This window comes from Centropristis striata, chromosome 2, assembly GCF_030273125.1.
Source record: "Centropristis striata isolate RG_2023a ecotype Rhode Island chromosome 2, C.striata_1.0, whole genome shotgun sequence".
In the NCBI taxonomy this organism is placed as follows: domain Eukaryota; kingdom Metazoa; phylum Chordata; class Actinopteri; order Perciformes; family Serranidae; genus Centropristis; species Centropristis striata.
In genome coordinates this window covers 22,960,384-23,103,544 of record NC_081518.1, presented here as the reverse complement: position 1 = coordinate 23,103,544, position 143,161 = coordinate 22,960,384, and the positions used below count along the sequence as shown (strand labels likewise).

The window sequence follows — 143,161 nt, the reverse complement described above, 5'->3', positions numbered from 1 at the left end:
TAATTGTACCAAATTTCATGTTTCTATCACCTATTATCCATTGTTAATGTGAAATTTAATCTCAAAACAGTTGTCACCTGTTTTTTTTTGTTGTTTTTTTTGTCATTTTGTGTATTTTTTTAGTCATTTTGTGTCTTTTTTGGGTCATTTTGTGTCTTTTTTAAAGCTATTTTGTGTATTTTTTTGGTCATTTTGTATCTTTTTTAGTCATTTTGTGTCTTCTGTTTTTTTTGTGTGGTCATTTTGAAAAATGGCCACCATATTGAAAATTCTTGATCCCTGTATGTTCCCCATTTCTCTGGCTATAATTGTACCAAATTTCATGTTTCTATCACCTATTATCCATTGTTAATGTGAAATTTAATCTCAAAACAGGCGGCCACTGGCAGCCATCTTGAAAATTCATCATGCCTCCACATTTAATTTATTCTATATGTCTTTGGCTACAAGTGTACCAAATTTGACGCTTTTTTCATAAAATGCACAATCCTTACATCATTTCTAGCTAAACTGCGTCACTAAAATGCCTTTATGTCTGGATTAATCTACCGCAGATATGCAGTTTGGTGCATTGTATCACCTTCTCCTGGAACTACACTAATACATCGGTATGTACCCAAAATTAACAGATTAAACTTCAACTTAATTGCAGTAAACTCATTAGAAGTATGTCGAAATAACTACGAAGTGATGCCTATGTGTAAAAGGTCTGATTTCCTGGTTTTTCTGTAAGACGAAAACAAAAAAAACAACGTAAAATGCTTGTTTTCTGAACTGTGTATCATGAAATCAACTTATTTTGCCGTGATTTAATTGCAATAGATGGGAAAAATTGATACAGAAATAACTACAACATGATATTCAGGTTTAAAAAGACTAAATGTATGCATTGACTGATTTGTCTGCATGAAGACAGAAGTAAACTTTTAAAATACGCGTTTTCTAAACTGAGTTGAGTGCGATCAGGGCTATGTTAACTGTCTTGGCACAGCAGTATGTAAAGGAGCTGGATCCCAGGTCACATGTCCACGAGGCCGCACTTTATGGTGGCTTCGCGGTCATTTTCCTTACCATAGTGACAGTTATGGTAAGTAGGATTGATACATATTTAAGAATATACCTGTGAAATTTCATTAATATAGACGGAGATTTGCGTATCTAATTACAGTACGAAACTTACTTTGATAAAAAGTAACTCTTAAAAGTCTTTATTTTCACTGTAATGCTTATATGACTTACAATATGAGCTAATCTTGTTTATCTAGCTTTAACATTACTTTGTCTAGCCAATTAAGATACAGGATGAAGCCAAAGCCAACAGTTTTGACGTGATTTTATTGAAATAGGTAAATCAAAAGTATGTCGAAATAACTACAACATGATGTTGTGTGTCAAAAGTCTGAGTTCAGGCTTCCACTTGTCCGACTATAAACGAGCAAACACGTTTTAAAATGTGTGTTTTGAGAGTGGAGTTCCTTGATCATTTGGCCACATGTCGATTTCTAAGCCACCCACACAGGTGTTTCCACTTGTCTCACTGTCATAGTTTGTTTTTGTTGTTGTTTTTTAATCTGTCTGATTTAGTGGGGCATCCTAAACTTTTATTATGTTTAATTGGACATGATGGGGACCTCATGTAACCTCCAGCGATCTCATCAACCAGAACAAGTGAGGTTATGCTGCGTTCAAGACTTACCCAGCCACTCCTCGTACGCTTGCTCCATTGTCTCTCACTGCTGGGTTTAATTGATCCCAACCACCTGCAGCCTGTTGGGCTTGATTGGGTCAAACACCACAGTCCTCCTGTGCACATGTCAGTCTGACCCTGTCAATCAAGCTAAAACCACACCTCGGCAAATATTGACTGAACCATAACACTATGATGACGGGATTTATTCTTTATTGCTTGGCTGCAGATATTTTCAAAATTTGGTTAGTGTATAATAGTTTCGCCACATTTAACTTACTGTATCATTGATCCACCTTTACTTTAACTGTTCTCTAACATAAATGTATTTAGGCATATTTAGCACATTTCAAACAAACATGTAACCATAAGTGCTTCACAGAGCATAATCATTTAGAAAATGAAAAATAAGTAAAAAAAATAAATACAATTTTGAAAAAAAAATTTAGAACTCAAATAAAAATCAATAAAATACATTTTCTTTAAAAAATAAAATCCAATAATTAAAACTTTAAAAAATAAAGCTTTAACATTACTCCAAATTAAATGCCATATTAGAAAATTGAAAGAATATAAATATATATATATATAATATATATATACACATATATATATATACAGCCTAGGTCTTTAATTTCCTTTTAAAATGACCTAGAAATTCACCAATTACATTCCAAACTCTATAAATAACCCTGAAATTGGTGATAAAGATGTACATTTACACTTTAAATTTAAAATTTGACCTAATTTGCACCTGCAACTTGTAAAAGCAGTTTTTAAAATTAAATATTTTCATGCAGCATGTCATAACAAACTGTGATTTTGACTAATTTTATATATTCCATTTTGCTTAAAACCAAGCAATTTTCCCCCTCCTAACACTTGTTTTTCCACATGCATTTTTTGCTGTTTAATTGCAGAAATTAAACAAATTCTCCACACCCCTATAATGAGGCTACGCCGGACCACACCCAAAATAATGACCAAACTCCTCCTGTCCGCCTCTTAATTGTTCTCCATCCAGGCAGCTGCAGCGCGCTCAGAGCCGCTCCTCTCCGCAGCTGCGTGCAGCCGCAACAACACTTGTTGAATGTTGGTTTATTGATAATAAGGCGTTATGTGTGAAAGGGAAGGTGAGAGGTGTGCGGCTCCTAATCCTCTTAGCAGCATTATGCTGAGCTCCGTTCAAGCCCTGACATGCGGTGCGCCCTTGTAGCTCCCCCAAAAGCCGGAGTCAGCATCTCTGCGTCCGTTACGCACAGCTGGAGGGACTGTCCGCCGCGGCACGGGGCCGAACAGCCGGCACCGCTACAGGTAAGACCCGCACCTCCACTCACTGCTTCTTTATAGGTTTATTTAATCTATTTTATTATTATTTTTATTGTGAAAGTCTGTACATTAACGATTTGTTGCATGTTAATCCGCGCTGGCTTTAATTACTCCACATTTAAACCCCAACACGCCCTTTTTCTGTCACAGATTTAGTGGATTTATTAACATGGAGAGCTTAATTCAATGCGGGTTTTGTTAATTAATGTTTAATTAACGGTCGTGTACTGCACGTGCGCGTTTCATCACGTTATTTCCGTGCAGCGCTCAAGCTAAAACATAATTAATTTCGGATTTAATTGCTTTATTGTGAAGCTAGTCCGTTTTTTCCTTCATTTTTTTTGACATGCTGAACGTGTCTCCTGTTTTGTGAGAGCCAAAGCCTGTGTGATTATGTAGCCATAGTAACAGGTGGCTGTCTGCATCCCCTCCAACACACACACACTTCAGCAGCCTCTGCAGCTATGCACGCAGAGAGGACGTTATAAATACACATGTTCATGATGATGTGATTGTGTTTCCTGTTTCTAACAGGTCCAAAGAGATGAAACACACTCTGTGTCCGTGTGTGTGTCTCCCCCATGTCAGCGGCGTCTTCTCGCCTCGTAACGGAGCTGAAAACTATCAGGGAATAGCAATGCATCTGACATAACTTCCTGTCTTTGGAGTCGAAAACAGCGAGGGCAATGAACGTGCGCTCGCCCCCAAGGAGGAGGCTCAAGAGCAGCCGCGTCCTCTTCCTCCTCTCAGGTGTGCTGCTTTGTTTTGTCTACACGTTGACTTTGAAGGCGAGCCTGTCGACACCCCGAGCCTCCGCCCAGACGGGTGCTGATGTAGCTTTCCAGGCGGAGGTGGGCGATGATGTCGTGGAGGTCAACATCCGGGAGGTGATGACATCTAATGAGACGGAGGAGAGCACCCAACCTCCTCTGGTGATAGTCGTCAACAGGACGGATATCGAACAGTGTATCTACGTAGATCCTCAACCTCCCAAACCTCCTTCAACGCTGCCGCCCCCGCCACCAAATGAAACAGCTACCCCTCATCCTCACCCCCCTCGCAGGAAAGGTGACTACCCCACGGATCTCTTCTCCATTGAGCAGCGGCAGCAGGGCTGGGTTGTCCTGCACGTCATCGGCATGATCTACATGTTCGTTGCCCTCGCCATCGTCTGTGACGAGTTCTTCGTCCCCGGGCTGGAGGTCATCACCACCAAGCTGGAGATCTCCGACGACGTGGCTGGAGCTACCTTCATGGCGGCCGGAGGCTCCGCCCCCGAGCTCTTCACCTCCCTCATCGGCGTCTTCATCTCCCACAGCAACGTGGGCATTGGCACCATCGTGGGCTCGGCCGTCTTCAACATCCTGTTTGTGATCGGCATGTGCGCCATCTTCTCCCGCGAGATGCTGCACCTGACCTGGTGGCCGCTCTTCAGGGACGGGACCTTCTACATCCTGGACCTCAGCATGCTCATCGTTTTCTTCCTGGACAACACGATCCTGTGGTGGGAGAGCGTGCTGCTCCTGCTCGGCTACGTCACCTACGTCAGTTTCATGAAGTTCAACAGTCAGATCGAGAACGCCGTCAAGACGCAGATCAACAAGCACATGAGCATCGTGAAGGTGTGGACCGCCGCCGAGGAGCCGGAGAAGGTCAGTTGGCGGTCAGCTTTATTTGTTTCTGTTTGATTTATTGTGCAAATAAATAAACTGAGGACCGGAGTCTCGACAACAGAAAAAAGTTTTAAAAAGTTAAGATAAAAAAACTCACCTCAATGTGAAATAATTATTAATTCATTACTTATCATGTGATCCAAAAAGTAAATAAAAAAGCAAAGAATCAAAAGGTAAATCACGAGATAAGCAATATTAAATGTATAAAATAATCAAATCAAATGCTCTACCTCCTGAGTTTAACCCTCTTATTCATGGTGACATTACAATTATTTAACAAGTAGTAATAGAAAATGTTTCATTGTTTAGTTGTGAAAAGGGGGTCTTCTACTTTAATATGACAAAAAATTAACACATTTCTAACATTAGCCAGGAAAAAAAATATCAAAATGTGATTCTGCCCTGCTTTACAAGGTGCCACAGAATGTTGACTTGAGTCAGTAAAATATTTATAGATGCATTAATGCTTTGCTGAGATAGAATAAAACCCCAGCAGCAATATCCTCTAAAATCACCCGACGAGTTGAATGAACTCTGGCAGGTGTTGATTTTAAACTATTTTTCTTTTGTGCCACCTACCATCAAATCGAAAGAGAAAAAAACCTACAGTAAGCAGATGTAACAAAGGCTGCAGAGCACACAGACGTCTCTGCAGAGCCGTTATTAGCAGACAGACTTTCCATCTGTATATTTTCTGCCCTTTCATCTCCTCACAGTTGGGACTGCTGCCTGCTCAGATACAGTGAAACACAGAGACGTGATTTAGGGGTCTGAGCAGGTGACAGCCTGTGTTTGTGTGAAATCCTTTGATGATGCTGAACAGAAAGGACTCCAGGTGTCACAGCGATGAAGTGACAGATACGTCACTCTGTCTCTGCCACAGCAACCAAATACTTCACGTTTTTTTTTCTTATTCAGCGTTAAAAAAAGGAGCAGTGTGATTTTAAAAGGCGTATTTTCTCGCCTGCAGACTAAACTGCTTCCTGCAGCTGACGGACGGCAGCAAACGTCTGTAATTAACATGCAGAACCGTGTTTCAGTATTTCAAGTGTCTGCTGCACAATTAGCCTGAAGCACGTCTGCAGTCAGCGTGTGTGTGTTGCCACATTAATGAGTCTGAATTACTGGAATTCAAAAGATCTTCTTCCAGGAATTCCTATATTAGCATTTTCCAGTTTTTACACTCTCACATTTGTAATGTGCCCAGAGAAGGAAACCTGTTGAATTTAGCAGGGAAGCATGCATGATTTATATCAGGCCAATAAGTCATCATCCCATCATGGGATTTATATTATGTATTATCCTACTTATTCAATTCTAGCTGATAAATAGAGCTGCTAATATAAAGCCAAATTGCTTTATTGACTTGTGTCTTTTTGTTTTATCTGCATATCAAATAAATTCACATGTATGTTTGGGACGTTATTTTATGGAATTAACTAGAGAAAATAAGCATTTGAAGAGTCATAACTGTTTTTTGTTGTGTTATTAGTAGTGATGTCAGTTAGATTTCATCAGCGATGTGGATTAACTGCAGGTTAATAATTTAACTACAAAAACGTTAAATCAGTTAATTACTTAATGGTGTCAGCTAAGAGAAGCAGATAATCCATATCATGCATCTATGTAAGACAGGACATTAAGGATCATGTTGCAGAGATGAATGACTCATGCATGAATCACTCTAATGATGATAATGATGTGTCTCATAACGTCACTTAGACCACCTTTTGTTTAGCAATTCCCAGCCAGTCTGTTGAGAGCGCCTGCATGTTTTAACATCATTATATATAATAGAAAAGCCATACTGTTTCTGCAGTGACCGAACTGTTTGAGCTGTTTTATTATTTGCCGTTATGAACTTAAGGGGCTTTCCAGTGTCTGTGCACAAAAGTGATTTGACCAATAAGAATATATATAAATAAATAACTGGGTTAGGTAAATTCAGCAGGTGATGTGACCTGCAGGCAGGTGTCTCAGTGAGAGTGAGTGAGAGCTTCTTACAGCCACGGCCGGATTAACATGCCAGGGGGTCCGGGGCCGACTGATTAACCCCCCGGTCTTTCTGTGCTCCAATATTATCCAGGTTTGCTGTGTGATAATTTGATCAAACACAGCTTAATTTAGCACCATTTAAAGCTCAGTATCAGCAGAAGTGATGGTGATAAAACTGGATTTTGACTCTGAGGCCTCAGGATGAAGTAATGAAGCAGGATCCACTTTCAGGCTTAAGGTTCGTGATGTGCTTTTTTTGCTGATGGTGAGAAACTCGTACACACTGGAGTGATTGGATTAATGTACAGCTCTTTGTCTGCACAGGGACACTGCACAGCTGGGGGGGTGGGGTCCAACATTTATCTACCAGAAATGATGCCCTGAACAGAATTAATCAGAATTAATCTTGAACAAATGTGGTTGAATGTGGAATCAATTCAGTTTCACAATGAAAATAACAAAACTGTATTTCTGAGACACTAATAACTGATTAAGTTGTCTCTGACTTTACAGGAGAGTGAAGCTGCACCTGCACCAGCACCTCCTCCACCTCCTCCTGCTGCTGCTGCTCCCTCTGCTGCTCCTCCTCCTCCGCCTCCTGCACCAAAAGCTGAAGATAAATCCAAAGGGGACGCTGCACCATGTCCGAGCTCCCCTCAACCACACAAACCTCCATCAGAGACACATGAGGACAAAGCTAGACTCAGGGTATGAAAAACCAAATGTGGGCTCGACTTTAATTGACATTTATTTTGGACATAAACATCATTTTAAAGCGTTTGTTTGCCCAATTTCAAGCTAGCAGCTTAAGTTTGTACCAATGATTCAGTGAGTTTTATATGATATCAGTGGATTAAAAATGAGCCCGTGAAAGACGGAGTCGGCCCTCAAGGAGTTAAGGAGGTTAAATATCTGCCTGTGTTAGAGATTCCATTTTTATTGAAACTTAATCTTTTTTTTATCGCTTTCTCTGTTATCTTGCCTGTAAAATTCTTCATGAGAAGGCAGAAATGAACTGTAGAGATTCTTACACCTTTCTGTCTGTACTCTCATACTGTAAGAAAATAACTTCTGCAAGTCATGGAAAACTTATTTCCATTTAATTCCTGCACGTTTAACTTTAAATTACTTTGGCTGCAATTTCTGACCTTCTGCGTGCTGTCCTGCAGGTGCGTCCCGTCCTGCAGCGAGGCGGCAGCACAGCCTCGCTGCACAACACATCGCTGAGGAGCACCATCTTCCAGCTGATGATCCACACGCTGGACCCTCTGGGAGAAGGTAAGAACCAGAAGAAACCACTGTTGTTACTGCAGGAACAAGATCAAATCTGCAGCCTGGTGGTCAGTCAGACATTAAAGGTAAAACTGTCCCCACTGGACTACTGTAGTGATTTAAAGGAGGCAGCTTTTACCCAGTGTGGTGTGGAAGAGATTCACAGATCTTGACGAAAATTAAACATTTTATAACATCATAATTTCTGTACCACATTATAATAATATCTCATTAGAAACTGCACTCTTGGATGCAGCTAATGATTATTTTCATGATCCATTATCCTGATAGATGTAATTGCATCTGATTTATATACATATATAGACAAAAAAAGAAAGAAATCTGAGGCACTGCAGCTCAGTTGGAGCTGATTGGGTTGATCTTCCTGTCGGTGGACTGGATCCTGCAGCTGTCGGTGACTCGGCTCCGTCCCGATCCGTCCGTCCTGTCCCTTCCTGTGAGTCAGGGTAGCGTGATGAACCACCGCGACCTTCAGCGCGTCCTCAACTCACCGGGCCGCTGTTCCCTCGCTCTCTTAATCAGCTTTTCAATACAGGCTAATAAAAGCTGGATAAGAGCCAGCATGCTAGCAGAGCAAGCTCTTTATCTCGGTGGAGCCGCTGCTGCAGCAGCAGGGGGACGAGCAGAGACCGCCTCCATGTCTTTACTGTCCTCAGCTGTCAGCAGCTTCAGCAAGAACCTCAGGAGGCTCAGCTGCATGGCGACTGAAATAATGTCTGTTCAGATGTGGAGCAGCAGGCAGGTGTGGAGGAAGTATTCAGATCATTTAAAAAGTAAAAGCACTTAATACCACGCTGTAAAAATACTCTACAAGTAAAAGTCCAGTGTTGAAGATGTAAAGGTATGATCAAGAAAATGAACTAAAAGTATTAAAACAAAGTACTCAATGCAGAGAAATGCTGTGCCTGTTAAACTATTATATATTGTATCATTAGATTATAATCACTCATGAATTCATGTAAAAGCAGGATTTTACAGTTGCAGTTTGCGGTGAAGCTCATTTTGAACCATTTTCTTATTGAATGAATAAGTGATAAATGGCTACAAACCAATTTCTGGAGCTTTTACTCTCCTTATTCATGACGTGGGGGTTGAGATGTAATTGTTATGCTTGTTATGCACTAATTTGTGCATTTTCTGCATCAATGGTGGAAAATGCTAAATTTAGGAGCCAGATGACCTTTACATTTACCTGTTATCTGAATGTCTTCACACCTGAGCTTTTCAGTCAGAATCACATACACTCTGGTTTGTTTTCCACCGTTTTGCGTAGCGTTTGGGCTGGTCGGAGCACAGTTATCGCACTTAGTTGCGGATCAAAACAACTCGAATTTAAGCCCTCAAAAGGAGGTGGTCTCTGTGCAGAAACAAGCTCTCGAGTGGTTCGTTGGGGTGGGCCGACCTCGATCTGACCCAACTATCAACTACTAAATCTTACCAAGGCAAAAGTGCTCCAAATTTGCAGACTCTGACCAGAGATAAAGAACTATAGATGTTGAAACGGCCCTGAACTTGGTCAAGTTGCATTCTTCAGTTGTTGAAAGGCATCGTAGGAAATGGAAGGAAAGTGCAGCGACGTGAATACAATTTACGGTGCTGAACAGCACAGACGGATTATTCGAGTTTCAGTATACACAAGGTGCATTTATATAGATAACAAATGAAAGTCTGGAGATTAAGTTAAAATGGTTTCTGTGGGTTTTTATCTCCAGAGGCCGCTCTTAGAGGGGCTGTGAAAACCCCTGGCCCGAGGAAAGCCAGGAGAGGTAAGAGAAGCAACAAGATGTCGTCTTGCTGTTGTTTCCTGTCGTGTCGTCTTGTTGTGGTTCATGTTTGCTTTCAGTCATTAATGAAACAAAAGACGATGGTGAACAAACTTAGTTCTGGCTGATCACAAACCCCCACATGAGCCTCATTTGACTGGCTTACTGTGTTTTGAGATGGTTGAAACTAGTTGAATTACAATTTGGAAACTTCAGGAGCAAAATACTTGAACTTTTAAGCTTCACTTCATCGTTCATACTATCGACTAATAGTAGTTGCATGTACCTTTTTGTCGCATAACTGGAGGATAATGTTTGTTTAGTCTGACGTGTGTTTCTGCCAATCAGAGACATCGTTTAATGGGGATCTCAGAGGGGAGGGGTCAGTACAGAGGAAAGGTAAGACATGTTTACTCTGTGTCTGTGGTGGTGGTTGTTGTTGTGCTCAGTCCGGTCTGCTTCTGTCCCACATGTGTTTCTGAACTGGTTTTGTGTTTTGGCCAGTTGTTATATTAGACTGTTGTTGTTTGAGTTGTTTAAACATTGGATAGTTGCATGTTTGCGTGTTTCCATTGCGTTTTTTTTGTGTTGTTGTGAAGATCTGACCTTTTTTCAAACTCAAACTTAATAATGATATACAGAATTTAAAAACAATCACAGAATTCTTAGAGATTCTCAGTTTGTGCTCATAAAAAGCTTCCATCAGGATGCTTCAGATTAAAAATGTAGAAGTGCATCCCCTTCAGTATGAATTACTTTTGTTCATGCATTTATGAGAACAATCTAAATATTGGGAAAATAAAAATATCTCAGTATTTTTTTCACATTTGTTTTATACAATGTATAAATATATGTGATGTTTGCATCACATTGAACTGTATTGAATATATGAACACATTAATTTAACAGCTTAAAAAGTATCTATTTTATTTTACTTTTATAAATCATTCATTGTTTATTTTAAATACATATTTCTTGAGTTGAAAGGTCATAGATAGACTATCTATCTATCTATCTATCTATCTATAGATAGATAGATAGATGGTCATAGAAATTTGAGTGCAAGTGTGAAAAACTCCTTCAAAGATGCATGTTTTAAAAAAGAGGAAGCTTTTTTTCATGCATGATCATTTTCATAATTCATGCATGAAATTTATGGAAGCTCATAATTCTTTGCCAATATTTTACAAAATGGAGTGTGAGTAAAAGGTCAGAGGCATGTTGATGTGGTTGCAAAGAAACCCGCTTGTGCACAAAGTATTTTTACTTGATATAAGAAGGACTCGTGTTGTATTTGAGCGATGGTTTCTTGATTGCAGCGAAGAACAAAGTAAAGCCTCTGAACGTCCCGGAGACGGGAAAATTACAGAGCAAGTCACATCATCGCCGCTCTGAAGGTGAGTTTTCTGCTACAATCTGACATTGAGATAAAAAAAATCACAGTTGGATAAGAAGATTTATATAAATTTCAAGACATTCGGGAAGTATTAGCTGAATTAGCACAGAAAGTGGAAGCAAGACGAATGCAGGAGCAAAGAAATGACTCCCGCTTGTTTGAATTTTAATGCGGTGACGTAAAAAAAAAAAAGAGTTATTTGAAGTGCAGATGTGTTTGTTTAGATGAAGACATTTTCTGGAGCTTCTTGATATTGCAGTAAATATAATTTGTGACAGGTTGTTTTAAGTTATATTGTAAGATTTTGATTCAGAAGTGTGTGTTTTGTGCTGGAGCTGCAGCGCTCCTGTTAAAGGTTGGTTGTGTATCGATGATCAGAGACGGTTTGTGGGCTGAAGGAGGTTGTTCTCCACAATCAGCGGAGCCTCTCAGTCGGTGTGTTTGTGCGTCACAGTGTGGAGTAATGAGGTGCTTCAGACTCTGAGGTGGAGCTGCAGGGAGTCTGGAGAGGCCTCGATGAGCCCGAATCAATCAGCCCGAGGATTAACATGCAGATGGGACTGCGTGTGTGTGTGTGTTTGAATCTCTTTTCCTCCATTACTGGAGCATGTTTATCTCCAAACACTCCAATCACTCCCACCGGCTCTTCATACCGGCCCACTCAGCATAATCATTTCCTTCAAAATTAAAAATGTGATTTGTTTTAGTCTCGGAGCGTGAAATAAAAGCTGTTAAAAAAGAAATGAGAAGAGGGCAAACAACTTCTGAGGAGTATAAAATGTGTGTCAGCAGTTTGTCAATGAAGAAAAAGTATAAAATCCTCCATTTGTGCTGTTTGTTTGGTTCATATTATGCATGTTCTTAATTTTCTCCAGAAGCTGATCGTAGGCCGACTGAGCTGCCTGGTGCTGCTGTTGCCGGGGCACCAGGGGGCGCTGCAGGAGAGCCGTCCACCTCACAGCCTCAAAAGACAGAAGAGACGAGAGAAAAGACGGACGACAAACCAGACAACAAACCAGACGAGTCAAAGGTACATAGAGATGATCCCAACCAGAGGCGGTTTAGAAGTGAGATGGTTCCCTGCAGCACCTCTGTTGATTCCGATGGGAGAACTGAGTGAGCTCAGATTATGACTAGACTAGGAGTCTTTTTGTCCCAGAGTCACCAATGTAAATATTGGACACATTTTTCCCACAACACGACTTCTCAACATTTCTGAGGAGAAAATTAACTTAATGTGAGACCTGTCTCTGTCTCAACAACTCACTCTTGTGTGTCAAAACCGATTTTACCGATTTTACCGATTAAAAAAAAAAAAAAAGATTTTACCTCCAACCTGCAGCACTCTCTGTATGTAGTGCGATCAGCCACGGTGCAGTTTAATGCCAGGTGTAAAGGGGTCATAGGGGGTGATAGCCAGGTGGATCATCATCCAGATAGTTTACTGTGAAGCCCTCGCTACTGTAGGTCCACAGCGTTTGGCTCGGCCCGCTGGAGGGACTGAGCGTGACAGACTGTCAGACATTTGACTGCAGATTCATGTAGTGCTGTTTGCCTTCAAAAATAGACAATGAATTCCATTGTCGACTATTGTCGCCAGACGTGTTTTTCCAACAGAGTGAGGCATCTCACTTAATTACAATCTCTCCCGAGAGTGCGTCTCTGTCGAGCGCGAGCGGTAACGTACACAGAAATGGCAGCGTCCAACACACCTACGCGTACCAAAACTTAGAAAGTTTGGGAGCATTTTAGCCTGGATACAGCAAATAAAAAATGACTTGCAAGGTTTGCAAAGCAGACCTTGCGTATCACGGCAGCACCTCGGTGATGCACGAGCATTTAAAAAAGCACGTCGGGCAGTTGAACAAAACAGAGTCTGACTCGCCTCGGTAAGATTCAAGTAACATTCAAGCCAATACGTTTTGTTTTTGATGTACATTGTACATTTTATAAGCGTATTTTCGCTTTAAAAGAGAGCTTTAACGTTATGCCTGACTGCGCCTGACAAACGTATTTTAAATTAAATGCATGCAGTCCGAAGAAGAAAGCCACCATGGACCCCTTTCTGCAAAAGAAGCAGATGTGCACCCCGAAACAGGTGACTGCCCTCACTGAGTCAGTATTGCAGATGCTGATCTATGATATGAGGCCGCTCTCCATGGTCGATGGTGCCGGGTTTCAACAGATGATAGCCCAGTTCAACCCAGACTACATTCAGCCATCCAGAACCCATTTCACCCACTTGATGGAGCAGAAATACAGTACAACGTTTCTGAAGGTAATTGTTTAAAATACACACACACGGTTCATATAAGCAATCATACATTTCATTTAAGAGCAATTATATATTTCATATTAGCAATCACACACACACATTTCATAATTCGTATAAACAATCACACATATTTCATACAAGCAATCACAAATTTCATTTACAAGCAATTATATATTTCAAGGCAAGGCAAGTTTATTTGTATAGCACAATTCAACACAAGGTAATTCAAAGTGCTTTACATACACATTAAAAACAGCAAGACACAATTGAAAACAGTAAAAACAGTCAATTAAAATAGGGAAATAGAAATAAAAATACAAATAAGATAAAATAAGATACAGCAGGATAAGAAAATAGATAAAATAATAAAAAGCACAAGTCAAACATTTCGTAGTTAAAAAGTAAGGGCAGTAGAGTAGAGCAGATAAGTGTTAAAGTTAAGAGTACGCTGCAGTAAACAATAGTGTTTTTAGTCCTGATTTAAAGGAGCTGAGCATTTGGGCAGACTTCAGATCTACAGGTAGTTTGTTCCACAGGTGAGGAGGAGAATAACTGAAAGCTGCCTCACCCCGCTTAGTTCTTGTTCTTGGGACACGCAACAAGCCAGTTCCAGATGACCTAAGGGGTCTGGATGCTTCGTAGAGAGGGAGCAGATCAAGCATGTCATTTGGTCCGAGACCATTCAATGCTTTGTCATTCATATATTATATATTTACATATATATATTAAAATAGCTGAAATACATAACTTAATTTTGGTAAAATCATAGAGTAGCTGCAATTATTAAAACTGTAAAACTTGTATGTTGAATGGTTTCTGTTGACATATACCGGTAGGTTTTTGCACTTTAAATATTTACAAAAATCAACTTTTGTGTTTAAAGGTAAAGGATATCTTAAAAGAGGTCAACAGCTCCCTCACACTGACATGTGATGTTTGGACCAGCCGTGCCACAGAGGCATATCTTGGAGTTTCGTGTCACTTCATCACCAAAGACCTCGCCACTCTGCCTCTGGAGGAGAGGCATACTGCTGCGAACATCATGATATGGATGGAAGAGGTGATAGAGAAATTTGACATCTTGCCTAGCAAAATTAAAGCAATAGTGACAACGGGTCTAACATGGTGGCAGCAGCTCGACTCCTGGAAGAAAAACACAGTTGGTCTTCAGTCCGTTGTGCTGGGCACAACCTCCAACTTATTGTCAACAGTGCCCTCGAAGAGCCCAGCATCAACAAAGCTACTGGTGCTGCAAGAAGCTTAGTGGAGCACTTTAGGAGAAGTGAGCTGGCAAATTCAAAACCGAAGAAGAAGCAGCAGCAAATGAACACCGCAGAGCACAAGCTGATCCAGGACGTCAGTACGCAATGGAATAGTACTTATTACATGGTGGAGAGACTCCTGGAGCAGCGCTGGCCAGTCACTGCAACTCTCTCTGACCCTGAGGTAACACACAGCAGAAGAGGTAATGTCCCAGGGGGAAAGTCAGCGCTGGATAACCTGCTTCAATCTGACACTGACAGTCTGAATGAGGAAGAGGAGGAAACCCAGGAGGACAAAAAAATCCAAATGGTGAGGAGGGAAGTTCAGATGTTCTTCGCAGAGGCACCAGTAGCCAAAAAGGGTGACTCTCAGCTGGTGGAGAGAAAATTAGGGGCGTTTTCCCACACTGTCAAACCTAGCAAGATCTCTTCTGTATATTCCTGCAACATCCACCCCGGCAGAGCGAATCTTCTCAGCAGCAGGAAATATCTGTCGCCAGAAGAGAGCAAGCCTCACACGAGACCATGTGGATATGCTGACTTTTCTTAGTATGAATAAACTGAATGATATAGCCTGAGCCTCATGTTGATTTTAAACCTGGTCCACAGTCCATGTTTACAACTTGAATTTGGACAACTCTGAATGCTTTATTTTCAGCTGTGTATCTACAAACATCAGTTGTTAAAACCGTTAGATTTCAGACTGTTGAGAATTGTCAAGTTCTTTTGCAACAGACTGTGCAGTTGATGACCATTGAATGTGCTTCACAAAATGCACTTAATATTTGTTTTATTTACTGTTTTACTGCTGCTAATGTGCCTGTCCTTGGTTTACAGGAAAAAATGTTTACTGGATTTTAATTTATTTTTTATTTTTTATAAAAACACATTTGCCTGTCCTGAAAAAATGGACAGAGGTTTATATTATTTTTTGTATGAATCAGCAGCTGAATTGTTGAATAAAAGATGCATTTTTCATTTAAGTACCCATCTTTCTTGTGTTTATTATCATTTGCCACATAATTAAAGCAACTTCATGCTAAATTTAAGAAAAAATGAATAATTATCCGATTAGTCGACTAATCGTTTCAGTAGTCGGTGACTAGTCGACTATTAAAATAGTCGTTAGTTGCAGCCCTAAAGACAGGAAGTAGAGCGTATCATCAGAAACACGCTTTTCACTTAAATCCAACAGTTGGAGGAAACGCAGTATGAAAAGGGCTGCAGTAAAATGAGGTTTTCTAAAGGGAGTCTGGTGATCATGGAAACACTTGCTCTTGTCCACAGATGTCGCCAATCTCAACCCAAAATGAAAGTTCCTCGTAGCTGCTTTATTCACCTGACAACAGGAAAAAAACAGATGGTGGTGAATATGCTAAAGCTATGTTTATGTTTCCCTAGGCCTGAATAAATTGGCGGCTTAAAATACAAAAATCCAGCCTAAAATCAAAGCGCTGTTATAAATCTAGATGTTGAAAATGTGGCGTGACATTGAGAAGCTTCCAGCTGCTGATGTGACCTTTAAAAGCAGAAACATTTTCATAAAGAGGAGAAGCGTCTGGTGTCTCCCCCTCTGACTCACAAACTGTTGATTTTTCTGCTCTAATATGAGTCATCACCTCGACGAAGCCGCTCTGATTCCTGATAATTCTTTCCTCAAGTGAAATCGAGGGCAAGAAGTTCAGCCCTGTAATCAGGCTATCAGCACGGGTCAAAAAAAAGTGCTCTTACTCACCCAAAGTGCATTTAAGCAGAGAGAAGATTTAAACATGTTACTCTAAGTATTGAAAAATATTTAAATCATCTAATGTTCTAATACCTCATGTTTGTATGTGTCACACCAGCTCAAAGGCCATGATGAAGGAGAAACATGTTTTGAATCGAAAAATAATAATAAATAAATAGTGTAAAGTATTAAAGTAGCAAACTTTAGCATGTGCCTGTTATATAAATATATATTATAACTAGATTATTATTACAGGATTTTACTGTTGTGGTTGGTTGAGTTAGAGCTCATTTTAAATTATTAAATGTTTGATTTTTTAGATTAATCTGCTGATTATTTTCTCCATTTAATTAATTGTTTGGTTTGTAAAAAATAAAGTTTGACATTTTTAAAATGCTTGATTTGTCCAACCAATAAAGCAAAAAAATGGCAAAAGAATAAATGTAATTATTAAAATAATTTAAAAGAAATGCAGCAATTTTGGAGGCTGGAATCATAAAAGGTTTTTGCATTAAAAATGACTGAAATATTATTAAAGTAGTTGCTTAATTAGTTATCTAAGAAACACAAAGGTCATGTTTTTAAAAAAAAAAAAATTCAAATGAAATGTAACTTTGTTCCTTTTTACCCTGTTAAATTTATTAACTTGTATGCACCGTGAGGGTCAAAGGAAAGATTTGTGATTCTAGACTATATAAATAAAATTCAAGATGATTTGGAGATTTGGCCTAACAGGAAACACTTTGTTAAACATTTTGATTATTTTATTATTTGTCCTGCAGGCGGCAGCGGGGGGGTCAGAGGGCTCGGCCGGCGGCTCTGAGGATGATAGTGCCGGCGAGGAAAGTGCCGCCTCCAGTGAGAGTGAAGATGATGATGATGGAGACAAGGAGGACGAGGAAAAGGAGGAAGAAGAAGAAGAGGAGAATGAGCCGCTGTCTTTAGCGTGGCCCGACACCAGACGTAAACAGGCCACGTATCTGTTCCTGCTGCCCATCGTGTTCCCGCTGTGGCTCACGCTGCCCGACGTTCGCAACCTGGTGAGTCTGAGACAAACTCAGTATCTGGTACTTTATACTTCTACTCCTCTACATCTCAAACAAATGTACTGCACTAACAAATAAAACACTTACCTCTGACAGCTTTAGTTAGTTAACAGACTCAAAGTTTTCATCTCCTTCCTGTCCAGTGAAAACCATGATGCATCTGCAGATTGCTGAATGCTAGCGATAAATGGACGGATGAAGTGTTCCTTTTATGTGCTGAGAAAATGTTCAGAGCACTATTCATATAAACGGTAAACTAAAGAAGAGATAAAGTGATAAAATATGATGGAAGAGAAGTAGTATGTACATATATTAGGTTTGTTTGTAGAAGTTAATTGTGCAATAATTTTGGATAACTGATGAGAAAAAGGAAGAGCTGTTGAATAGATGTACAGATGGTAAATGGATGATTTCAACGTTAGTGCAGATAGCAGGAAGGCATGTGTGTGATATGAAACATAGATTTTTAGGATTATGAAGTAAGGAAAACATGGAATAAAACCAACACCAGATTAAAAGTCAGTAGGATGATGTTCTGTGGCAGTTTCTCTGACCTTGTTTTGTTTTTTTCAGGCGTCCAGACGATATTTTGTGGCCACGTTTCTCGGCTCCATCCTGTGGATCGGAGTCTTCTCCTACCTGATGGTGTGGTGGGCTCATCAGGTCAGTTCAGAGTCCACACAAGTCATGTTAACAAGGATTTAAAAACCACTGTAATGCTGGTGTTTGGTGGAAAATGTCTCTTCTCCCTGATGTGAACAGTACTTTAAAGTAGTATTAGTTGTGTGTAATATTAGCATATAAAGTTTGGAGCTCTGCTGACCCTGGCCTCTGGCTCCACAGGTGGGAGAGACTGTGGGCATCTCCGAGGAGATCATGGGTCTGACCATCCTGGCTGCAGGGACGTCCATCCCCGACCTGATCACCAGTGTGATCGTGGCCCGGAAAGGTCTGGGGGACATGGCCGTGTCCAGCTCCGTGGGCAGCAACATCTTCGACATCACTGTCGGGTGAGTGACTGACACATGACTCTGTGACGAGGTGTAACTGAAAGAGATTCCCTCTTTTTAAATATACTGTATCTGGTGGAACAAGTTCTGCCTAGAGGTCAGAATTTCTCTTGAATATAAAATATCCGTGCTGGGGAAAGAATTGTTTTGTTTATGATATTGCGCTGCTTCATCGACATACAGTAGTGGGGAAAAGTTATCCTAAACCTAAAAATAAAAAAGAAGGATCAATGCAACAAGACTCGTACAAGTATGTCTTCATCAAAAATGATACTTAAGTAAAAGTATCATCGTCGAGATGAACTTAAAGTATCAAAAAGTCTGCAGAATTTTTTTTACTGTTGTAGCTGCTGAAGGAGGAGCAAGTTTAAATTTCTTTATATACAGTGAGGCAGTTCAGTTCAGTCCAGTGGTTCCCAACCTCTGGGTCGGGCCCCTTTAAAGATTCATGAGATAAATCTGAGGGGACGAGACGATTAATGGGAGAAGAAAATATATAAAAAGTTCTCTGCTGCAAAAGTTTGACCTTTTTCCTGTTATCTCAACAGCAATTTTATCTTTAATCTAAATAAGATGAAGCATTTTAGGGTAAATCTCTCTGTGGCGGTGCAACTCATAGACATCTAGACCCTGATTTTACATGAAGCGCTACAAGCCAAAAAGATTTTGAACCGCTGCTTTCTTCTGTGTTTTCTGTCAAATAAATGTAGGAGAATAAAATAGTACAATATTTCCTTCTGAACTGTAGTTGAGTCAAAGTAGCAGGTAGCAGATAAATGGAAATACTCCATTGTACTTCAATGCAGTACTTGAGTAAATGTACTTGGTTGCATGTCCACTGTATGGTACAGCTCTACTTCACTCTTTTGGGTACAAGTACTTTCCCTTTTTCATTGTCGTCTACGGACAGTACCCTCTCAGTGTAGGAGGGACTCACAGCTGATGGTGACACTGAAAAAATCTGCGTCATCTTCAACACAGCATTCATGAGCAGCGGTGCATTTTAGCGACTTTCCAGCGTAGTTTTGCAGGCTGACATTTATTTTTAGGGATCTTGGTGAAGCTTCAAAAATGTGAGGTTTGTGCAGGAAGTCCCGTGTCACACTACGATTCTTCTACTACCTTTTGGTATCAGATCAGCTTGAGCTGAATCGAGGAGGTACCAGGTTGTACCCACAACTTCTGAGAATTGTTGAGCTGGGTTGAGCCGTGCAGTGGAAATGCAGCCTAAATGTCCTGGCCAGATAAAGTATTTGACCTGACAGAATCCTGTCTGTCCCCCCTGGTTTGTGGTTTCAGCCTGCCGGTCCCGTGGCTTCTCTTCACTCTGTTACACAACGGCGAGCCGGTGACCGTCAGCTCCAACGGCCTGTTCTGTGCCATCGTGCTGCTCTTCCTCATGCTCCTCTTCGTCATCATCTCCATCGCTGTGTGCCGCTGGAAGATGAGCCGGATGTTGGGCCTCACCATGTTCGTACTGTACTTCGTGTTCCTCGTGCTCAGCGTCCTGCTGGAGGACCGCGTCCTCGTCTGCCCCATCTCCATCTGAGCGTTAAACGCCGATCAACGACTCAGAATGTCCGGACAGAATCCAAACTCTGCATAGGAAGTGTTAGATAGAAGAACGGAGCCTGAAGAAGGCCAACCTGGCGCACAGTAGAAACACGATAGAAACACGGTAGAAACACAAATCAATCAGTGATGTTAAAGGAAAAGTGCATCTGAAACGTTTACATTAAACATTGATAAAATTACTCTATTATAAACTGCAGTTTTTACTATTACTATAGTTTTTATATTTACTATAAAGTATCCTAAAAAATGAATTCACTGTTGTTCCCTAAAGAAATAAATTTACTACATCGTACCCTAACAAATGTAATGGTACATCCTCAAAAACTTAAGTCCTCATTTAAAAACCTAAAAAATAAATTCATTACATAGTACCATTTAAAAAAATCCAAGGTAACCTAAAAAAATATACTCACTATATAGAACCCTCAATAAAAAAATTCCATTACAGGGTACCTTAAAAAGGAGTTAATTACATAAGGTGCGTTTCCATTAGGTACCTTTCCCTCTAGTGAGCCGCTCTGGGTGTGGCTTGGGAGAGAGGATCCACCCAACTTCACTGGTTAGCTGAGCCGCTACCTGAGCGGCAATTTCACACATGCGTGATTCATTTGCAGAATGGCGCAAACTGGACACTGACGTGTTAGACATCTCCGAGACTGCTGCAGGAGGACTGGGCCGCTTGTTAGTGCTTTGGGACGGCCCCTGCTACTCGTTCAGAAGAGTAACGAGCCAAAACACTTCCAAAAAGTACTCAGTGGAAACACGCCTATAGTAACCAAATGAAAGGTCTATTCACTATATCGTACCCTAAAAGAATTATTCACTGCATAGTACCCTCAAAAATAATTCACATTAAATATACATGCACTATAGAGTGCTATAAAAGGATAAATTCACTACATAGTACCCTATTTAATACATTCCCTATTTAGTACCCTGAAAAATGAATTCACTACTAAAAACCAGATTATAGTATTAAAGTACCTTGAAAATGCATTTATAACTATATAGAACCCTAAACTTGAATCCACTGTATAGTGTACTACCCTAAAAAATTACTTCATAGTATATAAAGACTTTTCACTATATAGTACCTCCCAAAAAAGTGGATTTACTATTTTTTCATAAACCTTAAAAAAGAAACTTGATTTTTTTTTTTTTTATCACAAACTGTTGTTTTAGATTACTTATAAATTTTCTGATATCATCTCAGACTGTTCCCAGCTGCTGGAAATATGTGGATGATTCTGACAGATTTAAAAATTCACACAAAGAACATCAGCACTGTTTTAGTTTATGGTACTTAAAAGTTTTTGGTGGAGTTTTCCTTTAACATTGTGACCACTAAGCTTACAGTTCCTCCTGAGGTGACTTTAATTAAAAAAAAATAGGTTAATTAAAATAAATGACAGCAGTGAAAGTTTCAGGTTCACTGTGCAGCAACTCAGAACTTCTGGATGCAACTTCAGTATTTTCTCTCAAACTGTTCTGTGTTCATCCAAACTCGTGTTTGTTCAGTGTAGAAAAGAAAAATATTTATTAACTGTGGAGAGAAACAGTGATTGTGTGTGTATAACTGTCTAACTGTTTAATGCTCGTGATGGATTGAAGTGGATGCAAACATGTATTGTTGTTATTATTATTATTGATAGGAAATCTATCAGTATTTCAAATTACAATTCCATGCTGCAATAAATTATTTTTTTAACAGTGAAGTGGAGCTTCGTGTGCTATGTGTTGCTCGATTATAAAGGATATAGAAAGCTGGATTGAGGAAACATAGTAAAAAAAAACATGTTCTATGACCTGATGGTGGCGCCAGAAAACAGACCATGTGTATTTCATTAAAAGGCTTAATTAGTCCTTCAAACTGAGTCATATTGTCTTTAGAGTCCATTTGAACAAGTTAGTCTACATCATAAATATAAGTTTCTGAAATCTCCGATTTTACAAAATGTTCCTTGTCTTTGTGCATCTGATTACCAAATAATGCTAAACAGCGAAAAATAAATTGTTTTCTTTTCATCAGTGCAACTTCTCATGGGTCTGTCACACCAACATTTATATCAGTAAAATTCTGGGCCAAAATTAAATAATTTTTAGAAAGCATGTTACTAGTTAGCTCTCCAAATTCCATTGCATATTAGGGTTATTGTAGGTTTTTTTTTTAAATACAAAAAAAAAATTCAAAAGCCAGGGGAGGGGGTAATATCCCAAGAAAAAAGGTGGATCAAAAAAAATAATAATTAAGACTTAATTATAAATATATCAAATATTCTGCAAACATTCCCCTGCATGATTGCTGGATACTACAATGTCCTGTGCATCTGTATTTTTTATTTTGCAATCTTTAATACTTCTGAAACACTTCCAAGAGTATTATCTGTATAATGTGAAACCAACTGCAGAAACGTGTTCAGAGCCACTGGCTTCCTTTTGCATGTGCACAATAAAAAAAACAAAGACCAACTCATAATAAACAATACAAATTCCATAGTGTTACTGATTGTCAAAAACTTCACAGGGAACTTTTAGCACCATAAATATTTGGAGAAATGTCTTCATGGCAATCCTTAAAATTTAAATTTAATTTAAATCCACCAACATTTCTTTCCCAAGAGCCATAAGTGTAAATTAAAAATTTAATTCTGCTTTTAAAAAGAGAACAGAAGAAGCGGAGAGTGAGTGTAAGTGATTTATTTACAGTTGATGGTCCGTAGATCTGGTCTCTGTACAGAACTTTCACCACATCTAAAAAGGACCTTTTTTATTTTTTATTTCACATGTTATAAAATGTGATTTCTACAAAGGGCGAGTTAATGTACATGGCCCCAGATTCTGCAAAATCATTCTCTTTTAACAACAGAAATCCACAGATGAATGGCAGCTTCTTTTATTTTCTGCAGCTGCTGACATCGACGTGTCCTCTCGGCTCAAAGTGCAACTTGACGACTTTTTCCAGTTTTGGTTTCAACAAATCTCACTAACGGTTGATTTTCATGAGACCTTTAAACGATTTTAAAAGTCCTCGGTCAACCGTCGCGCCAGTTCTTCCGTTTTGATAAACAAACAATCAGAAATGTGTCGTGACAGACCAGTTTTAAATCCAGTTTCATCCAGAATCTATTTGGTATTTTTCTTTAACAACCTGCAACAAATGTTTATCTTCCGTCGTTTTAAACAGAAATAAAATCAGACCTTTAGCTTTTAAAAAATGCAGAAGTAGACAAATGTGTTCAGATGAAAAATCGACACATTAAGCATGTTAATATTCACAATATGAATTTACACATTTAAAAATGTTCTGATTCATTTCCAAACACTTTGCATGTTAATAAACCTGTTTATACGTCACTTAAAACTGATCCTCACAACATTTTAACACAGATTATGGACTCTTTTTCTAGTGTTTAGTGACTGCATTTTAATTGTTTGAGAGGAAAAACAAAATTCGGACAATGATTTATGTTTTAATGTTTGCATTTCTGCATTTGTGACACATGACTGCAGAGGATTATCTGCCCGGTAACAGCATCTTCTTTTGATGTTTAATAGAACAGACTCTGAAACAGGGTTGCAGCAGTATAAAATAATTGACAGTTATTATCATGTACGTTTGCTGTATAAAAAAAAAAAGCAACCCAATTGGTAACGTGCAGCACACATATAAAGTGATTTATTTATTTATAATCCTGCTTATTTTTTGCTCCTAATTTCTTCAAGTTCAAAACAGGACATGAACAGCTTTCTTACTTTATTTTGAAAGGAAACACTTTCTACACATACTTCCATTAGAAAGAAAACAGGTTTCAAGCTTAAGATATTTTCTTTTTACTCGTTTAAGGGTCATTTTAACTGATAATATTTTTTAATTATTATAATTATTAAGTGTTATACCGAGACTTGTCGTACGGTAAACATCTCATACTGTTGCAACTCTGCTTGGAAATGATTCTGTTCCAAAATGCTCTAATGCAGATTTAAAATAAGTGTTTTATATAATCCGGATTCATTTGTTTGTCTGATATTCTGACTTTTCATGTTTCTCTCTCGTCTAGTCAGTGTCTCGGCATGAGCTTTTATTTTGGTAAGTACAATGATTTTAGTAACTGAAGGATAAAACTCGTAAATTAGAATCCAGGTTTTAAGAAATGCAAGCAGGCTTTTGTGACGAACCTTTTTTAAACCTTTAATCCGGAGTTAAATCACCTGAAAGTGTTTGGACTGGTGACCAGGTACAGAAAAGTGACGGTGCTGGTTTTTGGTTTTGTGTTTTTAGATCAGAGCAGCTTCTGTAGATTAAGGACGAACCGTTCACACTGCAGTGAAACTCTCTGAATCTGTAAGTTTCATCTCTTGGATCAAGAACTTTTCTCTGATCCCAACAGTCGGCACGTTTTAGTACAGAGACGATTAAAGTAACACTGATATTTAATTTGTTAAACAAACGTTGCAGCGCTCCACTAAACTAAATATTTCATCCTCATCTGAACGATGTGAAAAAAATCTGTTGTAAACAAACTAAATACTGTTTGGGAACCAAACTTTACATTAAAATGAAATTAAAAGCACGACTGCAGACATTTATCTTCACATACTGGACGAACATTAAAGGCAGCTTTAAAAAGTGGTTTTTAACTTTTAAATCAGGGCTGCAACTATTGATACTGTTGTTGATCTGATCATTTTATTCAGTTAATTAACTAAACATTTGAACAGCATTTTTAAAGCGCACTTTGTCTTAAATTTGCTTTTTTTGTCTGAGAAATAGTTAAGAAACCTGTAGATATTTCATTTGCTGTCATTTTTAAGGGTTATCACAAAACAAACAACAAACAGCTGCAACCAGAGGCTTTTGAATAATGTTTAAAACAAAAAAAACAACAATTTTATATATGACTAATTGTTTTTCTAATGTTCTGACTCAAACATACAATAGCATTTTTTTTCCTATTCAACCTTGAAGAGCACACTTTGATGACTTAAATATGTTAAAAACCTGTTTATATTTAATTTGCTGTAATTTTAAGCTATAACAGCTGGAACCAAAGGGTTTTATCACATTTTTGCTTGAATAACAAATTAAAATACTTGTTTTTCCCGTGGATTTATTGATAACTGCAGCTCTAATTTTTAACCTTTGTTTGTTTTTTATGCCCTGACTCAAACATATACAATTTTTTTTTTACATTTAAGAGCACTTTGTCTTAAATTTGCCTGACAAACAGTTCCAAACTGTTTTTATTCAATTCAGTTTTATACACAGGTAAAACAAACCATAATCAGAGGTTTTATCACATTTTAGCTTGAATAACTTTTGAAACAATTAATCCACTTTTAAATTAGTTAATATTTTATTGTGGATTTACTGATAATTGCAGCTCTTCTTTGAAATTATTTTTAAATTTAAGAGCAAATTTAGGAAACTTAAAAACCTGTAGATATTTAAATTTATGTCATACACAAGCAATACAAAACAGTTTAAACCAGATATTTTATCATATTATTGCTTGAATGACTGAAACATTTAATGATGATTGCAACTCTTATATACTCAAACATGTACAATAGCTTTTTTTTCCTTCTAAACATTTAGGAGCACACTTTGTCAGACAAAACAAGCACATTTAAGACCACCAGTTAAAAACCTGTAGATATTTAATTCATACCAAACAAAACATGGTTTGAACCAGAGGTTTTGTCACATTTTTCTGTGGATTTACCAATGATTGCAGCTCTAATTTAAACTATGAATTAAATGTTTTTTATGCCTCAGCTCATTAAGCAGACAGCTACTCATCATGAACAACACACTAGTTTCTTACTGCAGCGCGGCGTTCAGGTCGAAACGACAAAGACGACAATAAATAAAGCTTACTTTGTATAAATAGAGTTCAAGTTAAAATATTGCTAATATTAGTCTTCATATGTTGTGACTTTACAATATAAATGTGTTTTAAAAAAGAAATCCTCTACTGCTGTGTATTTACAGGATGTTTCACAGGTTGGTGATGTTTCTGTCTTTTTGTTTCAGCTACATGTCGTACCGTGTTTCCTTTAAAAACATTCACAGTCTTCCTTCCAGCGGGAAGTTTTCCTGAGCTCTTCTCCAAGCGGTGAAGCGTTTACAGGTAAGGCTCTCCGAACGTCCTGCGGCACTCCATGACGCCGGTGCTGGGCGGACGGTCGCAGTTATGAGTCAGCTTCACCAGGCTCGGCACCAGGCGGTCATACGCCAGCTTGTACTCGCGGTCGAAGGCGTCTGAGGGGAGAAGAGGCGGAGGGGAGTTTATACCTCATTCTTCACTGTTTCTGTCCTTTTTTAAAGCTGCACTTAATATTTGTCATTAACCAATGGACTACATTATGTTTGTAGTGACAAATTGACAGATTCTGCAGGAGGAGGAGCATTTAGGTGCCTGCATATAAAAAAACAAACAAACCCTCATATCTGTTATTGGTCTCAGTATATCAGCCGGGCTCTACCAAGTATTAAATAAGATTCCAAATAAATATTATTCTATGAACAGAACTCAGATCTGGCAGTCCAGGAATACTGATTTACTTCCTTTACTTCCCTCTTATCCTCTTACCCCTTCAGTTCCTTCACTCATGAAATATAACATCAATAAAGTAAACAAAATCTGACTCACCGATATCAATGTTATCTTTTCCCAGAGCAACCAGAGAGAGGAAGAGGATGTCTCTATACAAACTCCTGAAGAAGTGAGAAGTAAGGTTAAAACACTTTCCTTTCCAAACAAATGACATTTTATGCTTTAACTCTAATACAACCATAAAACTAAGCTGGACCCGGTAGGAACAAACACATAGTGGAAAATAATCATGCAAACTGATTAACAAGACAGAAATGTTTCATAAAGAACGTGACCGTTTTAAATGCAACTACTGTTATTGTGCTGTAAGTAAATGTAAAAGTACAGAAGCATGAGTAACCCTATTAATGACAATTATTCATCCAATAATGTGTCCATCACTTTAATGTTGTAGCTGGTATAAGCAAAGCCAATTTTAATCAATTACAATATTTTGCATCAATAACCTGAATCTAACGTAATTACATTTAGCAAATAATTGAAATAGAGTAGAAGTACTTGGCATATAGTTAGTTTCCACCACTGATCCTCAGCAAAGATTAAAACATTAAACGTTTTTCATCTACTTTCAAAGAGACATATTTCAGAACTACTATCACTTTAAGAAAACAATAGTTTGCACATGGATTGATCTGTAGCTGTATGTATGTTAGATGTGATGACTCTGAAGATGAATTAATAATAAATAAATAATCTGCTATCTGACCTTTGCCTCTTGACTCCCAGTGTGTGAGCGAGCAGCTGCAACAGCTGAGCCATTGGCCGGCTGACGTCGTTCCTCTGGATGCTCCTCACGACACTCTGCAGCAGCTCCTCGCTGAACGGCTTCTCCTCCTCCGGGACCGGCCGGGACAGAGGGTAACCCACGTCTGAACACACACACACACACACACACACAGGTCAGCACGGGACTCATTATATCAGAGCTAAGACATAAAACAGTGATGCAAAATGAGGATGATTTTCTCTCAGATTATAACAGATTTTCACTCAGATGAAAAGTACTCTGGGCTGGGTATCTGTCAGGTATAAAGCAGGACTTCATTTTAGAAATGCACTGATTGTTATTGATTTTCTTTCCTAAGAACAATTGACAGAAAACAAACCTTTCTGTAATAGAAAATTTCAATGTGAAGTTTAAATAACTAACATTTTCTCTAAAACTGCACTCAGTAACAGGATCTTCTGTCAAACAATTCTTAAAATAAAAACAGTTCTCCAGTTAATGGACAAATAACATCAAACTGAAAATGAATTGCATTATATACCACTTATATGTCATATCAGAGAAGATATGAGATACTGTGTATGGAGGCGTTTTGTGGAGATATTTATTATCTATCTATTTACAAGAATGTAAAGGTGTGTATTAAGTCCTCCTGCCTGCCCTACACCTACAACATGTGCATGGAAATTAATTACAATATAAAATATATAGTCATGGAAAAAATTATCAGACCACCCTTTTTTTCTTCAATGTCTTGTTCATTTTAATGCCTGGTACAACTAAATATAATGATAACAACAAAAATAGCTCATAAGAGTTTAATCTAAGAGCTGATATCTAGACATTTTCCATGGTTTTATTGATAACAACCAATATTGTTATCAAGAAAAACCATGGAAAAAACAAGGGTGTCTTATTTTTTTTTCCATGACTGTATATGAATATATGTCTTGCTCCCCCCCCCCCCCCCCCGATAGTCTGAATAAGTCTCTAAATGTGTCATTTAATACTTTTTTAGAAATAAAGTAGATGAGAGGGTATGAAAAGTTTCCAAATCTAGTATGAAAGTCGCCAAGTAATAATTATTATTCAATTATTCTGAAGTTCTGAGTATTTCTACTGAAGTAGTACTTCTACTGAAGTAAATTATCTTAGTATGTCCTCCAGCACTGGTAAATACTAGCTGTTAGTAAATGAATTAGTAGGGATTTTACAGCAAACTTAGGAATGGATTTATGAGCTTGTGCAACTAAAACTAAAGATGATGCTATGAGTTTAGTGTTCAGTACCCAGCCCTGTAAGTACTAAAAAAGTCTCCATGTTTAGGAGCAAACAGCATCATGTCAGCGAGGGAACAAACACACCAGAGATGCAAACCTGCAGTCAAATACAGAGCACGACTGTATTTGAGTTCACAGAACAAAAAATAACCCCGTAAAGATTTCACACTGCACAGAGACGTTTCATTCCCAAAACATTGAAACCACGAACAGCAGAGTTTTAAACACTGCAAAGCATCGAGCAGAGAGCAAAACAACAGACAGCAGTAGCAGCCTTGACACAACAGAGACAAACAAGAGGAACTCACTCTCTAACAACAGAGTACAATTAAGCCCTGAAAGACAGAGAGCAGACAGCCTGTTAGCACACGCTGCTTCCACGCCGCCTCCTCCATTAAATCATCAATCACGACACACTGAGCAGCAGCAGCACGTCTTCCAACAGCACACAGTCGAGATGACGTCATTAAAAGAGCTCCCACTCAAATAGACACAAATGTATGAAACAATTTGTTTTGTGAGGAAAGTCCTCAGTGGACGTTTAAGTCACATTTATTATTCGTCTTGTTTTCTTTTTATCAATACACCAACTTTTCCAACTCTACGGGGCATAAAATTGTTTTTGCAGTGTTTCCCCCCTAAGGCTATTTAATGCACAAAATGAAAAGGCACATAAAAAAACACTTGCACATACTTTCTTGGCCTAAAATAAGGTTTTCAAGTACTTGAGGAAACAACCTGCTCATTGGTGGAGTGTGATTTTTTTGTCTTTCTGTTAATTTTGACTAGTCCATTTTTTAAAATCAAAATTTAGTTAAAATAGGAAAATGAAATTCCAGAAAATCACCAAAAGAAAACCCAGTTTGAGGCACATTTCTAGCCATTTCTCCACTCAGGTCCAAATCAAATTAATCCACCGCAGAAGAAAACAGATCAATGAGCTGCATGTGTAATTAAGAGAGCACCAGTTAAACTTCAAACAAATTTAAATGTCGTAGAAAACACAATGTGGCTTTTTTGTCTGTTTCCAATGCACTTTATGACAGGATTTAAGCTACTACACTGATATTTCAGCTAAAGGTAAATTATGCAAAATTAACTTAAACTTGACATTTGAGAGCAAAAGTGACAAATAAAAAAAGGTCAAAGACAGTGATCCACCCTGCCTTTGTTCCATGCTGGGAAATCCTTTCAAAGAAATGAGAAACTAAACACCAATTAAATATTTAATTTCTTTCTAAACGTCTGTGTCTGCACACATCTTACTCTGTTTATTCAGCTGGAGTTGAAACACTTTTTAAAGACCTTTATTCTATTGTTTTGGTGCTTTGAGGATAAATTAATTAAGTTTAATTCCACTGCTTCTAAAGAAATCAATCATTACTTGTGAGTGTTAATGAGCCGCCTGCCTGATGAATCTTAATCTGTTCTGCTCTGCAGAGAGAGAGAGAGAGCAGCGTGACTCACTGTACGTGTTCCACAGGATGTAGAGCGGCTGGATGGAGTCCTGGTGCAGCTTCAGGTTGTCCCACAGGATCTGGATCAACACGTGTTTACTGTCCTCAGACATCCAGTGACGAGGGACCTGAAGAGAGAGAGAGAGGGAGAGAGGGAGAGAGAGGGAGAGAGAGAAAGGTGTGAGTCATTTACAGACAAGTTATCTGTTTCCTCTGTTATCTGTGTTCCCCTTAAATTTTACTGATTCAATTTAATTTAATGTTGAATACAACATCTACCTGAAATAAACCACAGACAAAAAACTTTAATACCAAATAAAACAGGGCTCATTATCTCTCTCTCTCCCTCTACCTCTACACCTCTCTCTCTCAATTCAATAAGGCTTTATTGGCACGAATGTTAAAAAACAATATTGCCAAAGCACAAGTTCAACTATTATTATTAAAATATTTGGACAATACACAATAACAGTTAGATATACGAATCAATAAAAGTGGATACATTTCATAAAACATATACAGATAAAATGTGAGACAAATCAATGACAAATATACAATTCATTACGTAAATCAAGTAAATAAAGAGACAACAACAACAACATATCACTGTGTCAGATGCAATATTGTGCAGTAGAAGAGTGAATGTATGTATGTGTGTGTGTGTGTGTGTGTGTGTGTGTGTGTGTGTGTGTGTGTGTGTGTTTATATATATATATATATATATATATATATATAGTAATTTTTCTCTCTCTCTCTCTCTCTCTCCCTACCTCTGCACCTCTCTCTTTACAGCAGGGAGGAGGGAGCAGCATCATTTAACAGCCCTTTGTAAGGGTTAGGTAAATTATCACAATAATCATAAAGTGTGTGTTTGCTGTGAGTGAGACCTGTGATTCCCTGTTGCAGTGGTCTGAGGTGAGCATGAGTCCCGGCAGGTTGCTGGGCAGGTCGAGCCGTCTGAAGTACCAGACCAAGTTCCAGTAGATGATGGGATGGTGGTCCACCATGTCGGCCTCTGTGATCACCGGGTCGCCCTCGTTCTCCAGCAGACTCTCCAGCTCCTTCCACAGCACCAGCGGGCTCAGGTAGGGCACCGTCACCGGCTCGGGGTTGTGGAGGCGCCACTCCATACTCAGCGGGTCCTGGGTCACACAGAAATGACAGAAGTAAGATTTGTTATTGCTATGAATCAAGTAAGTGGGTTTGTTGAATAATCTGCTGTTGAGCTCAACTACATGTGTGTTAGATTGCCCAGATCACAGCCAGATGAATGTCAGTATTCTCCTAAATACTCCCTTTAGCAGTTCAATGCTCCATTAATTTACCTGCAAGTTTCTAACTACAGTCATGGAAAAAATTATTAGACCATTGCTTTCTGATTTCTGATTGATTTCTTGTTCATTTCAATGCCTGTTTTTTTATCATTATATTTGTCCAAATAATGTACGTACGTTTTACCAGGCATTAAAATGAACAAGAAATTGAAGAAAACAAGGGTGGTCTAATATTTTTTTCCATGACTGTGAGTACCAGACCAACAAGCTGTTGAATGCATATTTTATCGCAGGAAACAGCTGGATGCTGCTACTAAAATTAAGACGGAGCACGGAGCATTTTATCCCTGTTTTTCTTCTCTATTTGTCGCGTAATTTCCTTATCCTGAAGCATTTTGTGCTGCATTTCTGGCATGTTACATAAATAAAGTCTATTATTATTACACTAATTTAAGTAATTGTCCATTTAAAAACATTGATCATTGCAGCTTTGAATTGCAATAAGTTAAATTAATTAATTTAGGAGACATTTAAAGCCCAGTCCACACAGTTTTTCAGCTTCTTGTTGTTAAATTATACCTGTCTGCCAAATCGGCCTTTTCAGTTATATTACTTATACAGCAGATTTGATTTTTGGTGAGTTTTGCTGGGGGAGAAATGTATGAAATCTGTCTTGAGACCAACCTAAACCTTTTCTAAACCTTTCCTAGACCTTTAACAGAGTAAGATTGTTGCACTTTGTAGTCCTGTGAACTCACTTCTGGGTGACTGACTTCAGTGTGTTTGTGTTGAGACGTACCGTGGTCTCGTTGAGACGGCTGGGCAGACTGCCTGACGTCGGCACACATCGGTTGACTCGTGGTGCTTCGTCCAGAGGACCGAAGGCGCTAACGCTGCGGGCCATGGGCGCTCCGGGGGACAGCGAGGGGATGTTGATACCCTGAGCTCTGGTCGACCGAGTCCTGTGGAGACAAGATGAGGTGAGGAGGCTCACATAACTCACAATATTTAACAAATTACAAATGTTTAATCTGCAATATTGTGAATAAAGTACTTCAGATGTTTAAATCACAATAATATTCAGCGATAATACAAATAGAGTTGTTCCGATGCCGATACCAGTATCTGAAATTGCTCCGATACTACCGATCCGATACAAGGTAATTTATTAGGGCCCGAGCAGGCAACGACCTGCGAGGTCCCTATTGTATTTCGAATGTTTATTTATTATTAGGGCCCGAGCAGGCAACGACCTGCGAGGTCCCTATTGTATTTCGAATGATTATTCTTTTTCTTTTTATTATTTTTCTCGTACCCAAATAATCGCATTTTTCACTGCCTGAACATACCCCAAAACTCATGAAACTTTATATTTAAGTCACACGTGGCGAAAAATTGTATAATCTATTGTCATCCTGAATTTTCACCACTAGGTGGCGCTATAATAAAGGAAAGTGCGTTTTGGCTAATAACTCCCACATACTTTAGCGCACATTCAAAAAACTTATATCCACGCATTCACTGAGTTGTGCTGAATCTTGTGATATAAGCCACGCCCATTTTCGCCTACCGTTTTTTTCCGCAAATTCGCGAAATGTCGCAAACCTACTTTTTCGAACTCCTCCTAGGCAATTTCATTGTTTTGCACCAAACTTTGCACAAAGGATCTATGGACCCTCATGAGAAAAAGTTATCAAAAGAATTTTGATTACCCAAAGAATACTCAAGTTATTGAATAACAACTTCCTGCAGGTGGCGCTATTTTCAACACAAAACACAAAGTGTTGCATATCTCCACATTGGTGTGTCTGAATGACATGAAACTCAGTTTACTACTTCCCCATGAGCCCCTGAGGCTCGCTGCAAAATTTTGGCCGATGACCACTAGGTGGCACTCTTTAAATTGAAGTATTTTATATCTCCAAATCGGTTGGTCGGATTAACACCAAACTTGGTATACTTATTGTCAATGCCCTCTTGAGAATAACCCTTGAAGGTTTTATTGATCAGCCCCTAGGTGGCGCTCTGGCGGCAGTTTAATTTAAAAAATGCCACTGTGCCCAGACCTCAAGACTTAAGGCAATGAAATTCATAGGGGTGGTATAGACTGGCCCCTGTAACGCACACACCCAGACGGCAGCATGCCCCGACACGCGTGTACTGCGAGGGCCCGTTCAGTACTGCGCGCAGTCCTAGTTAAATTAGTAATCTATTTACTGGTTCGCAACGTTAAGCTCTTAAAACAGTGACGCTATATTTATTTAAGTTGCTGTTGCACTACAGTTTTTTATACCGTACCTTCATTTTACAATATTCTGGCTGCACTTTAATTTAAATATATTCCCAGATTTATTTATTTAAGTTGCTGTTGCACTCCTGTTTTGTATACCGTTTTATTTAAAAATAAATGTAAAAATAAATGGCTTGAATCTGCTGTATTTATTCATGTTTTACAAAGGGTTTAACCTGAGCCAGGCCTTACCACAATGATAATCATATCACAGTCATGCAGTAGTATGATATTTTTTTTATAACATACTGGTATCGGATCGGTACTCGGTATCGGCCGATACCCACAGCACAAGTATCGGAATCGGTATCGGGAGGGAAAAAATGGTATCTGAACATCTCTAAATACAAACGAACACACAGCTTTGTTAGGAGCAGGTGCTGCATGAAACTTAGCTGGTAAAAAGTTATGTTTTTACTGATATTCTGAGGTAAATCGGTGTCAGGTTTTCTGCTTGTTTTGAATCCTCCTTGCTGCCTTTCCATCATATGAAATAACACAGCAAACCAAACTGTGCTGTGACAGAGAGTACCTTCCAGCCCCGGGGCACTCCCGGACAGCGTGAACAGGGGAGGGAGGGAAGACGGCTGTCGTAGGACAGGGGGTGGACAGGGTGGACGTCCCCGTGTCCAAACCTGTGGAGGCGGAGTAGGACGAGGTCATCGCCTCGTCCACCGATGGGCTGCCCTTCAGGAAAAGCCTGCAGAGAGAAATTACATTTACATTTAAAAAGGTCAGGTGTTTAGATTCTACAAGATGATAGAGTAGATTATTTAATCAGATAGACTTGTTTATCATTCAGCAGAGGTCAGAAATTAATGAGTGAAATCTCATTGAGATTCAGAGCCTCATTTTTACAGCCCCTATATTCTTAGGCAACTTTTTACGAGGGTGGGAGGAAAATAATTGATTTATAGCAACTTGAAAGATTAGACAGAAAATAAATCCGAAAGTCACTTTTAAAGCAAATATGCCAAAAAATGTGACATTTCTAGGTTCTGCTTTCCTTGTACTTAAATCACATTGAATTTAATATTTCAGGGTTTGAAAGAGTTGGTTGGAAAAAACAAGACAGTTGATGAAGTCACTTTGGAATACTGTAACAGGCTTTTTTCACTGTTTTGTTGACAAAATGATTAATCATATATTCTAGAAAATAATCTGCTGATTCAAACATAATCAACAGTTGCAGCCAGTTTTGTTTCCAGGCAGCTTTCAATCAAATCTGATCAAACTACACTCACAAACTCCTGATAAAGATTAAATTAACTGAGGTTTTGTACATTAAACTTTATCTTTGATTGTTGATTATTTACTCATTAATCTCTAATGTGGTGAGGAAATAACGTCCAAATTCTACTGATTGTGTGTACATGATAAAAACTTGATTCTGAGAAAGGCATTGATAAATGCATAAAAAAAGCTCAAATATAATCACATAATCCCTCTGAAAAGGTACCCTATAATCCTGTCCCATATTTTATTTTTGCTGTGGTCCAGCTCTGCGGTTGGTCCCTACCTGCCGGGTCCTCGCAGGTCCCTGATCTCCACGTTGAGGAAGGGCAGGAAGGGGTTCCCACAGAAGGGGCAGGTGGTGTTCAGGTTGGAGTCGTCGGCCGTCCAGCCGGCCATGATCTCCTCATCGTAAACGAGGCAGTCGCACGTCTTACAGCGAGAACAGCTGGAGATCAGCAGCTGGAAGCACAACAAGGACCACCTGTCAGTTAATTTAATTTGTACTGCCTGTAAAAACTTTGAACCACTTTTAATATAAATTAAGATTTCTAATTGCTGCATGAATTCATTAAACACAATATTTTACCACAGAGATTCAGTCTGCTGCTGCTTTGTCCCATTGTAGCTGATAAAATGCTTTTTAAGTCAGTATTAAATTAGTTAATAGTTATGGCTATGAAATAAATCCTGAAATATATAAATCAACATAATTCAATAAATTTTTACGACTACCATTATTTATTTCAGCTGACTTTTATATTATTCCATATTTATTTCCCCTATTATATTAAATACTGAGTTAAATGGCATTTCATAATTTCATGAAATCTTTATGATTAGCTTGCAGAAAAGTCTGCCATTCCTGAATCTATGAATACAGAATAAAACATCAAGTGTGGAACAAAGAAAAAACTTTGAGTGTCTGCTGCAAGAACAGCACAAATACTCATTTTATACCTTCATATCTTTAGCAAAATGCCAAAGTAGACGCAGAAAAATGCACTTAAACTACTTAACATTTGGTTAAAAATACAAGTCCTCTTAAATCAAACTCTTATTTCTGCTTTCAGTCTCTAACTGCTTTGACCAAACCGCTAAATTCTGCGTTTCTGACGTCTTTTTTTTTTTTTACCTCCATGGCGTAGTTGTTGAAGATGCTGGTGTTGCTAGTGTAGCGTGACGAGCCGAGGTCCGACTTGTCCGGCAGCGGGAAGCCGGGAGGCGACAGGACACAACCTGCAGGAGATTAAAGATGGTCAGCAACACAACACATTGTCCTACAGCGGGTATTTCAAAGTTTTTGAGACAAACATTGTGACGACAAGATCAGTGTTTTTCTTCTCTGACATTTCTTAAGTCGACTGGAAGTTTTCTGCCAGTAAAAGAGAAAAGGTTGAAAAGCCCCAGTAAGTCATTATAATGAGAAACTTTTTAGTATCTCGAGACATTAGCTCATTATTTCTGAGAAAGTTTTTCATTTTAATGGCTTATAGGAAACGGGTTTCCAAACTACTGTATGTTTTTGCAGACATTTTTTTTATGCCTTTTTTGTGTTTTAGATAAACTTTTTAATATATCGTTTTCTTTGTGTCTCATTATTAGTCATTAAGCAACAGGAAAATATGCAAAATATAATTATGCTTTCTAGATTACAGATTTTCTAATTCTATGTTTGGAAAAACAGCTCACAGAGTAAATCATTGTTTTGATATCTGATCTCATTAGAAAGAAGATGTTATTATACAGTGATGTTTGTTATCAGTGAAGTAGGAATAGTCACCAGGCAACAGAGACGAGGGTCTCCCGAGGCTGGAGGCTGCAGAGGGGCTGTCCAGTCTGCTGCGGAGTGGGCTGCGTCTGGGGCTCCTGCGGGGCCCCGTGGGGCCGTTCCTCTGAGGAGAGATCACAGAGCCGTCAGACTCCACACAGTCCTCATCCAGCAGGGAGGAGCAGTCTGGATCCCCGACCCCGAGGGAGGACACACTCAGCCGGTCGATGTGGCCGTCCTGATGGACAGAGGAGACGGGCGGGTTAATGTCGGCGTGGACTGAACAGGTGTCTCATTTAAAAACTACAATACAGCAGCAGGTCACCATCAGACAGAGTCAAACCTCACTGCTTCTCTTGTTGGAAGATGACCCGATCAGACCGAGCACAGTCTGCTGCATCTTTTTTCTATTTCTATTGTTAGCATAAAAATGGACCGATGGAGGACACCTGATCTGGCTCGGATTGGGGATTTTAAAAATGTGCTTAAACAGGACTTTGGACACAGTTGGACTCAGGAAAACACAGATCTGTGTGGGTTAATAAAACCCTCAGAAGGAGGAGAAATCATAGGTAGTACCACCAGCTGGATGACTATACTTTAAGGCTTCAGGGACTAAAATGTTTAATTCTTTTAAGACAGAAAAGGAAAATATTTTGTTTACTTTTTGCATTCAAAAGGCAGAAATTTGTCTTTGGCTTGCAAAATCTGCTACTAAGAAGGCTTTTGTTGATGTTGCAAATGTCAGATCAGATCTGATAATAACGTGGATCACTTAAAAAACAGAATACAAGCCACATTAGGAGGAATCACAGAAATCACCCAAATCTAGAAATATTATATACAAACTTTAGAAAGAAAACCAGCACAGAACAAAAAGCCTGAAAGGACTGCTGATATCACAGAACAGTTTGTACCTTCAGACACAAGATGGCAGTGTTTGACTACAGATCCAGGGCTAAAGTTCAACCCAGTGTTTTTGCAGGTTTTAGCCAATTTACTACACATACTTTATAATATATTTGCACTGCATGAACCAACATTTATAGATTAAAATATGTCAGATATTTGCATTTTCAAAAAGTTTGAAAAATCAGATTAGGTTTACAATTGCGTCACTATTTCTAAAAACCTTTTTGGAGCTTTCTGTGTTCTTAAAAACAGTAGATTTAATATAAGTGGTCTTATGGATGCTGAAGCCTAAAAACAGGGTCATGGGCCAAAAGAGGCTGAGAAAAGGGAGCTTTAGATATAATTTCAAATCCAAGGAAGCCATTGATTTCCACTGATTTTCTGCATGAGATCAAATTAATCTGCAGAGAGTAAAAGCCTGCACATGTTGGATGACCACACAGAATAATGACTAATGACAACAGGACTCTACCTTTGTAGGCGTGGTGTACGTGGCGAGACGGGAGTACCAGCGGCTGGCCTTCTCTGCCACGCCCTTCCCCGCAGAGACTACGCTGGTCTTGAACACATCCAGCGTTGGTGTGAGCAGCGTGTCCAGAGCAAAGGAGGAGGAGGAGGGCGACGGCGAGGCCAGGCTCATCCTGTCCGCCCGCTCCCTGTAGGGGCTGGGCCGAGGGCTGGCGCTGGGCGTGGTGCTGGAGCTGCGACAGGAAGGAGACGATAACAGGCGCTGGCGTGCGATGGGCTGGGAGGGCGAGGGCGGGTGGTAGGTGCGGGAGCGCGGTACTCCTGTAGTCCTGAGGGGGGAGCTGTAGGGCAGGCTGGCTCTGCGGGGGGGCGGCGAGCGAGGCGGGGTGGAGGAGGAGCGGACTGGCCGGGTCCTGCAGGTCCAGACTGGGGGTCCGGCTGCTCAGCGGGCTGCCCATGTGGTTCATGTACAGCTCGATCTCTCTGGCGAGGTCCCTGCGGGCGCTCGGCGTGCTGGCCTCGTCCCCCTCCGGGTACTGGTCGTCGTTCTGCTGCTCGGACTGCGACTCTGCAGCCAGCAGGGAGAGCGGGTCGTAGCCCGTCTGGATGTCTGTGCGCTTCACGGCTCCTCTGGACGTAACGGCGCCGATGCCGCCGTAGCTGATGCTGCGAGCGACAGGCTTCTTGTGAGACTTGTTGGATTTGTGGGAGCTGGTTCCAGCCCCTGTGGAGGGCTTGTCCAAATCCAGGTCTTCCAAATCAAAAATGGCCTCTGTGTTACTTCTCTCCTCATCACTAGAGTCCTGTCCTTCTGTCTCCTCTTCGTCCTCGTCCTCCTCTCTGTGATCACGACCTCTGGCGGCGCCCTCCAATCCGCCCAGCGCCAGCGATCGAGGCCTCTTACTCTTACTGAAGTTAGCAGCAGAGAGGATTTTGACATCTGCGCCCAGGTGTCCGGCGATCTTCTCCGGGTCGGTTTCTCCCTGGCTCATGCCGAGGCCGAGGACGGTGGTGCCGCTGCCGCTGCTGCCCACCGTGTCGCCGCTCAGCCGTCGTCCTCTGACGCCTTGCCAGTCGAGAGCCGAGCCGCTGCTGGCGCTGCCCACCACGTCCTCCAGAGCGCTCTTATGTCTCCGCAGCAGACTGTTGGTGTGGACCTCGCCGATCTCGTCCAGGGAGGAGGTGAAGAGGAGACCTGCAACGTGACCTGAGAGAGAGGGAGGGAGGGAGGAGAAGAGACATGAGAGAGTTACAAAGCTGGAGCAGTCATTCTGGACTCCAGAAGTAAAAGTCCTGCTCTTATTCTGCACACAGTGTTAGGTGACTGAATGTTGGAGCTCTTCAAGGCTTGGGTACAGGCCTGTCACCATAACACATTTTTAGGACGATATATTTTCCCAGAAACTATCACGATAAACGATAGTATTGTTGTATCGATGTTGTTTTACTTTTATAACGATATGAAACCATAATAAGTACATCCTTTTCCGCAACAATTAATTTTTAAATCTCGAAAATATTAAACATTGGAATTGAAATGTGGAAAAGAAATATTAAAATATTCTAGATAAATAAAACAAATAAATAAACTACAACCAAAACAAATAAAATAGACTTTCAGGCTCTCTTAACAAAACATTGCACTGAGATAAAAAGTATGTATTATATTATTTTATTATCAAAATAACATATAAACAGCTGGAATGGCTGCTTGGGAAATATAGTTTTTTTTTGACAATTCGTACTGCCTGTCAAACATTTGCAGCATTACTTTAAACACAACACAAAAAAGCACAAAAAGTCAATATATTGAGTCCAGAAAAAAGCTTAATAAATCAAACGATAAATCGATATAGTAATTATCGTGACAGGCCTACTTGGGTGGACATGAAATTAAAAATACCAGGCACAAGTCTATGTCCAAACATTAGTACGGCCAAGGAACATTTGAATAAGAAACAACCAAATGTTGAGCTTAAAACTCTTATAGAGCTAGGATAACACATTCCCAAGTGTTTTTAAGATGCTGCAGCTCTGACTCATTCCTTTGTCTTCTTCTGTGGGTAGTGGAATAATTAAAACTCACTGCCATAACAGAGACCTACAGTATCAGCAAGTTATCACTGTAGCTCATTACATAGTGTGTGTATGGTTGAGTCAGAGAAAGAGAGAAAGAGCCGACAGGTGTTGTGATCGGAGCAGAGAAGAAATTAGCACTCAAGTTGTTAAGTGGTAGCAAATATACAGTGTAGAGTTTAATATTTCTTGTCGCTCTCTTTCCATTTGCAGATTGGAGTGCTGGTGCAAAGTAATCACTAGATTAATAGTATTTATCATCTTGGTGTGTATGGGGAATAATAACACAATATATCTGTGCTCATTTGATCAGAACCAGGAGCCTCATAAACAAGTTATGTCCATGTAAACGCAGCAGGATATCACTAAAATAAAACCCTCCAGTTATCTGCCTCTTGAGCCACTTTGCAGACATATTAAATACATTTAAGTTTAGTCCTTCACCTGCACTGACGGAGCTCTTGGGTTTACACGTTGAGTCGTCGTGATAGCTGCTGCGCACAATGCCGCGAGGTTTGAAGGAGGAGTGAAGCTCCATGTCCAGCTGAGGGAGGCAGTCTTTACTCCCCTTGGCACTCTCTGTCTCAGATACTGCAAACACAGAAATTCAGTCTTTCTTTATTACTATGCGCACAGCTTGAAACACGGCTGGTCTTTAAAAAGAAATCCATTGAAGGACGAAACACACAGAACTGAAATACTTTGATGTTGAGGAACCAAAAAGAATGAATCATCTCTGGAGGAAAAAGATCAAGGCAGAGGAAGGGGAAATCCCGTGCGGCTGCCAGCTTATCATTTTTTTTCAGAAGGTACAGTAGACAGAAATATCAAGTGTGATCAGATCAGACAGACTACTGACAGGAGCTGCAGTCGCTCTCCTTCTTTTCGTCTTTGTCAGGGGCGGCGTCCGGAGCGCCGGGGTCTCCTCGCCGAACCTCCTCTTTGGACAGCGAGTTATAACCCAGATCTGACTGATCCCCTTGAGAGAGAACAGAGAAACACACAGATGGAATTAGATCAGAGGGACACCACAGGCGCAGAAGTGTCTGATAATAAACCACAGAAATCACAGACATATGCAACACAACGTATGGAAAATCTGTGCAGAGGAACGATTCAAGTACGGCAACTCTTCTCTTGAAATAGCTGCACTGTAAAGCTGGAGTAGGCAGTTTTTCTATAGAGAAAACTCGACTTCATGCACCTCCTCTTGGCTTTGTTTTCAGACATTAGAAAATCAAGCTTGTGATGGGAAACTTTGGCCAATCACAGCTCATTTCAGAGAGAGGGCGTTCCTAGTGGCCGTTCTACAAATGCATTTGAGCGAGCATGTCCCTTCAAATGGTGATAGTCTGACTTAGTGGTGGGAAATCCTGCAGAAAGTTGCTATTGTGGCATTGGCAGCAACTACCTACACAAACCCAAACCAAAACATCCTAAAACAGGAAGACAGACTTCTGCGGAAAAAAAAAAAGATTGACGATATGCAGGCTGAGCGACTATTACTAAATAAATTATCCTCTTTTAGTGGAGTCGTATCATGATGATAATAACAAGCACATACCAAGACTGATGTGAAATATTTTAAGGAAATGTCATTTGAAGGCAATGATTTTGTTTTTCCTTCACACTTTTTTTTTGTTGTGCCATAAATTTGCAAGTTCACGTTCAAACAGCTATTTTTGCCACCAGTACTTTCATACAGAAGGCAATTATGTGCCGAAAAAGCAACGTAAGTCTTGTTTTTTGATTTTTTTAAAAAAAGGTAGTAGTAGTTGGTCTTTCTACAATTCTACAATGTCATTTAGCAGATGCTTTTATCCAAAGCGATGTACATTTGACCTCTGTCAGTGCAAATATATTAAAACCTTTTACTGAATAAACATTGCAGCTGTTGCAAATACACAACACTGCTGGTATAAATGGTTTGGATATGAAATATTAGCTGGAGAGTATTTCCCAATTCAGATTCTTATTCGTAGTCCCTGGTGCTTAAAGACATTTAGTCTTAATCTGATTACTCTGTGTTTGTGTGCATGCAGTTAAAATAATGTGGGTGTAAAACTTAGCTTCACTTGGAAGTGATGAGTTGATTTTGCACTGAAGTTTGTAATTAAACAAGAAAATACTCAGTACTTTTCATTTGTCAAGTATTAAATTCAACACAATTTTTTGGGATATACAGCACTGTGCAAAAGTTTTAGGCAGGAGTGAAAATATTCTATAAAATAATAATGCTTTCAAAAATAGAAATGTTAATAGTTTATTTTTATCAGTTAACAAAATGCAAAGTGAGTGAACAGAAGAAAAATCTAAATCAAATCAATATTTGATGTGACCACCATTTGCCTTCAAACCAGCATCAATTCTTCACACCTGCTTGCACAGTACTGTATATTTTATCAATAGCTACATCGGGACAGAAGAGCCCTACAATAAACGCAACAAAACACATGTTTATATCAGCGAGGCATTTCAGAGGATGTTGCTAATAGTTTAGCATTCTGCTAACTGAAGCCAACACTCACGGCTGCAGCTAACTCATGATCATGTGTATGTAGCGAGCTAGAGCCTCAAATCACAGTCTGTCATCTTCACAGGACACAAGTTTGCAAAGAAGTCAGAAATTCTCATAGAATTGCTGCAATACAACGACCTTGGGAATCATGGTTGAGATGATTAAATTAATAATGAGGGCTGTATTTTCAACTTCTGGATTTTTTTGTGTATAGAAAACTGTCTACCCCAGCTTTAACAAGCCTGTACAGTGCATGACACCTCTCCTATTACTGAACCATCTGTTCAGGTTTGTGGGCAAAGTCTTTTGTTTAAAAAAAAAAAAAAGCTAGCGAGGTGTTTCATGCCTTTCATCTGCTCGACTCTGGGAGGCACGTCGCTGTTTTCAGAGGAGAAACAGCAGGAAAAAAAGATTCCTCCTCCGGGCGTGCTGAGATCTACAGTTACTGTAAGGAAACTAGCTGCAGTTTCACAGCTGCTAATGAATTTAACTGCTAAGACTTGACGTAAGAGGCGGGAAAAGAAACGCTGCCGTCACTCCGGGCCGACGCTTCCATCGGTCTTAAAAAACTTCCTAGAGTCTCCAGGCAACCAGCTGTCTGATGATTCGTTCTCCTCTTTCATCTTTCCCACGAAGCCTTGTCTCTAAATAAACTATGAGGCTGCACGATGGGCTGTAATACAGTACGGAGACAAACTCATTTCAGGACTGTAATAATCAATGATCTGCACAACGCCGTCCTTCCCTCCCTCTGGGCGCTGATCCCCTCTCTCTGCACGCACGGCGGCGTCTCCCGCCGAGGTGCCGTCTCTGTGATTAAAATTATTTCCGTAATCAAAAAAAACCTGAATGTGCCTCTGGGTGATTGCTCGCCCGTAGTTGACAACGATAAATCACTGTGAGAGATGAGCGAGAGAGGAGCAGCAGAGATGACACAGAGGAGGACAGAGGCGAGATCACGAAGACAGAGTAGATGAAAAGGGCTGGAAAATAAAAAACGATGATGAGATGAGAGAGAGAGAGAGAGAGAGAGAGAGAGAGAGAGAGAGAGAGAGAGAGAGAGAGAGAGAGAGAGAGAGAGAGAGAGAGAGAGAGAGAGAGAGAGAGAGAGAGAGACATGCAGACTGACAGAGAGGTTTACCTGGGTGGAGGGTGGCTTCTCTGAGCTCAGAGCCCCCCCAGTGCGAGTGGGCCACCGGGGCCCTGGCGCCCACGCCGCCGCCCCCACGGCCGACTGCATGCAAGGAGCAACACAGGCAGGGCCAGAGTGAAGGGCAGGGTTAGGGACAGAGCACAGCAGAAACCACAGCCGCAAAACCAGGGAGAGACATGGTGGATGGACAACGGGGACGAGAGGAAGGTGAAGAAAAAAACAGGCAGCAGAGGGAAGGAAGGAAGAGGAAGAGGGGGAAAAGAACGAGGAAGAGGCCGGTCGGTGAGTGAGTGGGACAAATGAAGGAAAAGGAGGATAAACAACAAAAAAAATGTCATTGAGAGAGAAGATGTAGAACAAGACGGCTGCCTGTGGAAGACTGAATGAGAGCAGCCGTGGTGAGTGTACCTGTGCTAGATCTATCGTCAGTGGGGTCTACTTTGGCGGAGTCACTGGCGTCGGCCAGGTTAGTGTCGGCAGAGCTATCCAGGCTGCCGTGACTCACAGTGTCCAGGTCGCTACCATCTGCCCAAAGACAAGAAGGCGTTAAAAGGAGGCCGGGCGCCACATCTGCTCCACAACTGATCCTCTGTTTGTTTATTGTTTGGGATGTAGATTTTCTTTTTTAGTTATGACAAGAGCTTTCACAATATGTCTATGATGTTTTTGATGTCACAAAGAAACCGTGTTTTGAAGGTGTCTTGCTTCTGTAATTTGATATAAATCCAGCTGAACCAGCATTAACAGTAAGAATAAGATGAGAGAGGACTGTTGAGAAGCTTTAAAATACTTCATCCATTACGGCGAGATGTGAGAACCTTTTCATATTGAATACATTCAGAGTACAGGTGCATCTCAATACATTAGAATATGATGGAAAAGTCCATTTCCATTAGTTTAGGTCAAATAGCTCCAACCAAGTATTGAGTCATACAGATGGACATACTTTTCAGTGGAAACATTTCCATATGAAACATACTTTTTAAAATTGGTCTTTTGTGATATTCACATTTTTTGAGACACTGAATTTAAGGTCTTCATTAAATGTAAGCCATAATCATTATAATTAGAAGAAACTAAATTAAATTAAGACATGAAAAGTTTCATTCTGTGTGTAATGGATCTATATAATGTGTTATTTCTACTTTTTGAACTGAATTACTGACATAAATAAACTTTTCTATGATATTCTAATTTATTGAGATGCACCTGTAAAACTACAGAAGCCCTGAGGCATGTAGGAAAATAATCTGGTGATCCATTTTCCAAGTTTTGTCCCTTGTTTTTATGAGTTAAGAACAAAAAAAAATGTTTTTCCTAATTCTATTGATTTTTTATTTCATTTTGAGTGAAACCTGTGAACAAAAAGGTTTTGCCAGGATCGTTTTTCTGTGTTTGTTATTGTAATACGCATTTTGGCCACAAGGGGCTGATATGCACCACTGTTGTGTTTTAAATAAGACTAGAAGCATTCATGTTTCCTTCACGGTGAGCTTCAAGGCGTTTTCACACCTGCCTTATTTTATTGTGTTGAATCGAACCCTGGTTCGTTTTCCCTCTTGGTGTGGCTCTTTGTGCAGGTGTGAAAACAGTCATCACACCAAACAACCAGACTGAGGAGGTGGTATTCTAATGTATTATGATGCACCTGTACATGATGAAGGGTGAATCTGTGTAAATGGGTGAATGAGCTGTCTGTAGTGTTAAAACACTGAGTGGTCGCTAAGACTAAAAACGGGCTATACAAGAGCATCCCATTTATAATTTTTTTAAGTGTTTAGAATATTCATTTTCAAATAGGACTATAAAAACTAACTTTCAACATTACTTCAGTTACAAAAGAGCATCTTGCCATCTTTATTTACATCAGGACTAAACCGGCTGTGTTGAAGACGACCGGCACACCTGGTGGATTTTGGAAACAGGGCTTATAGAGGATTAATGCACGCCTCCTCCTCTTGATTTGGACCTCCAGCTGCATCAACACACTGTTAAAGCGACAAATGCAAACGATCTGATGGTAGAAGTCGTCGCTGCATTGTCAAATCAGAAAAAACAGATCGTCGCTCTTTTTTCATACTTTGTTTACTTCTGGGAGTTTTCCTGCATTGAAATTTTGACCTGGCAAAACCTTTTTTTTCCAACTGTTCTTTAGACACAAACACAGGAGAGAAAACTTTAAAAAAGGATCACCGATTGTTTTCCCTCTCGGGGCTTCAGTAAAAATCAGCGGTTGCAACACTTTTATTTACGGCTCCTGTTGTTTTCCCAACATTTAACTAGAAAGTAACTGGTGTGCATCTGTAAATACTTAGAAACATTTAGATTTAAATTGGTTGTAATTAAAGGGAAAACAAAGACCGACTCAATTGTTACACACAGTTCCAATTATCTCCCAGCATAAACTAAAGAGCCTTTTATTCAGAGCACAGCAAGTAAAATAAACACTCAACACAATAGCTCAGACAACTGTTGCAGATATATTGCCTCTATTTTCTCTATAATATAACTATATTAATTTAAAAGGGACATATAAATAAAAGCATTGGCCAGTTGTTTTAACCTTTTGTGTCACTGTGAAGTGTGGGACGGAGTGGAGTGAGAGGGAGGCATGTGTCACTAAGAGCTAGATTATTATTCTCATGAGTCCTGGGTGATCCGATGACAAGTGGACGAAGTTAAGTATTCACACCTGGAATAAAAATGTGTCTCCACATGCATCTTGAGTGACCAACTGTGATCAAATCTCAATTCCCTGCTGCACTTACAGGAATGTCTGTCATAAAATCCTACATAAGCATGATTTTGGGAACATTTTATTAACTATTAGCACAGCAGACTTTATGATGTGTGCACGTGGTTGACTCTCAGTGGTTTTCATGACATGAGAAATACAGCAGCAGTAGCCCAAGTTGAAGATATTTTGTCAGTTTTGGATCTTTTTCATTCTGCCTGTATGTACCATTTAAAAAATGTTCACCGTGCCATGTTTGCTATCATTATTTTCAGCACAACCTCACCATACAGTCATGGAAAAAAATATTAGACCACTTTATTCCTTCTTGTTCATTTTAATGCCTGATACAACAAGGTACATTTGTTTGGACAAATATAATAACAAAAACAGCTCATAAGAGTTTAACTTAAAATCTGATATTTTTCATGGTTTTCTTGAAAATGGTTTTGGTTATTATCAAGAAAACCATGGAAAATGTCTTGATATCAGCTCTTAAATTAAACTCTTATCAGCTATTTTGTTGTTATCATTACATTTGTCCAAACAAATGTACCTTTAGTTGTACCAGGCATTAAAATGAACAAGAAATTGAAGAAAACAATGATCTAATAATTTTTCCATGACTGAATATGACCTAATAGTTATTTTTTTCACTTTGAATTACTGGATCAACATTTTGAACACAAAAAAACCCTGTATATATATTTTTTTTTAACTTTCAAAACACAATCCTGCTCAATGAAGAATTTTAAATGTTGGTTCCAAATATAACATATAAGAGGTTAAATGAGGAGAGCATCTAGTTCTAATATATTTGACCTTATCTCCAGTTTTACTTGACCGATCATCATCAAACAAAAACTGGCATGGAGTTTAAAGCCAGAACTTTAGATGGAGGCTGACAGCAGGAAAACACGCTGCTTATTAATTTATCTACTTATGTACCTTATTGTTTACTTTAACTTTGCAATTGTAAGTTACTCACTATAAAAATATATAAACTTGCAGGAATGCTACAAGTATAAAGAACATGATATGTAAAACAAATGCAAATTTCTTTTAACTGCTGCAATAAAGTATTAAAAAAAGAAGTCATGTGATTTGATCTCCAGAAGGTTAATGTGGATCGGGACACATTTATTTCTACACTGCTAAAAAAAGGAATTCGGCCAAATGTGGCTCTGAATGTGGTCTGAACAATATCAAAATTTGTCTTTAATACATCTTGAGCACCGTGATCAGATCAACCAGGACATCATGTGAATACCAGATCTGAACGCAACAGGGACTGAGTGGTGTGTGTTGTTGAGTGTGTTTCACAGGAATCTTCGTCTCTCTCGAACACAAATTCTCACAACTGGTAACAGGGAGTATCTTTAAAAAACAGCGGGGATTAGCAGGGACTGGGATTAGCATGCAACTGGGCGTGCAGGTGTTCACTGGCATGCAGGGAGTTAAACCACACATGTTGTGTTTTATAGTTTTACCTCTGACATATTTTAATTTTGGAAACTGAGTGGGTTGATTCCAATTTGAGATACATGATTGTGATGCATTTTAAATTTTATTTCAGTTCTGATCTTGTTTATAGGAGTTTATAATCCCACTATCCTTAAATTTGTTCTGCAAGTCCCTAATCATCATCTATTTAATGTATACTGAATGTTACTTCTCTAAGTGATTTCTTTAAATCATGCAGGCAATATTTTTTTATTTCTCATCTTCTTGGATAAAAGCTCATTTGTTTGTTTTGGCACTAAACTATGAGTACAATAACTTAAAACTATTGTCATATACAAGCTTTAATACCTGCACTCCATAATGTTTTCCAGAAAAAACGAAATAATCTCAGAATAAAACAACTATCTGGACTGATATGTTCAGCAGTTATTAATGTTAACTAACTCGTAATTATAACTACTGCTTAAACCTTTGTTCATGTGTAGTAGTAAGATCAAGTCCAGCTTGACATTTTTTTCATTGAGTAAATTATACGTACAGTCCCTTTATTGCATGATGAACTGATTCTGATCCAGGTGTAAATGTTGTTGCTCTGGATTTGAATGCACTGTTTTTTTAGTTAATTACTGAATGTCTGAGCCAAAGTTAAATCTTATGAAAAATGCTGTCAGTTTTGCAGCATCGTTTAAACAGTTTAGTCAGAAAAAAAACACAGACAACAAAAAAACGTTCCTTTTTGTTTTCAAACATGCAGATTGCAGGTTTTTGATGGCTGTTACCTGACAGAGGACTCTGTGTGAGGGGAGCGTGTCTCCGCAGCGCCCGCTTGAACTGCGCCACACCCAGAACGACGTTTCTCAGCTTCATCCACAGGAAGTATCCTCCTCTGGTGCTGGACGGCCATGTGCTCTCCAACACCGCCTGTACGCCACGAGGAGGAGAGAGAGAGAGAAAGAGAAGAGGAGGAGGTTAAGAGAAGGTGACTGAAGGAAAAGTTTCGGGAGTGGGTGAGCAATCGGACAGCTGAGTTTTGGACATATTGTAGTTTTTGAAAGTTGGTAGTGGGGAGGCCGTAGAGAATGCTGTTACAATAGTCCAGTCTGGAGGTTATGAAAGCATGAATTAGTGTTTCTACAGCAGAAGAAGAGAGGGCAGGATGAAGGCATGCAATATTTCAGAAGTGGAAGAAGGATGTTTTGGTGATGTTCTTGATGTGTGATTGGAAGGACAGAGTTGGATCACGGGTGATGCAGAGGTTTCGGACAGAGGGAGAGCAGTGTCCATCGATGTACAGTGAGAAGTCCTGGGAAGAGGGGAGTTGGGATTTGGGGCCAATGATTATGATTTCTGATTTGTTGCAGATTGAGTATGAGGAAGTATCTGTTCATCCAGGTTTTTATGTCAGTGAGGCAGTTTGTGATGGTGAGCAGAATGACAGAAGTGATGGTTTTCGTGGAGAGGTAGAGTTGGGTATCGTCGGCATAGCCATGAAATTGTAGTCCGTGGTGGCGTATGATGTGACCGAGGGGTAGCATGTACAGGATGAATAGGAGGGGACCAAGCACCGAGCCTTGGGGGACACCATGTGTGACTGAGATGATATGGGATTTGCAGTTATTGATGGAGATGTAGTGAAATCTGTCCGAGAGGTAGGATTTGAACCAGGAGAGTTTATTTTCATTATCAAATTATCTGCAGACTATTTTCTCAATTAATCAATTAATGAATCATTTGGTCTATAAAATGTCACAAAATAGTTTAAAAAAAAAGTCCACCCCAGCTTCTCAAAGTCCAAGGTGATGTCTTTAAATGTCTTCTTTTGCCAGTCCAAAACCCAAAGATATTCGGTGATTAAATAGAACAGAGAAAAGCAGAGGATTTCCACATTTTTTAGAGGCTGAAAACAGCATATTCTTTTTAATAAACAAAATACCAGTGAAAACTAACAAAACCAACGGTGACAGATACAGAAATAATGAAAGGAATTTGTATGGGACAGATGCAGATAGAAGCATAAGAAAGAACAAATGAAAGCAGTTCTATAACTTAAATAATACTGTTGAATAAACCAGCACAATAAAACATTCAAAAATGGATTCAATATTTTCTGCCTGTTTTTCCTTCATGTTGATAATGTCAAATATTTATGTATAAAGAGTTATATTTTAAGCTAGGTTACAGGCTTAATAATTCACTATTTTCACTTTATTTCTGACATTTTGTTTATAAAATAAAAATAGATATATTATGAAATACTTCATCTTAGTCTTGTGTGTGTTCAGAGTTATGATTAAAGGGTTTGGGTTGGTTTAGAAGAGTTTCTAAATTATTAAATATCCTTTATTAGGAGAAACTCACAAAAGATGCAGGTCATTTCATTTTTAAATCAAATTTTTAACTACCGTATATAGATGTTTTGTTTTTCTGTTTTTCTTCCACCATGAAATCTTCTTATATTCATCTACTAAATAAATCACAGAACATGAAGAGTCTTGACTGTGAGAATATTGTGTGAAGTGCAGCTCCAACTTTCAGCTCTGCATTCTGAACTAAAACTCACCCGTTCCCTGCTCCATATAAAGCATCATCTTGAATGAATTTTTCATCAAAGGCATTAGCTGCCGCGGTGTGAGCTGCACTGTCACTCTGAACGTCAGAAAAAAGGGAAAGGCACCGCAGCTGTTGGTGGCCAAGTCACGTTCGAAGAGTCTCTGTCTGCTCCTGAAATACACTTCAGAAGCCTCCTGAGAAGAAACACGATTGGTATGCCACTGAGCATGACTGGGTTTATTACGCCGGCTGCTCCTGTGTGAAGACTCGGAGGATTCGGGCCAGGTGAAATGAGGCTGCCCTCCTGCAGATGTTACCCAGCAGTACTGAGACAACTGAAGCACCACAGTCACAGTGAGTGTTTGAGAGAGGACTGGGAGTGCAGAGGACCGTTTTCTCATATGAAAGTCAACACGAAATACACTGATTCAAGAGCTGCAAATAAGTTGTCGACTATTAAAATAACCCCCTGGCTAGAATCGAACATATCAGAAATCCATTAGTACCAACCATGCCTTGATTTCCACTGTTCGGAAGGGGATGAAATAACACGCCAAAGTTGGGCAATTTTAGCGAGGATATGACGATTTATTTGTATTTTTCATCAAAGTGTATTACTGTAATACTCTGGAGGGGATTTGAACATTTTTATCCATTTATGAATTTTTTAAAAATGCCTAATTTAACCACAAATGTACAAATGGCATCAACCCAAAAGTTTGTGCAACAACTTATAGGACATAAATGAGCTGGAAATAGACTAACATTAAACCAGTATACATCTTAATATGTTTACTGAATTGCAATTTTTAGGACAGACTTATGACTATAGCAACTCTCATCCTCAGGTCTCCACCTGATGAGCTCAGATGATGTACACCACTTCTATTTGGCATTTATTGTTGACCAAATTACGAACCGGCTGCATGCCTTTTCCCGTCGTGTGCTGCTGCCTGCACGCTCCACACAGAGTATTTCCAGTAAATGAGAACATGTCTGACACGGACAATCTCCAGTTGTGGTCTACATGTATTTAAGGAAAACTACAGATGATGTTCAGACCTGCTTCACTGGACCAGAGTTCTGAGTTCAGATGAGAAAACGGCTGCAGATCGCTACAGCAAACAGTGGTGACTTTGGCATTAGGCATGAAGACAATTTTAGGTTTCAGAATCTTTACATTTAGTTTTCTGGAGCTACTGATCATCTAATTTTGTTTTAGAAACCTGTGTTAAAAGTTGTTGCCATTTGTTAGCCAATAGACCTTACGTTTGTCCAGCAAAACTATATAAACTGAAAACTAAAAACAATCTGGACCTGCTATCTCAATCCTAAAATTACTCAATAAAAAAACAGCAAAATGTTAAGGGGTAAATCAGATTCCAGAAGGCTCCAGCTTCCTGACCCCTTAACCTTAAGCCCCCTTTTGAGACGACTATGTGTGGGGGCAGTGGGTTTTTAGGGGGAGATAGCAGGTCAACAGTAGATGCCACATAGAAGTGGTGAACAACATCCGAAAGCTGGAAACCTGAAGATTAATTTGAGATGCAGCTCGGCACTGTGTGGCAAGTTGTTCTGGTCGAAAATCTGTCAGTCTGTGAGGAATTAATTGCAATAAATGTGTATAGAGGTTTAGGAGAATGGCTGAAGTACAATGAAGTTCATTCCCATGTTCTGTTTTGTCTCATAAGTTGTTGCAGTCTCTGGTTTGATACCATTTGTTGCAGAAGTTTTTTTATTTCCTTTTAAACGACAAAAATATATTTTTCTTCATTATAATTGATATTTATAAAAGGTACTGAAGACTTGGAGCCCTGTGGTGGAAATCAAGTTGCACTGAATCGTGCCATCATCAAATTGTTCCTCCAGTGTTCTGCAGGGAACAGGTATATTTAACCTGCAGAGACAAATAACCCCGAGGACCTTGAGTGAGAAAGCATATGTCCAAATCAGCTGAACCAGACGTTTGTGTATGAATAGAGCAGCTCAGCGTCCGGAGAATTCACAGCGAGTGAGTGGGTGTGTTGATGACATTTCTATTATAGAACTGGCCTGAAACTGGAAGAGTACAAACATCCAAGGGTGGAAATGTCTCACTGCAGAGATGATGAAATTCTGGACCTTCTGTCAGAAAGGGCTGACAACGAATCTGTCAGAAAAAAAGATTAAAGAACGGGCAAGAGATTCGGTTGTTTATGACCAAATTACGAAGCGGCTGCACGCTCCACACAGAGTATTTCCAGTAAATGAGAACATGTCTGACACGGACAATCTCCAGTTGTGGTCTACATGTATTTAAGCAAAACTCAAGATGTAGTTCCGATCTGCTTCACTGGACCAGAGTTCTGAGTTCAGATGACAAAACAGCTGCAGATCGCTACAGCAAATAGTGATGACTTTGGCATGAAGCATGAAGATTATTTTAGGTTTCAGAATCTTTACATTTAGTTTTCTGGAGCTACTGATAATCTAGTTTTATTTTAGAAACTGAAACCTGCATCATCAGACTCAGCAGTTGCCTACATACACATTTTACTGCACGCTAGTATTTTCTTACTACTTGAAGTAATCTTAGTCTACACATTTCCGCAGGTCAGCTGTTTTGATTGTTGTTTTGACATTTATTTGTATGTTTTCATTTATTCTGCAACCAGTGAAATAAGAGTCTGTTGACTTTGGTGGCATCATGTAAGATTCTGTGATTTAACAGCTGATCAGACAATAACGTTACATTGCACCATTGTTTCCTGCTCTAGAAACCAACTGAATATTGACAATGTGTATATTTTTGAGGATTAGCAGAGCAGGGAAATCCAAGGTTTATGTTGTTTGCCTTATTTTTCAGTTCCAACTTCCATCAATCAACACCGCTAGCACTTTGGAGTAAATATGTGTTTTTGGTCACATTTGAAAGGTAACATCAGAATAACTTCAAACAATTCAAGAACCATTTTATATTTACTTAAAGTATGACTTTTACAGGCATTTTAAGGTAAATTTTCAGGAATGCTACGGGGTGTGTACACGTGAGAAGTTCTTAAGTTTAGTCAAACATTTAGTTTTCTTGAGCTACTGATCATTTCTAATTTAGCTGTTTCTACTGAAAACAAACAACAATCTGAACTGATATGTTCGACTATTTTTCTGTTCCAACCTCCATCACTCAATACCAGAAGCACTAAGTTATTCTGAGTCTTGTTATCTTTCAAATGTGACTAAAATCACATATCACTCTAAACTATTCAAGAACAGCTTTCAATTTACTTTTGGTATGTCTTTTACAGGCGTTTTAAGGTAAATTTGCAGGAATTATAAGTGGTGTGTACAGGTTTAGCCAAACATTTTTTTCATTTTTCCTGTGTTAAAGCTAACATCAAAAATATGGAGTCCCATTTTGAGTGCAACTGAAGCCCATCTGGATTCAATGAATATATCCTCTCTTTCCATCTTTGGACTTCAAATATCTAGGGTAAAAAAAACAACATCTGCACCTTCAGCTGCAGTGGATACAGTTTGTCAGTGGAGGAATCGGGCCTCAAGCCTCCTGTTTATGAGATAAAATAAGATCCTCTGAGGCGTTAAGTAACCTTTACTGCGACCTTGTCTCCTGACAGCCTGCCCCCACATCAGACAATTTACTTTTTTGCTCCCCGGGTTGCCAGATCAGGGACAGGTTGCGATGATAAAACAGGGATGTGATAACAGAGCCTCGATTCATCCTGACACCCAGGGACGATCGCACACGACGCCGCTCAACCACGGAGCGGAGACCTGCAAATGTCACCAGTGTTTCTTTTTATCTGCGAGCCAGGCGTCTGCAAAGACGCTACGGTGAAGAAGGAGCGACTGGAGAGGAATGAAGCAACCCAGCACAGCCGTGTCATAACTTGGAGGCAATTATTCATGCGGTTATTGTTAATCATGAATAAACAAACATCTCGGCTGCAATCAGTCCGGTCTGTAACAGTATATCATGAGGTTTTGTGAGTGGTTTTATCTTCACTTTTTGAGAAACAGCATTTAATTACTGCGTTTAGAGGACATTTAATGTATTTTATGACACTGCAACACTAATTTAGAATATTCTTGCAATAACTAATGATGTTTCTCTGCACCTCAAGGGTTTTTGATGTGGTGGTAGTTGTATGAGGTACTTATCCACAGTCAGTGTGTTACCTACAGTAAATGTCCGTCAACACACCGCTAGTTTGCAATAAAGCAGGTAGAAGTACCGACAGAAGCTAAATATGTACATGTACATGTATTTAAGCAAAGTGTAAGCTATATTTAGGTCATTTTCACCACTTTACCTTGCCATCAGACATCTCTTTCCTACAAAACTGGGAACTGAAGTTATCATCTATGCTTTCTTCAAAGCCACCAAACAGGTGGAACACAGCAGTTGCTGGTCTGCTGCTGCCTTGATTGTCAGTTTGTTGTCACCAAAGTCACAATTGTGTGACTTTGGTGTTTTAAAGGGTTAGTTTGGATTCATACAAGTGGTAAATTAAGTTTTCAGCACTCACAGAGAAATATATAATACAAAATATTTTTAAGAACTATACCAGCATTAATAGTGATAATCATAATAATTGATTCACAGGTGCATCTCAATAAATTAGAATATGATGGAAAAGTCCTTTTCCAGTTGTTCAAGTCAAACAGCCCCAACCAAGTATTGAGTCATATCGATGGACATACTTTTCAGAGGCCAACATTTCCATATTAAACATAATTTTTTTTAATTGGTCTATCGTAATTTTACATTTTTTTAAGACACTGACTTTATAAGTCTCATTATAGTCATCATTAGTCAATCATTATATTAGAATAAATTAAACAAATTAAGACATGAAATGTTTCATTCTGTGTGTACTGGATCTATATAATGTGTTATTTCCACTTTTTGAATTTAATTACTGACAGAAATAAACTTTTATGATATTGTAATTTATTAAGATGCATCTGTATACAGCACTTTTCAAGCTAAAGGAACAAAGTGCCAATAGACAACACAACATCACAATCGATAAGGGTAATTTGACAATAACCAAAGTAATGGTCAAGAAAACCATGGAAAATAGCTAGATATCAGCTCTTAAATTAAACTCTTATCAGCCTTTTTTGTTGTTATCATTATATTTGTCCAAACAAATGTACCAGGCATTGATATGAACAAGAAACTGAAGAAAACAAGGGTGGTCTAATACATTTTTCCATGACTGTACATCTGAGTTTTGGCACGCCATTTGCTTTATTTTAGTTTGGATTTAGTTGGACCAAAATCACACAACAACAGAAACAAACAAAGTCTGGTGACTCTAAAGAGAACACAGATATGTCAGTACCCCACTCATAAACTTAACAAGGAGAGTCTGACAGGAAGGTAAACTAGTTAAAATAGTCTGAATATAGCATACACTTATATTTATTGTTTTGGGTGGCTAAATTACAACCACCATCTGCTGACGGTAACAAACTGACCCTGGATAAGTACCTCAAACAACCCCACTTCAAAAAGAATCTTAACTATCTCTTAAATATTGACTGTATCTCTTTAATCATATCTGATGTGACACCTGCAGGGACACACAGTACGTTCAGCTGTACTCGACAGTGAGTTCATGATATTTTCTCACATGGCAGCCGCCTGTCACTATAATATGATTTGTTCGGTGGCCAAACCTCCTGACGTTTATTGTGTTTTATTGCCTGGACTAAGTCTGTGTCTGCATCCATCAGCGCTGATGGAAAAGAGAGTATCCTGGCGGACGGACAACTCCAGAGATTTGTTTGACATTTGGCCGTTGTGGGCGTGTTCACAGATTAGTCAGACTCGCAGCAGAATCAGCAGAATATACTGAACACACCCACAGCAGGATCACCACACCCAGGTGACGGTGCAGCACAGGGGAGTGCCCGAGCTGATATTTTTATATTAACTCCACTGTGAGACACTGCACTGTGTGGCTACGGCTGAGTTATACACTTTAAATCCAAGTCCACTTTCTTTGTACATAAGGAGCCTTTACATCACACCACGTTACCAAACGACAAATTCTGGCTTCATTATGGTTAACTAAAGCAATATCACACAGACTTAATTCAATAGCACAACCTTCAGTATTTTATTGCTTTTATAGAACAATTCTACAAGCACCATTTATTAGTCAACAGTAATAAGCAACAACAGCTTATGATTTACAGTCATGGAAAAAATTATTAGACTACCCTTGTTTTTTAATATACCGGTAATGATAACAACAAAAATATCTCATAAGAGTTTAATTTAAGAGCTGATATCTAGACATTTCCCATGGTTTTCTTGATAAAGATTTTGGTTATTTTCAAGAAAACCATGGAAAATCTCTAGATATCAGCTCTTAAATTAATATGTTGTGAGCTATTTTTGCTGTTATTATATTTGTCCAAACAAATGTACCTTTAGTTGCACCAGGAATTAAAGTAAACTAGAAATTGAAGAAAACAATGGTCTAATATATTTTTCCATGACTGTATATTTTTTTAAATATAATTTCATCATCATCAGACTCAGCTGTTGCCTACATGAACTTTTTACTGTGTGTTTTCTTACTACTTTAAGTAAGGTTGGTCTACATATTACTGCAGGTCAGCTGTTTTGAACCATGTATGTTAATCTGTATGTTTTCATATATTCTGCAACCCGTGAAATAAGACTGTTTGCAGATGCTTTGGTGGCATCACGTGCCATTCTGATGCCTTAACAGCTGATTGCTACTCTAGCAATTCATTTTTTATCGGACTGAACATATATTTTTTCAGGATTAGAGCAGCCAGTCTAAGCCGGCTGACGAGACGGCGTATTGTAGTCGGTTTATACTAAAAAAGGCTTATTTTCTCCCCTTTGCCCTCCTCTGACATGCATTCATAACTTAAGTAAAATGTTATTTGTGGAAATAAAATCATGTTTGAAGATAAAAGTTTGTAACAGTCCAAGTTAACGTAAGATAAATTGGAGTGATACATGTGAAGGTAAAACTCAGAGGGATGTTATACTGTATATGAGCACTCAACTGTAATGACATGGTCAGAATAAAGTTATGTATAAAGAAGTTTATACTGTACCTTGTTGTAGTAGCCGTAGGTGATGGCGTTGGGATGGACTCCGGCCTTCTTCATCTCAAAGAGAACCCTGACGGCCAGGACAGGCTGACCGTACTGTCCACACAGCTGCATCAGCACCCGGTAGCAAACCTGTACATGATATGGAAATGTGTGGTTGTTCAGGTAGAAAGACAACAATCCTTTAAGACAAATACATGTATAATAAAAATAAAATGTATCTATATAGAACCTTTCTTACAGGGGTTGAAACTCAAGGAGTTTTATAATAAAGTGGAGAAACAAGAGAATAAATAAAAACAGGCAAAGTGAAACAAGTGCAAATATTGTGGGATAAAACCAATAAATCAAATGAAAAACAAACAGATGCAGTCAGCATCAACAGGTATACTATTGAACAAGAGAGTATGTGAAACATAGAACAGAGGACAACTCCAACTGAACCCAAAAGTGTTGTAAATAAATACATAAATAAAACAGAATTTTTATAATTTGATCATCCTTTGTGACATAATATCAGTTAAAAACTGTGCAAAGAAAATATATTTCATTTTCAAACTCAGACTGAATCATAGACTCAACTTTTTGGAGTCAGCATTGTAACAAAAAGAACAAAACCGAGTAAGAGTGACAGTTAAAGGCGATGCTGAATGAAGAAGTTTTCAACATTGATTTTCTCTCTTACAGCCTTGAGTAGGGAAACTTTCACAGTTTTTGTGCAGAGTTAAAAAAGGCTGAGCTGCCGATTTTCTATTTTGTGTGATATTTTGATTGAAATAAATGTTGCAGGGTCTAAGAAACTGGGAAGGACTGTAAAACAGTACAGAATTAGTATGGCAGGCCGGTTCTGAATCATTTTGAGCCTTTAAGAGTAAAACTTAAAATCAATCCTAAAACTCACTGGAAGTCAGTGCAGATTTGTTCATTCTGGGGTGAAAAAACCTCGGTGTGAGAAGAAAGTGACGCATAAACAACTGTCTGATCTAAAATGATGCAAACATTGCACACATTTAATGTAATTTACCACATTTTAACACTAAATTAGAATATTCTTACAGTAATGATATTTCTCTGCACCTGAAAAGGATAGTAGGATACTTCCCTACTGGGGAACTGAAGTTGTTATCTAAACCACGGGAGTTGCTGATCTGCTGCTGCCTCAACTGTTGGGTTTTTTTTGTGTAATCGTGGGACTTTGGTGTTTTGGAGGGTTAGTTTGAATTCATACAAGTGGGAATTGAAGTCTTCAGCACTCACAAAAATATATAACACTTTTTTAAAGAGAGAACTTAGTGAGGATGAAAACTTTCACAGCTTTTGTGTAGATTTAAAAAAAAAAGTCTGAGCTGCAAGTTTTCTTTTTTGTGTGATATTTTGATTAAAATAAATTTTGCAGGGCCTAAGAGACCGTGAAGGACTGTAAAACAATAAAGAATTAGTACGGCAGACCGGTCCTGAATCATTAAGAACCATTGAAAGATTTAAAGAATCAATCCTAAAACACACTGGAAGTCAGTGCAGGTTTGCTCAATCTGGGGAGAAAAAGTGAAGCATAAGCAAAAATGCATGGGATTGCTACTATACCTCATCAGGAGGCTGCAGCTTCTTTGCCTGCATCTTCCGGAGGACGTCGTAGGCGGTTCGCAGCGCTCGGACTTTGGAGTGGCAAACCTTGACGTACGCTGGCAGACAGATGAACCACAGGCCGTAGCAGTGACGCAGCAGGCACTTGGACCACAGCTGCGGGATGGACGAGTACTTCTTGGCGATCTTCTGGGCTGATTTGATCTCCTGTGGATGGAAAAGAAACAATTTAAAGAACAAGTCCTGGACCTGTGGGGTTTCCAGTGAGAGATAAAGTGTGTGATAAAGTGATATTTTCTGCTCTTGACCCCAGTGAGTAAAATCCATTTTCTTACCACAATTACAAAAGAAATAAAACTTCCATTTCCTTAATGTATTTCTTGCTTGAAGCGGTCTTTTCTGCAGGCTCAATCTTGGCAAAATTGGCTCATTTTCTTTGCTCTCATTTTTTTTTTATGTAATAGATATTGTCCCCAAAATTATCACGGTAAGCGATTTTATTGCAATTTTAAAACCAATTTATGCCTCTGATATAATGATAATATAATAGGATTATAATGCAAGCACACCCTTTCAAAGACCAATTAACTTTTCATTCTAAAATTTCACACATAAATGAGAAAAAAAATACTAAAATCTCCACAATGAATAAAACAACAGAGTAGAAATTATGTTTTATTTCAGTTTGAAAACATGTTTAGGTGCTTCCAAACATCATGTCAGATAAAGTGTTTCTGACATTATTAAATAAACAAACCTGCAGGAAACTAAACGGGAGATATCGAGATCAGGCACAATTATTATTATTATCATGTCCAGACATCAGATATCAGATATAAGTCAATATTGTAGTTTTCCTGACAAGTTTACATCCAAAAACTTTTAGGTGCAGCCTAACGGGTAAAACTTTTATAATAATAGGGATAATTCAGATTTTTACCACTCTTATAATGATAATATAATAGGATTATAATGCAAATGCAAACTTTCAAAGAGCAATCAACTTTTAATTACATAATATTTGCACAAATATTAAAATATCCTTAATAAAAAAAAAATTAAATCAAATTAAAAAACACAATCAAAACAATAAATATGGACTATTTTATTTAAATATTAATCATTTTGACAGGGATATAGAGAGTAATTTTTAAACTAATGAAAATAACTATCATTTGAAATTTAACTCTGTGATATGTTACTAACTAAAACCTGATTTTTACAGCTTGTTAAGATAAATGAAAAAAAAGCCTATGTTTAAACACATGCACAGTATACCATGAGGTTTTCTGAGGGTCTTTTATCCTCACTTTTTTGAGAAACTGCATTTAATTACTGTCTTTAGAGGTCATTTAATGTAATTTATGACAGTGCAACACTAATTTAGAATATTCTTGCAGTAACTAATGATATTTCTCTGCACATGAAAGGGATAGTTTGGAGTTTTTGAAGTGTTGGTGGTAAAAAAAACAACCACCATCTACTGTCGGTTACACACTGACCTTGGAGAAGTACAACCCCACTACAAACAGAATCTGAACCATCTCTTTAATATTGACTTTATTTCTTTAATCATATCTGATGTAACACTTGTTGTATGTCACTAACTAAAACCTTGTGGTTACAGCTTGTTATGATAAATTAAATCAAGTTCATGCTAAAACACATGCAGAAAGAAAAAATCTCCCTTTCAGTAAACAAACCAGCATGTAAACAACATGGGCGATATGCAAGTCAGCCATATATCATACCATAAATCAATATATTGTTGCTTTTATTTGAGTTAACTCTGGAGAAGCTCAGAGCCTGAATCATTAAATCACTGTGTGACATCAGTGAGTTAGGGCCGTGCTGACCTGCTTGGTGCGTCTGAACATGGGGGCAGGGCTGGTGGGACAGCTGTGCCTGGCAGCGAGGCGGGAGGACGCCGTCCGCAGACCCTCCACAGGGTCAAACAGGTCGAGACTCAACACTGGGAAACCATCGTACCTGATGGAAAACACAAACACACTTCAGTGACTGCAGCACTGCAAAGACATTTTGGCCATATCTTCCATAAAATGGTTCCTTCCAAGGTAATAGTGTCCATAAAAACAGTTTGCTTGTAATTATCTACAAAGAGAGTTGATGATAAATTCTGCAAAGCTGCTGGTCATTATGGATTATTAGGGGAGTTTAATTTAAGTGGTTCTGAAGAATCCTTACGGCATAAATTATTTAGTGCCAGACATGACTGCAGAATACAAATAGCAACATATTCAGATCTACAGAGTCCAGACTCCTGCTGCTACTCAGTCAGATGATGAATTAACCAGCTTCAACTTAATGGATTATTCTGATTTTTCAGTTTTCCTCCAGCTGTTAGGCAGCAGTTTTGGATTCCGTTGGTCTAATGAAAGATGTCAAATAGGACAACTGAACGTGACAGTAAAGCAGTGAATCATTTACATTCACAAATAACATTAAACTTTGCAAATGCCATATTTTGATTCAAAAGCTTAAGAAGGTTCCAAAGACACTGGATATAAGGAGCGTGATGCATTTTGAGCTTCGTCAATGCTATGAAATAATACACTTCTTGTCTCTTCCCTCTTAGTTTGGAAGCATTGTGAACGTCATGAATTATTTATTTATGCTTTCTTTTGCTAACATTAGATATTTACACCGCTACCAGTCACATTTAACATTACAAAATCAAAGTCTGCTTTATTTTCAATTTCTTCACATGTAGCAGACATACGAAGGAATCGAAATTATGCTTCTTACCATCCCATGTTGAACACAAGACAAGACATTTCTAACACTTAAAGTAAACAGTAAAGTGCACAGCACAAAATAAATTGAAACAAACTTATCCTAACACTAAAGTAGACAATAAATAAAGTGCACAGTAGATGAAGACAAATAAACAAATAAGAGAAGAGAATCGGACGTCACAGTGTAGAAGTAGCAGCAAAGATATGTATTAGTTAAAAAGTTATAATAGTGCAAGACAGTCAATATTAGCAGAGATTTTTACAGATTTTTAAGGATGTCCGAAAATGTTTTTTGACACAATCACAATCGAGAGTGAGTTACTGAGACAAAGAGGTCTCCAACAAAGTTAATTTTCTCCTGATTTGTCCATCAGGAAAATGTCATTTTTGTATCAGAATGTGTCAAATATTTACCTTGGTGACTCTGGGACTAAGGATTTTCAGTCATTATCTGAGCTGACTCTCATTTCTCCCACTGGAAACAATAAACCTGCTGCTGGTCTCCTAAAGGGGCTTGGCAGGAGCTAAACACAGATACAGGAGCTTTTTGCTTCTCAACCATCTCTGAAGGTAGTATGTAAAATTCTTGCATGTGCTCACACTGACCGGGCATAGTAGTAATAATAATATTCAATCATTAACCTTAACCGCTTATCCGCATTCGGGTCGCAGGTCAGCTGACATTGGGACAGGTCGGCAGACTATCGCAGGGCTTACACATAGACAGACAATCACACTCTCACTGTTTTTGGACTGTGGGAGGAAGCCGGAGTACCCAGTGAGAACCCACGCTAACATGGGGAAAACGTGCAAACTCCACACAGAAGAGCCGCAGGTGGGGGGCGAACCGGCGACCCTCTTGCTGTTGAGGGGAGATCGCTAACCACTACCTAAAATTCAGTTTAAAAAAAAAATGTCAATTACAAAAGACCACATCTAAAAAGCATGTTTAATATGTAAATGTTGGCCTCTGAAAAGTATGTCTATCTATATGATTCAAAACTTGGTTGGGGCTGTTTGACCTGAACTACTGGAAATTGACTTTTCTATCACATACTAATTTATTGAGATGCACCTGTAACTTAAAGTGAATATTACTTTCCACCACTGAGAAATGTTTTATTCCTTCTCCGGTATGAGAGGAGATTTTAGCTCCATCAGTGGAGTTATTACCTGTAGCAGAGTGGATATTCCTCCCCCTCAGGCAGAGGCGGCAGCTCTGGAGGTGTGATAAAGACGGTGTGCTCACTGCGCTGAGACTCATCCGTCTCTATCAGCCTGGTCTCCTCCGGCCTGTCACTGTCCACCTGCAGAGCAGAGCACACACACATGAACAGAGACGTCTGGGCAGTGGTACCGTGACCCCAAATCCATCACAGCTGACGGAAACAAACCGGGAGTAACTGCAGCACAGATCTTGACATTATGGCCCTGCAATAAATATTTCAGTGTTTGCATAGGAGGTCTAACCCCTTTTAAAAACATTTTTCTTTACTGGGGCATAATTCTAAAACAGCTTTGTTGCTGTCACCCTGATAGCTGGATTTCTGCAGAAAGTGTCTGGGAGAGCTGAGGGAGGATGACAGCAGGTGACCTAGATTTCCCCGGGTGAGCGCGCCTCCCTTTTTCTTTATTATTTCTCATTTTTTATTCTCACTCTTACCTCCCTTCAGCCCACCTCTGTCACAACACTCGCAAAGCTGAATCTGTACAATCGTCTAGTCTCCTACAGTATTTTGTTCAACTCGTTGGCTTTTCAGAGACTTTAGTGGGCTCAATTCTGAGGCTTTAGAAAATATTCTGACATCACATGAAACTAGAAGATCTAAGGAATCCATTGCATGATATCGTGTGGGGAAGAGGGTGAAGTAATGTGCCACAGAGAGGCGATTTTAACGAGGACAAGGCGGTTTTCAAATCGGCCCTCTGACTTTAAGATGTTTGAATGAAACATGCCTTCACATGCTTTATGATGATAACATGCAATCTAAGGCAACAACCACAGTTTTTCTCATGCATTAAAGTGTGTATTTTCATCTGTTGTATTTGTATATTTCTGCAGACTGGGGTCCCTAAACAGTCTGTGAGCTCCATAAATCTGGTCTGACTGGAAAGCTGAGACTCTTGAGGATTCAATGAGCCCAATTTTCTTCATGTCTGATGATGTTAGTCAGTGAAAGTTGAGCTCAGTGTATAAAATGAGCTGATGTGACCTCTAGGATAATCACAGCCTCATGAAACTTTACAACCACAAACTAGAGACCTAGAGCATGGCTTTTTTTTTTATTTATTTTTTTACGTAAATTCATGTTAATTTTAATAAGATACGTGCAATTCTTGCAAAAAATCTACCAAATATCAAATGTTTTTCAAACCAAATCACAGCATCAAATTTTCTACGGTGTTCCTCAAGGACTTGATGTCTCAACATGGTGTTTTAAAGGGATTTTTGACCATTTTCTCAATTCTCTAGTGGTCAAAAATGGTTCAATTTAGCACCAAAACTTGCTGCAACAATTTATGAGACATAACTGAGCATGAGAATGGACTTCATATCACAGCCTCATGACACTTTACAACCACAAACTAGAGACCTGGAGCTTTGGGAGGATGGATGGCTTTCCACACTAGATTCACAATAAGGGGGTTTCTCATCAGACAACACAACAGAAGCGCTCGTCATACAGAAATCTCCAAAATGTCAAAAGTTTTTGACACCAAATCACAGCATGGGTTTTTCTGTGTTATTACAAGTGTCTTGGTGTATTGATGTAGGAATATTTCACCATTTTAAACCATTCTTGATTTTAAAAAATACCTACAATAAATTCAACAGCAAATGTGTGTCAACCGAAATATTGCTGCAACAACTTTTTTGAGCCTGGAGCATGAGAATGGACTTCAGAAAGCCAAACATTAATGTTCTAACCTTTTATACAGCTAGGAATAATAAAATGACTTTATCAATTAGTCAATTATTTGGAGATTTATAACTTTAATACATATATATTTTGATCCTAATACTTCTGTACTTCTGAATTCAAGACTTTCACTTTGAACAATTTCACAATTTCTACACAGCAGTACTTGAACTTTTTCTGAAGTAAAGGATTTGAGAACTTCTTCCACCACTGTCAATACACCTTTATACCTACAGTCATGGAAAAAAATATTAGACCATTGTTTTCTTTAATTTCTTGTTCATTTAATGCCTGGTACAACTAAAGGTACATTTGTTTGGACAAATATAATGATAACAACAACAATAGCTCATAAGAGTTTTTATCAAGAGCTGATATCTGGACATTTTCCACGGTTTTCTTTATAATAACCAAAATCATTATCAAGAAAACCATGGAAAATTATCAGCTATTTTTTTAATCATTATATGTGTCCAAACAAATGTACCTTTAGTTGTACCAGGCATACAGACACTCTGCAGAAGTATGAAATCTATTGGTAAAGCTCCTGAGTGAGTTCAGTCAGTGCTGTGTCTTTGCAATCAACTCTGCGGGAGCATTAAATGACTGTAAAGCTGAGTTTCTACCAGCACGTCTGCCGCAACAACCCCTCATCCAGAAGATAACAGGTTACGACTCCTCTACAGGGGGGAAAAGTGCTTCGATTTTATTAAAAGGTGCCAGAGGAAAAAAATAAATAAATTAAATACAGTGAGTACTCAGTGAGCCACACCTATCATCACTGACATTTGGAAGTTACTGCACATATTTTTACTGCATCCATGTTGGCAGAGCTGACGGAGAAAACTTCCAGTTTTCAGGGTGAATCTTAAAACAGGAGGTTCGGCTTTATGGTGGGTATAAAAAATGAAGGGTCACGGAGGGAAGCGTCGTAAACTGAGAGGTGCTTAATGACGGAGCTCTGAAGTGCTGATTTTATTCATCTGTTGCATGGACGGAAGGACGGAAGACAAGCACTTGCTGAAACTCCATAATTCTGCCTTGTTAGTCTGATAATAATTAAAGTTTGATAATAACCTCAGTTAAAGCTGTAAAGTGTCTGTTCTGTGCAGTCTCATGTCTTTGAAGTCTCCAAAACTTTCCTTTATTTGTTTTTTGTCTCATACATTAAATGATAATAAAGTTCTGTGATGTTTCCATGAACTCAGATTAAAAAGAATTAGTGAGATCAGACAAGAACTGTGGCTTTTTTTGCATCAAGAAGGAGCCAGTTGAAGTGATTAAGGGAGCTGATCAGAATGCTCCTGAATGGAAAATATTCTTGATGGAGACACAAAACTCATTAGGGGGAGAATATGTCACATACTGTCAGGGAACCAGCAAAAACTGCTAAAAGAACTGGCAGAGGGAAAAAGATATCGGACAGAATAGGTGGCAGAAAAGGATGGATGGATTTGAAGTGTGTGTAATGTTTTTCTACAACTTAGTTTGAGTTTAAGTGACTTAATTGATGATGAAAGTATATATTTGGTATTTATAGTGATGGTGACAAACAAACATGACCTCCTTGGTGGGGTCTTTGACTTTATCGTGTTATTCCAAGCCTCCAAGAATAGCTCCGGGCTTTGAAGCTAGTTTCATGTAGTGGCCAAACGGTGGATAACCCTGTGAAATGTTTCTTGTTAAAATGTGTTTCACAATCAGAATTTGATACATTTTAGCTCAAAAACATTTGGAAAGTCTACAAGATTAAATGATTGTTTGTGGTGCGCTTATTCAGAAGTCTCCAATGCTCGCAATATTAATGCTTTCTAAATACTTAAATCAGGTGTTATCAATCCATTGTGCAATATAAATGTTCTGACTGTATACATTTCTGCCGAATCTGCCTATATTGTTCCTTATTTTTTTATTTTAAATTGTTAATACTTTCATGTCTTCGTAATATTGCTTGTTTGCTATTTATTGGTATTTTATTGATACTTCTTTCTATTTTTGTTGTACACTTTTGCTGCTGTAACACTGAAAATGTCCCTGTTGTGGAACTAGACACAGAAGAACCATAGAGGATCCAGGTCATTTTATAAAATTGGAAAAGGAACTTAAACTTTTTCCTTAAACCTTTTTCATGTACTAACACTGCATCCAGCCTGGAGCACAGGACACCAAAGCATGAAATGTTTCTCGTAAAACTTGTTTCACGATCACACACGCTAGTAAAATGCTCTCACACACACTAGTAAAATGCTCTCACACACACTAGTGAAATGCTCTCACACACACTAGTGAAATGCTCTCACACACACTAGTGAAATGCTCTCACACACACACTAGTGAAATGCTCTCACACACACACTAGTGAAATGCTCTCACACACACTAGTGAAATGCTTTTATACATACAACTAAAATGTTGTGCTCTCACACACTAGTGGAATGCTCTCTCACACACTAGTGAAATGCTCTCACACACACTAGTGAAATGCTCTCACACACACTACTGAAATGCTGTCACACACACTACTGAAATGCTCTCACACACACTAGTGAAATTCTCTCACACACTAGTGAAATGCTCTCACACACACACACACTAGTGAAATGCTTTTATACATACAACTAAAATGTTGTGCTCACACACACTAGTGAAATGCTCTCACACACACTAGTGAAATGCTTTTATACATACAACTAAAATGTTGTGCTCACACACACTAGTGAAATGCTCTCACACACACTAGTGAAATGCTCTCACACACACTGGTGAAATGCTTTTATACATACAACTAAAATGTTATTGCTCCACAATCACAAAAATAATGTAATTTATAGTCAGGTGTTAGAGAGGATTCATATGTGTGTTTTTGGTGCTTAAACTAAACATTTCAATTGTTCCAATAAAGTAGAGTGATAAGCAAGGAGTTTTTTGGCGTTCTTTCCAGAGCGAGACGAGCTACAGGGCTCCACAGAGACTGCAGACAGCTGTGATGATGAAGAAGCAATCTGTCTGACAAGCAGGTCCGCTGTCAGTTCAGATATCAGACAAAAGAAACAGGCGGGAGGAGAACATCTTATTCAAGTCTCTCAAAGAACATTTAGTTCATCTGGAACAGACAGGGAGCTTTCCAAGAGGCTGAGCCCCCGACAGAGACACCCAGCAGAGCTACTTTTAAAGGTAAAGAAACAACCCATTTCATCTATACATTGAAGTTATCCACCCTTTTCAATAATACATGAAGCAAAAAAACATCGACTGACTGCAGGTTTTAGCAGGGTTTTTTTTTTTTTTTTTACACGTCACATAATAGTGCTGTTATAGTCTACGCTCCCAGGTTTTCATTACTCTCTCCCCCTCAGTGTGGACAGATTTAGGTAAAAGGCCATGTTTAACTCTGCCCCTTCAACCTGGAACAAGCTACAGCAGAAACTGAAGCTTTTCAGCCTGGTTCCAATGAGGGATTTTATTCTACCCTTAAAAGTCTGGAGAGAAAATCTACTGGGGTCTGCACTTATTCTCAGCAGATTTAAAGTTTTAAAGTTGTTAGAGATAACAATTTGGCAATGCACTATGGCTGGGCGATATGGACCAAAAGTCATATCCCAATAACTTTGGGCTGAATACCGATACACGATATATATCACGATATTTTTATCGCAAAGTGAGGGCAAATGTTCAGTCAAAGCCAGATATGACATGTCACAAGTGGTTTTATTGAAACCGTTTATTTAAGTGAACATAAATACTGTTTAACAACAGGAAGACCTTTTTTTTTTAAATCATAAAGTGCACATTTAGATAAAAAAATTGTCTTAAATAAAAATAGCCAATGAAATAAAATAGGCCAATCTTTTTCTAAAATAAATATATTTATATGAGAAAAGAATAACGGATATCACAAAAGAACTAAATATGACAAACCCTCCATATTCCATATCACATTAAAAAAATGAATAAATAAATAAAAAATAAAAAAAAAAAAATATATATATATATATATATATATATCTTATATTATATCGATATATTGGCTAGCCCTAGAATGCACTTATCATTTTTGGACTTTCTTCCTTTGTATTAATGTTCTGTTCTGTTGCAACTTTGTGTTTTATTGCTGTATGTCCTCAACAGGTCTCTCTTGAGAATGAGACCCCATGTCTCAATGAGATGACCTGTATAAGGTCAGTAAAATGGTAAAACCAGAGCTTCTCATTTTACAGATTGTTTCTTTTGCACAGAGCCAGACTAGCTGTTTCCCTGTCTCCATTCATAACGCTAAGCTAGACAGACACAAGAGTGGAATCAATCTTCTCATCTAACTCTCAGCAAGAAAGCACATTTCACAAAACATCAACCTCCTTTTAATGTACAATCTGACTCTAATACAGCATGAAGTATTGGCCCCTGATGCACCTGTAATCAATGTTTATCTGCTAAATGATTTACTGATTGTCCTTGAGTTTCGGTCTTGATTTACTTATACAATCCCTACAGTTGTTTACACTCAATTTCGCCCTTTACTGATTGCATTTCTACAGCTTTTAATTTAGGTCATTTTATTTTTATTGTAGGATTAGTCTGACTTTTGTCTTGTTCCCACGCTGGATTTAATTAGTTTTGTTGCTGCAATGAGCTACTTTCCCTCTGGGATCAATACATTTTCACCTTATCTATGTATGTGACTGCTCTGTGTGTGTGTGTGTGTGTGTGGGCTGTGAGTGATGCAGTGTGCTTTCTCTCCTGGAGAGTAGATAATGTAATCCAGTCACAGTGCAGAAAGACAGTTGGAGGATTTAATCGCCCGTGGAGCTGACACACGGGGCGGACAAGGAGACCCGCGCCCCACGGCGGGGCCGAGGAACACAGGGAGGGGAGGGAGGTTGGATGCTGGCCTCTGGATTCACTTCCACTATGTCTCAATTACAGCCAGAACACACACAGACACACACGAGTAATCCAAGGACGGCCAAGTCTATTTCGGAGTCTGTTACAAATGTCACCTGCAGAACCAGAGACCCACAGACGTGATCGGGGAACCGAGTGACTGCGTGGACTTTAAGACTGCAAACACACGAAATTTAACCTTCAGCACACACACACACTCTGACAACACTAGCCTGTGAGCCTTAAGGGTCACACTCCACAAAATGCTCCCAGTGGATAGAGAAGACACACTCACAGCCTCTCTAAAGCTCTTCATATTGTCACACTGAAGGAGACGAGCCTGGGGGAACGTGTTCAAAAAAAGAAAGAAACAAACTTCAAGTTCTGTTAGTGCTTCAGGATGCACTGGAGTGTTAAAAGCCTTTACGCTCTCAAGTCATAAAATATTTAGAACAAATTTTCTTTTTTTGCAGAAAACTGAGCACATGGTTTTTCTATGAAACTGTACTATCGCTGTCTCAGGACAAAACGCTGCTGCAGCAAATTTTGCAGTAGATGGTGATGTGAATATTCCTTTTTTCATTAAATATGGAAAGATGGAGGAAGGTGATAGAGCTCGGATCATAAGGAACTCATTTAAATTACTGATGAAAAATAAAACTGAAGCTGCGGGGTGGAGGGCTTTCTAAAGGCACTATTCATATTTCCAGGAGCTGAAAAGAGGAATATTGTTTCCTGTGCAAACTTGTATCATCTAAAGTAGGGCTGAAACAGTTAGTGTAATTAAACCAAACCATAAAAGTCGGATGCACTCAGAATACACTGTATGACTGCAGGGGAGTCACGATTCTCTACTCTAAAATTGATCATAGAAGGGCAGAACTTTTGCATACTTGTCAGTCGACAGAAGAAGACCCGAGGTTGACAATTTCCTGCACACTTTCCTCCTCACTTGCAATAAGAATTGAATAATGAAATTTTGGTGCAAAGACAGACATCAGGTTATATGAGATAACCTGATGAAGGTATTTGCACTGAAACTTCATTATCAAATTCTAACTGTGAGTGAAGTGGACAGGAGTGTAAGGGGTTTTGTATTCAAAATCAGAAATTCCCAGACACCATCAAGACCACTGCTGAAGTCAGATCAACAACAATAGAACTATAGAAAAACTTTGTGCTTCATGGTGTGGAACATTTTGCCTTCCTGTGAGTTATGTATACAAAGGACTTCATGGTGCATTCAAGTGCACCTCGTAAACTCTGAGAAACTCAAGGTGTTGTTGTAAAGTACTTTTCTACCATCTTGTGTTTTTTATTTATGTTGTTTTTGTAATAAAAGTCATTATTATTACATTTTTAATAAATTATTTCAATTTCACTTTATGGCTTCTTTGTGGTGAGGTACATCAATAAAAGACATCTGGCATTTATGTTACATTGTATACAATTTAAAGAAGTATTTAAAAATGTTAATGAAAGTGATGTGTTAGTTTACAAATCAGTAGCTAATAGTCTAACAATGGCATCAACATCATCAAAATGTAATCGAGTCGTGACCTTTAAATCCAAAGTTAAACCAACACAAGTTATTTTAATCTTAATTGTAGTTGGTGTTTACTGGGACCATGCACCATGCAACAATTCTCCATCTGAGAACTAAATGTACTCGGAGAGAATCACCAGAGAAAAGAACAAGAGACTCACCTTGCCTCCTTTGTCTGCACTTCGCTCTGAACTGTAGAGCTGCTCGCAAACAGAGGCGGAAAGAGAAAGAAAAAGAAAAAAACTCAGGAAATTGAAAAAGGAAAAGTTTTGCTAAACAGGAGAAGTAACAACGACTAGTGGAAACTACTAATACAACAATAATGGAGCAGAAAAGTTGTGAGAAAAACAGAAGACTCACATGGAAGGATGGAAAAGAGAAAGCTTTTTGTTGAAGATTTTAGCAAGAAACTTATTTCCACAGAAATGAACATATAAATATATTTGATGTTTTATGTGCTTAAATATCTCACTAACTTTGTCCACGCAGTCGTCGAAGAAGGCCAGACTGGCGTCTTTGTCGCTGACGAAGGAGCATTCCTCAATGAAGCGGATGAACATCTGAGTCTTCGTCATCAGCGAGTAGAACTTCTGGTGTGAGCGGTCGCGGCTCTTCAGGAACCCTGAAGACAAACATGTTAAAATAATAATATTACCTTGCTTATAGAAGTTTTCTTGACTAATGTGAGGATGGATTTGCACATTAGGCTGATTTACATAGCTGAGCTCATTTCATCTGCTGAAAAGAAGATTTTACAAGAGCATTTTTACATCTGTTTGTGGTTAAGAAACCCATTATCCCATCGAAGGATTTATTATAAATATAACCTCCGCTGGTCTTGGCTTGGATAATGCAAGCAAACACATTGTTATTAGTCTAATGGCCAATTTGGGATGTCCAACAACATGGTGAATAGCTTCCGTAATAGATGCTGAAAGCAGCTTCAGTGACTAATAAGTCTGCAGCGAGACTGAAAGCAGGATGGACGACCACTGGCTCCCAGCTCAGAGGTGGAAGCCAAACGCTGACAAGAGAAACACTTCCTGAAGCTGATAAATATTTTAGACCTGACACTGGCTCGCTCACAACCTGTACCATCAACTGATTCTGCCCTAAACTTCTCTCAGTAGATTCATTATACAGTTTTTAGTAGAGGTCTAAAAACGCCCTCTGGACTCTTCTAATGCCTTGATTGATTTAATGATTAGTTAAGCAGCTTTTCTTTGTTTTATTTCACTTTAAGTTGCAGACCCTTGGCCTCTGCTGGAGGCATTATGTCAATGAATGACGCAGCTCCAGAACAGCTTATAAATCGACCTTGAGGTGCTTAATGAACTTAATGTCCGTGTGAAAATGTAAACATTTACATTTCATTGATGAAGTAGGCTTGAGAAATTTTATTGACATCTCTTCTCTCTGCACTGCAGCATCCAAACTGATCACATCATATGGGCACAAAATGTTATTGTTCCAGAAATGAGTGCGTTCCATTGACTGTAAAGATTTGTGCAAATTTTAACCACAAACCCACAGCCTGGTGTTGGTGTGGATGGGGAGGGAGATTTAACCCCTTTCTCTCAGAGGCTGTAGTGGACTCTCTCGTAAGGCTACAGAGATGAAACTGATGTCATATGAATCTACAAGATCTCAGGAATTTATTGGTCATCCGACCTAAAAAGTTATGCCCGGGAACGGTGTTAAATAATGCTCCGTAATTAGGCAGTTTTGTACATATTTGATAGTAAGTACCCCAAAGTCGCTTTATGATACTTTATGCTAATCCCATGCAGTTTAAGGCAAAACTTCAGTCTTTTTCATGCATTAAAATGTTAAGTTTTCGCCTATTGTATCTGAATATTTCTGTATACCAGGGTCCCTAAACAGTTTGTGAATTGCTTAAATTGGGCATAACCCAAAAGCTGAGACTCGTGTGGTTCTTCAATGAGCCCAGTTTTCTTCATGTGTGAAGATGTGAGTCAGTGAAACATGAGCTCAGTGTATAAAATGAGCTGCTGTGACCTCTAGGATAATCACAGAATGAAATTTTACAACCACAAACTATAGCATTGAGAAGATGAATGGGTTTTGGGAGTGACTGTCAGCCATCGGCTATGGAAGATGGCAATCGCTAACCCCAATTACAAAGTCTAAAACATTAAAAGTATAGCTCATCAGACACATTAAGAGACTTATATTTTATTTTAGGCACCAAATTCCTTGTTACAGCGGTGATAGGATATTGACGAGCAAAACAGATCATCAAAGTAGTTGGTTAGATAGTAACAAATACACACTAGAAAAAACACTAACTTCATCCAACACTAAACCGATTCAACAGTTTCTAAAGAGAAGGAAATACAATCTGCATGTTAAAGTCACAGATGTTGAGTGAAAACACAGTACGTGGCAGCAGGGAAACATAAAAAACATTCCACACAGACACATTTTTGTTGTTATGGATTTCGGATCTGAAAACAGTCAGGACTCACACATGATGCACAAGTCATTATGCAACATCCTGCAGCCATTACTGTTTGCTGTATCGTATAACTCACACTGGACTCGACCTTGGCTGCAGCGAGGCGGCCGTGATTTCACCCTAACTCATTTCAGCTGTGATGTCAACCAGCTTTCACGGGCTCCCATCCAGAGGCCACGCTCAGGTCTCTGGAGCATTAAACAGCTGCGCCGCTGACGGACTAACTATCAGTCTGCAAGCAGCCTTGAACCTCCAACCTCCAGCATCTCCTTAAACCCCAACACTTTCTGTGCGTGTGTGTGTTCATGGACACTTATGAGAGCTCATGTATTAAACAACGCCATCTGTCTTTTGAGGCTGGCCAGCTGTACAGAGGAAGGTGCTACAGATGACACAGTATTTAGTTCATATATTCATGGTCTCATTAGCAATAATCATGCACTGAAACTGTACAACTGAGACTTCACGGTCGCAGCTAAAGCCTGAATAATGACGAATTCTAATATGATTTTTTAAAATCTGGTTTTAAAACCTCTGAAGCCCAACACCCACTAGCAGGTTTTAAAAGTTTGTTTTCTTAAAATCATAACCAAAATACAGTTTGGGAAAATCGTGTTTGGACTTTTCCTTGAATTCATCATGTCGAACATTTCCATTAGAAAAGTAACCTTAACAAAGCTTAAAATTTTAATATTTTTTTCACAATAACTTTATTCTACATGAAAATCTGCCAAAAATTATGTTTGCCCCAATTAGATCCCAGTAAAAACATTAAATTCTTCTCCTCAGCGACACTGAAGCCATGATTGATTCTCCTGAGACAAACAGTCACATGACAAATATTCTCTGAAAATCTGTTTACACTGAGTTAATTTAGCAAATAAATACTACTTGCTTTTTCCTCTTTTCTATGATTTATTTATGACATTTTAACTGTGTTATTCTTCACAAAAGAGAGTTGTTCCCACTTCTAGCTATGATTGTGCTGATTCCATAGAGCTGCAGTGAAATACAAGGCCACAGTGAGTAAAATGTGACAGGAGCAAAAAAAAAAAAAAAAGACACCCTGAAACTACTCTGGGTAGAGGGGGTTTAAATCACCTGATGGTCATGGCTCAATCACTGGCTTCGTTCTATTGGTTTTCTACCCTTCACTGTTTCACTGTTAAATTAAATTTGTGGTAAATCCTTGAGCGTGAATTGAAAGCTTGTTCCTGACCTTGGAAATAATGATTCCGGATCCACTTACTTATCTTTATTACATGAGTTTAAGATCAGAAAGACATCTGTCAAAATGCCAGAGCTCCTTCTGATTATATAGGCTTTGAATGACTATAGTCAAGAGCTTCTATGAGCTTCTAAAAAATGTAGCAATTAAGAGCTTTCTAGTGTTTATTTACTAGAAGCACACTAAACAACTAATTCTACCAAGTGCTCAATCAGCTCCTTCTTTCTTAGAGGAATTTCTGGTGTTTTTTACGTCTTTCAGATTACTGGTATTAGAACAGTGAAGCTTAAACCATCTGTGATCATGAAATACATCAGAGGGAATCGTCATCCTGATACATTTGGCTGTAAAATTGGTACAAAGTGGACTTGTTTTGGTTCATGTGAGGATATTAAAGAGGCTGCTGGGGGAAAAACACAGCTGTGTTCATGCGTTCACCCCGCTCTGCACGTGGATAAGCAGTGTTTTTGTGCTCCATGTGGTCAGAGTGACTTTACTCCACATACCTTGCAGGTCAAAGAGCGAACTGGCGTCCGTAGCCTTCTCAGAGGGCGCCTGGGTGATGGGTCGTAGGAAGGAGCGGTAGCCCTTCAGAATGGCTGCCATGAAGCGCAGGAAGGCCTCCTGGATCTCCAGCTCCAGTGTGTGGAGGCTCTTCCCGCAGCTCAGCTCCGACGAGTCGCTCATGCTCAGCTCCAGCAGCCCGTCGGGACGATGCTGACCTGAAGACAGAGAGGAGGGAGAAATCAACAGCTGTCATTATATCCTGTATAAGACTCTCTACAACACTTTACAATAACCGTCATTTATAAATGGTAAACAGATAGTTTATTAATGTTTAATCATCATTTATAAACCGTATATAGGCCATTTAGAATGGTAAATACATCATTTAATAATGTTTAACTAAATAAACAATTATAAATATTATTATAAATGGCAAATAGATGGTATATTAATGTAAGCTTATAGTTACTTTAACATTAACAGACAAGTCAATTATAATTAATTGTTTATTTATAGTTTTAGGTGCACTGATTACATTTTTAACACCATATTAAGTATGTAAATTATTTTTAAATGATTCATATACCTTTAAGAAATTGTTTGAAAACATTTAACGATTAAATATGTATATAGCACTTTGTAAATGGTTAATAATTGGTTTATAAACCATCTATAAACATAATTTAATTGGTTATTGGTAAAGTGTTACCCATAAAGGTTAAATCATCACTTCCTTTTTTATTTTTAAACAAATGCATACAGAACATATGCCCCCCTTTAAAAAGTCAATACATTGAAAGAATACATTTTAAAAAAACTTTGAAAAAAATGTAATTAAATATAAAGTAAATATATAATAAAAAATATAAAAAAATATTTTTAAAAGAACACTATTATATCATCTATTATACGACTAATAAAAAATATATTTATAAAAAATGAATATAATATCAAAACAATACTGCAAATATACCTCTCCAATTCAACTTAATGAGTGATATATTAAATACAGAGAGAAAGGAGAGAAATTAATATATTAAAAATAAATAATAATAATAATAAAGACAATAGATTAATTTTAAATAAATTTTACATTTTAATTGAATTTAATAAAAAAGGGGGGAGACAGAAATTATATTTAGGAGAAATATATCCAGAATTTGAGTCTTTAATAGCACGATATATATCTCACCAATATAATTAATCCAGTTACTCTCAAATTATTTAATCTTTAGTGAGTCATCATTTATTGCTGCTAAAAATCTATTGCATCATGATGAACTTGTTAGGATCAAAGGACACATATTGAACGGTCTTACAGCCAGAGCTCTGCTTTAATCCTTATTTGCAATATGACTTACTCAGACTTTAATTATTGGGAATAAAAATAAACCCCAATTGATATCAGAGTTTACAAACGTGGATGGTGCTTAAATGTCTTCACTTCTGCCAGGCATATCAATATTCAGCACTTCTGGCAGAAAACTGGGTAGATTTTCAACTTCAGTGAATCAGAAAATTCATTTATTCAACAACTCAATAAGCAGCAGGTTTCATGGTCTCTCAGTGAGCTCGCTCCACTGATAGCAGAGAAAGTTAACAATAACACAATGAGCACCGCAGCAGGGCAGACGGCTAATTAGCAAATTATGCCATGATGGGATTATTGCTGGGTTTCAATTAGTGGAATGGGGAGCAGAACTGGACAGATTGAATGAAAAACTCATTTTAAAGACAGCAGAAACTAAAAAACTGAAGATGATGAATGAGCAGAACACACTGTTACATTTTCTTTTACTTTTGATTTCACAGAACATCAGAAAAAAGTACAACTATAGTCCAAGTACCCTTTACGGGTCAGAGCAAATTACGTCTTAGCTCCAATTTGTTTGACTTATAGGAAAAGTGACAGCCAGACCAACTTAAAATAAAACTGGATTTGCTGCATCGTGGCTGTACGTCACGGCCAAATAACCAGGTTGCAGTTTATATTCATGTCCTTCCCAACTCATAGAGATGTACAGAGATTTATTATCTTTACCTGTACTTATTAAACACACAAAGTGATCTGTCTCTGTGTCTGTATTCCAATAGAAGATCAGGAATGGGCATCATTCATACTGGAAGTCTTGTCAAATCAAGCAAATTTCTGACCCAACATTCATTGTGGGAGCAACTGTTGAGCCTTCAAAGCATTAAAATGATTTAATTCAATAAATCATAAAGTATATTTCTACATCCTTCTACTGTACTTTTTATCTTTCAAGAAATGTATTGGCTAAACGTATGGTCTTTTAACTGAATGATAATCAACTTTGGATAGAAAAAGTATCTGTTTCCATCACATTATTTGTGTCTTCCCAGATACAGAATACAGAATATTTGGATTTGGTTGCATCCCTATCAATACTTCAGATCAGGTTGTTGCTGCAAAAAAGGTGCAAATTCTAAAAATTGGAAGCTTCAAGCACATCTTGTGTGGGATTTGTCAAATTTTGTGTATGAATTAAAGAGTTATGGCCCAAAATGTATTTTGTGAGTTTGACTTTGAATAACAAAATCTAATTTATTCTAATCTGTGGAAGAGAATAAAAACAATGACCATCCAAAATGACATGTGGACGCACTGCTTACCCACATTTCAATAAAGTTATATATTTTTATTCACAATCAGAGTGCCTCAGATACTTATATGACTCCATCAATACTGTTTTCCACCAAGAGTAAGATTAATCAGTCAATCTTTCAATGTATTGTGTCCTTGAAGAGCACCTGGTTTATTTTCATTCATACTTTTACCCATTTTTTCTTCTAATAAGTTCATCTTTGAGTCCAAGTGGATGTTTATGCCTGATTTTAAGAAATTTACTCAAGTATTTACTCTAGCATTCCCAAAAAACCCATAATTCTCCGACCAAAGCTTTCACCGGCACGGAGGAATAAAAACATGTAGAAATAGAGTCTGTCATCATATAAGGGTCCAAAGGAATTACCAGTGGCTTGAATTTATTTGAACTTGACTGTTAGAGAAAGTGACAGCTCACCCTTCTATTCATCTGAAACACAACATGAAAAGAAAGTTTGTTGAAAATGTACTTGGACTGAAACTGATGAAACAAAATCAAACACATTTCTAGAGTCATTTGTTCAGCTCAGGACTCACCGTCGACCAGCTGCTGGTGGAGATTGCTCAGCACATTCATCAGGTTTTTACAGGCTTTCTTTGGCAGGATCTTCCATGTGAGGGCTCGCTTATCTTCATTACTGGAAAAGCAGAAGCACACGGTGAGCTGCTGAGACGCAGAGAGGCCAAAACCAACAGGGACGGCAGTGGGACCGGAGGAGCCCGGACCACCCTAACGGCAGCTGGCAGTGAGGACGAAACATGGAGTGAACCGTCCCTGACCTCACCTGAGGCTCCAGAAGAATGCTTTCTCTTCATATTAAAATGAGTCTGACACTGTAAAAATAACCATTTTCACCCAGACTACAGGAAAACGGTCTGGACTCTAAACTTAGAACAGCTGACCGGGCAGTTTTGTGGTCTGGAAAATAAAAAAGATGCAGTAAAGGAGACGATGTGGAGCTCTGAGCTGGAGGTGCAGAACAATGTTCGGGTGCTCACCGCCCTGCAGTTCATCCCTCAATATTCATAATTCATCATTAGGGAGGCATCTCTTTGACTTTGACATCCTGATATCAATACCTGAACTTTGGGTATTGGCCTAAAACAAGTACTGATTCTATACCAGTGTTGAATTAATAAACCTTTATTCCTCACTGTGTGGTAGAGACTGGGATCAGTTTTAATGTGTAAGGCCTGGCCTTAACATTAGTTTCCAAACTTTGTTTATCATTCGTAAAAATCAACTACCTAGCAGGAAAAGCCCTTGTGCCTTACAGTTGCTCTTGAGTCTTACAGGCCATACATTTCCCCGTCACTGCAGAATTGCCATATAACCATTAGTTATTAATATAAGTTTCACTTTTCACTTTTAATCTTTTAACCAACTTTAGAGCCGATTAAAACTGCCAACTTTTTTGAAAAAACGAAAAACAATACAAAATGCTCTTTTTCTCTGGAAGGGATCAACTTTGAAACAAACACCACTGATATTAGTGGAGCGGCTAAGTGATATAATCTTTCAGTTTATGATACAAGCGTGAAAATTGGCATGAACACTCTCCATGGGTCACTTGACAAGAAAATTGTCCGAGACATTTAAAATTTTAAGATGGCGGCCATTTTTCAAGATGGCCGACACCTAAGTGGAGCAGTTAAGTGATATAATGGTTTATTTGGTGATACAAGCATAAAAATTGGCATGAGCAGTCTCTGTTGGTCACTTGACAATAACCCACCCACAGTTACTTGAAATTCCAAGATGGCGGCCATTTTTCAAGATGGCCGACACCTTAGTGGAGCAATTGAATGATATAATGGTTTATTTGGTGATACAAGCATAAAAATTGGCCTGAGCAGTCTCCATGGGTCACTTATCAAGAAAATTGTCCGAGACATTTGAAAGTGTAAGATGGCGGCCATTTTTCAAGATGGCCGACACCTAAGTGGAGCAATTAAATTATATAATGGTTTATTTGGTGATACAAGCATAAAAATTGGCATGAGCAGTATCTGTGGGTCACTTCACAATAACCCACCCACAGTTACTTGAAATTCCAAGATGGCGGCCATTTTCAAGATGGCCGACACCTTAGTGGAGCAATTGAATGATATAATGGTTTATTTGGTGATACAAGCATAAAAACTGGCATGAGCAGTCTCCATGGGTCACTTAACAATAAGCCAGCCACAGCTACTTGAAATTTCAAGGCGGCAATTTTTTTTTTCAGGATGACTGCCGCCTGCCATGTGGGCCTTTAAATTATGAATTTTCTCATAGAAATGTATTGGGTTCCTCAAGAGAGGTTGTTTGACTGTGCTTTGTCTGACTCCTTGCCCACGACCTGTCCAGTTTGGTAAAACCTGACAGGAGTTCCCTCCCACCGGCGTAGCTCTCCGGGTTCACCGAGGTACACAGGCTCCCTTACCATGAGGGCTTTTGTAAATACTTTTTTTATTTACTTTTTTTATAACTAACCATTACTACTGCCATTACTACTGCCATTAAACATGCCAAATAAATACTAAGCGGTGGGGAAACACAGTTGTGGTGCTGAACGGACAGTGCTCCAAAATAATAATTGAGCAATGGTTAATACTGAATGGCAATAATGACAGCTCCAGAGGCAACAGCAGCTCTGGCTGACACGGAACCATGAAAAACAGTATCTGAAACTATACGAGGGAACTAAACTGAAAATGTGAAAGCAATGCTACAAAGTAAAAACTGAACATGTCACAGTAATAGGCTGGTGACAAAATAGAACATAATGCGCCGATGTGGCGAGGGGAGCCGAGCCATAGGCCTACACTTGAAAACACAAAGGACAACAAGGAATAACACTGGCAAAAGAAACAAGCAAATAAGTTCTAGCAGGGGCAACTGAGTCCATATCTGTAGCACTTACACTTTCCAGTACAAGCCTTGGTGCACCCACATTTTGTCAACTCCCAACAACTCTCCGCAATAGGTGGAAGTGGAGTCCAGAAGACTTTCCACTCCTTGTCCTGTTTACCCATCCCCAGTCGGACGGGCTCGGCATTTGTGGATATCTCTCTTCAATGCCTGTCCCCACACATATCCAGCCTCATAAGAGGTCTGGGATCTTCTTGACCTCTTGACATGGATATCTTTGGTATCTTCAGTGTCTTTAGCAGCAGTGGATGCCTTTTTTTGTGCCCTTTCCAGCTGTGTGTTGTTGAACATAAGTTTAAAGCTTGAATGATATTTTGCTCTGTTTCTTGTCAATGTGCTTTCTATGCCATCACCTTCATCTAGTCGGGTTGGACTACGTAAGATAGGCAGAGCATTTATTTTATGAAATAATGGAACATTTCTTGCAATGGTATCATAACCAGTATGATCTTGGTGTCCTGCTGTTTGTTTTCTCAACTGTTATGATTGCTTCTGCAATGTCTGCAGCAAATTCAAAGGCAGAGGACAAGGGTTTAGCCTTTTACCACCTTTTAATAAGCACTTTGATGTATGGGATACAACTAAGTTCATGCCTTAACCCTACACTTAGTCCAATTGTTCATCCAATGCCATTTTTACCCTATACGATCTGTACACCACCCGGTTAACTAAAACTACTCAGAGAGTTGTCGTCTCTTCTTTGACTAACTTTACAATTGGCTGACACTGAACCCCACTCTGAGTTTAACAGCAGTCATATATCACCAGTGTGCCCTGGTAGTGCAGATACTCACTCTTGTCTAATCTGTCTATGATCAACAAATCAAAACAACTGTATTATGATGTGTTAAAACTTGTTTTCCAGAATAATCTAAAACCCAATACATTTCTCTGAGAAAATTTATCTTTTGAGGATCCAGGGGGCAGCCATCTTGAAAATAGAAATTTCAAGTGGCTGGGAGTGTTTTTTTGTCAACCCAAGTAACTGTGGGTGGCCTATTGTAATTTAAAGGCCCACATGGCAGGCGGCAGTCATCCTGAAAAAAAAATTGCCGCCTTGAAATTTCAAGTAGCTGTGGCTGGCTTATTGTCAAGTGACCGACAGATACTGCTCATGCCAGTTTTTATGCGTATATGACCCAATAAACCATTGTATCACTTAACTGCTCCACTAAGGTGTCGGCCATCTTGAAAAATGGCCGCTATCTTGGAATTTCAAGTAACTGTGCGTTGCTTATTGTCAAGTGACCTACAGATACTGCTCATGCCAATTTTTATGCTTGTATCACCAAATAAACCATTATATCATTCAATTGCTCCACTAAGGTGTCGGCCATCTTGAAAATGGCCTCCATCTTGGAATTTCAAGTAACTGTGGGTGGGTTATTGTGAAGTGACCCACAGATACTGCTCATGCCAATTTTTATGCTTGTATCACCAAATAAACCATTATATAATTTAATTGCTCCACTAAGGTGTCGGCCATCTTGAAAAATGGCCACCATCTTACACTTTCAAATGTCTCAGACAATTTTCTTGTTAAGTGACCCATGGAGACTGCTCAGGCCAATTTTTATGATTGTATCACCAAATAAACCATTATATCATTCAATTGCTCCACTAAGGTGTCGGCCATCTTGAAAAATGGCCGCCATCTTGGAATTTCAAGTAACTGTGGGTGGGTTATTGTCAAGTGACCAGCAGAGACTGCTCATGCCAATTTTTATGCTTGTATCACCAAATAAACCATTATATCACTTAACTGCTCCACTTAGGTGTCGGCCATCTTGAAAAATGGCCGCCATCTTAAAATTTCAAATGTCTCGGACAATTTTCTTGTTAAGTGACCCATGGAGAGTGTTCATGCCAATTTTCACGCTTGTATCATAAACTGAAAGATTCTGGCAAAAATGAGCACTTAGCCGCTCCACTATATTGCTGCACATTATACATTTACTGTACTTATTTATTTACTTGGCATATATTCCCAACTGACATTATCAGCTTGAAAAATAGTTTAAAATAAATTTAAGCCAGAACTCTAGATTGAAAGCCAGATATAGTAGTGCGCATGATTTTATGCTGTAATGGCCGTGAGAAGAAAAATTGTGGTTCCAATGGGTTTCAATGGGACATTTTGTCGTTAAGGATTTCTTCTGTATTTTGGGTACAGTTAATTATAGACTCATTATCAGAGCTGAGGTTAATAAAATTCTGGGGGGAAAATAAATCACACACTGACAAAATTAGTGCCTCACAGACAGGCAAACATAACAAAATTATTACAAATAAATTAAAAAGCCAAAAATGTTAAGTGAGATAGAGGGGTTAAGTTTTTCAAAACTATTACTTTTAGGGACGCGATTGATCACATCAATGGTTAAAAAAGTGAACATCAGTGTGAAGGTTGTTTGTGTACTGTACTCACTGGAAGATGGTGTTTGTGTCCAGGTCCACACAGCTCACATCGGGCGGGGGGTCATAAAGGTCAAAGTAGCGAGAGTCGACTCCCACAATGAACGGACAGGGGGCGCTCAACACATCGGCCAACGCCAGGGGGCACAGAGGGATGTACGGGCACGGCCAGTGGAATGGGAAGATCATCTGAGGAGGAGCAGAAAGGGGAGAACGTGAGATGAAACAGAAGAAAAGGTTCTCTCCCCTGTAAAATGTTGCAGGTTAAAAGGAAATAATGTCAAACACGTAAACAGAGATGAAAATGGATTCACTGCTTATATCCAGAATATTAATGCAATTAATTCAGTTTACTGAAAAAACACAAAAAAAGAATACATGCAGGATGAGGAGTCCAAAGCCATAATGTTGAAACTCACAGACACCAGAGCCTCGGTGACGCTGGTCAGCACGGCGGGTCGTAACGAGTGGACCAGGATCTTATGTTCAGTGACGGCGAACACCAGCAGGGTGATGGCGTTCTCTGGTCCAAGGTTCTGGAGCAGCGTGGAGAATCGACCACCACTACGAAAAACACAAAGAAAATGCAAAATATTTCAACCTCCTGGTCCTTCAAACATTTTGGGTTGAAAAATACTCTACAGACCAATAATGTTGTCATGTCAATCTAATAGACATTTTCTGTATTTTTTTATTATTTCAAATGCATGAAGGGAGCTCAAATTGATAATATAGAAAATATTTTTGTCTCTTTCTGCCCTTTCAGTCGTCAGTTGAACCTGACATACCAAAAACCTTCATACAAAATAACATTTATTTGTAAAGAGAACTTTTCACGGCTTAAAAGCATGAAAAACCAAGTCAGAAATATAGAATAATCTTCTCAGAAATCTGACTGGATTCAAACTTTTGTGGCAGCAGATTACAAACTATTAAGCTGAAGTGTTTATGCACTGCAAACTTGTACGTGAGAAGACCAAATGCATTATTCCTAATATAATATATTTTATCATAAAATATGTGCTGTCACAGATCACCAAAAAACCCTGTGTGCAGCTGCTCTTACCTGAGTGGTAAAGGTGAAGACACTGGCTGGCTCAACATCAGGCTGTCATGAGGAGAAAGCTGCAGAGAAGCTGGAGAGTGAGATAAAACCACCCGAGCACAAGACGCCTGCACTGAATCATTTAAATATTCATCCATAATGGAGGACCTAAACTGCTGCACCCCGCCAGGCAATCCTTAACACTTCAAGAAAAACAACACTATTGTCTCTGCAGGATGAAATAATTACCATTTCTAACATCAGCAGCAAACGTCACATTACTCTTTTGACCTGAACTTACCTGCACCAGGATGCGAGGCCTCTGAGAGGACGGGAAGGGAACTTTGTGCATAAAATGACAGATGTGCCTGAAAAAAGAGGAAGAAAAAGGGGGTGTGAAGCAAAATATACCAGCAGTTGGCAGCAGGATAATCAGTCAGTGCACCTCTGTCCCACAGGTTAGAGTTATTAGCAGCTGTAAAACATGAAAAGCACAAATCTTCTGTTACAAATAACCTCACCAAGTAAAGTAAAAGTCCAAGCTAAAACGACTTTAGAGAACTGTAGCGGTGATGGATTTTGCATTTCTGGAACTATTTTGTTATTCGGTGCAACACTAAACATGTCTGCTGTCTGTCCCTCAGATTAACTGCAGATACTATCTCCATTGATTTAGTTACTCTGACACCGTAAAGTAAATTCCTGACCAAAAATTTTGCATTTTGTCAAGGAGAAACGAATATATCTGTCTTAATGCTCCATTCGGACCAGATTTATTTCTCAAAAGGCGAGGTCAGGCTATTTTTAATATCACCTGTGCCGGTCAGTGATTTAGATGCCATCAGAATGAGTCTAGAGAAATCTTTTAATGTTTTCAGGTAATTATCAGACAGCATTTCAACAGAACAGAGGATCTATTGCCTCAAATAATAGAGTTGCAAAACGTAAGAGAGCTATTTGAGGCGCCCTTGGCTCCAGAAGTAAAACTCCCATATTTCCTGTAGACTTTGTTATGTGACTCAATTGGAGCATTTCAACGACTGAGATCAGCATGAAACTCTCCTGGTCATCATCAGTATCCACAATTAACAACCACATTAGAAAATACCTCATTCTTTGATTAAAAAAGACAGATTACAAGTCTGTGTGCATAAAAACTTCAGGGGAGAAGTTAACTACAACTCCCAGGGTGCATTACAGAAATAAATATCCATTCACTGAAAATAAAATTCTGTGATATGCACCGCTAATGAGGGGCAAAAACTAAAGATTACAGTGATTAGAAAGCTGATTAAACATTACTTTTGCTGTTAATTACAATGTTTATAAAACTAACAATATGAACTTTTGTACATTATTTTTGGTTTCATTTTCTAAAAAAATGTGTTGGATTTTGTTTACAAATTCAACAAAAGAGCATCTAACTGGCTTCTTCTCTTGAGAAACAGCTACTGAGGCTCATGGGTATTGTAGTGATTAGATCCATCTGCCATGCTAAAGTGACACACAAAACTTTATTTCTCTCAAAGTAGGAATAAGTCAAATTCGTGGTTAGATCATACGTCCGTGATCATGTTTTCACATTGTTGAAAGAAAAATTACAGAAAAGGGAAAAAAAACTTTAAGAACCACTTTGTAAAATTAACAGTTACCAAGAAGTTAACAAAGCATTAAATGGTGATGTCAAGCTGTAGTACTCACACACACGGATATTTCTTAAAACATCGCTTTTTTTATGCATTTTAGCCTTTCCTTCACATTCAAACTCTCTCATTTAGACCACTAAAAACAAACCTTTAGTAAAACTTCTGTTTTCAGTGTTTACGTGTGAAATCTGAGTTTTTGGCTTGTAACTTCTGTGAGTGCTGGTATCTCCTTTGTTAGGAGTCACAAATGAGGCAACATGAACATCAACTCTTCTACTATACTGACAAACAGAAGATATTAAAATGTCTGGCTGCCAATACATTACTGGCTTTTGGTTTGGCATGCTCATGACAGATTTTTTTAACAGTGCTTGTGTGGACAGGGTCTTAATTTTTTTTTGAGAACAAAAGAGAGGAAAAACCTGTTTTCAGAAACACCTGTGTACATGTTGACATGTTGACTAGGTGTAATTATAACTCACTTCTCGATGGGCAGGGCGTGGGGGCCGGAGATGGAGTAGCGGTAGAGGAATGTGAGGAACTTGCGGAAAGCGTCGAAAAAGGGCCAGTGGGAGAGCAGACAGATGCACTTGTTGGTGTAGACGGAGCGTGGAACTGCGGTGCTGTTAGTGGAGCTGCTGCTGCTGGTGGCTGTCCCTGTACGACCAGAGGACAAGGAGGAAGAGGAGGAAGAGGAGGAGGGGGGTTTCTGTGGCTCCGGGCTCAGGAGACCCAGCTGGGAGCTCTGCTGATCAGTCAGACACTCCTGTGGGAACGGCTCGTAGAACTGAATGGCAGCTCCGTACACCTGAAACAGAGTAGATAAATCATGGATATGCATCATATACAGGTGTATCTCAATACATTAGAATATGATGGAAAAGTCCATTTCCATTAGTTCAAGTCAAACAGCCCCAACCAAGTATTGAGTCATATAGATGGAAATACTTTTCATAGACCAACATTTCCATATTAAACATACTTTGTAAAAATGGTCTTTTGTAAGATTAAAATTTTTTGAGACACTGAATTTTAGGTCTTTGTTAAATGTAAGCCATAATCATTATAATTAGAAGAAATTAAATAAATTAAGACATGAAATGTTTCATTCTGTGTAATGGATCTATATAATGTGTTATTTCCACTTTTTGAATTGAATCACTGACAAACTTCTCTATGGTATTCTAATTTATTGAGATGCATCATATACAGTAACTGCATGAACTCCTAACACTATCTAAAAAAACCCAACACTGCATCTTATAGTTACAGAGATGAATACATTTATGATGTAACACAAACATTTCTTTTCTTTCTAAGGTCAAACTGGCATGTTGGTTTACCTCTACGTCACCACTATTAAAGTGTTTTTGAATGCAACTCTCACTACTTCTGCGTTAGCATCAGGGCTGTGTTGTATTAAAAATGTATGAAAGTATGATGTGTGTATTGTTGTGTTTTGTTATTTTGAGAGACTTTGGAGTCCTTCAGACTTGCCTGCCTTATGTGAGGAGTTTATTGAGGTTAAGATAAGACCTTGTAGATGTTCCTGAGTTCAATGGTTAAGAGTCTCAACAAAAGATCACACAACATTGTTTTGCTTCCTACAAGGTTTCGTTATAATAAATCATTCTGTATGAGTGACACTCAATAGTTTTTGTATGACCGTGGATAAAGACAGAAATATGTTTTATATCTCCAAGATGTTCGTGCAGGATTCAAAGACACAGTCACACTTAAAGTAAGGACATCCGCAGCTTATCAAAATATTCTTTTATTTCGTTTTCTATTGTCAGTCTGCAACAAATGATCATATTCCTTATCAGTAGATCTGCAACACCCAAACATATTAACTGATAATGAAATATGACAAATAAAAGCAGCAAATATTCACAGTTGAACAGCTGGAACCTGGGATGATTTATCTTAAAAAATACAACTGAAATGATTCATTTTTAATAATTGTTATGTTGGTTGACTAATTGATTAAGCCGCTAATTGAAAGAGTTTCAGCTCTTTCCTGTCACTTTCATTGTTTCTACAGTTATGTTTGTATCCACCCACACTTTTATTTGTTAAGCACTTTTTAAAAACAGTTACAAAGCACTTCACAATTAGAGTTTTCAAGACTGAAAAATGTACAAAAACAAGTATGCATGCATCCATCTAACATCCAACCGACCCCACAAACATACATACATATAATACATGAGTTCTTCTATACCTGTGAGGAGCATTTTTGATATAATTTTCTAACCCTCTTACAACCAAGATTTAGGGACAGTCACAAATATTGTCATTGTCCAAGTGTAATTTAAAAGTATTTTCTAACAATAATTTCCAGAAGAGAAAGTCTAAGAGAAGAACTTCTCAACCATATTTATGACATTTCATTTGTGTGTATTTGATCTAAAAAAAAAAAGCAAAATATTTGCTTGTGTTTTTTAAACCTTGTTATTAATAATAGGAATAATTTCCAAAGAGAGTCCAACAAGAGAGCTAATAATGTAAAGAATCAGATAGCTTAGAAACCTCTTAGCAGCTCTCTGAATCATCCGTGCACTCATAAGTTAATGAAAACGTCAATGAGCAGAGAAATGAAGTTAGTCCAGTGCCCCCCTGTTTAGCCTTTATTGAACATCAATACCACGAGTGCCAACTGTGGCCAAACAAACAGCGGCGAGCTGAGCCAGCATCAGCATTAGGACAAATAAATCCCTCCGGCTTCCTGGAAATATGAGACTTCCCCCAATTCACGCTCACATCAAAGCTAACTGGCTTATCAGCCGCCCGCCTGTGAGAGTCGGTTTTCAACTGTTCCCCCCAGAAACGGACCGAGGCGGCCCGGGTCTTTGTTTGCAAATGACTGAACTGAAGCCGCCTGTGTGTTTGTGTTCGTGTGTGTGTGTGTGTGTGTGTGTGTGTGTGTGTGTGTGTGTGTGTGTGTGTGTGTGTGTGTGTGTGTGTGTGTGTGTGTGTGTGTGTGTGTGTGTGTGTGTGTGTGTGTGTGTGTGTGTTGTGTTCAGAAATGAGGCCGGCAACATTGTTTTTCTATTCTTCGAATACGAATGCCAATTGTAAATGCAAGGCATGTCATTAATACAAACAAAACATTTGTTATGTTGTTTTGTTTTTGTGTTTTCAAGGTAAGAACCAAATGAACCAAATCCCCAGTTATCCAAGGGAATGGTTCAGGTTTATTCTGTCATAAACAACCTGCAATATAAAAACAAAACAAGAAACAAAACAAAAAAACTTTCCAAAACAGGATTTATGATTTGGGATGGTTTAGGATTTGGTTCTGAGTCATTCCTTTAAAGTCTGTCTGAGTTAAGATTAGTTTTGAAAGATGAAAAGTTTAGTTTAGGCAGTTTGAAGTTTTTTATTTTGCACAATAATAAGACAAAAAAGAAAAGGATAAAGAAATAACAAAAGCAAGGTGCAAGGTGCAAGGTAGCGGCAAGAAACCTAATAGGGCCTCTACCGATATTAAAATTCATTAACAAGTTATATTAAAATCAAGTAACTATGAAATTCTCGATCACGAAGAGCAACTTTATGGAACTTGGGTCGGCTTTTTGCAATTGTTCTGCAAGCATTTTTGCTGCTTTTGTGTTGCTGAAGCACCTGAACGTCTCAAGCTGAAGTAACTTTAGCTCAGAGCGGAAAAAACCTAACATCATGGGTTTCTTTCCAATTGTCCGATCAGAAGATTTGAGAGGCAAAACAGTTACTGAATCATCCTAAAATAAGCTTTGAGCTGACGATCAACCAGGTGAAGCTCCTGAACCAGCTGGTGGTACTTCCTGTGATCTCACCTCCTTCTGTGGATCTCAGGTACACACACTGGCTCAGGATTTAAAAATGCAGTTCACTCATATGATCATGAGAGAAATCCAGATTCCCACCCACAGTGGACTCCTATAAACAAATCACAAGCGTTTATCTCATACGAGGCAGGTTTGTTAGGGTGACTGATGTCCAGTGTAACTCATATCAAACTGTCAAAACAAGCAGCGCTGATCAAATCAAGAGTCTGTTGCTTCTTTGCCCATTTCTCACCTCAAATGTTTTCAGAAACACATTGTAGTGCACTGATGCTACTAGCTTATTTTTCCTGCTGAAAGAAAGGACCAAGTATAGCCCCAACTTGCATGTATCACTCAGTCTTTTAGATTGCTCTGATTGGTTGTAGGTTGATTCGGAGGCTTTATAGTCTGCACTCATAGATAATGCCCCTTGGAATGAGAAGTTTCAGACTACAAGTCACTTAAATTGCCAAGAAAAAGCGAGATTCATCTTGAAGCGAGAGCAGCAGCCCTGCTGTACAACTGTGTGCAAAGATGTTAAATAAATTGCACCACCTCAAGTATCTGCAACACTAAAATACTGCTTAGATGTTCCTGCATCAGTAATAATATTATAATAACTAAAATCATTATCAAGAAAACTATGGAAAATGTCTAGATATCAGCTCTTAAATTAAACTCTTATGAGCTATTTTTGTTGTTATCATTATATTTGTCCAAACATATGTACCTTAAGTTGTACCAGGCATTAAAATGAACATTAAACTGAAGAAAACAAGGTGGTCTAATATTTATCCATGACTATATACAAAATAATGTAACAATGTGAAACTTCTATTTCTGCAGGTTTCAACCTTAACCTTGGATAAGTAAAAGTTAGAGTTCTGCATGCAAAGGAGTGTGTTCTGGTTTAAGGAAGTACTGAAGTCAACAGAGGGTCCTCATAAGTACAGAAACACAGAGATGTGTGTGTACACGGGTCAACAGATGACTCCTCAGTTAGACATGAAGTCCGCAGACTGCCGAAGTCCCGCTGAGTCTCCCTCTGACCTTGGCCGGTAAAAAACACAAGTCAGCATACAAACTGTCCTCACCAAATATCCCCTGCATGTGCTGAAGCAGGCCCTCCAAACAAACACACACATACACACACACACACACGCACGCACACACACACACACACACACACACACACACACACACACACACACACACACACACACACACACACACACACACACACACACACACACACACACACACACACACACACACACACACACACACACACACACACACACACACTCGACTTAGCAGCAGCAGGCCGCGGCGGGTTTGGCACCAGTGTCCGCAGCCGACCCCTAACTGGCCTTGTGCAGCCGAGCTGCTGCTATCTAAACATCAGTCGGCTTTGGATGTTATTTGTTTTCAATCACGATTGCGTTTCACCGCACAATTCACTAATATGTGTCAACATGAGCCACGTCCAGAATCGGGCGGCGCTCCAAACCCACAGACCAACACGGAGGGAAGGGGCTTGTGTTCGGGTTTGGAGAGCAAGAATGTTTGTGTGTATGTTTGGTGTCTTAGGCTGGATTTATGGCTCTCCAGGCTGCACATAAGCAAACAAACAGGTGTTGTTCAGACACCTGATTGGGGGTTTAATGTAATAAAAAAAAGGAAAAGTAGAAGAAATTAGGAAATCAATTTGAGTCCAGTGTAAACAAACCTCTATATCCATAAAACAAACAGGAAATACTTTGGATTATCAATATAAACATCCAGGACAATAACAATCATAAGCGCTTTGATGAGGCATTGTTTCCTCTCCTCAGCAAGAAGGCCACTTGTGGCAATAATATGATGAAATGCATGAAGAAACTCTGAAGGAAAAAGCAATAAAACCTCTCGATAAGAAGTTGGATCAATCAGTCAGCTTGTATGGCATGTTGTTGAGACTCCTGAGACGAGCACATCAGTCTTCGATTACCCATAACACCCTTACCTGTGTGTTTTCAGCCGACAAACGGAGATCACGTCTCAGACTGATCTGAGCCGCCTCAATCAATTAAACACGGTGGATAATAGGAAATGACTGATGGATCATCTGATGGGTCCTGAAGTTGCTTCATACATGCTGATTCTCACTGAAGGGCTTATTAATGTCAGGACTCTGAAATTACCTGCAGAATGAGCTATATATTCTGTCCTGTCCTACTCTTCAATCAATCAGACTTTATTTGTATAGCACTTTTCATACAAGATAAATGTATCAAAGTGCTTCACATAAAAGAAAAAAAAGGAAAAAAATAATAAATAATAATAATGAATAATAATAATAAAACATAGAAACAAGCAAACACCCTTGGGAGAGAGAAATAGGATTGTGACCACGTTTTATAACTCTGTCTTAAACTGTCCATTTAACTGTATTTCATTATTATTATTGTTGTTATTATTGTTATTTAATTAATTAATTATAATTATGTATACTTTCATTCTTTTAACTATTGTGTATTATTTTATTATTTAGTTAGTTATTTTCCCCCATTTTTTATTTATTAATTATTATTATTATTATTTAATTTATTTATTTTAATTATTATTATTAATTAATTCATTTATTTTATTTCATTCTTTTTTTATTAACTCAAGTATTTGTCTACGAGGTAACTGTTGGTTATAAGAGGGAGGGATGGGGGTTTCATGTCTGTGGTTGTGTTCATTGTGTATTTTTTTCTTTTTTTTTTTAAATCAATAAATAAAGTTTTGAAAAAAAACAAACAAACAAGCAAACACCCACAGCCCAACCCCAATTCCACCATGCACAAACTGAGGAAGTGCCATCTCAACATTGAGCAGTGAGGAAACATTGGAGGCAGGTTAGAAATTAGGTAGAATAAATAAAACATAAAGTAAATAATAATAATAATAATAATAATAATGATAAAAAATAATAAAGCTAGATAAAAAAGATGAAAATAAATAAATGATCAAAAAGTAAAGCATGATAAAATAAATATATAAAAATAGACTAATAAATAATAGCAGTTAAATAAACAAATAAAGGAGAAGATGCTGTAACACTAAGATGGATGAGCAGAAAAATATTTTAAAATGGTTCAAGTAAAAGCCAAATTAAAAAGATAAGTCTTAAGTTTGCTCTTGATTGATCTGGTGTGTATAACTAGATTTGCAACTTTCTTATTTGTGTTTGGTAAATTTCTTTAGCCAAAATGAGTTTTTTTCCTTAAAAGAAGATGGTTTTCACATGGCAGGGGCAATATGCACCCTGACCCACTTTCCCTTCTGCCATGTGGTTTTCTCATGCCCCACTGTGGTGTGTTAGTTGTGGTCATGTCAGCTGTATAGATGACAGTTACAGTCTGTTTATGAGGTCTAACAGTCACTGACACTCTCTTGTGTCTGATGCTGCTACTGAGATGTTTGTGAGTCGTCTGGAGGAGAGGGAAAGAAAGCAATACAAGTATGAATCTGTGCATCCATCCGTCTTACCTTCTCTCCAGAGGCTCCGGTGAGGACAAAGGTGGAAAAGACAGGCAGGGAGTATTTGGTGTTAGCTGGCCAGCACTCGATCGTGGCCCCCATGGGAAGGCAGAAGAGAGGGACAGACTCTGGCAGAGGGAATGACTCATAGTCCTCCTCAGGATATCTGCTGAATAAACCTGGAAGGAAACAAAAAACAGAACAAACAAACTCAATTTCTAGAGCTGCAAAGTGCACCCTCTCACCCCTGTGATTACCAATTAACAGCTGATTCAGATGCACAATCGCCTTTCAGCGGAGCTCAAAATGAAACAAGTTCAGTTTATTGTGATCACAGTGATAATGTACTTTATTGAGTCGGTGTCTCTCTGGAGACGCCTGCCTCAGTAATAAGCAATCAGTGCTCTGTAATCAGGCCTCTGGGTCATTAGTCACTGTCAGTGGACACAAACGAAACAATGATGCAGGGGTTTTCATTATGTGCACTTTAACTCTGTGCTTCGTTCAACTTTGGCTCAAAGACTGTATGGGAAACAGGCACTGAATTTTTTAACAACACAAACTAAATGACAAACTTTCAAACCAGTCTCTCACATGTTGCATCACAAATTCACAAACTGCTGCACAAATATTAATATATACACTACTGCTCAAGAGTTTGGGGTCACTTAGAAATGTCCTTATTTTTTTAAAGAAAAGCACTTTCTTTACTGCATTTTCGATTCATTTTGTGACTCATTTCATGAATAAAAAAGTTTTGTTGTTTTTCATGGAAATCAACACTTTTGAGCGCTAGTGTATATATTTCTTAAAATTCTGTATTATTAAACACTTTGCGAAAAATAATCTGACACAATTATTCATCATGAAAACACCTGCATGTGCACAGCTACATTATAATACCTCTGAGGGAAAAAATAAACACAAATTGCTGTGTCATGAAGACTTGGTCAGCATCTCCAGCTATAAAAGTTTGTACCACTTTTATTAGAATTGTTCCATTGTTAAAGAACTAATGAACAGATGAAAGGGTTCAGTCATTTGCTTTTCTCCACTGCAGTATCATTTTGTCAGGCAGTTGGACTTGTTACAGTGACAAAGTTACAAAGTGGTGATGGAAAACTTGTTAAAATTGTCCACAGCACAGGTCATTTGTTGTGTAAAAAAAGTTTTGCATGCCTCAACACTACAGTTACCAACAGGACCAGAGAGCTTAGCACACTTAAAAGAAATAGTTTTGGGAGTTATGCTGACTGACTTGATAATGAACAAATAATGTAAGAAAGCTTTTAAGCTTAGCTCGGTTGCTTACAGGCAATCAGTTCACAAGTTCACTCAAAAAAAAACACATATTTAACATAACATTCGTCTGCTCAACGGTCTGCTGCAAATCATTGTTTTTTGTGGAACAGTTTTACTCCTACTGGAGGTGAAATAAAAGTAACGCAACTCAACAAGTTAAGATAGCTTATTTTGTATTGGTCTCCATTCCCTTCAGAGTTCAGCACAGTCCAGATGGATTCATATTGATCAAAAGCACAAAATAGTGTGTCAGAGTTCACCAAAATGCAAAACTTTTGTGCAGATTAATTTTGCCTCCTCAAGCTTAGCATTTAGAATGATAAAACCCCAAACACACAGTAGGTGTTTGTGTCAACCTGGTGAATGTGAGTGCATTATTCACTCTCCTTTTAGCTCGGTTTATACGGAAGCAGAGAATGGCGATGGATTTTTTTTTGTTGATACAGCGTCATCTCGTGATAACAACTTATTATCTCGTTATCTACACCAAATATCATTTTCGCGTGATAACGAATTAGATGAACTTAGGTTGTGAGGCTTAATTAGGCTGTTTTGAGGGAAGTGCCTGATGCATGATACAAAGGTAAGTGAAGTTCAGCAAAATGCAACATTAACAAAATCTTTTACCTTATTAGTTAACTACAAATGTCTGTAAAACATGGGACTTTGCATAGGTGTAGATATAAGGTCTGATGGAATCATATTGTGAAGAGACTGAAAACAGAAAACTGGCTGTCAGCTGCTCACTTCACTATATGCAGTGTAGCGAAGTTTAATTGCACTTACATGCTACATTGTAACGTTAGTTGTCAAGTCAGGTGTGTGTGTGTGTGTGTGTGTGTGTGTCTGCGAGACTGTCAACATGTCTTCGATTTGGGACAGGAGCTGATGTTGACTATGTGGACAAAATGAGCATAGTGTGCATGTCCGGCCACGCCAATTTAAAAAAAACATGGCCATTCTCGGCTTCTGTAGGTTTGATCTCCACCAACTCCTGACGAAAGTAACTGCTTCTTACATGTCCTACTTTCCTCAGCAGCTGGTTGCTAACTTTATCTGTTTGGCAGGTAGTGCACGGTTTATCAGCTGAAATCAGCTGCCTGATGCTGCTGGAAATGGAGCTGATAAGATAAAAACAAATGTGCTGTAAAAGCAAATGAGCTAAAATATAAAAAAATAAAAAAAGGTTAAGAAGCTCCATAAAGCTGCAGTTAGTGACAATGTAATGAACATGCAAGTACTTTTTGCTTTCTGATTTTGCAATATGTCATATAAAAATATCGTGGTGAATGCAACTTTTAATGTGGTATCATTTTCAGGAAGTTGCTGCCAGTTCTCGACAAACTCAGCCTGCTCAGTTCTGGATCAAACTGTCACATTAGTCTATAAATAAAGTCAGATGTTGCAAAACACGTCTGTTTCCAAAACTCTATGTGTGCTGGGTTTTTCCTGGCCTGAAAATTTTGAAAATAAACTTCATTTCTGTCAACTGAGTCATCCAAAGCTCCAGTGAGAAACAGATAAAAATCGCTCCATTCACAGTCTGCTGCATATTTCAAAATATGTACAACAAAACATCAGCGGGCCTATCTGAGGCCGAGCCAAACACAACTGCACTGAGCCAACAGTGTTATCAGAAAATGACAATCTTCTGTCAGCTGTGTTTGGCACTGGAAACTCTCATGGATTTAATGTAAAAGAGGTGCTGTATGAACATTAAATATGGCAACCATATAACCCATTGAAAGGGGAAGAATATTGGCGTGCAGAGGCTTATCTCTTCGCTGCAACTCTGAGGCATCAACATGCTTCAACAAGCCTCAACTTGCAAACACAGCTGTAGCAGAAAGTCATCCTGCAGCAGACCCTCGTCTCTCAAGAGACATTTCTACAACAACACACAGCTGCAACAAATACTGAAAACAGCTAATAAATATTTATCACTTCAGAATTAACTTCATTTTTAGTACAACTTTTCCAATTTCTTACCCCTTCGACAACAAGAAACCACAAGTATCTAGAAGCTTTCTCACTATTTTGTTTTTCTCACATACATAAGTAATTAGGGGAAAAACTGAGAAAGGAGAGAAAGTATCTGTAAGGTTATCTGATATCTTTTATCAGCAGGAGGTTCACATCAGTATGTGGATCTGCGTGCTCTGGTAGTTATGGGATTAGGAGGGCTTACCTGCTTTGTAGGCTATTGTGTTGGTTTTGGCCACAGACTTCTTATAACACAGGTAGACAGAGGAGCCCCACTGAAACAAGAGGGAAACAGAAAACTTAGCATGTTGTTTTTTCCTTTTGGTCAGGAACAAAATGCATAATCCTACAAAACTAACATCAAATTTCGAGCTGAAGTCCAGTTACTCCCTCCCATTCTTGTCATTTTTTCGCATGTTTGGCTCATTAAGACTTAACACCAGCTGGAAATCATGTTTTTACTGACCTCTTTCTGGCCAGAGGAGCAAACTTGTAACTTGTATATAAGTTATTAATATTTTTAACCACAAGAAGTCAGTGAAACTGATCTTCAGCTTGGTGTTAAGTTGCTGTTTTTAACATTACTGCAGATTTTTATAGTAGTTCTCTCATCCCAAAAACGATTTTGCAATTTATTTTTTTTGCAAACTCTCCTTTTTGGTGCATTCAAAGATGCACCTTAAAAATCAGCTGCTGAACATAAAAGAACATGACAAAGTGCATGTTTGTTTGTCATCTGGGCTTTGATCTCTTATTACATATGACTGAATGCAATGTTTTAGCAGCACACTCTTCATTTCTTCATGGCTTTGCAAGATATTGGCTATGTGGCAACTATGACATCCATTTCTTTTTAAATATAGATTTTGGGGGTAATTGTACATTCATTAGAAACAGAGTTGAGAATTGGCAGGAAATAAGGAGAGAGTGATGGAGGATGACGTGCAACTAAAGTCAAAGAATTAATACTAATCCAATCTTTGGGCATACAACAATGATTTCTACAGGCTACATTATGCTCCCTTCATGAAAATATATTTATATGCTCTTCTTTGTTTTAAGCTCCAAAACAAAGTAAGATGTGGTTTTACGTATAAACATTTTTACTGCCAGTTAACACTAAAAATTATTATTATAATCAATCTCCCATTATCTCCAATCTTGCGCCTAGTATTTGTCTGGATGTGCTGCTTTATGTAAACTTTTATTGCATCAACCAGGATTTTGACGACTAAAATTCGATCACTTTAGTGGATGTCCTGTATAAAAAAATAGTTTTAAGTCCTATTTACATCACACTGAGATGAAGAGAAGTCAGTGGCTGTCTGGAAAAAGAAAGTCTGATTTAAAAAATCTTGTTTCCATGCCAGTGCCTCAAAGTTCCTCCACCACCATCTCTGCCTGTGTGTTCAAATGAGAGGTTAATTGTAAAGCCCTTTGTCCACAAAGGCTTGAAAGCACTATATAACTGGAGTCTATTTTCATTTATCACTTGGCCTCAATTTCAACGTCCATTTAAAGCCAGTCAGTGTAATTATCAATAAACTGGAGGAGAAAAAACAGCACAAAGATGTTCTACCCCTCCATCAACAGAGACCTACACTCCAGCATGTGCATTTACTAACTAAACCATTAGCATGTGGAGAGAAGTGATGATAAAATGTTGGAGACAATTAGTCACTGCGAGGGGAAGATGGTCTACGGTGCTGAAAATTTACAATAAATCTTTAACAGCCCGGGGCAGGACGTGAAGTTTGCAACCAGAGCTGTGCTGAAATATTAAAATGATCCTCGCAGCTTCAACATAAGTCAGATTGAAAAATTAGTGTAGCTAAATCCCAATTTTATAATAGGAACCTCTGTAGATTTATATACTGGCTCTAAACACTTCCTGGCACACTTTCTCTCAGCGTGCAGACGTTTTTCACATAGTTTCTCAAGGGGGGGGGTCGCATGTTCTCTGAAATGCCAAAAGTGGACCAAGCTGACACAGCAAGAACTTTTACAGTATCATAGTGTGTGTGTGTGTGTGTATGTGAGACATAAAAAGAACTTGACAGGACACTGGATAGAAAGAGATATTTTTTCTGCAGAACAAAAACTGGGTGAGGATTAAACCAAACACGAGAGCAGAGGCTATAAAACTCGGGGGACTTCCCTCATCAAGAAGAAACTAGACTAGAACAGGATAAACACACGAAAACTTCCTGAGGCAATGCAGGATTGTTTTAGACAATTTTCCATAATTGGATGCACTAGCGAGTATGGGTGAGTCACGAGGGGCTGAAATCTCCCTCCTAACTACTGAAAAACCACAATTAATGTTAAAAAGAAACAGGTGAGATCCTTTTCCATGACCTTCATAACACTTCAAAATGTTTCAGCACAAAGAAACACAAAGAAGCTCTACTTCTTCCCAACAAAACTCATTTCAAATCTTTAACTGAAGAAAGTATGGCCGTTAAAGCTGTCAGCCTGACTCAAAGTCACTGCAATAAAGCTCAATGTCATCTTGTATTGATGACTGAAGCTCACATCATTTATTTTAGCTTCAGCTTTGAAACGTGTAGAGGAGGATTTGATGGAGAGTGTAGCGTCAGAGTCGGGTTGAGGATTCAAGACTTTTGGCTAAAAAAAAATCACTGACATTTTGGATTTCAGACGAGGCTCTGACAGGATGAGTAATGAAGTCTGCAAATATTTAAAATGTCACATACTGACATATGTTAATACCTCATCATGATCAACACATTTCAGGAGTTATTCTGTAATGAAGAATGGGACATTTTTACCCTCAACTTGAACCCTCCACCCTCACATTTCCTTACTTCGACATTCAAGGATTCTCTTTGACATCACAAGGAGCAAGAGCAGTTAAAGTTTGAGGTGTGCAGACATAAATATAGTTTGTTGTACGTTACAATTCGGCTTTTAGAAAAGCTGTTGATTAGAACTTTTTTATGTCAAACTCTCCTTTTTGGTGCATTCAAAGATGCACCGACATTTGAGCCTCTAAAACGGTTATTTATTTTGTTGAGTTATATATTTACATAATTCTAAATGTTTAAAACAATGTTAAAGAAAAAATGTACTGTAACATTCAAAGTAATAGTGTTTTTTATTTGATGGACCATATAACCTTTAACCCTTCTAGTTGCTGCAACTTCTTGGTATAAACCAGATGATAGACCAGAGATGAGTGAAAACCATAGGTTACAGAATTAGGCTACATAAGTAAGTAATATTATCTTTTTCTGACACACAGCATCACTGTTTTGTTAACTGCTGCCATTTCGCAATTTATTAATTTATTTATCAATTAATTTATAAATGCTATTTATCAATTTATTAATCCAGTTGAGAGCTAATTTATTGATACATTTCAATATCGATCCAGCTTACCATGATGTGCTCTTACATCAATTGGCCTGTGGTGCTACCAAGTTTAGGCGTACGAAAACATTTTAATGTTATAACAACCTTTAACACTCACTTTATGTTCTTGTCAGTATGATTGTTTTGACCAAGGATAACAGCTCCAGCAGTCCTTTATTGGGCAAGCCCACGACTCAATCTGCCACATAACCATTAGTTACAGTAGCTTAATGGGTCCTCCACTCATCTAATGGTAAGTAAGGAAGTTATTGTTACATTACAAAACTATTTATATACATGTTAAATGTTAATAAAACTTTCATACATTAACTTGTCGGTGAAAATGATTTCTGCCTGAGATGCGTTGGACAGATTTTCATCACCATGACAGTTGTTTAATAATGAAGACAGCATTTCTCATGATGCCATGCTACTACATGATGTCATCAAAGTCTGTCTTCTATTACTGATTTAATTGAGACTCCTATAGCAGCAGAAATAGTATACTGTGTTTAATGAATAACGTGTCTACTTGGGATGGGAATAATTAATTTATATCAAATAAAGAGACAGAATGCAGTATTTTTTGTGCAACCCCGCAGTACATTATACAATAGAGTATGCCTTGATTGTTTTAAGAGCTCTAGGCTTTTGAAGTGAAATAAAAGTTTAATTGAGAAACACACTCAGTTACCCGTTTCTGTTATATAGGTCAATGTTCTTATATATATATATATATATATATATATATATATATAAATAAACATCTTTTATTTTGCCCATGCATATATGTTACATACAGGAGTTTGTGTAAAAATATAATGATTGATCAATTAATTGATCATCAATGGTATAGATGCTCGAATTGGCAGGTTTCTTCCAAACGCCCATTCCTAGTGTCTACACTGCACTTTCATGCATCCTTCCTGTTGCTCTGGGTGTAGAAATGTGTCTTTTTAACTCTTCTGCGACAAATTTAAGAAATGTTTTTGCAGAATGGCGCGCTAGAAATAAGCCCTTGTTTTTGAGTTTGAGCAACTAATAGCCAAGAACGTATTGCTGATTTATCACAACACCAGATGGTAGAAGAGCCTGGACACACCTCACCAAACAAAATGTAAGAAGCATGCAGCGTCCTAACAATGATTAAATGTTTTCTCTCCGGTGTTTCTCTCACCATGCTGCTGTTGAGGTTCTTCTCCACCTTGCAGAAGGTGTGCGGCGGCGTCTCTCCCTTGCTTGGGATGATGATGCAGATGTCGGTGACGGCCAGGGCACTGTGCGGCTGGCTCTCGGGTGCCCGGCGGTAGGTGACGTAGATGCGCTGGGAGGAGTTTCCGCTGATGTTGGCCGGGCGGCCAGCGGGCGTGGTCTGGATGAGGTGGCAGCCCTGCTTCAGCCGCTCCTTCCACTCATACAGCACGCTGTGGGACGAGGCACAACACGGCAGTCAGTCAAACAAAACTCAGTTCAGCGTGTAGTTATCAGTGTGATTACCTCAGAATTAATCAACACAATATGCACTCATGATCTCATTGGGCCAATCAGGCGGAGCTCCCTGTTTGAGTCTAACGCTGGGCATTTATCCCAGTTTTCAGCAGCTGACAGAATGCAGTTGATTAAACTTAATGTCTGCTTTGCACCTCATAAACTGCAAAGTAGAATTGATGAGATTCATGAAAAACCAGTGAGAGATCTATGAGCTTATAAAGTGGCACGCAGAGTGCACAGATGTCTCCTTAATTTCAAGCTCAAGGCCACTTTTAAACTAAATAACTTTTGCCAAACTCACAGGAGACTGAAGGGAAACTTCCAACTAATTTAAACTGTGGATTCTCCTGTTTCATTTGCAGAAAGTCAGCATTGAGGAGGCCTTTTAGTTTCTTTGTAACTCATAATTAGGATGCTAGTGGGTAGAAAAACATGACACTTTTCCAGCTACGTTGCATTCAAATGTCATATTCAGTATCAGGCAACAACAGAAATGTGGCAGCTCACATACACTTAGGAAAGTACTGAAGCTAAATGAGCAGCTTCAGCTGTATTCAAACCCAAATTGACAGACTAATCACTAAGTAAAATATGTGAGCTTTGCTGTGGAGAGTAATACCCTTCTTCCAACAAAATTAGGGCATACAGAATATGCAGGTTTTTTACACACAAGAAAACCTGCTAAAAATATGCAACAGACTTATTTCTCATTGCCAGCATAGATGCCTTTCTGAGTTTTTTCTGTCACTTTCTAGTTGCCAGACTCCATTAATATATTGCTCATAGATGATACTCCTGAGTCATAATGTCATAATGACATTTTATGACTAAGAAGGAAATACATTTAATTCCAGCTGGTATTTAACCTTCAAAGCTCTTCTGTAAAACAAGTTAAATTAACGACAGTAAATGTAGAAGGTTACGGTTTGACATTCTTAAACACCAGCACGCCCACGCAAATTACTTAATAAACGCACACATTTGCTTTGTAAAAATTTGCTTTGACGAATTTATCAGAAGACCTAAGTGAATTGTGAAAAGTCTGTTACAAAAGTTGCTTTCCATTTTAAATGACTGACAACGAAGCAAATAAAAGTCTTCAATTATTTCCTGCTGTTGGGGAAGAAAACCTGTAAACATAATGTTAAATTTTACAGAGCCTAACAATAAACATCTACTCCTTCTGAAAGATAACTTGTGACTCTTACGGCCCATAAACCTACACTACCTCATCAAACATAATTCTGTATTCATTTCAGCTCCATGTGAAGTGAATAAATGTCAAGTGTCTGCCTCAAAGACGCAGTTTACACATTTTTATAACTGCTGCTTTATTAAATTACATTCTACTGAGTTAAATATGGCGCTGTATTGAGCAGAAGAAATAGAAAAGGTTTTTTTCTTCTTTTCCAGTCATAGAATCAAACTGGAAAACAGCCAATTATTTCCTACTAAAGACAAAAGTTAGATATTATCAGGTGTTGGTGGGGTGGGTGGGTGCTGCTTATATGATGCTGTATTTGATGTTTATTCCTATAAACATTACTCACTGACCTCTTCTTATCTATTGAGCGTGCTTTACAGTGGACCACACTTTGACCTAAATGTACATTTGCTATTGTTGTGCAAATTTAATTTATAACTTTAATGCTGTCAAAATTATTAAAGAGATTACTGTGTTGAAGAAATGTTTTTTTTTAATGAAATTGTATATAAAAACTTTTAAAAACCTTATTTAACCAGGATGAGGTCTTGAAATTCTACCTAAAATAGTTTTATCACCTTAAACTTAATTCAATTTAGACCCTTAAATCTGATCAAATTTTGATTTTGTAGCGTCTGACAGTCCTCATACAGTCTATACATGTAAGTCGGTCTGAACATATTAACCCGCTACAGCATTGTGATGAGGCACAAGAGGACACTTGCACAAACCACTTAACAGACAAGTACTCAGAGGTACAGAACAGTAGCAGTAATTTTAAACATCCCTTTTCCATTATGCACTTATCCTCCATTACTGTTTCAAGTGGAACTCAACAGGCATTTTGAGGCACCATCTGAAAGCTTAAAAAAAGAGAACAGAATGTAAAGTGGTCAACTGGGGGATTTTTTTAAAATTTGTCTGTTTTTTGTTTTTTTATCATTTCGGTTGATGGCGATTCTGCTCTGCTCGCAGAAAGGACAAACACTGCGTGCACATCTTTGCCTGCTGTTCATCAGGATCTGTTCAGTCCCATCAGAGCCCTGCAGCTGACACCTTTTTCTTTATTGACAGAGCCAACAATTCTGCAGAACTTTAAAATGGCCTTTGTGTTTGCTGAACTAGACCCTGAATGCCTCTCCAAACAGCTGGAGTTGTGTGACACAGTCATCCCACTTGTACTAGAGAATAACACAATAAAACACATTGCATAATTGTTTTACCTAAAGCAGCTCCAAAATCATTGTGATGCTAATACAGACTTATAACTGGGAGAACGGTGCCTCTGCTATTCCCACTCTGCACCACAAACACCTGTTCCTACAATATGCAACTTTGGTGAGCGGGTACTAACTGCATTCGCTTGATGTTTGGCTCTGTTTGCAAAGTTGGCAAGTAGTTTTTATCATAATTAAGGGTGCTTTCACACCGCTAGTTTGATTATTTGGTCCGCACCAGGCAGTAAAATTGTTACATAGTAGCATACAGACTGCGTGTGGTCCGCGTTCACACATGCAAACAAACCACATTGGTCTGAATGACGTTTCATCATCTTCCGGTGGAAATAAGCGCCAATTTCAACTTTCACAATGGAGCGTCATGTTCGCACACCGTTTCTTATGTTGATCCTTGCTTTTTATATCGTCAACATAACCCATTTCTGGCAAAATATCCAGTTCCGGAATGAGCATAGCGCGTCATTTCAGGCAGAGGAGACACGCCATTTTCACCAATGCTGTCCTGCTGATGATGAGACACGCACCTTTCCAATATAGCCCTAATAACGAAACAAAACGACAAGCAAGAATAGGCTATGGCTCTTTTGGAAGATTTAATTAAATTCTACTTTAAGCTTGGTTTGAGACATGGTGAGATTCTACAGTTATTGAACATATGCGTACTTTGAGAAGGATTTTGAAATGTATGGGGTTGTACCAAATGAAACATGTATATAACAGATTAAATTAATTTCATACTAGTGTTTCCCCTACATTCATTCAGCAGCGGTGCAAATGTGTGTCAAAAAAGCTGTGTCAAAATAAGTAACACATGGCTAATTTGAATATTCAAATTAGCCATGTGTTGATAGGTCACTACACGATTTGAGCTGCAGCTGAATTAATGTAGGGGAATATTTATATTTTACAAATAAGCATTGATGCATTTCGAATAGTTTGTTTAGACCTGAGTTGGTCCAGGTTCACATTCTCACCAGAGGGACCGCACCAGAGGTTGGCATTTGTTGCGGAATCAAGCGGACCGAGATCACCTCTTTTTGGAGGTCTCGGTCCGCTTGATTTAGTGCGATTGATGCTTTCACATCCACGAAAACGAACAGAACTAAGAGCTTTTGGTTCGAATGGACTGTTTAGTGCGCACCAACTGCTGCTGGTGTGAAAGCACCCTTAGTCATAACAAATTGACATTTTACTGACAGTGGTGTAGAAGTGAATTGCACTGCTGGGGAAAACTGTAGGGGTGCTAAATTCCAAAAAAAGAAGGAAATTCTAATGTTGCTTCAAGAGACTTATGCAACAGAACATTATTCTTGAGGGGAAAAGAGCAGAGGTGGTATTTAAAATAGAACATTTTATATATTGAATGAGTAGGGGGTGTAAGTACATTAAAGTCGTGGTTCTGTTCATATCCAGTTTTAAGAGATAAAAGGACAGTTGTGCAAGTGTCAGAAAATATTTTCTTTGTACAAAATAAGTAATATTTCTGTTACAACAGGCAAAAGGTCACAACAGGTTATAAAACTATTAAGAATCTCTTATGCTATGACATTGAAACTACAAAATAAAACTTGTCCATTAATAGAAGAGTTTTAATTCGATCCACCGAGGCTATATTTATACATTTAACATCCCATCAGCACATCTTGCTGATGCTGAGACCCTCATCTTATATACAACTCTCTCTCTCTCTCTCTTGTTGTAGCTGACCGGTAGCCCACAGACGACCTTCAAGCTCTGATGTTTCATTTGTGCTCACCGTAGTGTGACTGACTTGCACACCAATGAGCTTGTTGTACTAACCTCAGCCAGAGTAGAACATAAAATACTTTCCACGGGTCAATTCTGGGCAAAATCTGGAGGCATTAACATACACAATAAGACAATTTTTATGCAGCCTTGATTGTATTTTATGGGGCAAATCCCCTTGAACTTTAGGTTAATTTTGCCCTTAGTCCCCCGATTATTCCTGACACAGACTTCAGCATATGTTTCTAACAACGTACAGCAAAAAAAAAAAAAAGAGTGCAGCCAGAACTCAAACTTGTGAACTTGGTTCTACATCACGTGCATCAACCTACATCCTCTGCATGAAGTTGTGTATGAATGAGTGTGTCTATTTTCTCCCCTTTATCAGGAGTTTAAATCCTGCTTCAGATTCCCCAAACAGATACAAACACTCATTCACCCCCACACTACCCTTCCAAACTCAGAGAAAAGGGATCAGTGCTCCCGGCAGTAATGACGTCATGTTGAGCTCTGGTTATGTTGTTGCCGTGGGATGATTTTGTTTATGCATTGTGATTGTTATGTTGAACTGTTATGTTGAACCCTGATTATGTTGTTGTGGCTGGATGATCCTGTTGATGTTTCTTAATCTTTATCTTGATTATAATTGCTATGCTGGTCATACTTTTCATGTAGGAGGATGACAGGATAGTCCTCATCAAGTTCTGTTCTGAAGGAAGCTTGTTCATTGATGCTGCTACGTCTGTGTACTCACAATGTTATTTGATGCTTGTCTTATGTTGCTGCAAAGCAAATTGCCCTTCGAGGACAAATAAAGTTGAAGCTGAAGTTGAGGACTACTTACTAAAGTTTGGGTGGATTAACAATGTTCTGGAGGTGTCAAATCTCCTTATTTTACTTTCTAGTTCTCATTATTTAAAGGAGACAGAATTGTATTAATATGAAAAGTAATCATAGATAACGCCAAGTATTCTTTCTGCAAGCTGAGCAACAACTGTATCACATGAAACAATATACAAATCTGAGGTATATCTGCACACACATGCTCTCTAACACACACAATGCTTGGTGGGTGCTGCTTATATGGTGCTGTATTTGATGTTTTTTCCTGTACACTCATTACTCACTGACCTCTTCTTATCTATTGAGCATGCTTCAAAGAGGAGCCAATATGACCTAAATGTACATTGGCTGTTGTTGTGCAAACTTAATTTATAACTTGAATGCTTTCAAAATTATTGATGATTTATATGAAAATGTATCTAAATAACTTTTTAAAACTTGATTTAACCAAAATGATGTCTTGAAATTCTTCCTAAATCGTTTTATGAACCATAATGACAAATTAATTTCATATTTACCCTAAAATTTAATCAAATTTGAGTTTTGTAGTGATGCTATTACGTCTGTGTACTCCCAATGTTATTTGATGCTTGTTTTATGTTGCTGCAAAACTAATTGCTCTTCGAGGACAAATAAAGTTGAATGTGAAGCTGAAGTTGAGGACTACTAACTAAAGTTTGGGTGGATTACCAATGTTCTGGAGAAGTAAAATCTCCTTATATTCCTTTCTAGTGCTCATTATTTAAAAGGAGACAGAATTGTATTAATATGACAACTAATCACAGATAATGCCAAGTATTCTTTCTGCAAGCTGAGCAACAACTCACTATCACATGAAGCAATATGCAAAACTGATGTCTATCCACACACACACACACACACACACACACACACACACACACACACACACACACACACACACACACACACACACACACACACACACACACACACACACACACACACACACACACACACACACACACACACACACACACACACACACACACACACACACACACACACACACACACACACACACACACACACACACACACACACACACTTCAGCTTCCCATTAGTCCGACCAATGTCTGGGAAGTGCAGCCCCTCTGGGCTATCAGCACACAAAAGCTGCTGATACGGTCTGAGCGCAGCCTCTGTGTCAGTGCCTGATAAGCACTGCACTCTGTAGTGTCAGAGGCCCGTATGAGCCTCCTTAGCATTGTCACCACCTGCCTGCTGCCAGCCAGAGGTGTGAAAGCTCTGAGCAGACAGTATTGAGTACCCCCCCTATTTCAAAAGATGTTGCTGAGGAGGACACCTGTAACGGCGCTTCTCACTAGTCCAGCTTTGTTGTTGCAAAAATCACAATGTTGAACGGCTGCAGGGTAAACAGAAATTGGCTGCTGCTGCTGTGGAAAAACTGCTGCACAGGAGGAATTTTCAGGCAGAGCTGAGCACTTCGGCTTTACAGGACCAACATGAAATGAACTACTTTTTAGAGTGAACTCCTCACTCACAATAGCAGCGCAGAGTCTCATGGTTGGTAAAAAGCTGACAACCACAATGTTTGCTGAGAGCAGCAGCTGATCATTACTAGGAATGAGACACATAATGGACACAGCAACTTGTTGCAATACAATAACACGGCCTTTTGTGTGTTAGGTAAGCTCAGACTCTGTGGGCCCTTATTACAGTGATACATTTCAGCTATTTTTGGGAAATTTCAGCAACATATGTATGTAAATCAGCCACTTTCTTGAGAATATATTCTACAGCAGATGAAGCAGATGCATCTCTTTTTCAGTATATACCAAATGTACTGCCTCACCCAAAGCATAAAAACTATAAAAAACTATTCTGCCTCTTCGTAAAAGAGCTTTTATTATATGTACCATTATCACTGTCAGCGAACCCTGTGATTATAGAGATAAAGAGCTGTATTTGTAATTATTAGGACAAATGGATTCTTCATTTTAGCCTCTGTGGTCTCAATGCAGTACGAATGCTAGAGCGCCCTGTCTATGGCTGGTTTAATACAATTGATTTTTTCCCCATAAAATTCACAGTGAAACCCACGCTTCTGTAGAATAAAGGAGATGGTATTCAGGTTAGAAATAAAGGTTTTGTTTTCCTAAAAGCACTGCAGCAAATTGTGGTTATACACCTATAGACGTTTGATCTTTCATCATTTATTCTTTACAATTTGGCTCAAAGCTTTTAAGTTAACATAACTAAAACTGAGCAGGTGATTTACAAAATACTGCAGGATGTTTTGACGCACACCAGCAGCATGACTACACCACTTTGATCCAGAATTAAAACTCTGAAGCCCCAAAGATGATGCATACTGACTTTGGTTATCCTAGGACGGTTACTCTGTTAGGTTCACATTTATGTGATTTACAACTAACAAATATTGGATGGATTTCCTTGAAGGTTATTTATGTTGCTTGAAGAAAGTGTGTAGAATGAGCACAGGAACAACCCTTTACAATTTGGAGCAGATGAAATTCATGGGGCACTTATGTTTCACTTATGTTAACATTATGATATATTGCATGACTGCTGCATTCAATTGGTGTCGGAATAATCAGAAAATTGAGTAACATGGCTCACCTGATTGGTTTCCTCTGCTCTTTGTTGTCACACAAATACTTGAAAAAACTATCAATGTGGTTTTTTTTTATGCTCTGGGTAATACAATCTTCTTTGTAGTATCCATGTTGTTCCCACATTATAACTTAAAGCTCATGAACACGCTGAAATCGGAAGAATGACTTCCTGACTAGGAAAATAGGACCATCTGAGGGGCACCATCAGCCTTGGTGGAGGTAGGCGATATCAGAGTGCAACGCAAGTTAGATTTGGTGATCCCTTAACTTTTGATCCATCGTTAAACTTTTGAATTGTTGATTTTAGTTTGATGACAGTTACATGCTAAACCAACATGGTATTGACTTCAGCAGCTGGCTCAAAGCAGCACTGTCAAAGTGCCTAAATGCAGCCTCACAGAGCTGCTGGCTTGGCTTTTAGTCATGTTAAAACACACATTTCGCCTAGTTTAAATAACACACAAAAAAAAATTTCAATAACAAAGATCAAGACTCCTTTAGTTCTTACCCCAGGTCAGTGAGGGGCGGCTTGTCTCGACCTCTCCTGTAGCACAGGAAGATCTGGGGCGCCATGAGACCGCCATTGTTAAGATCAGCTAAATGACCCGTTGGTGTTTCCTCCACGCAGGTGAACCCTGGCGGCACCTCCTCACCCATCGAGCGGATCACCACCGCTACATCGGTGATCGGTGCTTTGGGCTTGGCCGTCTTGTGGCAGACGTCATCAAAGTGGATCTCCTGGTCCAACGGCTTGGACGGGTCCGTCAGACCGGCCACCACAAAGTAGTCTGCTACACGAGGGCCTTTGTCCTCCATCATCTCCCATCCCCGCCGGCTGCCTGCACGGTTACAGAGAGAGAGAGAGGGAGAGAGGGAGAGAGAGAGACAAAGAGACAGAGAGGGAAAAAGAGAGAGAGGGAGGGAGAGGAGATTGATTTTCGTTGTGGTGGCAGGTACAGACGGTACTTGCGTCCTTGCAAAGGCAGTAAAATAAAATCTGACAGTCATAAATCTCACTGAGGAGAGGCCAGGAGAAGGGCAAATGAAAAGAGGGGGAACAGCGTGAAAAGGAGGGCTACGATTAGGTACCAGGCAGCCATTTTCAGTTCAGGCAGGCAGCTGATGATCTTTGACCAGATTTGGTTTAGTTGGCCAGCTAAAGGTTCAGCGTCCTGACTCAAGGACATTCTAACAAAACACATGGCTGAACAGCATTTGTTGGTGCTCAGGTTCTTAACCTTTCTTTAATTCTCAACACTGAAACAGCAGAGTGAAAGCCTGGCTGGCTGCATAGACCTGAGTGTGCATTTTAAAGAAGAGGAGCAGTGAGCAGTGTTTCTATCACACTTGACATTCTGCCTCAATTACAGGCCAATCCCACGTAAAAAACCTGCTGATTAGAAGCCTTGCGATATCATGGAGCCTATTAAGCGAGGTGATAAAAGGCAAACAGTAGTTTCCTTAATCTGTCCTAAGAAGGGCATGTCCTGACGGCACAACACCAGCCACACTTTCTGAAGAAGCACAGGCTGAGAGGTTTACTGACATCAGCTATTAAACAAGTTATCTTCTCTGCAGAAAGACCCGAGATGGATGATAGGAAATAATGAAAACAGGAAATTTATGAAATTACTCTCAAAAATCTATTCCAAATCAAAAGCAGGTTTGAGTGAATGTTTGAGTGAATGAAGGCTGGCTTTATCACAAACTTCAGTCTTCATTATCAAAATTATGTTCATATTAAGCAGCAAACTCTGCAGCTTAAAAATGAAGGCAATGCAGTAGTGCCAAAATATTATCTTCTCTGTCTGTTCTCTTTGACAGCAATGTAAAAATATAGCAAAAATAAACATGTTTACAGCCTGATAAAACAATGGTTTTGGTATTCTTTTTCTCTGCAAAACACAGATTTAAACCAAAATATCCCCATGACTGTTTGGACCACTGCAACTCATTCACATTGTGACATGTTCACTTAAACCAAGCTGCAACCACGTGAAATCTGAAATGTGTTGTTGACATGTCACGACTGCTGTTAAACACTGAAACTACTAAAGCACTTTGGTTAAGGCCAGCTCCCAAAACAACCGCTTTAAAGTTAGATAGAAATAAGACACAACTTCCGACAGGACACATGACCACTATTGGATGGTCCCATCCACCTCCTCTCACGCCCACCAGAAAGAGAATGTATGCAGCTGTAAACGTAATACTGCATTGTATGTACAACTCCCACATCTTTTGCTGACAAAACCGTAGCAGATCAATGTCTCTGTGGTTTGCAGAAACTTACAATGCCAACAATTTTGGCTGGTGACTGGGCTGTTTTTATTACTCAACCATTTCTTTCTCATTAAGGCTTAAAGTTATGCATACTTGAGGGCATTGCCGTTTTGAGTGACAGCTTGCTACTTCAATCAGCCCGTCTTAGCTCATCCACACTCCATCTTTTTTGCATTAGTTAGAAGTCAGGCACTGCCAAGATGCCGACGGCTGGAGCCACCCACTTCTAGCTTCATTTTAGCTTCTAATAAACCTTTGGGTAATGTCATGGAGACAAAGTCCATATTTTATACAGTCTACAGTTTATTTGTTGTGACAAAAAGTGCCCACTGAACAAAACCCTGACATGAGCTACACAGCTGTGATCGTTACAGTTGAGCAACGGTTCATAGGGTGAATCTCCAAACAACAGGAGTTTCAGAAACAGAGGGAGACTCAACAAACACTTTCACCGCCCTCTGAGGATATCCAGTGAATCCTGAAAGTTCAGTGGAGCTTTGATCCAACTCTGCAACTGACCACTGATTGTTTGCTGTGTCACGATCACAAGAAAAACCAGAGGAGTCAGGACCACTAAGGTCAGAGTCTGAGACAAAACTACTTAGAAGCATTTGGAGCAAAGACACAACTGAGAACAAAATTAATGGTGTGAGGAGAAACTATGGGATATCTATAAAGAGCAGCTGCTGGAGGCTCAGCCTAAAGTGTTGTGCTGAATTTGTCTTGCTGCCTTCTTTTAAAGAACTTTTTGCCTCCTTGGTTTGATTTCTTAGGGGATTTGGTTGCATTGTGAATTAATTTGAGTGAAGTATGAAATGATGAAAATATGAAACTGTTTTTTACCACTAGTAAAGTTTTGTCTCATAAACAGAGAAGCCCCAGACTTTTGTTCTGCTACAGGCAGTGTGTTTAGTTTCCCAGTGATCAAAGAAATGCTAAATGTTTCTCTCGACAAACACAAAGATTAAAAATAAATCAGATCCCGAGACCCACTACTGCAGCCCACATGCATATGTATTAGTGACAGCTCAAAGGAAAACTATGAACAGGATGAAATGTAGACATGGTTCTCATTCGCCATTTCTACCCGAGTATTCTTCAGTCTAAAGACATAATTGCCTTAAGCCATAACCCTGATGTGGCAGAGAAGAAATTATGCAATATTCTTCTCAGCTCTTCTCAACAAAGCAGCTCTACACGTTGCATAAAAGGAACAAAGGAATACTGTAAGCCAGTTTTGTTTTACAGTGGTTTTTCTTTCTCTGGCAGCCTCTGGGTGTGGTGGTGTGAAGTCTTAGCCGGCCTCAGAGACCAGATTCATCACTCAACCTCTTGACACTCAAGCCTCAGGGACACAAGTTTGTCTCTGTGGGTTAAAATGGAGCTTTAGCCCTGCCAGCACTCTTCTCGCTCTTCTCCTGGTCAGCCGTGCAAAAAAAAACACAACGCTGCATTGGGAAATCAGGAAGTGTGAGAAATGTGTACCTGCACAGCAAGCACACAGACTGGATGTCAGAAACAGGATGTAATTAAGACACATCTTAAGGTTTTCATATTAAACAGAATTTTGCATGGACACGGCTGTTTTATTTCTCATAAAAAACATTTCCAAGTTGGTTACACAGTCAGTGATAATTTCTCACCCTGACAGCCATTTAATTTTAAGGAGATTGTAATTTAATTTTGAGGGATTCAACTGGACATGGCCTGTGATTCCAACCATATGCAGTAAGAGGGTGTGAGAGGAGAGGCTTAATTAGCAGGGTGTGTGAGCTCGTCTAAATGTGTTGGCTCAGGGGGAAAGGTGAAAAAAAAGCTGCCGACTCAAGACTGTGTGATGCTATGCATTGCTAGCAGGACCTCAGCTGCCACAGCAGCTATATAAACCACTGTGCCTCCTTTTAACCATCAGAGACTGCTGTAAGTCAAGCAGAGATCAAAGTGGCAATATCTTTCTTCATCCTGACCTCTACCAGTGAAGTTTCCGCTCTGACTATCAAGAAGCATAAATATAAAAACCAGCCACGTTATCTTCAATAAAAGAAAATGCAGACTGTCATCCAGACTGCAGCAGATGGAAGAGAAACCCATTTGTTTCTGTATTTTCTGCCATTTCTGTTTGGAACACAGCATTTTGTGGATATAATGGTTTGTTTACATAATTCTAACTTAATCTGTGTGTTTATTGGTTTACTGAAATGATCTTTGCAGGGCCAATGAGCCGAGCGAATATCCAAACAAAGATTGATTTGTGCTTCTTTCTTACGTTATCACTTCCAGCTATTGGCATATGGTGAGAAAACACTGTGTTCTGGCTCTTTTACTCAGATTGCCAATGCATCTCAACTCATCACTCCCTCAATATGAGAAACTGATGAGAAGACAGTCACAGTGAGCTCATTTTCTGTGCCAAGTGATGTCTGCTCGGCCCTGATAAGGCAGGAGGAGAGGTGAGAGGACCTATAGCCTCTGGTGCTTCTCGTCCCCATGCAGCACTGGGCCTAATCCCAAACATCAAATCTGTCTCGATGCTGGCAGCACTCCTGTGGTTATCAGCTAGCCAATAATTGGTTAAACTAAGACTGACCATATTGACCTCTAAGAGCTGCACATCTGCACAGCATCCTGAGTCCAAGACAACAGTCTACACTCAGCTTCCTGTCCAGCACGCAGAGCAGACTCATAAATGTTCCTGGGACACTCACATTACTACAACACATTGGTGTAACACCCTGAGGACAGGATGTGGAACACATGCTTACTTCTTTTACAAAAATGTTTACTGGGGAATTGAACTCAATGCAAAATACAGGGAATGCAAAGAGTCAAACTCTTATCAGAATGAAAGCATCCATGCAAGTGGAATCAAAGATTGTTTGAACCGCTTCACTTCATATCAGTGCATGACATGACCTATAAATAATATCATGATATTTTAGGGAACAAGATAAATATCCTATAAGACTGAAAACAAGGATGGAGGGAGAGAGGAGGTCTAAAGGAGAAGATTTGGCTAAAGCTAACTCCTCATCAACTATCAGTACCCAGCATTTTCCTCACCAATTTAGGGTTTAATCTACGGTTGGGGATCACCACAAATGGATTACAGACTGCAACATCATGATTATCACAGAATATATGACTCAACAGCGGTATTCCCCATAGCACCAAAAAGCTAATGGACGTACACTACGCCTTCCAGGCAGAAAGGACAGCCGATCACTCCAGTAGCAGAGGTGGGGGACTGTGAAATTATGCGAACAATACTCTGTGCATAGACACTGCTATAGTATATAGTTCAAGCCTCACTTCTTTCTCTTTCTCCAGACTCTTTACAAAAGTACACACCTCATACTTCATACACACTCACCCAGAAAGTGGTCTTGAGTCTGGAATGTTATGCCAGTGGCTATAAATTGACACGACAATTTAGGGCCACGTAGAACAAGCTGCAATAAATTGAGTATATTTGATATATCGGCCAACGCTACTTCACATCGTCTAATCTGAACACACTGTCATACTGAGAGAGAATACTGACTGCATTTCTGATAACAGGATATATGAGGCATTAGGAATACATCAGCACACCGTAAGTAAAACCGGAAGCGATATGTGTGGGAACAAACACACACATTCCTTTTGCACCTTCACATGTGCTCACAGCACTCTGCCATTAAAAGCCTGCATGTGAGCATGTGTCTTGAAAGGCTGACAGGCTGACAGACAGCCTGAAGAAGGGGTGAGACACTGATGAAGTTTTTTTATGCGTGTGTGCAAGCACGAGGTCCTGGGGTCACATTCTTGTGTTTCACAGGCAAAATGAAAGGCAGAAACTAACTTCATCAGCATGTGTGGTTTGGGACAAGAGCAAGACAACCACATAAAACTATTACGCCAATCTAAGTGTAATTGTTCAGGCCACATAAAAACTATGACAACATAAAGGAGGGGTGGATTACACAGGGTGTAGACCAGGACAGCAGATATCTAATTTCTTGCAAATGACTGCAGCTTTATTGATCTAGAGGGACTTTGCATGAGACAATAATCCAGACGTTATTGGAGTTTATTGTTTCATGGAGCACGCAGTAAGTACAGTTAACTGCTCACTTAATTCAAAACTGTAACAAAAAAAAGCTGTTGACCTAATTTATTCCAGTCGCATGGATGTGAAGCAGCAGAGAGCTCTGCAGTGTCACCCCTCTGTGAGACCGACCACAGAGCCACATGACTGACCGAAGAATGATATTCATCCCTGCCATGCTGTCAGCCTGCTAAAAATACAATGCAAACCAAAGCAGCTCTGCCACAGGTTACATAAGGATTACATATATATTCTGCATATGTGGGACAATCCTGAACTCCCACTGAAATCAAACTGCCTCTATTGTCTCTGCGCTACCTGCCCTACATTTCAACAATAGAAGAAATCAACATAGCTGGGTTCACGACTGAAACACAGGTAACAGAATGAAAAATGTATTCTGGATCGCACAGTTGCTACGTTCACTAAGCCATCAGTCAATCTACTTTTACAGGTGATTGCAAGGATTAATAGGTTACACAACAAAAACTGGTCCACTGAGAGACACTACTGCACTGTAACAAAATTACAGAATCCGAATCTTTAAAGAATTCTAAAGATGATGATTTATTGTCCATTCAAGCAGTTTAATTTGCAACATCAACAAAGACGGATGGGGGTTGAAAGAAGATTTTAGACAAGAAACAAGGTTACATATATTTAACACAACATTACAATCATCAAATAATAAATACTTTGGACGCCTCACCATATTTCTGGGATTAAGCTTCATATTTTTGGATTGACTTGTGCACACAAAGTGCTTCAATCTATACTTAAAACTAGGGCTGACACCTTCTGGTATCAAACGGTGACCAGAAATATACAGGAAACATACAGAGCTGAGCTCAGAATAGAAGCTTAGCAAGTGGCTGGCGTTTGCAGCAAAATGTAAATTTGCTGCAGTCCTATTGCAAAGGCTTAAAAAAATATGCTTTGGTGGACGCACAATGCTACCAGGTAGAGTGCACTCAGTATACTGTGGCCAATTTAGTTAATCTAGAGATCATGTACAGATAATTTACCCCATCAACCAATCAATTGGTTGAGGAGTAGGCATAATTGAGACAACAATTATATTAGATTGACAACAGCCCTGCTTAAATTCAGAACCTTGTGTCTTAGATTTGATGGTAACCATTTGTGTCCACTGTTCAGGCTGTGCATTAGAACACAAAAGCTTTCATAGATCTACAAATTTAGGAAAAATACTTGCCTTGATGCATCAAAGTGCTGAGAAAGCATAACAGTGTGAAACACCCATCTATTGCGTATGTAGTCTGGATTCCCTCCCTGGAACTGCGTCCAGAAGATGCAGAGCTGTGACTCATACCTTGCCTGACAAATAAAAATCTGCATGTCAGTTTAAATCCAAATATCTTAATATTCTGGCTGCCCTACTTCTCCCCTGGCAGACTGACCTGAAATTGAAAGCTTGACTTGATCTTGAGGTAAACGCCCAGAAAGAAATGACAACTGATTCCTTGCAGCATAAGAAGCTGTGAACATTTAAGAAAAGGATGTGCTCAGGCCAAAAGCCTCTTTTAAAGGTCACTGGAGCCCTTCACAAAGTTCCTGAGGCACTGCACATAATATTTATGTGTTTCTGAATCATTTATGACGTGGGTTAGTTCAGCACAAATGCCTTAAGACACGGTTTCCCCAAGACTTTGCAGACTATTCGTCTTTGTAAAGCTGAAATCAGCACTTGACTGGGAGTGCCTTAAATGATGTGGTTAGCTTTGCTTTAGGTACCGACACAGCTGGATGCACAGATTATCTGATACTCTACAGTAACACGCAGAGTAGAGAGCAGAGTGGGAGCCAGAGAAACAAGAGAGACAGACTTGTTGGAAAAGCACCACAGGCCCAGAAACTTTAAACTCGGCCACATGAAGGGCCTGGTGCCAGAGCTGTAGACAAAGCTTCCCAGCCCAAACTCGCTGACTTATAACCACAGCAGGAGTTCAGGGAGGGGTTCGATAAGATGTCCGGACCCAACAGCCCTTCAGTCGCGTCTACAAGGGTTTTGGTTCAGCCAACGTGACAGGGGAACGATTTCCAGCTGTCTTGAGTTCACGAGAACCGGGGGCCAAAGAAACTCCACCAAAGGGACTCTCGTTCGAGACTCTAACAGCCCAATTGCTGCTCTCTGCTCCAGCTGTATAGACATCCAGCCACAGCAGGGCAGACACGTGGACGAGGTGAAAAGGAATGTGCTCAAGAACATAAACATAAGCCAGTAGGAAGCCTCACTAGCCAAGCATCTGCTTCTAGTTAGCCCAGAGAGGTGGGCGTTTGGATCTCGTGCCTTTTTGGCAGCATCAGGTCATGTAACGTGATGGAGGAAAGATGACCTCTGTGAGAAATAAGCTTTACTTTTTCCATGTAATACTGTAATCTGTACACCTGACCTTTTCAGACAAAGAGAAACTCAGACTGCTGTGCAGCCAAATACTGCTGGTGGTGACATAGCTGCATCTTATAAATACCCATCTCCCACAACAACAATCAAAAGGATTAAAAACAGACATAAAAAGAGGATGTACTAACCAGACTTTGCAGCTTTGATTATGAGAAATGTTTGCATATTTACTGTTGCAACAGCAGGAAATGAATTTACATTCTCCCTAGTATGACTGACTGTCAATTTAATTACACAACAAACCAGCACTGAACGTGAACTTTAATTGCTCTTAGATGGATTCAATGTGTGTGTGTGTATCAAGGAGACAGTGTGCAAAGGAGATAGTAAGGATGCATTAACCTTTGTCAACAGACAACTAATTTTTAATTAGTTATGCGACTATTTGTTGCTGTCAGTTTGTTTTTATCTTCACTAGACACAAGCCTGGAGGGAATCCTGCATTCAGTCCCGTGTGTGTGTGTGTGTGTGTGTGCTTGTGTGAGTGTCAGTCCACAGTTAATGTCACATAGTACTGGACACATCAGCCTAATAATTTTTTTTTGCACATTCATGAATGTATTCTCAAGAACCTCTTGTGGTCGGGGTGCTTCACAGTTTTTTTGAAAAAAACCATTTCATTGACGAAATCACACAGCAAAATAACTTATTCCAGTGTTTTGGTTTAACTGGTGACTTTCTGCCAAATGTGTCTATGGTTGCTTGTATAAACTTACGTAAATTGCTGACGTATATAATAAACACAGATAAGTATGTATTAAAACTGTTTTAAGTAAAATTGAAGGCTTTTACGAGGACACCCACGTTTGTGTTAATAGCTGCCATCAGTGCAAGTAACGAGTCAGCACGGTCACTCTTTAAACCAAAACACTGTCAGTCAGCATGGCCAAAAACAAGCCTTGCAGAGTCTCTTGCAAGCCATATTTTGGCCTTTTTCATGGCAAAATAACTGACATCCATGTAAATGTTTGGTCTCATTTTGAAACGAAGCATCTACAGATTAATTTCATACCTCAAAAGTTATAGTCCACTAAAGTTAGACATGATAAAAGATGAATAAATTGCTGTTTTTGTTATTTTCACCTCCATTGATTCAACTCTTCTATGTTTAGGAGGGATTGATGAAGACAACAAAATGTTCTTGTCTTGTTTATGGCTTCCTTAAGTTTACACCATGTGTGCCCAGGATGCTCAGCAACAAAACCATTATACTATGCTATGCATCTTGAGGAAAACAGACTATACTGCACTTCCTGTTCTCAACCCACACGGCCCGAAACACCTGCCAGAAATTCACTTTTCTAGTTATAGATGTAGTAGTGTTTGTAATGTTAAGCAGCAGTGTTTTTCATACACCAAAACAAGTTCTCCCTCAGGGACAAATAATGTCAATCTTGTCTTACAACAAACTTTCATTTAGACACTGTTCCATTCTAACAAGGTAACAATAAACATGGTGTTCTCTACAAACGATGCATTCAGTTACAAATATTCACGTTGGGCCAATTAGTGTCAAAACGAAAATGGATTGATGGGTGGATTTTTTTTTATTTTTAATTTGCAGCAAAACCCGAACAACAAGCAAAGATGCAATGCAGTACTTATTTTCACCCTAACTCTTATATTTTGCCTAAACTTAGTCAACTCTCTTTTTTTAAGATGCCATATACATAAGGCGGACGCAAAGTTACAAATAAATTAGTTGGTAACAGACTGAAAGTGGTTGGAGTACTTTAGTCATTATGACACTCTGATAATCAACTCCACATTTACTGCTCATTCTCAGTTTACAACGTGCTGATAACCAAATAATTGTACACAGACATTTAAATCCAGACTGTGGCACACACAGAGCTGAGTTTGCAGAGTTCAGCTTATACAAATCTATGCCAAAGTTCACAACAGAACCACAAGTTCACCAAGTTGACCGTGAAGGACCCAGACTACAGACCAATGTTTAACTCAGATCCATGACCATTTATTAATAGACAATATAGCTGATACTGTGACAAAGGGGTAAATTATCATATAAATGCAATAACTATCATAGACCTGGCAACGCTGATACAGAGGATACGACTTTCACCCCACAGGATGAGACGTTATAAGGAGCAGGCGTCAGGATAATTGAATCATCAGATTCATTTTCTTTCTGCATGCATACATTACAGCAGTCTTTTTGCAATAGTTTACAGTAGCTGAAATACATTTTTAAGTTGGATAAGTTTTAAGTAGTGATGTCTAGGGATAGGTACCTTTCACATTTGAACCGATACGGTACCGATACCCGGTACCTGGGAATCGGTACCGGTACTCAACGGTACCAATTTTCGGTACTTTTGCGTTTGTTTATGTGGTAATAAATGTTAATTTGTTTAATAATAAAATCTAATTTTTTAAATTCAACATATTTATTTCTAAAAATATAAACTTTAAAAATATATCAAAACAATATAAAATCCAGGATGAGCAGTGCTTTATTGTTGAGTGAACGTGCATTTTGTAACATGAAGATTGCAGTGTTATCAAAGAATGCAGAGGAGCGCTCTCAGGTGGCAAGTGCACGGAGGAGAAAAAAAAAAAAAAGGTTGCAAGTGCACGTGTGATTTGTTGTGATGACGTCGTAGCTGTGCGGCGCAGCACCGGTCAGACAGTATTTTGGGCATAGCATGGTTGGAATAAACAAAGTTGAGTCGGGCTGCTTTGTGCACATATCGAGGATGAGGCAGGAGTCCGAGGGATTTAATTTCAGCGAGGCAGTTTGGAGTAAAGTGGCAGGTAATATTCCTGAGTTGAAGAGCAGAGTATTAGCGGAGGACCAGAGATGCAGCAGCTAGCTGCTAGCTGCTAATGACTGATCTACAGAAGAATGGAGAGAGCAAACGGAGTAAGGAAGGTCCAATCTCGAGGCAGACATGGCCAAGCCCGAGTAGAGACATTGGAGAGATAGCAGCTGGCGGCTAGCAGGCCTAGAGCCGGCTGTTCGTCTCTGCGCCGGGTTGGAAGAGGGCAGCAGCTAGTGGCCGCGGTGAGCAGACAGGACCAGACGAGGAGGTAAATAAAAAAATAAAAAATAGTGCGATCGTCAGCATGCTTGTTAATCAAAGACGTTAAATGAAAACCGGTTGAAATCAATGATCAGTTTAAAGTTAACGCCGTTTAGGTGCCGAAAGATGGTACCGTTTGATTTTACATGAATCGGTACTCGGTAGTACTGACGGAATTCGGTCGGTACCTATAAAAGTACCGAATTCGGTACCCATCCCTAGTGATGTCCAAATGAAGCTTCATGAATCGTTAGTTGGATTTGTTGAACAAACTTCATGGCACTTTTGGTTTAAAGAAAAAAAATCAAGGAATGGCTTTCAACCCTTTGTTGAACTTCAATATTTAAAACACATCTTAATGGGTGTTGACACCAACTACATTTACAGCTGTATAAAGTCAAGAGAATGCCTCCGGGAAACAAGCATCTTAAACCACGGATGCATTAAATTTTATTTTCCTCTCATTATTTCCACTCTAGAGGCTCACAGAAGACACCACTCTCGCCTTCTGAATAACTAAGGAGATGGGACTTTCTAATAAATAAAAAAAACACAAACCCTCTGAAGTGTCTCCGCTTTGTGAAATGCAAAACAAAAAATACTTTCAAACAAGCATCAAGGTTAAAGTATGATGCTGCTTTATTCAATGATGACAAAAGGTTTAGCCGGCACTTATTTCTGCCCCCATAAGAACTCTCCTTGACTTCTTATTAGATCTTCAAAGTTAAGTATTCGGAGGACGCTCAGGGTCAGGCACTAAGACTACCTGCCTTCACATCAGCAGTGTAACTAATTCAACAGATCATAATGCTGTTAATGAAGTAGAAAGGAGCATCAATGGGTATAGAACGGGAATAATGTCAGGGTTCGCAATTTGTGCCCCACTGGGGCTAACCTACACCAGACATGAATATGTTAATGGTGCTTTAGTATGCAAAGCATTAGTAAGCATACAAAGCACCTTGTAAAACTTTGCAACTGTGCAAGGTCTTGACCTAAATTTCAGAAGATGTTTTGAAATGTGAGTCAGGTTCAGGGCAATCTTTCTCTCTTGGTATGTGTGGAGATGTGATGTGTTTGTTATGGATAATTAGGCGCAAAGTGTGATGGATGGTGAGGCAGCAGTGTGAGACACCGCAGTGACAGACTTTACCTGCCAGCAGCTGATCCCATTAACATTAGTAACTGATTGCATCTCGAGGAAAGAAAACAAAGTGAAAACGATAAGCTATGGGGACAGACTAAAGGCCACTCATCACCTCCAGAATTTGATGCGTTTCTTGTTCATATGATGGAACAAATAAGCTTCCATTTCTGCAAACCACTCAACATGACTCATGGAGATAAATGTGACGGATGGTAATACAATAGCCAGAACAATAATGGATTTTAAAGGCTGATGCTGATGCCAATATATGAGTTTTTAAAAGGGAAACAACAACAGCAACTACTATCAGGAGGTATTCTTTTTCTTTCATAAAAATCAAACATAACCATACACTTGAATTTGTTTTACAAATATCTGTGGCTACAATTTGTACTTTAAAATAAACTTGTCTCGGTGGACAAACTATGCAGTGGTGCACCGTTTCTTAATTACCGAGAACATACTTGAGGATTTCTTTCTTTTGAGCATTATTGTTTGTGCATTATAAGCCTTATAATATATCTATAAAAATGGAATAATGCAACAATGGTCCCAATCAAGACACGGACAAGACACATCGTCATACCTATATAAACACATGGTTAAAAAGGAACTATTTGGCTCTGTTTAGGTACCAAAACTACTTGGTAAGGTTTTTTAAAAGATCATGGTTTGGGTTAAATTAAGTATGTGATATGCTTATGTACTAAGTAGTTCCAAAGTTAGTTACAATAACTCATTGTTGACTTTTGGTTTTCGGGCACCACTTAAGGCCACTGCCTAACAACAAATGTAAATAGGTCAAAGACAGAAAAGGATTTAAAAATTGAAAATAAATTAAATTGACTAAAATACTAATTGAAGCACTCCTTTTTTGAGTGTTTATATACAACAATAACTAATTTTACATAAAATAGGCATTTAACATATTCAACGTATAAAATTGGCAACAGTAACCTCAAAAATCTGAAGATAAATCTGTGAAGAGGTTGTCGCCGTCCTTTGATGTGGACTGAAGGGATGGACACTTGCACCAAATTGACACCACATACAAGATATCAGTAGTGTGTGAGTGAAAGACTGGACACTATGTAGCACACACCCATTCAAGTGAGGCTGTGGTTCAGTTGTACTGGTGGTTTGTGCTACAGGGGCATTGTTGTAGTTATTTTCTAACATATTCTTTCTGCACTTGATGTTCCCCCTGCTGAATATATACTATATATAGGGATGGGTACCTTTCACATTTGAACCGATACGGTACCGACACCCGGTACCTGGGAATCGGTACCGGTACTCAACGGTACCAATTTTCTTTACTTTTGCGTTTGTTTATGTGGTAATGAATGTTAATTTGTTTAATAATAAAATCTAATTTTTTCAATTCAACATATTTATTTCTAAAAATATAAACTTTAAAAAATATATCAAAACAATATAAAATCCAGGATGAGCAGTGCTTTATTGTTGAGCGAACGTGCATTTTGTAACATGAAGGTTGCAGTGTTATCAAAGAATGCAGAGGAGCGCTCTCAGGTTGCAAGTGCACGGAGGAGAAAAAAAAAAAAAAGGTTGCAAGTGCACGTGTGATTTGTTGTGATGACGTCGTAGCTGTTCGGCGCAGCACCGGTCAGACAGTATTATGGCCATAGCATGGTTGGAATAAACAAAGTTGAGTCGGGCTGCTCTGTGCCCATATAGAGGATGACGCAGGAGTCTGAGGGATTTAATTTCAGCGAGGCAGTTTGGAGTAAAGTGGCATGTAATATTCCTGAGTTGAAGAGCGGAGTATTAGCGGAGGACCAGCGATGCAGCAGCTAGCTGCTAGCTGCTAATGACTGGTCTACAGAAGAATGGAGAGAGCAAATGGAGTAAGGAAGGTCCAATCTCGAGGCAGACGAAGGCCAAGGTAGAGACATTGGAGAGTTAGCAGCTGGCGGCTTGCAGGCCGAGAGCCGGGCTGTTCATCTCTGCGCCGGGGTTGAAGAGGGCAGCAGCTAGTGGCTAGTGGCCGCGGTGAGCAGACAGGACCAGACGAGAAGGTAAATAAAAAAATAAAAAATTGTGCGATCGTCAGCTTGAAATCAATGATCAGTTTAAAGTTACCGCCGTTAAGGTACCGAAACATGGTACCGTTTGATTTTACATGAATCGGTACTCAGTAGTACCGACGGAATTCGGTCGGTACCTATAAAAGTACCGAATTCGGTACCCATCCCTAACTATATATATACTCCTCTGTAGCAACAGAGCTTGAACATGTGATGAAGCCATTGACTGAGCCTCCTGCATGTTATCTTCCATTTTCAGATTCTGCTTTCCAGATCTGTGACATTTACGCTTACAACCATGTAAGAATGAAAAGAAATTGGGGAAAAAAACAGCGACAGGGTGATAGAATATGTTGTCACTTTAAATGCATCTGAAGGTCATATTTCAGTATACAGACATCAAGGTAAATAGAGGGATCACAATTCTCAGGCTTAAACACAAGAGGTTACCATCCTGGCTCTGTGTACAGTATTAGCAGGGGGAAGCGTTAACGCAGAGCCCTGTGGGAATTAATACTATGTCTCGGAGAAACCTGATCTCACCAACCTGCCTCCTCTCCCAGCCTGATCTTTTAATTCCCTGGATGACAGAAAACCTCTCTCAAGGCTGGTGTTTTGCCTTTTAAGTCGGACAAAGTGATTTATATATAAATGCATACATTTGTTTTCCAGTGTGACTTCTTTTTATTTGCAAGCATGTTAACTTTGGAGTATGGCAGTTTTAGATTTGTGACGTCTTTAGTGTCTCCTGATAAGCACCCATTTCTAGTGTGAATGATGTGAAGAAAGGGAAGACTGTGGGGAATAATCCTTTACCCTTGTGAACCTGGTAGACCACACAACAGCAGCAGCAGCAGCTGAATAATGCGAGTCAGACAATTACAGCCAGTGGAGCCTTGACTGCAGCAAGCCTACATCCAAGAAAGTTTAAGTTAAATCTATTGAACTGAAAGTTCCCTCAAAGTGGAACAGAATGGAATGAATCAGACTTTGATGTAATTTAGCCAATGAGGTAGGAGAAAGGCAGCTATCATCTGACAACAATTTAGCTTTGTAATTGCTTTATTTTATTTTTTTAATGTATCTGCATTCATATGTTGATATATTGTTCACAGAGATTGGCCGAAATGCTGTCTGGAGCTAAAATACCTTCAAAAAATATTGATCAAGTTGCAAATTGGACTTTCAACAATGACTGGCAAGCAGCAGAGGAAGTCTTGGCCTGGATATCCGCTGGCTACAATCGAAACTGAGAAATATTGGCTGTTGCTCCCAAAGGCTAAACCTTCTGATAGCCGATAGACTGATAGCCGGAAAGGTTCTGCGATTGGTAAATTGTGGGATTTTCAATTGGCTGGCATTCATTTTTGGTTTATGGTTATTTTAAGTCAGAATTTATTGGACTTTCTGTCTCTGGCAGATGCTTAAGTAACATTTTGGCCCCAAAGCCCCATTCAGCTTTTTATAATGAGATAATACCAATTATATGTAGGTTTGGATCTCACTGTAAATGTCTTTACAATCACATGACATTTTTTATTCAAATTATGCACTTTTTCTGCCGTGGCACTTGTTTAAGTACTTTCTTGTGAATCTGAAACGCACGTACCATTGGACCTATGTTTGCAACTTCCTAATATACCCCTGTTTGTCAATATACCACCTGCATTGTTTTTTCACAAATCGAAAACCCTGGAAAAAAAAAAAAGGCAAAGTCAAATAATTTCACAGGAAATACATTAGGGGCACTTGGTGTATTCTCTTGCAGGGGTCCTAGTAGGCCTGCCACGATAACTATTTTTGTTCCAACAATATATTGTCTCAGAAATTATTGCAATAAATAGTGATTTATAGACCAATCACTTTTGCCACTTATATGATAATATCATAGGATTATAATGCAAGTGCACCCTTTTAAATGTAAAACCCCTGACTGAACCAAACTTTTTTTACTTTTACTCAATTCCCATACTGCAGACTGCTGCACAAGAGAAAACGCACTAACAACTGAACAGAATGAGACGTGTTTGTGTGTTCTGACAGATGACTTTGCTAGGAGCTATGAATCTCACTTTTGGATGATGAGACCAGTGCCAATGCCCAAATACATCTTGCCTTACACCAGATGCCACCCACCAACTGAGGACGCATCCTGCCTTTCTCCCCGCAGACAATACTCTGAGCTTACAGCTAATTAGTGTTTGTGGATGGTATTCCCTGGGAACATGTAATCCTGTTCTCAGTTCTGCATGCAAATCTGTAGCAGCTTTTTTATTTCCCCGAGTGCAGTCAGTGTCTCCTTGTGGCTGCAATGAATAAAAAATGGTGACCACACGGGGATGTGACCTTCACACAACATCATGCTCTTACCAAAGACTTATTCAGTTATATCAGTTCTGCTCTGCTACTCAAATATTAGATCAGAATCATAATATTCAGCCATCCATACATCCACCATACTGTCTCAACACTTCACAATAACTTCGCATCTATCAAAAACTTGACTTGTTTGCCACACATCTGTTGGTGTTAGGACAACATAAAACAGACATTGGTTGAGATAAGAGTGTTTAAATTAACATCCAGGGTGTAGTAAAGGGTGTGGTTTTAGTTTCTGAACAGAAACAAAGATATTCAGGTGTGATAGTAACATCACAAAACCAGAACAACACACACATCTACACAAAATTCTTTTTAAAAAAACATGATTGTGATATGTGATTTTAGTGGATTTGAACATCTCTATATAAATATTTCTATGTGAAGAAATCTCAGCCAGAGCATTAAAAAAACAAGCTTGTAGTTTATTCATTATTTAAATCATTAAAGGAATCATGCAGCCTAAAAAACAGCTGCTTGGTGATGAACTGGGCATATTTTATTTTACACTGGACACTCAAATACTGTTGCAATGTTTTACAACAGAAGATGTTTCTGTATAATGCATCCCTCCAAACCAAAGAACTGGAGCTTCTTTTATTTTTGTTTTGGACTCACCATGTTGCATCTGTCAACAATTGTACAGAAATCATTAGAGACGGGGGGAGCAATTTTAACACTCAGAGGAGCAGGAAATAGACCCGAGTGCAAAAAGCATGACTGGCACTCATTTTTAGCAGTAACAGCTCTTGCTCTGTTGCTCTTCTGTGCAGTCACCATCTTCAACACTACTTCCAGCTGTGAGTAGAAACCACAACCAAATAAATCAACTTGGCATTTAACATGTAAATAAATATAAGGAAACTTTTATAATAAATAATTAATCTACTTTGACAGGATGAGAAAAAAAAGTAATGCATCAGTGTTAAATAGTTGTCCAATATTCTTTGAGACAAAAGAGTCCACACTGTTAAAACCAACGACTAATAAATCAGTTGGCCGATATTGGTCCATTACAGACATATTGGTATCTAGTATCTAGGTTTTCTGATGTACGGTGATATGAAAGCATTTCTTATAGATCATATTTTTGTTTTCACAGTTGTCATTTCTATGATTGGTTGATTATGTAGTAACTAATATGTATGATGCATTATACTATTAAATATTCTTTGTAGTTATTTGTGCAAGAAAGCAGTCATCTGAGTACCTTTGTAAAGTCAAATCTTCACAGAATTGGTAGACAATATGTATAGAAAGTTTGATTTTCAGTCCAGCTCAAAAATATACTATATAGGCCATCATAATGGTGAATTTTTCCCCTCTTAAGTTGGAATCAGTCTCAAAAATCCCACATTCCTCTGCCTCTTCAGTCTTCAAAGAATCTTAGTTCTGACTTCTGTGGGGAAAAAAATCCAGCTTTCTTTTTTGAAAACCCAACGTACTCTGAAGGCAGGAAAACGCTGAACGAGGGTTTATTTGAAGGGAGATTACTGCAGGCGATTTTAATTCAAGGTTACATCTCAGCCGTGTCTATTACAGACTTAATGTTCTATTAAATTTGAGGTTTGGCAGATTTCTCTGCATCTTACTAGCACCCTGTTGTTCCTGAACGTATTTACCAATGCACAGTAAAGAACTGCTTTAATGTATCATCACCTGTTGTAAATATCAATTACACATAGACCTGCAGAATAACAGCAAAGCAAACATAAACTCAGCCTAGTCACCAGTTGCTCTTCCTAAAGTTTATTCCATTTTTAATATATTTTTGGGGGCAGATTTCGTCACCTGAATTAGTACAAGAAAAAAGAAAAAAATAATCACTGACTATTTAGATAAGAGATTAATTGCAATTTTTCATGCAAAAATGGCAGAAATGCTGTCCTTAGCCTGTCACATATGGAGATGTCCTGCTTTTCTCCGTTTTATAATCACATTTAACTGAATATGTTTGGTTTTTGGACTGACAAAACAAGAAAATCAAAGACTTCAGAAAGCTGGCATGGAGTCATATTTTTTCACAATTTTCTGACATTATATAGAATATATCCTATATAATCATTAGCCTAGTCAACCTAAAATACACTATTCACATCACATATTACATAATATTAGATATAGCCTATTGGAATATCCCTAAATGTGGCTCTTACAATCAAACAATCAAACCTTCAACAGCAGACTACAACATCACACTGCCACATAAATAGTATTATAACAACCTGCAGTTCAAGCATTTAGCATGTGCTCTGATGCAGAACAACGTAAAGGTGTAATGCTGCAGTGAAATACACGGATATCCCTCGAGCATGAGAGGGGTGATCACCCACATTCTGTAACTGACAGCTCCATGAAGCGAGACTCTTATTTGCCCACTTTGTTTGTGCTCACTGAATTACGCAAGATGGGAATAACATGCACCCTGTGCCTTTAGGCTTTAACACCATCACTGCCACTGGAGAAGACACTTGGCTGGACAGCAGGCATTAACCCTAAGGCTGGTGTCAGGATAACCAGGGTTACTGAGTGTACCTGAAGACTTCAATCAGCTCAGCAGACTCTGTCTAGCTGTCTGGTGCTTTGATCTTTTACTCGCGGCCGTAAATCCTCTTCTTGGATGGACCTGCACATTCAAGCAACCATCCAAATCGGTGCCATTTGGCTCTCATGGTGCCATGTTCAATCTCAAGTATGACTCTTTTATTTCCCTCTCTGGCATTCCAGCAGGGCGCCCCTCCAAACATGAACAGACAAGGCAAAAAAAGACAGAACACAAACATCCTGTCCATCATGTGCACAACAACAAGCATCTCACCATGTGGAATTCCCTGATATCTGAAGGAACTATTGAATGAATAGCCACAAAAATATATTAGATAATAGATTGAGAGTTATTTTCTGCCATTTTTGCATAAAAAATGTCCTGCTTTTCTCTGGTTTATATGATATTAAACTGAATATCTGTGGGTTTTGGACTGACCAAACAAGAAACAATGACTTTGAGAAGCTGTGATGTATACGTGGTAGACATTTTATGACATTTTCAAGAATATATCACATACAATCATTAGTTGCAGCCTTATTTGCAACACGAACAACAACAAGTTGACTAATGGATGACAGGATCGACAGAAAATTAATCGACTATTAGATTATTCATAAAAAGTAATTTCTCAATCAAGAATTGCAGCAATGCTGTTTTTAAGCCTCTCAGATATGGAAATCATATGAAAGTTTATATCTTTGGGTTTGGGACTAATAAACAAGATGCAATTATGAGTCAACTAATCCATTGCTGGATAGAAAAATATTCCCCAACTATTTTGATAATGGATTAATCGTAATTATTGATGCAAAAAAAGCAGAAAATGCTATTGTCTCTCAAATATTAAGATTTCCTGCTACTTTCCTTCTGCCCCTCCAAACAGAAAACAGACAGCACGACACAAACATCCCAGTGTTTCCCCTACCATTATATTAGGGGGGCGGCCCACCCCCCTGAACACCGCCACCCCCCACCCCCGTTGACGATCAAGTTAATTTATTTTCTATATTGCGCCAAATCACAACATGAGTCATTTAAGGTCACAGGTTATCCAAACCGATCCAAACACACTGTTGCATACGCCGTTCGGTTAGCATTAGCTAACAATTAGTTGTTTTAATCACAAAAGGCTAAACTGTGCCTAACGGTCTGAATTACTTCCTGTCGCTAAACACATGCTGCTTTCAAAATAAGAGCACAATGTGTTAACAGAATCCACCACAGAATTTACAAGAAGACTGTCAAAATAAGATGCCTTAAATACAACATACAAGAACCTTTATTCTCTTTTACAATAATTAATTAAAAGATGCAATGATTAACAGCAGTGTATATAATGGAATAGTGGCATTAGAATCTGCGAGAGGCATTAAAGACAACAAATATTCTATGTCACGGTATCTCCTGACTGAATGTAATGTGAGGTGTTTGCTCTCATTTAGCTCTCAAAGTGCACAAGATCGATGCATTTTACTTAAAAATGTACAAAATTTTCTCCCAGGGGAGCATGCACTTGAAAAGCTGTAAACCTAGGGGAAACACAGCATCCTGTGCATCATATACGCAACCCATGAGTCACACCATGAGGAATTCCATGATATGTGTATAAGGACTCTTGAATGAAGAGCCAGAAACACAGGCAGAGGATTTACAGGATTACAGTGTCGGTTACCTTTCTGGTATGTGGAGCTGAGGTTTTCAAATGACAGGCTTGAGAGTATTTCTGTCACACGTGTGTATGATTTGACCAGACTTGCCTGTCCGGTGTGTGTGCGACACCACTAAACGAAGCCTGGGGAAATTTTTTTGTGAAGGAGTAAAGCATCAGAATGTGAAGCCTTCGCCACTGATCCTCACTGATTTATAAAATAAGAAAGAAGCGTGTTTCCCTTTCTGCAGCTCCGACATACTTGCAGTGATGCACCACCAATACAAAGCAAACATTCCCCAAACTTGCACATAATCTGCAAGGCTCCATCAGTAAACACACGCAACCTTTTTCCCCACAAATGAACTCTTTGCCTTTTCACCAGTGACAGCTTATCAAAACCACTGACAGCTTTATTATAGTCTGGTCTGCTTCATGCTTACAATCTATCTTAATGTTGTCATGCTGATTGTCTATACTGTAATTTTATATATTTGTTGGTCTATTTCTGTACACATGGCATGTCTGCAATTCTGTGTGCATGGAGAGGAATCCTAACCAGTTGCTCCTCCTGAGTTTTTCTATTTTTTTCTCCTTTAAGTCATCTTTGGGAGTTTTCCCTCTCTGAAGTAAGGCTGCATGCTGCACAAATTGAAAAGCCCCTGCAGGGCAGATGTGATTTGTGATTAAAGCTGCAACTATAAATTGACTAATCGATTATTGGATTGACAGAAAAATAGAAACAGATTAATTTTTCATGCAAAAATGGAAGAAAATGGTGTTTTTTAGCCTCTCAAATATGAAGATTTCCTAATTTCTCTAATGTATATTATATCAAACTGAATACCACTGGGTTTTGGACTGACAAAACAAAAAAATTAAATACTTTAAGAAGCTAGGATAGACCTTATATGCAACCATATTTTTTAACAATTAGTCAACTAGTAAAGGATCAACAGAAAAACAGTAGCTAACTATTTTGATCATGATTAGGCATACTTTTTCATGCAAAAAAGACATAAAATGCTATTTTCCTGATTTTCTCAGGTTAACATCATATTGAACTAAATATCTTTGGGTTTTGGGCTGAAAATACAAGAAATATGGAACTATTTATGATTTTCTGACATAATTGTAATTTTTGATGCAAAAATGGCAGAAAATACCGTTTTCGCCTTTCAAATATGGATATTTCCTGAATATCTCTGTTTTATATCATATTAAACTGAATATTTGTAGACTTTGAGGAGCTGGGATTTACATTTTATAGAATATATCCAATATAATCATTAGCTGCAGCTCTTATTTTTTTGCCAATAATACTGACTAGATTTCAATATGCATCAAAAACCCATGACATATAATCATGAAACGACTCTCCTTGAACATTTTGTGCCACAGCCTGAACAGCACGGTTAAACGAGGGGCATTTTCTGAGACATAAAGTACAAACTGAACAAACCTAAAATATCCTGAGGCAAAGGAGAGGGTAGCTAGTTAGTGTTTTGGGGTTATTTATAGCACTTAACGACCGCACGCCAGCCGGTAAAACAGACACATATCAAAGGTTTAATGTCGTGTGACTGTGACTCGCTTCACACACGCAGCACAGGTGAATAAAATGTTCACACATTAGTGTTATAATTGCGAGCAACCTGTGGCTCATTCAGGACTTAGCTTCGGGGAAAGAGAGGAACGGGTCGGGAGAAATTACTTGACATTAGCGACAGTTAAAACATTAAATAAATGTAAACAAATACACAACAGCAGAGAGCGGATGCGGCTAGCATGAAGGGATTTCTAGCTGGTGGCAGCACGCAGCTGTTGGGTAAATCCTCCCCGGCCAGGCGGTCATTGTAACGGTTCATCATCTCCTACTCACCCCGCAATTTAGTCCTCACACTCTCAACTTCCCCCGGTGTCAACGTCTACCGGTGCTGGTTCATCACACCGCTGTCGGTACCGGGAGGAAGAATTAAAAATGAACCGGAGAGGTGACCTGAATATGACTCAGAATCTCCGAGTGTAACCGTTAACGCTTTCCAACCGTCCGACGAGTCTGTCAGTCAGTCAGTCACTGTGGTGCCGAGCCGGCTGTCCGCTCCGCCGCCATCTTGGATTGTGATGGGAATCCGCCGCCGCGCAGACACACGCACATATTACACACATACACACACACACACACACATCGCTCTCTCTTACACACACACACACACACACGATGGCAGCCTCTCCCTGGCCTCTCCCCGCAGGAAGGATCTCATGTAATCTACCTGATGCTGACACATTGCTCACGATATTATCACCTCAATACGTCATCTAATCAATTCATAATTTTTAATTAATCAAATTTAGATTGTTTTAACCAAAGCGACCTAATTCATATCTCCATTAAGTTCACCCCTGAATTAAAAGGAAAAAAATAAAAATGAGTAATTTTTTTTTGCTATGGAGTATTAGGGCCACATATAGATGGAAAAAAAATTACAAGATCAAAGTCGTAAATACTGAATTAATTAATTAATTAATAATAATTAATTGTATTAATTACGAGAATAAAGTCATAAATATTTTATTAATTATGAGGATAAAGTCAAAAACATTTCATTAATTATGAGAATAAAGTCGTAAATGTGTCTCAATGTGGCCCTAATACTTCGTCGTAAAATTTCTACCTGTAGCTTTTGTGCTTCTCATTAATCTAGAATGTAATAATTTCATGTTAGATTGTGACCTGTAAAGCTGTAAACTAAAGCTGTCAGCTAAATGTAATATCACCAGTATCAGCATCAAAATGTACTTAAAGTATCAAAAGTAAAAGTACTAGTTATGCAGAATGGACCAACTCAGATTGTTAAATATATTCTAAATATATTATTGGATTATTATTATTGATGCATTTATATGAGCAGCATTTTACTGATGTCAACATAGGGCTCATTTAACTAATTTATATACTGTTAATGTGGTCTTTAAAATGTCATCATGTTTTTGTGTTAAATCTCAACCTGTAAAGTAACTAACGCTGTCAGCTAAACGTAGTGGAGTAAAAAGTACGATATTTGCCTCTAAAATGTAGTGAAGCAGAAGTATAAAGTTACATAAAATGGAAATACTAAAGTAAAGTACCTCAAATTACTAGTACTTAAATACAGAACATTTGAGTTAATGCACTTCCACCACTAGTTATATGACACATTCCGTCTGTATTTAGTCACATTTATTCCATTAAACGTTGTTTAATACCATATTTATCTATTCATTTGATGCTTTTGGGTCTCCAAAGGGTTTGTCGCAGAAACAGAATACAGAATAGTTTTCAATGTTGAGAAGAAAATTGCTAAGACATGTATTACATTGTAGAAATGTAGTTTAAAATTACATAAAATACAAATACTCAAGTACAAATGCCTCAAATTGTACTTAGATACAGCAATTAAGCAAATGTATTCAGTTTCATGAGTTACTTTTCATTCACCCAGGCGTTAAGTAAGGTAACTTAATTACTTAATGTGTCACGATTTTTGCAAACCAATGTTACTATGTCATTTGCGGTACCTATGTTGTCTTCAACAGCATTTACATGCATTCATTTTACTTTCTAAACTGTCTTATAAAGGAAACTGGATACAGTGTTAGAGCTTGGGCCCCATTCATTCCTATGAAAGCTGATCAGTGCCGTGTGGAGCCAAAAAAAAGTTCAACTTCTGTGCATAAAATTTCCGACATCTTCTATGGATCTTCTGCATCTGTGGAGCCCATTGCACAAGCAATTTAGTGCTCTGATGACTTGAAGGGGGATAAAAATGAGTCAATGTTGTTCTTTTAGACTTTCCAAATGATGAATTAATCCATTTATGACAGTAAAATGAGTCATTTCCTGTGGGTTGTGACATAAAAACAAAATGAATTCACTGATTTACAGACAGACATCTTTTTCCCATTGTAAGTCTATGGGAAAAGTATTTTTGGGTGAAGTTGTAATTCCAATTTTTGGCCACTATGTCAAACAATGTCAAACTGAGGCTTGGAATTGCCAAGTGTTGGAGATATCAGCTGTAGAGATGTCTTTTTTTTCTCCAATATAATGGAACTAGATAGCTTGTGGTGCCCAAAGTGCCCAAAAAATACATTTCAAAAACTCAACATGACATCAGGACCCAGTTACTGAAGATAATCCACAGACGTTGTTGTTGGACAACACATGCAGCTTGTGAGTGACGAGTAAACAAAAATGCCACATGTACCAACAGCAACACAGAACAAAACAGACAAACAAACACACATTTCACCAGGCTCGTATCCAAACGGGGAAGATGTTGTGTTCTCGCTGCCAACACGGAAAAGCTGTGAATGATTCAGTTATTAATCACCACAGCATCTCCACTACCTGCTGCTATTCTGTTTATTAATCGTCAGTCAGGAATAAAAACAGGTAACTGTTCAGACACAAAACATTTTGTTTTTGTTTACACTCAGCCTTGTCACAACCTGTCCAACTACCCAAATTAATACAAAACACATGAACAACCACAGCTGGCAACAGAAGAAATGTCTAAATTAAGGACAAATAAAGTTAAAATGAAAATGACATTTTTTTCAATATTATTTATTTTTAATTAAAACTTAATTAACAAATAAATAAATAGATGGATGAATAAATAAATAAATAAAATGTATTTTTTTTTTCAAATTTAAAAATAAATAAAAAACATAGATGGATAGATGAATGAATGAATGAATAAATCAATCAATCAATCAATAAATAAATAAATAAAATAAAATAAAAATGTAATTAATTTTTTAAAATTGAAATATTTGTTTAAAAAATACATAGATGGATGGATGAATAAATAAATGCATAGATAAATAAATAATGAAATAAATATATAGATGGATACATAAAATGAAAATAAAACCTCCATTCCCTGCGTAGTATACCTGCTACTATTTGATTTTTAGCTGACAGAGATTCAACATTATACCTGCTGCCTTATATGCATTTTTTAAGTTTAAACAGGTGGCTGTGTAACAAGCCAGCATGTCAAAAATGTAGCACATCTGATCAGTAGGAAAGTTAATAGGAATTTAATGTTATAATCGTACAAATATAGCAGCTGCAATGTGATAAAAATGAATTATTCCAGGCACACAGAGGACTAAAACATTAAAACAAAGTGTTTAACAAATGGCACCAAACACTTTTTGGTATATATTGCCCTCTGTGAGAAAATGGATTATATGGAAATGTGCATGAAATATTTTTTCCGCTTGACTTTGTAAGGTCATTAATGAATGTCAAAGAGATCGTTAGTGGAGAGTGAATTCGCATTTTCATCTCCAGGAAGCAGAAAAAGTAAAGTTTTGGACTGCATCCAAATACTCCCACTCAAAAAAAAAATACCTCTGACCTCTCTCTCTTGCAGCAGTGCCATAGTGGGAGATGTGCTGCTGCACCTCTTCTTGTTGGCTGTGATGTTTCAGCTCACACTGCAGAATGAGGCCTGTGTTACAATGTCTTAACAAGATGTCTGAACCTGTTTACATCAACAGAGCGAGTAAAGGAAAGCTTTGTGAGGGACATGTTGGTATTCAAGACGTCAGACTTAGAGATGTTCACGTTAAGGTTCCATCGGTTTTCTAACAATCAGAAAAAATACAAAAATAATCTTCTCTCTAAATTATTTGCCCATGTATTTAACCCTCCTGTTATGTTGCAGCACAAATTGACCCATTTCAAAGTTTAAAAAAAACGGGATGAAACTTCTTCTGCTTGGCTTAATTAGTGTAATCAACATATAAAATGAAAATGGTTCATTTCACATATTTGCAACAACAAAAAAATCGATGGCATGTAAAACCATTGTATTTTATATGTAGGTCTATCCAATATATATTTAAAAAAAAAAAATTTGACATGCATTTTTTCATGAAAAACGTGTGAATTGAACCATAATCTGTGAGAGGTAAAGAACACCATTGCACTAAATATTGATTGAAATTGTTTGAAATTGAGTTAAAATGAAATATAAACAATGTTTATTGGGATATTTTGGTTTCTGACACTTTTGGATAATTAAACATGCCCCGGGTCAAATTGACCCTCAAACATTAGTGCTTTTCCTGAGAAACGAACATAACAGGAGAGGTTAAAGTCCTTTTAATCATTGAAATGCTTTAAATAAACCACATTAAATTCTACACGATCACATGTAAAAACTGTAAAAAATTAAATAAAATAAAATAAGGCCCATTTATTTCCCCCAAGATATTAAACACATTTTTTTACAGAAAGGATAAAATTGAAAAATAAAATTGGAAACAAGAGAGACGAGGATGTGAAATCCCATTTTTGTGTGAGCACCCCGGGGGGCTGAGTGAAATCCTCTCACTGCAGGACAGAAACAGCAAAACAGCAAAATAACAAAAGCTATATCAGAACCAGCAGGGACAGAAAATGAATGCATAATTCACAGAAAGGGCCAGGAACAGGAATTCTGATGGTGATAATAATATACTGTATATACTGTATAAGTGAAGGAAAAAGGGCAAAGGAAGGTGTTATTTAACAAGCAACTTTCTTATACAGACTGTACTCAAAGAAAATTATTCTATATTCTGTTTCTGTGACAAACAACGTGACTAGATATTGTGTAGCTTTTGTGCATTAATCTGTCTTCCCTATGGAGATTCCCTATGGTATTGAATTAATAAATAAGGTATTAGATAAGGTGTTGTGGAATAAATGTGACTAAATACAGACAGAATGTGTCATATAACCTGTGGTGGAAGTGCATTAACTCAACTGTCCTGTACTTTTGAGGTACTTGAGTATTTCCATTTTATGTAACTTTATACTTCTGCTTCACTACATTTTAGAGGCAAATTTCATACTTTTTACTCCATTTTATTGAGCTTACAGCTTCAGTTACTATTCAGGTCGAGATTTAACACAAAAAATATGATACATTTTTATAAATTAACCAGATAACAGTATATAAATTAGTTAAATGAGCCCTATGTTGACATCAATAAAATGCTGCTTACATAAAAGCATAATTAATAATAATCCAATAATATATTTGGAATTTATAAAAACAATTTGAGTGGAGCCGTTCTGCATAATGAGTATTTATATTCTTGATACTTTAAGGTCTTGAATGCAGGACTTTTACTTGTAGTGGAGTAGTTTCACAGTGTGGAATAAGTACTTTTTTAAAAGATATTTTTTGGGCATTTTGTAGCTTTTATTGACAATATAGATATATAGAGTGAAGGGGGAAGACATGCGGGAAAGGGCTCGGAGCCCGGATTGGAACCTGGGCCTCTGTGGTGTGCACTCTACCAGGTGTGCCATCTGGACACCTGGTAGAGCTGAATTAAGGCATCTGAATACTTCTTCCACCACTGCATATAACCATGATAATGTCATATAATCAAATAAAAATGTAAGACAGACAAGGCAGAGGTAATTACATAAAAATAATACTAAAAAATGAGCTTTAAAAGCTGTAGTTTGTTTAAGAAAATCCCTATTTCTTGTTTATTAATATATGATATACTTGCATATTACATGAAGTAATTTAATTATCTGTTAACATACTGTATAAGTGCTAATATTTGAAGCTTTAAATGTCCAGGTCACAGTTCAACAAAGGCTTACTTGTCCACATTTGACCTCTAATATATTTTGATTTGGCATAGGTCATAAATAAGAAAGAAAGCAGTGAGTGTGAGACTCGTGAGAAGTGAGAGCTTGGCGCCCTCTGTCTGCTGGTTTGTGGATGTGACGTGAAAGCAGAAAGCTAAAGCAGCTGAACTGCAGTTCACATAATGATGTGTTCAGAAATGTCAAGGAGAAATGTCTCATTACAGACACCTGACTGTAACACTGAGCTTCAGAACTGTTTAACTTTGTTTGTTGAATCAGGGACGTCAAGTCGATCATGTGATTTAGCTGTATTTATGGTTTGCTGGTCTCAGAATTTAAAATGTGTTTTTGTCGCTTTAAAAACTGAAAAATCTTTAGTGTGAATATTGAGTTAACTCCTTGGTTCTTATGTGGGCAGTTTAGTAACTAAGTACATTTACTTGGTACTGCTTAGCTAAAATTTTGAGATAGTATTAATAGATATAATAGAGCAGAATAGATACCTATTCTGCTATCCTGGAAAGCAGATGAATTTGACAGGCTCATTTATATTTCAAATTTTCTGCTTCTTTATTGAGAAAACAAACATTTTAAAAATTGCTTGTTTTTGCAGACTGACCTGTTAAACCTTTTTACTTTTACTTTAAATACTTGAACTATATATTATTGCTGATACTTGTGTTGCATTGCTGGCATTGTTTTTTATTTTAATTCATATTTGACAGGAAATGCACAATAAATATTGTCTTTTGTAATTTTTTATTCTTTTTATTAGGGCCTCGGGGCAATCGCATGGGGCAAAAATATATATATTTTTTACTATATATACTTTTTTTTGCCCCATGCGATTGCCCCGAGGCCCTAATAAAAAGAATAAAAAATTACAAAAGACAATATTTATTGTGCATTTCCTGTCAAATATGAATTAAAATAAATAAATAAATATATATATATATATATATAAATTAATATATAAATGAATATCAATATTTAATGTGACCACCCTTTGCCTTCAAATCAGCATCAATTCTTCTAGGCATTTGTTCACACACACATATATATATATATATATATATATATATATATATATATATATATTTATATATATATGAGTAAAAAAAAGTCAAAATAATGAGAATATAGTCAGAATGAGAAAAAAAAGAAAAAAAGTTGAAGTCACATGAAAAAAGTTGAAGTCACGAAAAGTCAAAATAAGTAGAAAATAGTCAAAATAATGAGAAAAAAAGTTGAAGTCAAAATGAATACTAAGGGTTCCTAATGGGTTGAACTTTATATCCCAGATGGATTTATTGAATCTAAGTATTGAAAGGATGCAATGTAGATTGCAAGAGATTATTTTTCACAATGAAAATCCATCTTGACATATAAAATGAATCTTTCAAAACATATTTCTCAATGATGTTATGATTTGAAATGATGATGTGTGTGTTTTTGTGTCTCAGGGTTCCATGTGTTCTGTGTTCTAATGTCTGCATATGAATTAGAACACAGAACACACAGGCAGTCTGTGTAAACACAGTTGAAGTCTATTAGAGTCTATTTAGAGTGTGTGCTCTCCACAGACTGGACAGACCACTGGGCAGACACACTGTGGATCTGGTTGGATTGGAAATACTATTCAGAGTTTTTACATGTTATGTAGTTTTTTATTTACTTTGTGAAACCTGTAGACAAAGAGAAAGAAGGAGAAAGTGGAAGCCTTTTTTTCTGCATGTTGCCAGAGCCCTGTGCAGAGTCCTGAATATAATGCTGAAAGAGGTAGGGATCGACATGCTCAGTCTAAGTTATGTAATATTTTGGTTACTGTATTGCAGTGCAAGGTTGCTGTCTCTGAATTGGTTGGGTGATGGTGTATGTCCTCTCCTGAAGCCCACAAAGAGTTTAACATAGTGAGGGATCTTTATCTATTTGCTCACCATGAACTACAGAGACCACCTTGTGCTGTTTAGATTCCTCATTAGAGGATTTTGTTTCTTGCTGAAGTGACAGTCACTTTTAGGAAGTTTGTTTTTGTGATTTTGTTAACAAGGTAAGTTTTAGGCAGGTGTGGAAAAAATGCTTTAAAATAAGAATGCTTTCAAAAAGCAGAATTGGTAATATTTTTATCCAAAAAAAAGAAAAGTGAATGGATGGAAGAATAATCAAAATATATATAAATAAGACACTTGTAAGCCTTGGAAGAAGGTCTCTCTTCTCCCAAGGAAAACTTCAATTGCACTAAACTTCTTTGGAGCTTTTCCTTGTCCATTGGAGAGAGTGTGTGTGTGTGTCTGTGTGTCTGTGTGTGTGTGTGTGTGTATATATATATATATGACGAAAAAAGTTGAAATCGTGAAAAAAGTCAAAATGACAAAAAAAACTTGAAATCATGAAAAAAGTCAAAATTACAAAAAAATTTGAAATCATGAAAAAAGTCAAAATGACAAAAAAAGTTGAAATCATGAAAAAAAGTCAAAATGACAAAAAAGTTGAAATCATGAAAAAAAGTCAAAATGACAAAAAAGTTGAAATCATGAAAAACAGTCAAAATTACGAAAAAAGTTGACATGATTAAAAAAAAAGTCAAAATGCGGTAAGTCATAATGTGTTTTATTTTTATTTCATGTCATTGTTGTTTTTGAAATGTATGTAATTTCCACTGTCAAGACACACTTGTGTTTATCTTCCCAAGGAAAACTTCAATTGTACTAATTTTTTTTTGGAGATTTTATTTGCCCACTGGAGAGACATTATAATATGTCTTTTAATTTTATTATATCTTAACTCAAGAATCGCCACATTAATGCGGTGGAGGAGTTTGTGTGCCCCAGTGACCCTGGGAGCCGTGTTGTCGGGAGCAATAGCTCCTGGTAGGGTCTCCCAAGGCAAAGTGGTCCTTTTCACAGTCAAGACACTTGTAAGCCTTGTGAGGTCTCTCTTGTGTTCATATTCCCAAGGAAAAATCCAATTCCAGTTCATTTTTTTTCAAACCTTTTTTTTTGCTAACTGGAGAGACGTCATACGTATTATACGTATATGTGTCTTAATTTTCATCATATCTTAACTCAAGAATCGCCACATTAACGCGGTGGAGGAGTTTGTGTGCCCCAGTTACCCTGGGAGCTGTGTTGTCGGGAGCAATAACTCCTGGTAGGGTCTCCCAAGGCAAAGTGGTCCCAGGGCAGGTGCCAGATTAAGAGCAATTCAAAAACCCTCATGAAGCAAGACCTTTGACATCAGTGTACCTCGCCCGGGATGGGAGCACAAGGCGAGCGTCTCCCGAAGGAATTAGGACCCGTCGACCTGTGGCCCACCACCCATAGAGTTGGGCCTAAGGGTCGGGTGCAGAGTGGAGAAAGGCAAAGGCGGGTACCTGGACATGCTGACCCCTGGCCTCACTTTTTTTGGAGCTTTTTCCTTTCCATTGTAGAGAGGTGTCATAATATGTGTTTTAGTTTTATTTTATTTCTTTGGTGTTTTTTTAAATGTATGTCATTTTCACTGGCAAGACACTTATAAGCCTTGGAAGAAGGTCTCTATTGTGTTTATCTTCCCAAGGAAAACTTCAATTGTACTAAACTTTTTTCCGAGCTTTTACTTGTCCATCGGAGAGAGGTGTCATCATGTGTTTAAATTTAATTTAATTTAATTTAATTTAATTTAAATAAGTGCTTGTTAGGGATTAATAAAATTAGCAATAATCTGTATTATGACTTTTAGTAAAATGCAGCTTGGAAATGTATTCAGTAAACCATAAAACGCACATTTTATATGACAGCAAACAGAAATAAGGAGTATCAACAGAAAGGATACTGATAACGCTTTGCACATAACCACATATTTGAGGGCAGATGAAACACTGAAGCACTCTTTGTGCAACAATTCAAGGTTTTAAAGTTCCCTGTGTGGTTTTATCATAGAGGTTTGGTTATAATCTTAATTGTCAGTACCATATCATTAATTACTTTGATCTGGATCTCCTTATAACTTAATGCTAATCACGCTGTTGGGGCCCCATGTTGTGCAGAATGGGCCCCTTTTATTTTTTCACCCCTGCCCTTCAAACAGTCTGAGTCCACCACTGGTATCAGTTGATTCATTAGGTCTTCTAATTTAGTTTGTAAGTAACCTTTTACTGGTTTATAATCTCTTATCCTATGAACCCTGGAGGACCCTCAGGTCTTCTGGCCTTTTAATAAAACCAAAACTTAGAACATAAACCCACAGTGAGGCGTCGTTTTCTCTCTGTGGTCCACGTTGGTGGAAGACCTGAAGACCTGAGGCCCTCAGACACACTTCAGATCTTTAAGAGCAAACTGAAGACTTATCTTTTTTATTTGGCTTTTACTTGAACCATTTTTAAAGATTTTTCTGCTCATGTATCTTAGTGTTACAACATCTTCTCATTTATTTATTTATTTGCTATTTATTCTATTAGTCATTCTATTTCTATTAGTCATATATATATATATATATTTAGGGCCACGGGGCAATCGCACCGAGCACTATTGTTATACTGTCTTTTTCTTCTTCCGTTTCCGGACACAATTTCTTCCCGCTATTAGTATAGCGT

At 38.5% G+C, this 143,161-nt stretch overlaps 2 protein-coding genes across 2 annotated transcripts; one reads left to right on the top strand and one right to left on the bottom strand.

Moving 5' to 3' along the window:
• The first annotated feature begins 2,476 nt into the window (after window positions 1-2,476).
• On the top strand, window positions 2,477-21,745 carry LOC131989323 (sodium/potassium/calcium exchanger 1-like). Its single transcript, XM_059354517.1, has 12 exons — window positions 2,477-3,001; window positions 3,551-4,668; window positions 7,198-7,392; window positions 7,854-7,962; window positions 9,690-9,743; window positions 10,089-10,139; window positions 11,060-11,137; window positions 12,012-12,166; window positions 17,182-17,439; window positions 18,019-18,108; window positions 18,289-18,455; window positions 19,755-21,745. Exons 2-12 carry the CDS (start codon window positions 3,703-3,705, stop codon window positions 20,002-20,004), a joined length of 2,373 nt encoding a protein of 790 aa, XP_059210500.1. The 5' UTR covers window positions 2,477-3,001; window positions 3,551-3,702; the 3' UTR covers window positions 20,005-21,745.
• A 2,297-nt stretch (window positions 21,746-24,042) lies between these two features.
• LOC131982739 (C-myc promoter-binding protein-like) lies at window positions 24,043-133,123 on the bottom strand. The gene is given in 35 exon segments (XM_059347320.1): window positions 24,043-26,292; window positions 26,684-26,748; window positions 27,354-27,516; window positions 28,963-28,989; window positions 30,122-30,239; window positions 30,999-31,253; window positions 32,185-32,347; window positions 34,208-34,375; window positions 35,195-35,370; window positions 36,044-36,147; window positions 36,692-36,917; window positions 38,064-38,451; window positions 38,453-39,266; window positions 40,580-40,726; window positions 40,995-41,114; window positions 44,215-44,331; window positions 48,784-48,925; window positions 57,662-57,790; window positions 59,243-59,449; window positions 61,099-61,231; window positions 63,172-63,305; window positions 71,508-71,546; window positions 71,823-71,968; window positions 75,560-75,775; window positions 78,724-78,824; window positions 83,529-83,704; window positions 83,935-84,079; window positions 84,582-84,640; window positions 84,862-84,928; window positions 86,689-87,014; window positions 93,532-93,701; window positions 97,013-97,082; window positions 101,360-101,606; window positions 109,831-110,161; window positions 132,820-133,123. Coding segments are annotated over 34 exon segments (6,006 nt in total). The 5' UTR covers window positions 110,142-110,161; window positions 132,820-133,123; the 3' UTR covers window positions 24,043-26,155.
• Window positions 133,124-143,161: the final 10,038 nt, after the last annotated feature.

Coding starts and splice junctions, on each gene's coding strand:
- LOC131989323 (XM_059354517.1), top strand. CDS start 3,703: ATGAACGTGCGCTCGCCCCCAAGGAGGAGGCTCAAGAGCAGCCGCGTC. Junction 4,669..7,197: donor CCGCCGAGGAGCCGGAGAAG/GTCAGTTGGCGG, acceptor CTGACTTTACAG/GAGAGTGAAGCTGCACCTGC. Junction 17,440..18,018: donor TGCCCGACGTTCGCAACCTG/GTGAGTCTGAGA, acceptor TGTTTTTTTCAG/GCGTCCAGACGATATTTTGT.